The sequence below is a fragment of the Cibotium barometz genome, chromosome 60, assembly GCF_041138505.1.
Source record: "Cibotium barometz isolate CiBa-2024 chromosome 60, ASM4113850v1, whole genome shotgun sequence".
NCBI classification, from domain to species: domain Eukaryota; kingdom Viridiplantae; phylum Streptophyta; class Polypodiopsida; order Cyatheales; family Cibotiaceae; genus Cibotium; species Cibotium barometz.
This window is the reverse complement of record NC_141105.1, coordinates 3,777,637-3,917,705: the sequence shown is the minus strand read 5'-3', so window position 1 is coordinate 3,917,705 and position 140,069 is coordinate 3,777,637. Positions and strand designations below refer to the sequence as shown.

Below are 140,069 nucleotides of genomic sequence, written 5' to 3'. Positions count from 1 at the left end.
CCAAACCCATTGGCACTCAAAAGCTCAATTTGCCTAGCCCTTTTCCCCAACGGACCTCGTTCTCACGAAGCTCCACCCTACCCCTCGACTTCGTCACCACACCAAGGGGTAGTGCCATAAATTTTTGAGCTTATCCAACCACTCAAAGATAAGCTCACAAATCTCGCCAAATGGGATACTCAGTACAAAACCCTCTTAAGGGGTGCTGACCCAATAAACACATTATAGAAAAGAGTCTCTAGGTGATTAGGACCATGGGCACACCTTTTGCCCTCGCCCATGCAAGCACGACACTTGCGATTCTCAGTGGCTCTATCCTATGCACACACACCGCACAAAGAATCTTCATTGGTTAGCCATCTAGATACATCTCTGGATGGGGGGGACCATGGTGGGCGCAAGCCTGGTGAATGGTATAACCCATCGCCTGGATATTCTTAATCACCCCTGATTCCCCCAATAATTGTGCTTCATGCCTATTCAATCCTACCCTTAGCTTCTTCTTCGGCTCAACACTTATGGATCCTTGCCACCATCAACTACCACTCTTATTAAAATAGGATCCTAACTCCATGAGCTACCATGATAGAAGAAGACAAAGTACCAAAATAAAAAGAGAGAACACCATAACCTGATGACTCAACATCCATGAGAGCCAAGATACCCATCATGGTGTCTTGACAAAGATGCTCGAGATTCATGTACAACATCGCCATGGACATACAACATCTTGGAGCATAAGCAGTCTCCATGCATGTTGCCTCCTTGTCCCTCTGGAATTCCCCCCTCGACACTTGCTTACTAACACCATTGTTTTACTCCTTAATAATACCGCCTTCCACTTGGATACTAGTCATTTAGTATTCCATGCTAGTCTACTCATTCAAGTACTCTGACTCCTCCAATGAGGATGTCCCACTGCCAAGGTGACAAAAAAAACACAAAAAATAAAAAAAAGAATACTACTGGGCACATCCAAAAAAGTAAACTGATAAGAGCCCATCAGACTAGCTAGATACTTAATCACCAATACTCCATTAACTTCTTTCCATCTTACTAACTCCCCCACCCCTTCTCATTTTTCTGGTTAGACAAGAGAACTAACCAAGTGCGGTACTTCCCATGTGCCTCGACACAATCCCTCACCGATCATGAGGATGCAATCAACTTTAGGAAAGGGAGTATGTTAAAACCACATGTTGGTTAACACATTCCTACGACACCTATGTCTACACACTTATGTAATGGGCACCGGTGCTATATTGTAAATCCCGTCATTTGATGAGGGAAATGCGCTAAAGATGCTCCCAAGTATTGAGCTTTGAAGGACAGGCAAGAGGATCTGGCCAGTTAGCCAATCCATAGAGAAAAGCCTTATAACTATGTTTTAGGTGCCTTGGGTCACTACTCCCCCGGGTGGCCTAGTGGGAAAAGGCTTGGAAATCATTCTCCCATTTGTGCAATAAAAGTGGAGTTTTCTCTCTCTCTCTCTCCCTCTCTCTTGCAACTCTAATCTAGCATGGTGGTGTGCTTAGGGTTTGGGTTTGGGAGTGATTAGTGCTAATCACTTATCTTCTTATGCTTCCCTCTTGCTTCCTTTCTCTCACTTTCTTGAGTGATTAGGGCTACCAATGCAATCCTCTTCCATGGAGGTCCCACATGATCTTTGTGAGAGATCGTGCATCACCCATAGGATTAGAGCAACCGCCTTGATGTGACAACGAGTGCTGGAGGACGGTGGTGATGATGAGTGGCTACGATGGAGCTTTTGAGCCATGCTCAAGCTTGGCGGATAGGCAACTTCCTACAACACGTTAGGGTAGGGTTTCCTTAACACAAAGCAGCTTGGGACAATGCAAAGAAGGTGTATGACTCTAAAAGCACTTCAACACAGATTGCCTTGAGACAATGCAAAGAAGGTGTATGACTCTAAAAGCACTTCAACACAGATTGCCTTGAGACAATGCAAAGAAGGTGTATGACTCTAAAAGCACTTCAACACAGATTGCCTTGAGAGCTGAACTCACAAATGAGACAAGGAAGCCCAATGAGACTACTACAGACTTCTTCAAGTGGGTGAAAGATCTATATCAGCAAATTGATAGATGTTGGAGACAAGATGTCCGACAATGAGCTTTTGCTACAATCATCATCCATGGGCTGAAGGGAGGCTATGAAGGTCTTATTCAAGGCATTATCTTTTTGAGAGAAAAACCGTCACTAGACAAATTGGAGTAGATCCTTAGGGATGAGGATCAAAGAAAAGCAGCCATGAAGAACATCCATGGTAGCAAAAGCACTTCAGTAAAGCAACAATGACAAAGCCCTTTTTACACACAGAGGTAGAGGAAGATCAAATAATCAAAGAGGAAGAGGAAGACATAGCAACTACTATCAACCCAACAACAACAACAACAATGATCAAGGTACTTATTCTTCTAATGGTAGAGGTGGCTATTCCTCTAGAGGAAGAGGTAGCACTTCTCATAACTCTATTCAATGTTATTACTATAAAAAATATGGACATTTTGAGAGGAAGAGGTAGCACTTCTCATAACTCTATTCCTCTAGAGGAAGAGGTAGCACATCTCATAACTCTATTCAATGTTATTATTGTTATTACTTATTATTCTAATGGGAGAGGTGGCTATTCCTCTCTAGAGGAAGAGGTAGCACTTCTCATAACTCTATTTAATGTTATTACTGTAAAAAATATGGACATTTTGAGAAAGATTACAGGAAAAAGTAAGCTGATCTGAAGGGAAAATCAGTCAGTCAAAGTTTCACAAATGCCAACACTTTTCTCTCTATTGAAGAGATCACAGAAGCAAATCCTAGATTTAGTTCCAATATAAAATTCAGCTTCAAAATAACCTATAGTAATGGATTGGGAATCGTGGTAATGGTTATTGCAGATGGTGCGAGGGGTGGATGGCCTAAAGAGGTCCATATGTCCTAAGGTAACACGTTGTGGCTAGCCCCGATGTCAACCAAAGACGGCCATGCATCTAGGTAGCCTTTCGAAGAAACTCTAGCTCAAGGCAAGCAAATTCTACCACTGGTTCTATTTCAAATGTGTCGCAAACAAGCACGAACAAGGATGTGATTTTGGCAATGTCCAATCATATCCCAAGCTTCTCTGGAAGAATGTCCATGGTCTCTAAAACATGAATCCAATCCTTGGAGTCGGCATGCTCCCGGAGAGGCTCATATTCTTGGTCGTCATTTTCATAAACTAGCCTTGCGTCTCTCATGTAAGACTAGTGTATGACCCTCTTCCTTAAAAATCCATCACACAAATATGTGGTGAAAGCTTATCTCAAAGGCCTGAAATCCAAAGGTAATCTTAGTTGTGTTCCCATCCGCAAGCTTGACCATGAGACTTGTGTATATGAGTGGTGGGCTTCCCTAGGTCTCCCACCAATCCTTGGTGTTTATGCTGACACCAACACCACCACCAAGGTTGCGGAGAGCCATCTTTCCTTTATAAATGATAGGTAACATGGGGTTCATTTCATCGCTTTCAAAGTAGTGTCCTAGCTTGTTCATGGGCACTTTTGAATATCCTTTTATCTTGGGTATAGAAGGAGAGCTCTCAATGGGACATGACTCATCCTCCTCTTCTTTAGATTCAGGTGTGGGGACTCTTAGGTTCCCATAATCATCTAGTCTGACAAAGTCTCTCCAAAGTTGAGAATTTTCATGTGAAAGAAGAGAACTTATCAAGACTCAAACTTTTAAAGATAAGAAGGTTGTGAGGATTAATATTTGCCAAAGATGGATGTGTACAAAGGACAGCAACCCATGTTTAGTGGTGATGCATCCAAGCAAAATTAGAACAAAGACCACTTCAAATTTTGCAAAGCAAACAATATGTCTTTGAGCTTGATCCTTACCAAATCAAACCATGAAGATGTGGGTGAAGAATCTAAAATTTGGGATGATTGCCATGAGGTGTTGGAAGAAGAGGAAGTTCAAGAGACATGCATGTTTGAGGCCATAATGCTCAAGTATGCTATCTTGAACCAAAATTCTAGATTTGAGCCTCCTTCCTTCTACACATGATTAGAGGTGATATAGATACTTGATGAAAACCTCATTGACTGGATTGGATTTGGCATCTATTTTTGTTTTGTGGACGAATATTTTGAATGGGAATGGTTTGTAATGTAGTGAATTTACATATGTACCTTGTAAAGCTAGTGAAGCATTGTAAATAATGGGCCAAAGGGGTCATCGGCATGGCCAAATGTGGAGGCCAAGAGAATAAGCGAGTGTGTGAAAAGGGGTAAGAGTAGTTAAGACAATTCTAGGCCCTTATTTCAATAACTAATAAAAACTTGTCATTTTATTAATCACTTTCTTGCTTAAGCAAGCTTTCATGGTGACCTTCTCCCTCATGAGATGGTGTATGTGTGTACTCCATGTGTTGAGTGTAATCGGGTGTACTCTAGTATAAGTGTAAACCTTCTTTCTTGCACCCCAAATACCCCATCATTGGGGTAGAATGCATCTCTTCAAGCACTTTCATCTTGTTAGATGAGTTTGGCATAAGATACGCCTTATCTTTGTATATCGAAGACCCTTCTGGAACCGAAATTGAGGTAAATTTAGGTGACCCTTGCTCTAGTTTTTCCATCATTTAGATAGCACCATTCATTACAAAGCCCCTTTGATGCAAGAGTAGTTTGAGAGAGGAAATACTTATGTACTCTATGGTCGCTCCTCACAAAGAATTGACTTAGAAAAAGTAATGATGCCATTTCTCAATTGCATACAAAATGGCAATCATCACACGATCATATACATGCATAGACATTTCTTCCTCTTTCAACTTGCAATTCTCATAGGCAATGACCCCATGATCTTGATACAAAATAGCCCAAATACCTCTTTCACAAGCATTAACAAAAATAGTGAATGGTTTGAAGAAGTTCATGCATACTAAGATATGGGTCGTGGGGTAAGAAATCTCTTGAGCTCTTCAAAGCTTTTGTCAACAATGACATCCCTTTTGGTGAGAGATGTGCCGCCTACTTGTGTATTTCTCTCAATAAACCTCCTATAGAAAGAGAAGAAACCCAAGAAACCTCTAAGTTGAATGGTATTTTCAGGTTTTTGGCCACTCTCTTTCACATTCCACTTTCTTGGGATCCATCCTTATGCCATCTTTTCCCACAATGCATGCCAGCCCAAGGTATTCCACCTCATTTACTATGAAAGTGCATTTGCCTTCCTTCACATACAAATGGTTGGCTCTTAATGCATAAAAAAATCTCTTTCACATGTTGCAAGTGATCATCCATTTTCTTACTATATACCAAGATATCATCAAAGAATAGAAGCACCGAATTCAGACACATATGGTTGTAGAACCTTTCTCATCAACAATTGGAATGTCGCACGAGTGCATTGCACAAACCAAATGGCACCATCAAGAAGTGGTAGAGATGCCTCTCGGTCCTAAAAACGATATTGTACTCATCTCCATCCGTCATGCCAATTTGAGATACCCTAATCTCAAGTCTATCTTAGTGAACACACTTATACCTTTATGCTGATAAAAAAAATCATCAATGTGAGGTATTGGATGCCAAACTTTTATGGTGATTTTGTTGAGATCCCTATAGCCAATGCATAATCTAATTGATCCAACTTTCTTATTCACAGAGAACGGGTGAAGCAAATGGTAGTTGACTTGGCTTGACCCATCCCATACCATAATTTATTCGACTTGCTTTACCACCACCTCATGCGAGGTATTGGATGCCAAATTTTTATGGTGATTTTGTTGAGATCCCTATAGCCAATGCATATTCTAAATGATCCAACTTTCTTATTCACAGAGAACGGGTGAAGCAAATGGCAGTTGTTGACTTGGCTCCCCATACCATAAGTTCTTTGACTTGCTTGACCACCTCATCACTTTCTAACTTTAAAGTCGGTATGGAGGGCTTGTTGACTGGTTTTGCATTGACCACCTCATCACTTTCTAACTTTAAAGTCGGTATGGAGGGCTTGTTGACTGGTTTTGCATTCGGTTCAAGCTCCACTCATGATCATATCCCTTTTTGGCAAGCAGTTAGGCATGTTAAACACATCTTTGTGCTCTCTATAAGTAGCTTCTTCGTGCCCTCATGTTTCACTATTTTGCCCTTATTTTCAGCATCAACATAAATCTATAATGCATACAAGTAGCTCTCTTTCTTGAGCTTCCACTTGAGTTGGGTGACATTGACTAAGGCAACCTTTTTCATATCATCATATTCATGTCATGTAACCATGATTTCCATATGCATTAAGCTCCTAAAACCTTGATCTAAATCCATTGTAATTAGCCCAAGTTTAGCTAGCCAATCACGTTGCAAAACCACATCAATCGGTCCCAACTCAAGTGCCAACACAGGTATAATCCTTTGAAAACATAAGCTTTGCATTTGAGGATAGCATAGTGCACTTTAGTTGAGCACCATTGGCCACTTGAGTCAAGTAACAAAGACCAATGGCATACATTTTTTGCTTTTGAAGTGACTTTATATTTACAAAGCTATGTGTGCTTCCACTATTTGTAAGCACATGAGCCACTCTTCCATTAGTGCTCTCTTTGAGGTGGTGCAATGTCTTTATGCCTTTACATCCCACAAACACATCATATGATAATGTACAATGTTGAAGGCACACATAGTAGGAAGATCATCATCATTATATATGTCACTCATGCATGATTCACCCAAATCAAAAGAAAATTCCCCCTTTGTAATGCTCTTAAATCAACCCACAAATCATACATAGCACATGATGGCACATGGTTTCCATGAAGTGTACATACTAAATACACCCAAAATCATCATTCCCAAGGTCTCATAACAATAAGTAATAGGAAATTATAGTAAGCATATGTAACCCCATCAAATGCATCCCAAAGGCCTTCAAGACCTTCCAACATGGAGGTGGGCTGCCAAGTTACTTCATGTTGAGGTAAAGCTTTCCATTTGATGAGGTATTCTTCCAAAATACAGTTATGAGGAAGCTCTCTCATGCCCAACATTATGATCATGATACAAAACAACACTAATTCCTCTTCCTCTACATGCATCCACCCTTATAGTAAAAGGCTCAAAAAAGTTTCGGCATACCAAAAAAGGAAATTTGGTAAAGGAGCATACTTTTTAGCTATTCAAAGCTCTTATGGGTTCTCAAAAGAAAGCTTCCCTCTTAAGCTTATCTACCAATGGAGCTACAATGTGAGCATACCTCTCAATAAACCTCCTACAGAAGGATGATAGACCCAAAAATCCCCTCAATTGTGTGTTATTGGTAGGAATGGCCAATTCTTTACATATTCCACCTTCTTGGGATCCACCCATATATCATATTCATAAATGAGATGTGTCACTCACCTCATTGATTGATTGTGCTCGGATTCTCTTAGGAGAGCTTGTTGCCGCGCTATGCAGCCACACTTCAATATCTGCTTCAACACCGCTTGCCGCACTCCAATGGAAGCTTGACCCTCCTCTCTCACTCAATCACACACTCACTCTCTTGCACACGTAAGAAAGCACACATGCAAGAAAGCACACAAGAGCTTAAACATGCAAGAGGCAAGCAAGAAAGCAATAGAATAAGAGTATAGAGAAGAAGAGCACTCTCTGAAATTAGCATAAAATAATGAATGGTCACTATACATAATGACCCTTATCTTGGTCCATAGCCTTCACACCTTGGGCGGCCATACTTAAAAAATAGGTCCATGGCTATCCACCATCGCTAGACTTATGCAAAACCCTAATCTAAGAATACAATCTCCATTATTAATCCTGTGCGTGCTTTCATAGACAAGCGCTGATCGCACACATAAAATATACAATGACACTGGAGAGGTGTAGGGTTAACATGCCCCCTTTTTGATGCAGATTTTGTCCCTCAGAATATGTCGATAAAGATTTGTTGAGCCTGTTGTTGGATGCATGAAATGTCGAAGGTCCTAGAAGGTCTGCAAAAAGCAACATGGTACCACGAGTAAGGTGCATTTAAGCATAATGCAAACACCAATCATGCAGTGAGGAATGATATTTAATAACTCGTCAATTTTTTTCTAGTTAAGACAAGGGTACTATGAAGCTCAGTCCAAATTTGATCTAAGCTAAGAAGGAGCTAAAGCATGCCTCGAGTTATGACCTTAGTCTCGACACATTATCCTTTAGTGAAACCATCTCTAGCTAATATCTAGCCTCCTAAATGGAATTGCTAAGTGATTATTTTAAGGTTTCTTTTTTATTTAAAAAATAAAAAAGTAGGGCACCACCCTGCAGAGACCCAAGCAATGGTCCAAAGACCTCATATAAGAGTATCTACGAACCACTAAGTACTTCCACAATGATGGTTTTTTTTAAGGCCCTTTATTGATAGTTTTTTAGCCACAAGGTCCCATCCCATGGAAATCAAGGCTACGGTCTCACGTCTCCATCACTAAGAGCCAAAAGTCCTACCTAGATTGTACATGGCACGGTTATCTTTTTGTGGGTTTTTTTTGCTTTATTTTTGGTTTTTTTTATTATAATAAACTAGTGTCACCTTACAATTCACCTAGGAGGTGCTATTCTAACTAAAGAGAGTACACTAAAGAAGGTGGAGTACTTGGCATACTCCTTTTGCATACTCTAAGGTTTATCTCAGGATAGATGGAACTAGGACCAAAGCCTAAATGTTACTAAATAATAACTAGAAAATTGATAGACCAGATACCTAGCAATGCATGTGCAAGCACTCAAACAAAAAGTAAATGGAGAATCACAAACAATAAACAAAAGGTGAGGGTGAGTTAGAATACACTTGGGCAATGAGGAAAATTATGTCCATATCGAGGTTGCAAATCCACTGCATGTTGTAATTATGGATCTGGTCTACATGATGGCACCTCAATAATCTGTAAATCATACTATCTTAGCAATCTCATCGTTAGATAATCATAGTGCATAAGCATGTTCCGATTCATCGACATTTTGACTTTCCCCCTCACTAGGGTGTGCTCCATATATATATGCATCCTCCGGTCTATTAGGTAATAGTTTGAGTGCCTCCTCGTTGTTGTGATAAGGCATGGGTACTATAGGTAAGCTAGCTAAGTAGCTACCGTGAGCTAAGCTGTCTAGGAAATCAACCACTATACCCGAGAAGAAACAAGGAGTGGAAACGCATATGCCATATCTAATGGTGTGAGTCCATAAGTTCTCGGCATCCTCCACTTCTCTGCAAGCTATTCTTGTGTAGTTCTATCTTGTTGGGGTCCTCCCTTTGGGTAACAAAAACTCTCGTGATCATGTCGTTGTGGTGTCTCTTCTACCATGGACTGTGATAGTCATGTGCCATAGTGCCTAAATAAGTTCCACATGATGAGACATACAACATGCAATCCTACAGGTAATGCATAGTGCAAGGGGATGGAACTGTAGGTTTCTAAACAGGTCCATAAAGGTGGCTTCACAATATCTCTCCTCGTGGTGCATAAAAATAGTGTGAGTAGGTCTAGAAAGGGGGAATACTCATCTGTCCTTGTTGATAATACCATTCCTGGTAATCTGGGTCCAAGATAGAGTCACTCGTGTTGGTTCACGAAAAGTCCGTGCTCACGGTCTATAGTAGTAACAATAGAGTCGATTTCATTCTTCTATTTGTTATGTGCTCCTTTTCATCATCTTTTAAAAAATTTTTGTAAGGTTAGTTGGTTTTTTAGTATGTGTATAGTTGCTATATTGTTGTAAACTATTGATTCAAGCTAGATTGTCATGGGTTAGGTTTTTTCCAACAATAGGCTCCCTCTTGATATAGACATAAACTTTGTCGGGGAGCAAAACATGGAGGGAAAAAGTAATGATATTAGCATAAGTCTCCCCTTCCTGTTTTTTATCATACCTTGACCTCGCGGAAGGTATTGTAAGTTTTTGCAACCATTCCTTCCAACTTTGCTCCATCAATGTTTGTTGGCTAGGGGTGCTCTTTGTTCCTTGGTGTGTTGGTAGGTCAACTTCCAGCTTTAACGATGGTAAAGGGCTCTCATAAGACCGGATGGACCTTATGGTTTCGCCAATATTGAGAAGCGATGGAGTTGACACTTGTATAGCGGGTCGCTCATCTAGGGAGACCAATGGGGTTGGGGCTTGGATAGCCCTATCAATGGTTTCGTAACCTTTAGCGATGTAGATACTTCACCATTAATCACCATGTCTTGTGTGATAGGGTTTCTCTTTGGGATCCATACCTTTTTGGGCATTCGTTGGTGAAGGTTCTATTACAATAGCTTTTCCATTGTTGGCATTTGAGCTATTGAATCCTTTATCCATCATTGATGAGGAGGTTTGGGAATTGGTAAGTGGCGGTAGTGAGACTAGGGATATACTTTTATGTTTTGATATCCAAATATGACGCTTACCCTTGTAGTAGCCTTGAGTTTTAATAAGTGTTTGGGGATCCATTTTGGGGGTAACTTGTAATTTGGACTTCCTGCGTCGATTCTTATGTTGTGGTCCTCCTTTCTTGGTCAGTTGAGGAGGCATGGATTGAGAATTTTTGGGAACCCATTTCCAGGTAGATTTAGGTTGCCACTTTGTAGCTCGTCGACTCTGCTCGTTCTTTTCATATGCAGGTGTCTGCTATGAGGAGGTAAAAGGATCGAGAGACTTATATTGGACGCACTGAAGTGGAGGGGGTTGAAACTTCCATAGATTTTGTGGATGTTGAAGCTTCCTTTGTAACCCTTGAGAATAGTGAGAGGTGGCAGGGGTTTATGAGTAGATTGTTCAGTTGTGGTGTCACCCACAAAGACCCTCCCTGTCGACCAGTCTCAATCATACATCCCACAGCCTTCATCCATGTACGACCAAGTATTATTAGTTTAGATAAGTTTTGGGCAGGCATAACTAGGACGTATGCCACCACCAGTTGCTTCCAAAACCACCAGTTGCTTGTTGCTTCCAAAACCATCACATTATATCTCTGTTTTTAATATCCCAAGAATCTTGGTATTTCTACGATGGATACCTTTCACCTTTAAGGAGGTATTTTTGAGTTGGGGTTTTCCCAACTAGTTCCATGCATTAAAAGAAATTAGATTGTGACTTGTCCCCATATCAAGTAATGCATTATAAATCACTTTACCAATAAGGGCTAGGCAATTGAATGGATGTTCGTAAGGGGCTCTATGTGTTCCTATGTGTCTCCTTTAACTTCGCCCACAAAGGCTTGTGCAGCAGGTGTAAGGTTTCCTTCTCGTCGTTTTTATAGTTTGGCTCATCTTTCTATTGCCTCCTCTTGGACTTGTGTCTTCTTTTGAGCGGCCCTTTCCTTGGCGGCTTTCTTGTCATGTGAAGCACGTAAGGATTCTTCGGTAAGAGGTCCATAGTATTTTTAAAACTTACTTCCATTAAGGAAACCAACAGTTTAAACTCCGCCAACCAAGAGTCTCAACACGTATAGTACCTTGTGGAGTAACTTCACAAACCCTAAATGGTCTCTTTCTGATATATTTAAGCTTTTACATAAGTACAAGATCCCCTACCTCAATCTCATTGTCCTTGAGATTTTTGTCAAACCACTTCTTTCTTCGGTCCTTTTCTGTCAGCATATTTTGCACTGCAATTTGTCGCTCCTCAGTGAGTTGTTCTAAAACAAATAGCCGATTAGCCAATTCATTACCATTCAGCTTTTCACTTAAAGCTACCCTTTAGCTATGGATTATGAACTCCCAGGGTATTACTACCTCGAGTCCATACACCATCTTAAAAGGCATGCAATTAATTGCAACCTTGTATAATGTGCGATAGGCCCATAAAGCTACTGTGAGGTCAGTGCGTCAAGCTTCAACAGTCTTTGTCATTATTGAAATAAGAACCTTATTAGTGCTCTCTGCTTGACCATTTGTCTATGGATAATATGGCATTGACTTACAAGACAGTGAGTGATCATGAATGTGCTAGTGATAATATTTTATTACATCATTGATAAAATGCTTACCTTGATCACTCACTAACTCAAATGGACATCCAAAGCGTGTATTGATGTTCTCTCATAGAGAAACTTAGCAGTTGCTATGACATCCGCTTTTCATGAAGCTCTTGCTTCAGCCATTTGGTTACATAATATATGGCAACAATGATGAAGCGTGCTTGTGTGTAACGTGTAGCATGACTAATATGACCAATGAAATCTAAGCCCCATTTTTTAAAATGTTGGTTGACTTTGACAAGATGCAGTTGTCGCATCATGTCCTTCTTCTATGGCTTTGCACATCGTTGTTGGCACTCGTCACATCCCTTGATAAATAGTAGACAATCTTTAAAGAGCGTGGACCACCAATACCCCGATTGGAGTATTTTTCTTGCTGTAACGTCAACTATAAAGTGTCCATCAGCTACCCCTTGGTGTGCTTATTCGATGATGTATAAGTATTCATCCTCCCTAGGGCGGCGTGTCTTAGTATGTCATCCTTACCTCTTCTATAAAGAGTTCCGGCAATAAGTTAGTAAGGTGCACTCTCTTTTAGCAAGTTTCTTGTTGCTAAATATTTCCTTAGTTCCTTTCCATCTAGAAAACCATTACCCAAAAAGTTAATGATTTTCTCACTCGATTCTAGAATAGCCTCAACCTTGAATAGCGTAGCATCCGGTAACTCATCATCAACCCTGATTGGTGCTTTGCCATTAGGTATGCGAGATAGATGATCCACCATGACATGTTTCTTGCCATGCATCACAATTATCGTGAAATCAAACTCGAGAAGAATCAACAACCACCTTATGATCCTTCTTGTGGAGCATGGTTTGTTTACTACATACAACAAGGCTTGATGGTCAACATAGAAAACGAGTTTGTTAGCAAGAAGGTAATATTAAAATTTATTTACAGCAGCATAAACCATTACTAAGCCTTCATGCTTAGTGGTGGTGTAGTTGATTTTAGCCTCATCTAGTTGCTGACTTGCAAAACTAATAGGATAGTGTAATTTTTGTTTCCCTCACTCTGCTAGGACACATCCAATTGCGAAGTTAGAGGCATCAATGTGCACATGGAAGATGAGATCCTAGTTAGGTGTTCGCAAGATTAGAGCACTAGCAAGGCTTGCTTCAGTGCATCATAAGCTTGTTGACACTCCTTGGTCCATATAAATACAGTCAATAGCTTGTATAGAGGATGAGCTATTTCTACATAGAAAAGAATAAACTGACGGTAGTAGCCGACATGGCCCATGAATCTCTAGACTCCCTTGTAGTTTGTTGGTGGGGGTAATTCGAAGATGACCCTGATTTTGCTTTCACTAGTGGAAATCCCATTTTTGGACACTATATGCCCAATAATACCGTGTTTCACCCAAAACTGGCATTTTTAAGGATTGAAGGATATGTGATAAAATCGATACCTTTCATATACCTTTTTTAGGCACTCTAGGTCCTCTTTCCAAGACAAATGAATTCACAAATCATCCAAGAAAGCTTCAAGAAACTTTCTTAAGAAGTCCTTAAAAGTGGTATTCATAAGTCTTTCGAACGTGGCTAGTGCATTGGTTAGATTGAATGGCATAACTCTGTAAGCATATAGACCATGCTTAGTGACAAAGGCTATTTGGGCTTGGTCCTTAGGGATGATTGAAATCTAATTATAGCATGAGTATCCATCCAAAAAGTTGTAGGCCTCCTTTCCTGCAACTCGTTCAAGTACATGTTCTGAATATGGCAAGGGGTTGTGATTCATGTGCGTGTGGCAGCATTCACTTTCTTGAGATCAACAAACACTCTAAGTTTTCCATTGTTCTTGGGCACAACTACAATGAATGAGACCCATTCTGAGTGTTTAGTCTCATAGATGAATCCACACTCAATAAGTTTATCGATCTCTACCTTGACGATGCTTGTATATTTGGGATTCATTGGATAGGGTCATTGTTGGATTGGTTTAAGTTCGGGTACCATGGGCATGGTGTGTTATACCACCTCTGCGGGAACGAACTTCATATCATGGTATGTCCATGCAAAGAAACCCCTATAATCCTTGAGGAGAGCTATAAGTTCAACCTCCTCGGCCTTATTTAAGTCCTTGCGTATGTAGACACACTTAGGATCTTCCCTTGGTTCACAGCGTGATGGAATCATCAAATTGGAGGTAGACATGGTTTTTAGACCAGTCATGTACCATCTTTTCTTCTCTCATGAATAGGCATCCTAATATCATTTCATATGATTCTTGTTGTTTGAAAAAGTCCATAACAATGAAGGTATGTTTTACCCGATGTTTAAGAACCTTGATCTTTAAATCTTGTAGCACCCCAATAGGTTTAGTGACAGTCCCATCAGATCTTGACAATGATGTCCCTGACTTTTAAACGTGATCTGGCCATCATCTCCTAGCATTTCTTGGTGATTATGCTCGCTCCCGCACCACCATCTAGGACTCCCATTACTAAGATGCCCTTGGCCGTAATTGGTAGTAGTGCATTGGATTCATCACTTTCGAAATATTGTCCCAACTTATTAAGTGGAATTTTAACCATGGATTTGGTATTTTCTTCTTCCATTGGGGCTATCGATTTATAGGTACAACTCGAGGTGTCTCCATTGTATATTGGGGACTTGCCTTATGCATGTCAGTAAATGGTGGTAATCCGACATTAAGGTCTCCATTAAGTAGAGCTCTCATCACTTTAAACAATTCACAATCTCTACTCAATCGGGCTATTATAGTTGTACTAGTTTGTGAGGCCATAAACTCTATCAATTGGGGATATTTAGAGGTGCGTTCATGACCTCCTTCCCATAAGTAGGTGCTGGTGAGCCTAGAAAATCTATTTCTGAGATGGGCTTAGCGTTTTCGTATGGTAGTTGTCCCTTGAGCCAATCAAGGATCAAACTATGAGAGGTGGAGGCCTTAGTCTTTTCCATGATGACACTTGGTACATCTAGAGGTTTGCGAATCTCAGTATAGTAGGCATTAGGATGCTAGGGTGTACAGTATCTGAGACTCTCACTTGCTTGGATTTTGGTTCAAGCTCCTCTTGGGTTTTTGTAACTAAATCACCAAATTCTTGGAGTTGCTCAATTTCCCTTTAAGATTCAGGATAAGAGCCAAGTTTTTTCATGTGTGATTTAGTCTCACGAATCACATGTTCCCATGGGTTCTCCTTCCCCGTGTTCCTAGTTTTGGAGGGTATTTCCCTATCCTTCAGAATCAGCCCTTGTGTCCAAGGAGTCCGAGTCCTCATCTAGGTCCCTAATGAAGACTGGCTCTTGAGGCATCCCAAGATTCATCTTTTTGGTTTCCTTTAATTTCCCATCCTTCACTGACTTTTTTCTCTTGTTTTTCTTCTTCTTCTTAGATTTTGCTACCCTTAATCCAATGACCTATGCCACAACAGTTACACGTAGCCAGTGGCATGTTTAAGGAGATTGCTTGGTTGAGGAGACTGCTTGGTTGAGATGAGGAAACATAAGAGAGATGGGGACCTTGACAGTGGTAGCACTGAAGAGGAATTCTTCTAGCTGTGGCATTAATGTCCCGACCCCTACCCACTGCAGCAAGTTGGTAAACTAGCTTGACTCCCCCTCTACCATCCACTACATAATAGTCAGGATGAAGTTCTGTGGGTCCTCAAAGAGGTGGGGGCGTAGGTTCAACATCTACCTCATATTCCTGGTAATCAATAGGCTCCTCGAAGCTTTCTTGATTAAGAGGTGTGATCCTTGGGGGAGGTGGTTAAGGTCCCAAGACTGGTGGAGGTAACAACCACATTTTATGCATTGTAAATCCCCCTTGCAATGGGTTGTTGTGTCGTTTGATCCACATTGGGTTGAGATGTTACTAGAGGCATTATGGCTCATGGATGCGATGGGGTTGGTAAAGCCAATTGTTGAGGCCTAGAAGCATTAGCAAGGGTTTGCAAACATGTATGGCACTGTGAAGCCTCATAACCATAATGTCCACAAAAGGTACAATTACCATTATAGTGTGTCCTTATAACTGGATACTCAATGGTTGAATGTATTTGTGGGTAGATTGAGCACCATTGAAGCTCTTGCCTTGGGTACATATGTACGTTTTTGGGGGCTCTATTGGGTACATACGTACGTTTTTGGGGGCTCTATTAGCCTTCATTCCCTCTTGGATTGCTTTTATGAAATCCGTGAAATTCATCTCCACTAAAGTGTCACCTTTAGCAAGGGGTTTAATTATAGAAGTGCTTTGTCCCGTGACTCCAGAGATAATAGATTTAAAATCTGATGCTTTAGCTCCTTTGATCATGAGATTATTCTCTAGTTGGATGGCATTTGTTGTGACTTCATCCCATTTAGTGATCCCTCTAATGACTAAGCCATTATAGATCACTTCATGGTCAAGCCTGTGGATGAGCCTATCCAACAATTGATTATTCAAATAGCATTCATGCAGAAGGCAACGAGAGTTTAAATGCTTGAGACGGCTAATAAAATCTCTAACCAACGAGAGTTTAAATGCATTCATAGCAGTAGGAGCTAGTATCCCACTTACTCTAGGGAGGGGATGTGTCATGGATGCACTAGAATAAGATGTGACCCCTCTAGGAATGGTCAAACTAGGTATGCTAGGCACAAGGGGCTCCATGTGTGAAGTGGTATTGGCTACCATAGTAACCATGGGCATGTGGCTGAGAGGCAATTCTGCATCACAAAATTCTACATCAATCCTAGCCATAGTTGATGTAGCAATGCCATCTAGTGGAGGAGGTAGTGAATTAGTATTATCTTGGGCGGGGACAGCTCTGGGATCTAAGAAAGTGAAGCTCATGCTTGTAAATTCATATATCAAATAGGCATATATTATTATTGAAGATGGGCATATTACATCCTTTCCCCCTTAAAGAAATTGAGATGTCCTTATCTAGTCATGAATTCGGGGTAATCTTTTAAGAGTGTAGCTTCATCTTCCCAAGTTGCATCTTCTTTAGGATCATCTTTCCATTGTACTAGATGTTCTATAAGAGTTCTATTACGAAGTTGCCTTTCTGTAGAATTTACGATCCTACTAGGCTGCAATTCAAGGACTCCTCGAGTTAGAATTACAACCGTTGCTCATAATCAAGAATATGATCAAGACTGGGTACATAAGGCTTTAACAAACTTACATGAAATACATTGTGGACCTTAATATATAGACTGGGAGCTGCAACTTATAGGTACTTCTGTCTAGACATTTGATGACTGTGTAGGGTCCACAATATCTTGGGCTGAGCTTCTTATATTTTCCAAGTGACAGAGAGCTACGCTTGGGTCATACTCGTGGAAGAACTTTGTCTCCTTTCTTGAAGATCCTTTCAGACCTCCTTATGTTGTCGGCATAATGCTTTTACCGATCTTGAGCAGCTTTAATATCTATCTGGATAGCTTTGGCCTGTTCCTCCATTTCTTTGAGCATTTTTCTAGATCCTTCAACTCTTAAGGTCAGATCATAGAAATTTAGAGGAGATGAGAATTCTTGCCCATAGAGTGCTTTGAATGGTGATATTCCTATGCTCTGATGATAAGATGTATCATAAGCGAATTCTACCAAAGAAAGGTATTAAATCCATATTCTTGGCTCTCGTCCACAATATGCTCTAAGAATGTCTTCAATTATTTGGTTGACTCTCTCAGTCTGGCTATCAGTCTCTAGATGATAAGTTATACTAAAGAAAAGTTGAGTACCCAAGGCCTAAAATAAGGACTGCCAAAACTTCGAAGTGAAGTCAGAATCTCGGTCACTAACTATCCTCTTTGGTAGACCATGAAGCTTGAAGTCTCCTTGATGAATACCCGAGCAACATCAAAAGTTTTGAAGGTTTTCTTTGCTGGTATAAGATGAGCTACTTTGGTAAGCAAGTCCACCACCACTAGAATCGAATCATATCCTCCTTATACAGTGGGGAGATTTGTGACAAAATCCATTCTAATGCATTCCCACTTCATTTGGGGGGATATCCAAGGGTTGAATCTTCCCATGTATTTTGACCCCTTTAGCTTTGATCCTTTGACATGAGAGACATTGCTTCAAGTACCGGAGGACATCATTTTTCAAGCCTTCCCAATGCTAGATCCCCCTTACAGCATTCAAGGTTTTTGCATAGCCTCCTAGGTGCCCCTTGCAGCGTAGTTATCATGAGCTTCATGGAGCATTAACTTTTTTAGGGAAGGATCCCTAGGAATACATAACTTGTGATTAAAGAAGAGGCACCCATGATGGGTGGAGTAACGTTTGACTAGATTTTTCTCCTTTTCTAAGGTTGCTCCTTCTTTTACTAGGTTCACCATCCTTTGATCATCAGGATCATGAAATGGCACTTCTTTCACCTTATCGGAATGGGATCATTTGGCATAGAAGTTGCACTCAAGAAAGATTTGTGGGCCTGAGTGCATCAGCCTACCACACTATCCTTCCCAGGGTAGAATTTAATGTCAAAGTCATATTCTTGTAGGATTTCAATCCATCTTCTCTGCCTCATGTTGAGGTTAGGTCAGGTGAAGATCCACTTCAGACTCTTGTGGTCAGTTAACAAGCTAGAATTCGCACCCCAAGAGATAATGTCTCCATAACTTGAGGCAATGAACAACATCTTATAGTTCCAAATCATGGGTGGCATAATTGGTTTCATATTGTTTCAGCTTGTAAGAAGTATAAACCACCGGTCTTCCTTCTTGGCCTAAGACACCACCAAGTGCTAGACTACTAGCATCAGTAACCACCTCAAATTCTATGGTGAAATTAGGAAGTTTTAGAACTGGTGCTAAGTTAATGATAGCTTTGAGCTTATCAAAGCTGACTTGATGGATGCCACATCTACACTATTTTGGAATCCTTGTTAAGAAGATCTATCAAGGGTGCAGCTACCAGGGTCTAATCTTTAATGAAAATCTTGTACCATCCTGTGATTCCCAAAAATCCATGAACTTCACAGACTGATGTAAGGGATGGCCATTCTAGTATATCCTTGACCTTGGCAGGATCTACTGAGATACCATCTTGGGAGACAGTGAATCCAATATACTCAATCTGATGAGTAAAGCAGGTATATTTTCTCTTCTTAGCATAGAGTTTATGTCTGCACAGCAATTGCATAACTCTACACACATGCTCCTCACACTCTTCCACTAACTTGGAGCACACTAAGATGTCATCAAAGAAGACATGCACAAATTCATCCAAGTAGAGGATGAATATATCTTGCATTAGGCGGTTGAAAGTTGCAGGAAACCCGAATGACATTACAGTAAACTCATAGTGACCATAATGGGTATTGAAAGCTATCCTGGGTATATCTACTTCTTTGACTCTGATCTAATAGTAGCCATACCTCAAGTCTATCTTCGAGAAAACCTTGGCCCCATGAAGCCTGTCAAGATTCTCTTTGATGCGAGGGATAGGATACTTGTTCTTGACAGTGACTTGATTTAGCCTCCGATAATCTATGTAGAGATGAAGAGTGTTGTCTTTCTTCTTTTGGAAAAGAATGGGTGCTCCCCAAGGAGAGCTGCTGGGGCTTACAAATCCTTGCTCAATAAGTTGGAAAGTTGCTTCTTGAGTTCAATGGCTTCAGGGGGGGAGAGACATCTTATAGGGTGCTTTTGAGACAGGTTGAGCACCAGGGATTAGCTCGATGTCATGATCGACTTTCCATGAGTTTGTCACTGTCCAATTCAAAGTCAAGGTTTCCTATAGAAAGGTGAGATAACTATTTCCTTCCCACTAGCTAGCTCTACAACCATATTCGTTGCTAGTTTTTTACCCAAATTTAATTTTTGTAATTATCTAGGAGAAAGAAATAAATGGGTACTGCCACAAGCAATCAAAAGCTAGAATGGCTTACCATGATGAGTAGATGGGATTTGAATAACACCAAATTGTTGATTTGGACCTTGATGTTCTATTGCCACATGGACGGTGGCACGCTCTTCTTCAGCCATCTCCAAAGTTGGTTCTTCATTTATAGCACAGGCTATGTGGGCAACTGTTCCGCCACCTTTGTCACGTCCACCACCTCTTGCACCTTGGTGGATGGGGGTTCCACGACCCTGATTTGCTCGACCATCTTGAGAAAAAGATGTTGCTAGCTTGGGGCAGTTGGCCTTAAAGTGCCCTGGCTCATTACAATTGAAACACACAAGGTCCTCTCTAGAAGAAGCATCATACGAGCGAGGAACAAAAGAGTTGGTTTTTCAACCTCGGTTGTAGTAGGGAGTATTTTATTGGGGCTTCTTGTAAGACTGATATTTAGGGTTTACTTCAGGGTAAGATCTCTTCTGAGGCTTTCTTTGCCAAACTTCAGCTCTTTCACAAGAGGTTTTGCTCGTATGAGAGCATCTTGCAATGAACTCAGCCTCATTGATTCGAGGCGGGAGTCCAAAGGTTCATTCAGACCTTGGCAAAAACGGGCTACTTCTTGGGAGGTAGTCATGTATGGGGCATACTTCAGAAGAGTGATGAACTTCGAGTAGTATTCTTCTAGGGTTAAACTGAGCTGCTTGAGGCTAAAGAACTCATTCATCTTGATAGATTCATGAGATGGGGGGAGATACCGCTCCTTCATAGCTTGCTTGATGTCATCCCATGTTTAGGAGTGTTCGGTGACCCCCTTGTCACAGCACCATTTCTTCCACCAGAGTTTAGCATCTCTGGTGAGGAGAAATTGTGCAAGCATGAACTTGTTTGTCGCTCCAGTACCGACAGCAGCTGAGAAATAATCATCCATTTCTTCGATCTATACCTCCTCATCCTCTCAATTTTTGAACCTTCCCCCTTAAAGGAGGGAGGTTGCATCTGTTTGAGTAGGAGCTTCTTCTCCTGGGTATCTGTGCATAGTTGTCATGAACCATAGAGCTTGATTTCCACATGTACATAGGGGCCCATGGGCAAAAGGAGAAAGTGACTATAAATAGGGCTTGGGGTACATTGGTAGGATCTTTTGACATCTTTTGACACTTTTACTAACTTTGGTCATCTTGTATCTTCGGGCTCCATCTATGGAGATTTGGCCTTCCATGGTCATCCTCTTGGTGAGAGGTTAAACACACTTAGGCTATTTGTGCATCTTCTCTTGCTACATGCACTTATAATAGATTCTCTCTTTCTCTTGTATATTCATGTGATGAGCTATTGGATCACTAATCTCATGATTAATGGATGCTAGATTCTTGCTTTGATGTGTTTGATTCCATATTTTGCTCTAGATCCATTTCATTTGGTATCAGAGCCTTGATTTTGATCCATTATCAAGGTTTTGGGGCATGAGATTAGTCATTTTCTTGATAATTTTTTGAATTTTCTCTTGATTTCTTGGAGTTTTGGCTTAATCTTGCTTAATTTCTACTTAATATTTGGAGATTAGTGGAGGGGAGGCATGATTTCATGTGATTTCATGTGATTTCATGGAGATTTAGCTCAATTGGACCTAATTTGGGCACCTTGGACCAAATATTTGGGGCGGGGTATAAAAATTAGAAAAAATTTAAATTAATCACCTCTTAATCTCTCTGTTAATCATGTTTATCTTTTTTTGCTTCTTTTCCAAGCTTTCCATAGCCATTACTTCTCATCTTTCCCCCGTTTTGCTTCCATTTGCTAGGGCTTTTGTTGATCTTGAGGAGAGGAACACATAGAGTACCAATTTACATGCAATTTTCTGAAAATTTCTGAAAATTTCTTTCCCTTTGCTCCAAACCCTAATCTCTCTCACATAGCTCACCATTGTCCATCTCCACTCACTCTAAATGGGTGCAAATGCATTCTATTGCTAATGAGGGCCAAACTTGGAGATGATTTTGTGCTTTTTCACTCATGAAGCTAGGCATTGAGCGCCGTTTTTCAACGCATCCTCACGGCCAAAAATCACAAGATTAGGCTCCATTTCATTGCCTTCCATACCATGTGGCTGTTAGCTAAGATGTTTGGCATCTTTCTTGTGGATTTTGGGGAGTTCTTCATTGCTATTGGGAGAGGGAGAAGAGGAGGTTTGAGCAGCCCTCAGAAATTGTAAAAATCTTTAAGATTTGGATCCATTGGAAGCTCTATCAAGCAACAATCCAACCATTGAAGCTTTCAGAATACCATTGGTGAGTTGCTATGGCTATTTTCTCAAGCATTGGTGATTAATCCTCATGCTATGGACAAATTGGGGTTATTCATGAAAGGAAACCCTAATTTACAGCATTTTAACATTCCTACATAACTCATGATCCATTGGAAAAGTGATTACATGCTCTTATTGCTCACATCTTTCTTTAATCACACCCATTTGGATGTCATGTGGCCATTTGTGAGACAAATGCAAGATTCTTTGATGAATCCATGCATAAATGGATGAAGGAATGCATATGCTTAGATGCATTGATTAAGCCACATGCATGGAGTGGATGTTGGGTAATAATGAGAAGGTTTTTTGCTATGGACATGATGCTTTTATGCATTGGTATGATGCTATTAAGCATTGGAAGAGCTTGATGTGTAATTGGAATCAATTGGTAATGCTACATTCAAATGCAAGTTGATGCCCTTAAATGCCATTTGATGCCAATTACTCATAAGCAATGCTTTTGGGAGTGATACCAATTGGATATTGATGTCATTGGTATATGGTATTACCTCACTTGTGCTTATTGATTGATGTTGGATCTTTGGATGAATGGCGGACATTTGGAGCTATGTGGATAAGCATGAGTTCATGCATAATGGTTTATGAGTATATTGTAATGGGCATGAGTCATGCCACATCCTTGTAAGTGATCCACCTCATTTTCAGATTCAAGCTATATGCACCTCACAATTGTTTGCACTCACTTCAATTTCCAGAAACTAGATATGTTGGTGAGGGTACCCCGGGTGTTGGTGGAGAGGCCCGGGGGAAGAGCATGGCTTGAATCCACCATGTCGTGAGTGCCGTGGTAAAGCGGTATGGTGGAGGATTAGGTGTGGAGGTGAAGACTTGGCCTCAACCCGTGCCTTGGTTCGAACTAGGTACGGAGGTGAGAAGAGCTTGGCCGGGAGATCGGCAAGCTTCAACGTGCTACACCGACGATCCTCTTGGTTTATGTACATGGCAATGGCGCCTTAATATGGACATCTCATGGGAATTGATCTTGCATTATGCCATGGGAAACGTATGGTGAGAATACTTCGTATTGCAAGGAATTTGTATGCCTTTTGTGGTGATGCAAGTTGAGGCACATGCTATGTAATGGATGGGAATTGATAAGAGGATTATGGATTTTGCATTGTTACTTGAGAAAAATTGAGATTTAGCTCCTAAAACAAAGGAGACTATGTCAAAATTTTCTCAAATTTCTGGTCATACATGGACAATTGAAGCTTGTGGAACATAATTTGCAGACCTTGGGGTGCCAATGAGGTGCGGAAGGCGTTGACATTGGTTTGGGAGCAAACAAGGATCAATTAGGCACAAAAAGGGTCACTTTGGTAAGAATCTGCAGATTCACAAAAACCCTAATTCAGTCCCAACCCTTTTGGACTACATTAAAAGGGACCATATGAGCTCTTAGTGCTTCTTTAGAGCTACCCAATGAGCCCTTAACCTCTGCATTTCGATATCTCTTTAGGGTAGAATTTAGGATTTTTGTAGAAATAGTAAACCCTAATTCAGTCACACAGGGGTTTGAAGGTCTTCTAGATCTAATTACATAGGCTTGTAGTACTCATCGAGGGCTTCGATTTGAGCTAAAAAGTTTTGCATTTGGATATTTCTAGCTCAAGTTATACCCAAAATACCTTTTCAGCCTATAACCCTGTAAACCCTAAAACAGAGAATAGTAGCACACCTCATCTCTTACGTGTCTTTGCATAGTGGTCTAGTACACTTCATTAGCTCTCCAACAAGCTTTAGATCACTTCAATCGGACATCCCTACCTCAATTTAGAGCCAAATTTCTGAAACCGAAGGTTTCCATGGGGTCGAAGCCAAAAGGGCGACCGAGGCGCAACACTTTGGCTTCCGACGAGGTAGAGGGTGAAGAGGCAATGATGGAACAAGGAATTTTGGATGCTCCGGAGGATACTCTTGGGCACACTTCAAGAGAAGGGGATACTTTTGGGCATACTTCAAGAGAAGGGAATGAGGAGTTGAATGTCGGAAGTGCCCATAAGCACACCCCACAATCTTCGCATATCATCCCCATCGATTCGATCATGCAAATGCTGATGGAAATGAATGCCAAGATGGACACGATGGCTACAAGGGTGGAAGTCAATGGTAGGCTTAACACTATGGCTACAAGGATGGAAGTTTTGGAAGAGAGGGTCGCTCGGCCAATGAGCCGACCTTCCTATGATAGTGGTCATGGTGCTTTACATGAAGGCAAGCAATTTGGGACAGCTTTTGAAGGCAGTAGGGAAGGCAAGCTACCCATGGTACAAGAGGTTTCTCCCAAGGTAACACATGAGCATTCCACCAAGAATGTTACTTTTGAATTCATGGCGGATGCTAGGAGGCCTTCTATGCGGGAGATGAAGCCTACTACATTCCAAGCGGGTACTTCTCAATTGGATGGAAAGCAACATGCACCTACATTCAGACATGAGGAGTGGAGAGTACCTTTGAAACCCAATGCAAATCAGTTCTCCATGCTTGAAGAGGAGGTGTATGATATGGATGATGTGGTTGAGCTTGATTGGGAACATATGTCATTCATTGAGAGACAAAGAGAAGCCCATGATAGGTGGATGGAAATGCCAAATTTCCTTAAGAAGGAGTACAAGGATTTTGCACAATTCCTTGGATCTTTTGTGCAAATGCAAAAGCACAAGCCCTCGCACCATCATGAGAATGCATCGTCAACCATGTCAAAGGATGTAAAGGACAAGATTTCACTCTCTAAGTTCAAGGGTGATGGTTTCGCCCCACATGAGTTGGAAGAATGGATGAATAAGTTGGATACATACTTTCAGCTCTATCCGAAGAGTGAAAGGGACAAAGTGCATTTTGCCATTTGGAAGACTATGCACATCAATGGTGGAGACATATGCTCAAGGAAGGAGTTATGCCACATACTTGGGAAGACCTCAAGCATGAAATGAATATGACATTTGTGTCGCCTTTGGTTCTTGACCGATACCATGAAGAATGGTATGAACTCACACAAAAGGGCATGTTGGTTAGGGAGTACATCAAGAGGTTCATGAAGCTCTCTATGTTCGTGGATGGACTCAATGAAGGCATGCGATTGAAGAAGTTTGTGCATGGTCTAGATTCATACATCAAAGCGGATGTCTCGGCACAAAGACCAAGCACTATCAAAGAGGCTATGAGGTTGGCGGAGCTATATGAGCCAAAGTATAAGAGGGTTTAGCCCAATGTACCTTTTCATAAGCCATTTCACACTTCTTCAAATGTGGGGAAAAGTCTACCTTCTTCTACATCCACTTACACTTTCGAATTCCATACATCTTTTGGAAGTGGACAGTCCACAAGTGGAGTTCATAATGATGCTAAGAAGAGCAATGGGTTTGTCAAGAAGCCTCCTCGAGACTCAACGGATGGATAATCCTAAGATTGAGGAATTGAGGAGCAAAGGCCTATGTTTTAAATGTAAAGAGAAGTGGTCACCCGGGCACATTTGCAAATCAAAGAAAGTGGTGGCTACTATGATCATTATGGATGCGGATTACGATTCCAAGTCATCTCATGATGTGGAAGAGTTCGAAGATTGCAGCGAGGAGACACATGAAGAAGACTTGGAGAGTCATTCTTTTGTCAAAGAAGAGGACGAGTTTCCTTTCGACCCCGGTGGAAGGGATCATGCATGCATTTTGAGGGAGAATATGCCAAAATAGAGTGCTGCCCATATTTACAAAAAATTACAGCAAGGAGATGGTAAAGAATTTCCTCATTATAAGCTTCGGAATGGTCTACTATGGCACAAGGATAAGGTGTATTTGGTTCCAACCTCATCCTACATTCCCAAGGTGCTTCATGAGATGCATTCTTCACCGCTTTTCGAGTCATCTTGGTGTTCTCAAGACATTTGACAAAGTGAGCAAAAGCTTCTATTGGAAAGGCATGTGGAGGGATGTCAAGAAGTTTGTTTTGGAATGTGTGTCATGCCAAAGGAATAAGGATAGTCACCAATTGCCAAGTAGTTTACTTCATCCTTTGCCTATTCCGGATGGAAAATGGACTCACATTTCCATGGACTTCATCACGGGTTTGCCAAAGACAAAGCATGGATGGGATCAAGTATTTGTGGTGGTGGATAGACTCACCAAATCAGCTCATTGTATTGCTTCCAAGACTACTTATGGGGCTTCTCACATTGCCAAGCAATTTATGGAGCATGTATTCAAGATACATGGTTTGCCACTCAACATAGTTTGTGATAGAGATACCAAGTTCATGGGCACTTTTTGGAGGACATTGTATGAGAACTTGGGGACTCAAATCACTCCTTCTACAGCCTATCACCCTCAAACAGATGGGCAAACGGAGTGCACAAACAAATGGCTCGAAGTATACTTGAGGCACTATTGTCATGACATGCAAGCATCATGGGGTGAATGGCTTTACCTTGCTGAATTTTGTCATAATTCAAGCAAGCAGTTGAGTATTGGGATGTCACCTTTCGAGGCTCTTTATGGGTATCAAGTGCATGTGCCATCTATTGCCTTTTATGAGGATAAAATGGTTAATCCTTTAGCCAAGGAAGAGTTGGAAAGGATGAGACAGCTTCTTCAATTATGCAAGGATAATATGAAGAAGGCACAAGAAGTCATGAAGGCAAATGCAGATGAGCATAGACGCAAAATGGAGTTCAAGGAAGGTGATTATGTGTTGCTCAAGTTTCCTAAGAGCCGTCACAATATTCTCAAAGGGTCTTCCAATTCCAAGTTGGCACATAGATACTATGGACCATATTTGGTAGTCAAGAAAGTGGGTGATTTGGCTTATAAGCTTGACCTACCTCCTTCTACAAGGATTCATAATGTGTTTCATGTATCCAACCTTAAGAGGTTTGTGGGCTCTCTTCCTCAAGAGATTGAAGAGTTACCACCGATGGATGAAGAAGGAGAGATGATCTATGAGCCGGAGAGGATTGTGGACAAGAGGACAAGGGTTTTGAGGAACCGGAACATTGATGAATTCCTTGTGAAATGGAAGCACTTGCCCATAGATGAGGCTACTTGGCAATCAATGGAGTATGTTCAACAACATGGTTTACTTGATGGAAGTATTCCTTGATCAAGTGGCATGATTATTATGTGAAGAATGGGCATATCATGAGGTTTTATATGTGCTGTAATTTCTGGACAGCTTTGGTTGGATCTATTGTTGGGGTTACCAATCTACTCCAACACACTTGGAAGATCATTTGATTTGATGACAAATATGTGGGGCCCTTTTGGGTGCGGCTACGCATCATTTGTAGCTCATTTTTATGGAGATTTCATGAAGAATTTCAAGGGAAGCTTCATCGACAACATGGCTACCATAACAGTCCTACATGCTATTTTTGGAGAAGGAGTTTGCCGGCTTCACTACATTTGGTTTCCCTATTCCAAATGTATTCGAGGCGCATTTTGGAAGACCTCACTACTTCCCATGGGTTTACATTGAGATTGCGATTCAATTGTAAATATCTTGTATGATTTTGAGGACAAAATCTTTGGGAAGGGATGGTTTGTCTCATGAACCATAGAGCTTGATTTCCACATGTACATAGGGGCCCATGGGCAAAAGGAGAAAGTGACTATAAATAGGGCTTGGGGTACATTGGTAGGATCTTTTGACATCTTTTGACACTTTTACTAACTTTGGTCATCTTGTACCTTCGGGCTCCATCTATGGAGATTTGGCCTTCCATGGTCATCCTCTTGGTGAGAGGTTAAACACACTTAGGCTATTTGTGCATCTTCTCTTGCTACATGCACTTATAGATTCTCTCTTTCTCTTGTATATTCATGTGATGAGCTATTGGATCACTAATCTCATGATTAATGGATGCTAGATTCTTGCTTTGATGTGTTTGATTCCATATTTTGCTCTAGATCCATTTCAATAGTGCATTGGGGAGAGGAGGCTAATCATCATCGCAAGATTAAATTTTAGGATTACAAGATTTATACTTACACTACGCTCATGCTTTTAAAAGTAAAACTTTGAAACCATTTTATTTCTCAAATATTTACAAGGACAAGCTTTATTACAAAGATTTGAGACTAATGTAATTAGTCTTATTCATCATAAAAGAAAATCCTAGTCTCAACTAAGACATAAGAGTTGAGCAGTCCACATAGGTGAAATATGGGGGTTCCGCCGTGGTTTCTAAGATATGGTAGGGGTGGTAGACTTGGGATTGTGTTGTGTTCCATAATGGCTACTCTATTGACCAGGTAAGACTTGCATTACTTGGTCATATACCCAGTGGTTCCGTGGTACATGGTTCCCTTCTATGGTCACATAGATGTCGGTTCTGGGAGTACCCAGACCACGAACCAGAATAAGCGGACTATCTTTAGCTTCTTGAACCAATGAACCTGCTTTAAATCGATGGTGAGGTTCCCGATTCGGTCTGCTCGGATGAAAAAGTACCTCGGCCCACGATTCCAAAAGTGATCTCTATCCTAAGGGACAACCTCTCGAGTATCTGTACTATCGTATCATGTAATTTGAAATTTGAAGAGTGACAAGCCGTCTAGAAGATGCACTTGAAGACTAGGAATCTCGAGTAAGCATATCCCTCTTCCTATAATCATTCAATCACCAATTATAATTGTTCTAGTAAGGTATTTTATCACTCAGCATTATACTCGGTAGAACATACATTCCCAAAAAACCTTAAAATAACAAGTCCTAGAAACTAAGATCGGCTCTAATACCAATTGTAAGGTTCCCCCTCTTCCTAAATAGTAGAAACCATAAGATAGTCTACTAAGTCTAACTCGATAAAAATTTCTTACTCGTCGACACCTTGACCATGTAAAGATACAAGGATACGATTAATAGGTAAGACCTAGTTCTATCTCGTAGGGGGAGCTTGATCTTCTAAATGACTCTTAAAATCAAATCACACATAGAGTGACTGACCTTAAATCGGGCAACCTCTATTCTTGATTCCTAGAAACAACACTTTTTCCCCCATCTATACAAAGCATAGCCACTGGCCTAGTCCTCTAGAGTAGAGTTGCCCAAGAACCTACTTACCTAACGTAGAACTTTCAATTAATCTATTAGAAAGCTACCCAAATAATTGGGTCCACCGTCCATAGGATGGTGTCGTCAGGGCATTCCATCCTCCCACTTTCCAACCAATTCACGCATCAATTTTGTTTTCTAATTAGTCCTACCACGTTGTGCGACATATATAGACAAGTTCCTTAATTAATGACCTTACACATTGTTCGTTTAAATAGACTTTTACAATGATACAACACCACTAACAAACAAGGGATTTTTTTATTTAAAAAATAGATACACTGTTCAAATTATCCGTAGTAGCGAGATCCAAGCTCTCTTACTCCTTTACTTTATTATGCCAATGATCTATAATTTGGCCTTCCAGAGCCTCTATAGACTAGGTAATCCCTACGGGACCATACACCTCATCATCGGGGCAGCTAGCGAGGACTCAAGTCAGCCTGTCGCCCCTCTCAGGCTCTATCACTTGATCCTCCGACTCCTCAGAGGGATATCTACGTACTAGGGTGGGCTTCTTCACCACACTAGCTTGGGCCCGCAGAACTAGGCAGCATCCACAATACTTGCCTAAGCTGGCGAGTCTTATCGTCCTGATGGTAGGAGGGATACCTTGGGACATGCAACACGAAAACGGGGTCAGCACAAGCATTAAGACGGAGAAGATACACTTGTACTTTTAACTTAATCAAGATAACAACACAATTGCTTAACTAAACCATAGGATACAAGAGACAACACCATTTTCTCGAGAAAGCAACGATTTCACAAGAATTTCGGTATTTTTTCAAAGGAAGGAAAAGTAGCAACTTCTTTCTTACATAATTAATGCTAACATTAAAAGTCAATCAAAAAACCTCTTTTTAAAACGATTATTAAGTTAACCTGGCCATTAGTTCCTTGTGGAATACCAAAAGGGAGAGTTGGGGCCGCATTTGAGGCATTCCTCTAAGGTCTCGAGGAGGTAAAACTTTGGCGTCTTCAAGGAGGAGCCATTCTATTCACCTTCTCGTATCCCACATTGCTGCGAACTCAACGCTTCAGTCGAATCACAAATTGAAGTTAATTTGCTCATTTTATGAGCATAAAACTTCTAGGTGGTAAGCACCTCTAAGAGCCAAAGAGCCCTTACTAAAGTCATCAAATGGGGGGGAAGGTGTCCTTAAACTGAAATTTGGAGCAAAAGGCTACACCTACAGGGAGAGAGGAGGAGTTCTCCCCCTTAAGTGTATTCACACTGGGGGGAGAGCAGCTAAGGACACACCCTCTACTTAACACAAGAGTGAGATGATGAAAAAAAAATATGTGCAGAGCTTAATTGGAAATAGGTGAAAAAGGGCTTGCTGGGAGAGGGGTGCAGAGAGTTGTTCAGGTGTAGTTCCGAACAGAGTGTCGGGTATGGACTCTGCACAGAATGTCGGGTACCAGCAGCATAGGGTATCGAGGGTGTGACCACCATAAGAGTGCTAAGGGGGGTTTATATAGGGGCTGGTACACGGGGTGCGGGTGCAGGGAAAGGGAGAGCAAAGTGGGGTGCAAAGGATGGTGTACGATGAAAGTACGTTGGTCTGTGGCTGCACAAGTCTAGGGTGCAAAGGACAGTGTACGATAAAAGTACGCCATAAGAGTGCTAAGGGGGGTTTATATAGGGGCTGGCGGGTGCAAGGAAATGGTGAGCAAAGTGGGGTAGCTCCACAAGTCTAGGGAAAGGGATGGTGTCTATACACAAGCAAAAGAGGAGGTACGCATGTACCTTCTGGGTCAGTGGCCGCACATGAGTGTCCACACGACGTGACGGCCAGTGGGAACCGTACGCTAGGACGACCGGCCTTTAGTCCTTACACGGCCGTTGTACGGTTGCTCGGGTACAAAAATGGCATCTTTTTGGGACGACGGGGATCCCTTTTTGGGGTGCTGGCCCCGATATGCATGTCGGAGCACCCGATGGCTACGAAAAAAAAAATTAGCGAAAATGTTTGGGGTGTTTCTTTGGTCGTGGGGGTGCAAACTGTTCGTGAATCAAACACCTAGTCATGCATTTATTAAGGTTTAAAGTTTACTCTGTTTTAATTGAAAATAACTAAAAATTTACGTAGAGGCTTGATCTAGTGTCTGTAGTGAGTGATGTAAAATCGTATATTAGGATAAAATCGCGTGCAGATTCCAAATTTGGACTCAGAATTTTAAGATTCCAAGTGTAAATAGCTCGATTATTAAAATTGATGATTTTTACATCATAAAAAGACTATAAATTCATTTATCAAATGGGCATATATTATTATTGAAGATGAGCATGTTACATGGGGATTTACCTTCATTTTATTTTTCAGATTATTGACATGTATTGTGTGAGGTTCTCTAATCTCCATTGAACTTCTACCAGATGGTTTATCAATAGGTGGTCATGGCTCCTCATTGTTATCTGAAGAATAAAAATCCTCCTTGCTTGATGAATTGCTATTTTTATGAGATGTCCTCTTACCTCGAGAGCTTGTAAACATAGAAGTCCTTTTAACTGTAGCATTATATGGTAGTGATGTGTGTGAACACACTTAGGACCGTCCGGGCACTTTTTCCCTCACTAAGAGGTTTTTTCCCTTGTACGTATGTACACCCTCTTATCTACTCATTTTGGGGTATGTACTTATCTTTTGTATCTGGCACACATTTGATTATTCTAATCTAGTGAGTTGTGTGCTCTCAAGCTTCTCTATCTTGTGTGTGTGCATTGTTGCAACCCTAACCCTAATTCCAACAATTGGTATCAGAGCTAGCTTCCTTAACACTTGATCTAGTAGTTTGTCTCCCTCCTCTCACGATCTTGTTTTTCTATCTCCGATTGAGATACCCTTTTAAGAGAAGAAGATATATACTGTAGTGTGATGTATACAACGTATACATCACTATACAACGTATACAAAATTTTTGGGATCCACAGCGCGATTCGAGCGCATTTTGGATGCGTTTTGGACACCGCAAGGTTTTTGCAGACGTTCTGGAGAGGCATCATTTTGGATTAGTTCTGCTCGATTTTGGGTATTTGGGCTGTACAGCGACAAAGATTGAGTGTGCAGCAGCATCTATAGTGTCTTCAACAACATCGACCATCATACTTTCGCCGTGCCAATAACACTCTATTCTCTACTCTGTGTTATTTTTCATACACTTTGCAAGTGATTCATTCAGTTGGCAGCCATCCGAGGTTGCATTCAATGAATACTGATGAGTACTTGCAGTGTGTTGAAAGATTTTGCATTTGGTAGACAGCCATGGCTGGCAGTATTGATGTATTCAACATATTGTCTACTAAGGATAAACTTGATGGGACTAACTACCCATTGTGGTCCTATATGATAAGGCATGTACTAGTTGCTAAAGGCCTTTGGAATGTGGTCAGTGGTAGAGAAACTTGTCATGTTTCAAAACTACCAGTGCAACCAAGTGTTGTAGATACATTTGAAGTAGAATCTGATACAGATGTGTCTCCTCCACATGTACCACCAGAACCTCCCACTGCTGCTCAAACGAGATGGAATGGAAGAAATGCATAGGCACATGCATTGCTTGCACTTTCTATGAAGCGAAGCATTATTTAATCCTCAGGTAAGGATGTAGAGAAAGAAGGTGATAAGCCTAAAAATAAGGGCAAGTGTCACTATTGCAAGAAACCAGTGCACTACTACATAAATGAGTGCAAGAAAAAGCTAGAGAAGGAGATTAAGAAAGAATCGAGCATGGTTATGGTTGATGCATCTCTACCAAGTGCAGAGAAGAAGGAATCTGCAAGTTTTGCTCAAGATGATTGAGCATGGAATGTACATTGCAATTATGACCCTTCTGTTCATGATGTATGCATGTTAGTGGCAGAATCGGATGCTTGGTACTTTGACAGTGGTGCTAGTAAGCACATTACTTCACAAAAAAATATGTTCTCATCTCTGGAATTTGTCCTAAGTGCAGGAACTATCACATGTGCAAATGGTTTCTTATATCCTATCAAAGGAGTTGGTAGAGTTGTGCGCTCACCCCGCTACAAATGGGGGCGCATTTATTCTTTCTAAAGTTTTATATGTGCCACGCATTAAGAAGAACTTGCTATCAGTTTGAGCCTTAGCCTTGTCAGGCTTGATAGTGAAATTTATGGATGACGGATGTATAGTTCAGGATAGAAATGATGGTTATTGAATCATTGTTTTCATGGCCTATACAAGATAGATGTATTTGAGAAGTTGCAGCATGATGCTTACTCAGTCTCTATGACTCGTGCTATGAGTGACGCAAATTATGGCATGCACGATTTGGCCATCTGAATTATGGTAGTTTGTTACGCCTTCAAAGGCATGATATAGTGTCTGAGTTGCCAACTCTTGAGACCCCTGCTAGACATGTATGTGAGGGGTGTATTCTTGGTAAAATGCTTCGGGCATCATTTCCAAAGGATGGATCTGTGAGGACTGTTAAGAAATCATAGCTTATACATAGTGATGTATGTGGTCCTATGAGGACACCATCTATTGGGGGATATCTCTACTTCATCACTTTTATTGATGATTACTCCAGATATAGCTGGGTGTATCCATTAAAGCAGAAGTCAAAGGTTTTATGTGCTTTAGGCACTTTGTATCCATGGCTGAAAATGTATGTGAATGTAAAGTTGGCACCCTTCGTTCATATCAAGGGAGGGAGTATATGTCCAAGGAATTTCATGCATATATGGCTGAAAAAGGCATAAGGCATCAATGTACAGTGCCATACACACCTCACCAAAACATTGTGGCTAAAGAGGAGGAATAGGTCTCTCATGGAGATGGCACGATGTATGGTGAAAGCCCAAGATTTACCTCATGGTTTTTGGTTAGAGGTAGTTATGTACGTAAACTATGTGTTGAAAAAATGTCCTACCAAGTCCTTGCAATCTAAAACTCCTTATGAATCTTGGCATGGCAAGAAGCCTTATGTGACTCATTTGCATGTTTTTGGTTGTCTTGCTTATGCTCTTGTGCCTGAGCAACAATGTAGTAAGCTTGATGGATAAGGCAGCTAAATGCATATTTGTGGGATACAGTTTAGAAAGCAAGCGATGTAGACTCTACCATCCGGCCTTAATTTAAAATTTGGGTTATTTGTTTTAGGATTTCACGCAGATGTGATGTGATTCCCAATTTAAAAATTGGATCTTTTTCGTTTTAGGATTCACATACTTTCCCCTACTTGCTGTGGATGGTGCTGGATGCATATATAGGGATCCGTCCAAGTGGGGCGTGCCTCATGGTCAAAGGCAACAATGCATGACAAGTGTGACATGATATGGTAACTAGGGGATCTATCATCAATGTTTTTGTACAACAATGAGGACACCAAATGCGAAGTCTCTTTTCAAAGCGAACACGGTGCCTGCCTCGTTGATGTTTTTGCCTTAGAACTCCACTAACATGAGGATGCTTAGGTTGGGGAGAATCCTCATCTAAACTATTAGGTATATTGTGTGGAATTCCATGACCCAATCTAGTGCGTGTAACATCTGCTTGAATTTGGCAAATGCTCCCACGTGGTGACATGTCAATCTTCTTTGGAGCTACCAAGCTCATGAGGTTATCCTTGGATATCTTTAATTGTTGTAGCAGAATAGATTTCTCTATTGTTGGAATTAGGGTTGCAGGAAAGCACACAAAGCTTGGAGAAGAAGAAGCAAGAATGCACACAACACACAATGTATTAGATTGTGTCAATGTACAAAAGATAAGTTAGCCCTAGAATGATGGGCTATCTGATAGAGTGTGACATCAAAGTGATCTCCAGCATCATGAAGACTCAAATTCAAACCTGTCTCCATTGGAGTAGCAATAGGTTTGCAGTCTTCAAGGCCAAATCTCCGCAATAATGTCTCAATATACTTTGTCTGACACAAAGCAATACCTCCATCACACTGCTTAAATTGTATCCCCAAATAATGATGCAAATGCCCCAAATCTGACATCTCAAAAGAGGCATTCAAATCAACCTTAAAATCAGCAATATGACTCTCATTTGGTCCTGTGAGCAGCATGTCATCGACATAGAGAGCAATGATTGGATGTACATCATCCACACGTTTAGCATACAAAGTGCTTTCTATTGGACTATTCTGAAAACCATGTGCAGTCAAATATGCATGGATCTTTTCATACCAAGCTCGTGGAGCTTGCTTTAAACCATATAAAGCCTTTTTCAACCTGCACACTTTGTTTTCCTGCCCTCTTTGAACAAAACCACGAGGCTGCGATACATACATCTCCTCATACAAATCTCCATTCAAGAACGCAGTCTTTATGTCCAACTGATGTACATTCCAACCATTATGAGCTGCCAATGCACAAATGCTACGAACGGTAGTCATACGACAAGTGGGAGCAAAGGTCTCATCAAAATCAATGCCCTTTTCTTGAGCATAACCCTTTGCAACAAGTCTAGCTTTATAGCGATCAACAGTGCCATCTGGCTTTCGTTTCAACTTTAAAACCCACTTACATCCAATGGCCTTTTTACCAATAGGCAAATCACACAAAGACCATGTACCATTCTTCATTATAGCATCATATTCACTTTGCATTGCAGCCAACCAATTTTCTGATTTTTGTGCCTCATCAAATAAAAGAGGTTCTTCCTCTTCACACATACTAGACACAGCCAAAGCATAACAATCTGATGCATAAGAGGCATGTTGAAAACCTGAACGAGTACGACTAGATATAGGTGTATCAATTTTACTATCACGTAAGATTTGCACCAGCCATTTAGGCATACCTCTAGCCTGCTCATTTTCAGCCCTATCCTCATGAATTACATCCTGTAAATCTGCATCAGAAATAGGCTGATCTATGATGTCATTTGAAATCTGCATAGGCTGAGTATTTGCCTCATTAGGACTTACATTTGAATTCCCACCTGTAAATAGAGGCAACAACGTATCAAATACATCACGTGAGCTCACACCTGTCTCTTTGGTACATGATAACAAAGGCTGCACAACATCTTCCACAAAAACAACATCTCGACTAATCAAGATACGCTTTGACTGCGGATGATACAATCTGTAACCCTTGCTCTCAGCACTGTAACCAACAAAAATGCATTTGACAGCCTTATCATCCAATTTTTTACGTTGTTGCACAGGCACTAAAGCATAGGCCAAGCAACCAGACACGCAAGTGACCAATAGAAGGCTTCCTACCATGCCAAGTTTCGTATGGAGTAATAGACTGCAAGGCCTTAGTGGGACACCTGTTGAGGACATATGCAGCACACATGACAGCCTCAAGCCAAAACGTATGTGGCAAAGCTTGGCTCTTGACCATATATCGTGCCATCTCCATAAGTGACCTGTTTTTCCTCTCAGCAACACCATTTTGCTGAGGGGTATATGGCACTGTACATTGGTGTTTTATCCCACGACTAGCCAGAAATGCATCAAACTCTTTAGACATGTACTCCCCCCCTCGATCAGAACGGAGGGTGCCCACAGTACAAAATTGGATACATTTTTAACCATAAGCATAAACTGTTTGAAGCACAAAAACACTTCGGACTTTGCCTTCAGTGGATATACCCATGCATGCCTTGAGTAATCATCATCAATGAAAGTCACAAAGTACAAGTGTTTACCAAATGACGGAGTTTACATAGGCCCACATACATCACTATATGTACAAGTTGCAATTTGCGAGTGGCCCGCACAGAACCATCCTTTGGAAACGCAGAACGCTGCATTTTGCCCAAAATACAGCCTTCACAAACATGTTTCAATGGTGCCTCAAGAGGGGACAATGAAGCAACCATATCAAATTTCTGCAAACGCAGCAAACTAGCAAAGTTCAGATGACCAAAACGAGCATGCCATAGTTTTGCATCTGAAATTGCCTTTTCATTAGAAACTGCATTTGCTGAATCTTCCACATACTTGTCATAAGAATTGAGCCTATACAGCCCACGAAACAAGGTGCCAGATACAATAATCGTATCACCAGAAGTCAAATCATGAACAGTACATCTGTCATCCACAAATTTGACTACAAGTCCAAGTCTAGCAAGCGCAAAGACAGACAATAGATTCTTCTTTATCCCTGGCACATACAAAGCATCTGAAAGTGTGAAAGCGCTGCCATTTGCAGCAGTAAGCATAATTTTACCAATGCCCTTCACTGGGTAAGAAGCATTATTGGCACATGTGACAGTATTCCCATTAGGGACAGCCTCAAGACAAGTGAACATATCACGATGCGAGGTAATGTGCTTTGTAGCACCACTGTCAAAATACCATACATCAGAGTCAACAGAAACTGCCAAACATGCATCATGTACAAATGGGTCATACTAGCAATACACGCTAAACGCCCATTCTGTATCCTGCACAACATTTGCAGAATCTGCATTTATAGAAGCATCCGCTATTGTGGCTGCATTTGACTCTTTCTTCTTTGCCTCTTTAGCCTTTAGGTTAGGGCAATTCTTAATGACATGATCAGTTGCCTTACAATAGTTGCACCTGATCTTTTTCTTACCTTTATCAAGAGCCTTCTCAGACTTATTGTTGCTACCTGTGGAAAGAGAAGAAGTACTCCTGTTTTGCCTGGACTGCGCTTCTTGCAAGAGCTTGTTGACTAAAGTATCATACTTGACAACATCCAGGTCTGTCCTCAGTAACAAGTCTCCACGTGGAAGCAAAAGTCTGATATGACTCAGGTAAAGCATCAAGAACAGTCTGCACAAGAGAATGATCAGGAATAATCTCACCTGCAGAAATCAACTATTCCTTGAGATCTTTAATCTCAGCAAGAAAAACATTCATGTCATCATCTTCAAAGGTTATTGGCTTGGAGCAAATTTGAAGGCTTTTCAACAAATTCAAAATACTTGCAGGAGAAGAGAAGAATCTGTAGCAAGGGTACAAGGACTTTGGACAAAGACAAGATTCATTCAAAAAATCCAAGAGATAAAGAGAAGAAGGTGTGGAAGACCTTTGGGCAAAAGAAGGCCCTATGTGAATTCCCTTTCGGCTAACTGTACCACCTCTATGGCACAAGTAATCAACCACAAACTTGGATATACCTTTTTTTTTGTTGATCGAACCATTACTAGTCTAACCTTGTGCTCGATCATTATCTCTTTCAAGTGGTTTTTCACATTTGCTTTATATACAGTTAGTAATGTTACTTGTACTCTTTTTTTGGCTTGGCATTCTAATTCTCCTCCATGGTTTGATCTCTTACAACTACATACATTGATGAAGTCCCTAATAAAAGAGGTGGGTATCCCATGCTTTCTAATATCAATACACCATCTACATTTGATTGTTTCTATTGTCTCATTTACTTCTTGGTGATAATCATCCTCCACAATATAATGAGACAATGCCACAATGCTTCCCCACTCTTCTAAGCATGCAATCCTTAGCTTTGGTGTGTGCTATTCAAGCAAAGACAAGGCGCACCATCTTCTTTCATCCCCAAGCAAAGGCCATCCATCATTCTTCTCCATTTCTTTAAATCTTGATTACCTCTAGAATCATGAGCTTTCAAGGTTTCCAGTGTGACTATCACATCTCTTTTTGAATGGCTCTCATCATAAAGTTATAGCTTGCTTTGTCAAACGAAAAGTATTTAGGAGACAAATATAACATGGGATTGGGTGAAACGATGTTACTTTGATTGGATCGAACATGAATACTTTCGTTGCTATCTTGAAAGTATTTAGGAGACAAATATAACATGGGATTGGGTGAAACGATGTTACTTTGATTGGATCGAACATGAATACTTTCGTTGCTATCTTGAAAGAGATTTCCCACGTGTGAATCATCACTCGATGTGAGGAGTGACTACTATCACCATTGGATCACTCTTTAATATTGAAGTCGCTCTGGTCTTGGTTCAACGACTCCATCCTTCAAAGAACATAAATTGATTAAGATTGTATACAGCTTCATTTCAAGAAGACAATACATATCCCATAGTATCACTTCCTATCTATTGTAAAGGATAACATACATAACTAAAGAATATACTTACAAATTTTAGAGAAAGATAGAAGAAATCTTAATATGGATGGATGGAGAAGTGATGCAAAAAATGTAATGAAAAATGCACTCTATGGAATGTGTTATAAATTGATAGCAGGTAATGGACCAAGTTTACTTCCGGTCCAAGTTTACTTCTGTTCCAAGTTTACTTCTATTCCGAGTTCACTGTCAAAATATCCCCCATTAAAGACCGTAGATTTTACTCGCGCGTGCGTCGTAATGACAATTATGGTGGTCCGAGTTTACTTTAGTTCACGGTGACTGTGTTCTCGGTGTTCCTGGTCCGAGTTTACTTTGCTGGCAGCGACGCAGATCCAACGGCACACGATGATAGATGTGATCACCAACTTTTTCAGCCATTGATCCCAACACTCCAAGCCCGTGTGACTTAGTCATGAGCCCCCCCCTCTCCCCCCCCTCAAAAAAAAAAAAAACTTCCCCCTCCACCCTCGCCCTCTGCCTCTCTGCCATCCTCCCGCATGAGCCTCCTCCACTCCCCCAACCCCCTCGGCCCTCCCGCCGAGTAGCCCCTATTGGGAGGAGCAACCATGTGGGTTCTGTCTATACAGAAAAATCTATCACTTCTCAAGGCCTATGGCATTGACGGTTGTGTTGCTTGCGTCGTAAGAGCCCTTCTCCCAAAGTCTCCAAGTGGTCTCGTGAGGCAACCAATGGGCTATAGCTTCTTTCAGATGCCTACCAGTAGATACTGGTGATATTGTAGAGACATTGACCCGTCTCCGAGTATGTGTCATCATTTACCAATCCAGACGCCACTCCGGAGAGTGGAGTAGTGATCTTCTCCTTCCCACTAAGTGTAGTAGCAGAGCGTGAGTGGATTCAAGAATCTATCTCTTCCACTATTCATGGGTAGGTGATAGACCTCTCTCACCGCCTACAAGACCTGTGGCTCATAGACATTGTCTCGCACTTTTGGCGCTTTGGCCCACATGGAGCTGGGAGGATCAGGCCACGCGAACCACAATGGCGAGTTCGAGAGCTTGAGTTTGGAGATGATCCTCTTCATCTACCTTCATGTATTGCTGGCGGTCCCCCTTCCCTCTCCTACAGATATCTCTACTGTGATAGTTGAGCCCACCATGACAAACTGTAAACCCTTGCCCAAGTCTCACAGGGTGGAGGGCAGCTTAGACAAATCTCACCCCACAAGACGCCTTTGATGCAGAAGGTCTCTTGGAACATAAGGGATTGGGTGGCCCGCAATGCCGCTCTAGGTGGGGGAGTCCTTCACGAGAGGAGCTACAGAGAGCCTTAGTTGAAGGCTCTATCGACATTCTTTTTCTTTGGGAGCATCACTTGTCAGATGGTTGTACGCGCAAATGCGGGAAGATTTTGTAGGGCGGAAGCCACACCTTTTCGTCACCAATCAAGGGAGGAAGTATGTATCTCAATTAGTGAGCAGCGATGGCGGACTTCAACACCATAGTCCCCGAGAGGGTCCAGTGGGTGATTATCAGGCTTGGAGAGGACCAGGTGTGAGCGTCCTCAACATTTACACCCTAACTCCATGTGAGGTCGAGTGGACTTCTAAAGCATGATTTGGCAAGGCCTCCCCTAGGTTGTTTTTTTTTGTGTATGGGGGCGACTTTAATACGTTAGAGACCACAGAAAGTAGACTAGCTAGTAGAGCCATGATATTGTTTCTGGTGCAAAGCTTGCTGTGACAGGTGCTTGTCTTCTGCATATCAAGGGATAGGACCCCTCGCATCTCCCAAAGTTCGGGCATAGCCAAGGGGGTTTGAGATTCTCCAAATCTAACAGGAGGCGCGGAGACCCCAACCTCTTCCATTTGGATCATTTGTATGTTAATGAGTGGTCTTGTGAGAGAACGAGGTGGTATACCTTTTCTAGAGGATGACAAACGATAGGATAATCAGCAGAGCCTTTGCATACCCTCCGTAGATTTCACACCGGACAACCCTTGGATTTAGGCTCAGATGGCAACACCCCGCACTGAGATCAACACCACAGAGGAGAGGAGAGGAGAGGAGAGTGGAGTTCAGATTCCATTCCCGTACGTCTTTCTAGGCTCAAGCTGAAGACACAGGCAAAGGGGATTTCTTCGAGACGACAGGGCCTTACCGCTAGAGGGATGGCTTCGGGGGGCTTACAGGGTTAGACGGTAACGTTGTAGTTAGTAGCTTCTTTAGCTCCTCATTATAGAGCCTCACTCCATGCTGGTACATGATGCAAGAGAGACGGTCTAGGTAGCACACTCGTGAGGTGGTCCCAGTGGCTCTCTAGAGTTGCTCGATGCAGTTGGAGGTCGCCCCGCTCTCTGTTCTAGAAGTGGACACCCTATGGAGTCACTGAGGGGCATTGCCTTTGGGATTGTTCCAAGGTGCAGCATCATCACTTGGGGCCAGTAGCCTAGGCTTCCGTGATAGCATCGGCCCTAGTATACGAAGAGATGACACTCCTCTCTCACCACGGTACCATGACAGCCTCACTATCAGCAGCCCCAACATGGAGGAATGAGGTTGGAGATCATCAGTAGTATAGCAGCATGGCACATTTGGCGTGCTGCAATGAGGCCATGGAGGGCACTAACACGCCACTGAGTCCACCCAAAGCATATGAACGAACATCATACACACCCCTTTGTTGGAAGAAGCTTCGAGACAGCTCTGGGCATTTGCAGAAGCGCTGAGATGTCTTTCTGCAAATTTGGATTTACGATCCCTTCCTCAGGGTTAGAGACAACACGGATACTTGGCTTTACAGGCCTCCTGTTTGGTTATTCCGCCCTCCCCCCATTGTATGAGATAGCCTTCCTCCCTTGATTGAGACTGGGTCATGTACTTTACCCGTTTCAGCTATATTTTTGGTAACTAATGGAAGGATTAAAAAAAAAAGTTTTTAGTCCTTTTTGGTTGAAAAGAAAATTTTCACTTTCAATTCTCACGAATACTTTCAAAAGGTCACACTTGTAAGCTTTCAATTTTGTAGATATTATGAGAGGAAAAATAGAGGATATTTTTTCCAATTTAAGTCCCCACTATACTTATTAAATAAATTAGATACTTGGTGTAGAAAGAAAGGTCAAATGGTGAACGTAGCTCATGTTACAATACACGAACATTCTGCTCTTTGTGAGAAGTTATCATGAGAATTCTACCGTTTAAAAGGCACATAACAGGAGATCGATTGTAGATCCGCTTTCAGCTTTGTAGAGCAAGAAGGCATCTTTGAGACCACCACCACCACAACGGTCTTTTTCAACCAACAGCATCACACCTCATCATATCTGTTTACTGCGTTTTCAATCCCATCGACAGCTCGATTTCAGACTCTCACGCGTGGTTCTTGTTTTTCTGACACAAACAGCTGGTACGAACACGTGACTCTCTCTCTCTCTCTCTCTCACACACACACACACACACATCGACGGCTCACAGCTTGTTCTCACAGGGGGTGATGGCTTTTTCTCTGATTTTCTCACACAGCCTAGCACGAAACATACTGACTACTTGTACATTGCACATCCTAGTTGCAGCAGATAACCACATCAACTCCCTCTGCAAGTCGAGCCCTCTCTTTGCATTAACTCGTGCACAGTACTCTCTCTTGCGTTAAGCAGCAACCTGAGACGATAAAAGTGAAAAGCAAAGTTCTGAACAGTGCGTGCTCATGGAAATTAACAACACTGCTATAGAGTTTGTACCAACCCAAATTTTTCATAGCGCCGATCATAGCTACACCCTAGATGCCTCATTCTTAGCCGTAAGATACAGTGATAAATTTGTGCAAGACCATCTTGCAAGGTGGACAAATGTGTTCATCATTCCAACCTTTTACTGATCTCTTGTGATTTTACTGGAAGAGCCATTCTGATTCAAAAGGCTGATTTCCCCTCCGTCAATAGTAAACCATCGTGTGTAAAGCGAAAAGTTAATAATATTCGTACAAGATTGTTCACAGGAACAATCCGTGCAAAGATCTTAGACTCATTACGGCGCGAGTCTCCATAGCTTCTACACACCCATTCTCGTTTTGGGAGTCTTAACGTTGGCAACGCCCTTTCGCTTGTACCCTTGTGCACATCAAAGATCTTGGAGGAGCTAACGGCTTGCGAAAAATCCACGGTTGCACAAATGGCCGACATTTGAGGCTGTTAAAGCTGTCTAATTAACCCATCGTTTTTGCATTAAGCCTTCAGCCATTGAGTTTGTAAGCATTGTCGCTGCACTTACCAAGCACAATAAGATACGGCTCGAAATGTATCCAAGATCACAAAATTGAAAAAATGACACCAAATGTAAGCTACTAAGGCCAAGAAAATCAACAAAATTGGAAGTAATCACTCCATATCTAGTCATATTCACACTAGCATACTCACGCTTGAAATTGTTCTTGCAAATACCATCATCTAAAACTATATTAAGTTGGGATCCAAAATGGAACGTCAATCTCACCTCCTAAAGTTGAGACATGCCAACTCTTGAAATTCTGAGCGTTCATAACTTGAGATGCATCAACCCATAAGATAAGAACAAAAAAAATGGTTGAAACTTCCAGAAATCCAGCTTCATGTTTTGTTGTCCATGTTTCGAATTCAAGTTGATCACAGCTAACACTATGCTCCATGCAATTCATTGTTTTCCATGTTATAAATTTCGGTTTATCACAGGTAACACACTATGAAAGAATGCTCTCCATTTAATCACATTACTCTTATAGAATGTATAATCCCTTTGCAGTTGTTATTGAGGCTCCTGTTGTACAATCTCTTTTGTCCACGATTATCTACACCATTGTCACCAACACACATATCATTAGCCATATCAGCATGTGAGCCATATCCTACCCTTGCTCTTCTAGTTAACTTCTTCTCGACAACACCCCCTTTGACTCACTTCTCAACTATTGTGGACTCACCCTCTTTGCATCTTTCATTAGATGCTTTGAGATCATCTTTCATTATTTGTTAATTTGATTTCCAATCTTGTCTCTGTTCTCCTGTGTCTCACATTTGGGTCGTAACTTATCCACTTCACTCGCAGCTTGGTTGACAACTGCCAGACATTTCAAAGAGAAAGAACTATATACGGTACCAGAACTATTGTGGACTCACCCTCTTTGCATCTTTCATTAGATGCTTTGAGATCATCTTTCATAATTTGTTAATTTGATTTCCAATCTTGTCTCTGTTCTCCTGTGTCTCACATTTGGGTCGTAACTTATCCACTTCACTCGCAGCTTGGTTGACAACTGCCAGACATTTCAAAGAGAAAGAACTATATACGGTACCAGACATTCTTCTCTGATGAGTTGCAACGCTAGCTAAATCACAAGAATCAAATAAACTTTTGTATTTTCTCCCAAGGAAAACAGTCTGCAACATACAGAATGAGATGAGCCAGAAAATGAAATATTGCAGGGGGAGAAGATCACTTAGTTTGGCAGAAATCCTTGAGAACGTTCAGATTGGTGAGGACTCAGTGGAGTCATGCATCTAAAATCTTGATAAACAATTTCTAAGGATAAGAAAACCTCCATTTGTAGGAACTTCACTCAAGAGAACAGACTCAAGACACAAATTGTCAGGAGGAGATTATGCAGTTGAACAAGAAGATTGGTTTCCTTCACCATACCATACAATAATGTAGCAGTTGAACAAGAAGATTTGTTCGCTTCACCATAACATATGATAATTTATAAAAAGAGCATTGAATTGACATCCAGCTCTGCATCAGCTATCGATAGATAGCTGTGCATCTATCATGGTAAACAACTCATAAAAAGCCTTGAAATGCCTGTAGCTGATATCAACGTCCTCGGTTCCACAAATCTCTCTGACACTGCAAAGGCAGTTAACATATCCAGTCAACAATAGAAATTGGAGATCCAAAGAATTCTCAGTCTTTTTCATCTGTCGTCTAAAGCAGAGTTGTAAATTCTGTGAAACAAATCTTTCAACCTTCCTGGGGTGTTCATGTTGCAAACCTATGCATAGAAAGCTGTGGTATGCCGCAGTCCACTGTCCGAATACCGATTCCAGATGCAAGAATTGGTCCAATGGTTGAACCACAGCCCATATCATTTCTCACAACAAAGCTCTGTTTCAAAAGGAAAAAGAATTTTGAGGAAACATAAAAACTGATTAACAACTAGTTTTGGATATTGCCAGGACTATTTAATCTAAAAACACGACCAGTGTAACCTGGGTTGGGATCCCCCTGGCCTTCGCAACTTCTTTGAATAGAAAAGCTGTGGCTGCATTTGTGGCATATCGCTGGTTAGCATTATGTTTGATTACAAGGCCCTCGTGTAGTTTTGGTTGATGATGATCCTCATGCCTTTCAGAATAATTGGGGTGCAACGCATGGGCCATATCAGCAGACACTACAAAAACAAAACTTGTAGTCATGAAAAAAAAAAAAAAAGAGTTGAGCTTCATCTTTACATCTTTACAAACAGAAATGTAAAAGCTTTAATCGGGTGAAACATGGACTTCATTAAAAAAATTCCAACCAAGACAGCAAATGCAATATTGGACTCAAAGGAATCAAAGTAAAAACATGAAAACAATCAAAGAGAAGCACGGACGCACAAATTAAGTTGAAGAAACTAAGGACAATGACATGAAGGTTGAATGTATATCTTTGATCATGCTGTTGGGAAATCGGACTTAAGTGTGGGAATGGTCTCTTAGCCTAGGAATCTTCCCTTTCTGTGATGTCACACCTCATTTAATAAGGTCAAAGAAGAGGTTGTACTTCCAGCCCATAAAGGGGCACCAATGTACTCACAAATCAATTAATCAACGATGTCTTTTCTGCCCAATCTTAGTCGTGTATACTCTCTCTCTCTCCCCATATCTCCATCAGTATCATAGTCATATGAGATGGCTGTAGTATAGAAGCCTCCATAGCCGCTGATCCAACATTGGTATCAGAGCTTGGTCTTCACCAATCCATTTGCTCAGCTTCAACCATCTTGGTGCTGACCTGCACGCTGCCTCTTCGTCAGCCCCAGCTGCATTCGCTAGCCCGATCTCCTCATTCAACCTTTTTTGTATTCGCTTTTCACTTTTGTGCCCTGTCACGCGCCTGATGCTGGCCGTCATGCTGCACTCACCACCAAGTCCACCACCCAGCTTCCACGTGTGATCTTTAAGCCTTATTCAATTAAAAGGCTTGAAGTCATCGCCAGCATCCCCCGCACGCCCGCTTCCGCCTGCCCCATCTCAACCTTACACATGTCAACACCATCAGCACCGACTGGAAATGTTTCGAAGCCATGTCAGCATTCGTATGCACCACTCACCAGATCTATAGCTCGCAAAAAGGATGGCACCACAACCGTCATCTTCCACATCAGCACACAAACATCAACATCATCAGCCTGTTGATTGTACCTGCGAGAAATTAGGGTTTGCAACATTTTGGGGCTTTCCTAATTTTTCTCCAAAATTGTCTAATAAGATGCTACAGCTGTCATAATATTTGTGGGTTTTTTGAAAAATTGTACCATTAACCCCTAATTAAGGGCCCTACAAATACCTAATTTGGGGGTTTTCAAAATTGAAGCCATTCATACTCTCACATTTGGGGCTTTCTAAGAAATTGATGCATTGGCACTCAATTGAAGTCACCGTAGTTGATAGATTTTAGGGCTAACGCCTCTTTTATCAAATTGAAACCTCTACCGACACATTGAGAGTTCCTCAGGTGCTCTGCCCTAGGCCTCGGGCCTAAAATGACGAGCCAAGCGTCCACTTCTTGGTGTGGCCACCAGAAGAGGATACACCCGCAAACATCATGGATAGGAAGTCTTTGCAACTTCCACATTTTTAGGTGTCTTTGAGTCAATAAGGGTCCTCTGCCCAGGTCGTCCCCCAAAATGGTGTATTTTTTCTTCATTTTGTATGTTCCAAACTCTGAGATTTTATAAACCCTAGCCAGGAGTAAGGGGAGGGGGGGGGGTGACAAAGATTAGTTGCTATACTCTGCCTAGGTTTACTCGGGATTCTGGAATCTGTTAAACAACACGAGAGGTGTTGAGTGGTGAATCAGCTGAGGGGGGACTGGAAAGCAAAGTAGGTAATGAAACTTTTTTGCGTAAGGGTCTCATCACTCCTTGGCTCTGAAGGGGGGTTTGTTGGGAAATCGGAGTTAAGTGTGGTAATAATCTCTTAGCCTAGGAATCTTCCCTTGAACACCTCAGTTAATAAGGTCAAAGAAGAGGTTGTACTTTCAGCCCATAAAAGGGGCACCAATGTACTCACGAACCAATTAATCAATAGTGGATTTTGTGCCCAATCTTATTTGTGTATCCTTTTTTTTACGTAATGATTGGTTGATTAGATTACGGAAATGTAATACAACGCAAAGGTCGCATGACCAGCTATACAAACATGTCTATAGAGGCCATCAGACCGCACACCCTAGAAGGCCACATAAAGCATGCCCACCGTATGAAGAGCACGTAACTAGGGGTCAGCTTGCGCCCTGGTGATAACATGTGCATCGATCAAAGAAGAAACTTGCCAAAGCAATAGGCCACGAACACGCTGGACGTGACCTTTCACCCCTGATTGTAAATCAAAGATGAAAGCATTTCGCATGAGCCAATTATGCCAAAGACCCAACCATCGAAAGAAAACAAAGAAGACCTCGTGTTGCTGATTGTTCCCCTTCAGCTGATCATGTCCAAATACCCACTGCCTAGGTGACAAAGTGTGTCCAGTCACCATTTGCCACACTGAAGAGATGAACTCCCATATCTGGCAAGCCACTGGGCAAGAAATAAACCTATGCCGACTAGATTCTGGGCAAGTCTGGCAGAAGAAACAGTTGCCATTCAAAAGTCTTTGACGTCGAAGGGCAGTGGCCAAAGGCAGGTCCCCCAACCATGACTCGCCAAATAAACACTTTGCCTTGAAAAGGAAGCTTGGAATGCCAACCACAGAATAGGATGCGCTTCCACTAGGAGGCCGTTTTCTTAACATTCCATACTTTATTAGCTTTTTCTACAAGCCATCTCTTCTCTTGGACCAAAAGATGATATACAACATTAGCGGAAGCCTTCAACAGCCTGGTCTTGCGACCCAACACCCTGTCATCCCATGCATGAGAAGAATCCATCCTAGGAAGGTGCCCTAGAGACTGCACTTGTTGCTGCAACTGCAACCAAATACACTTGTAACCTCGGGGCACACGAAATCTATGACGACCACGGCAGAATGATACATTCGCAGCCGCCCAAACAACAAAGTATCAAGCATCCTTACAACACCCAATCTTGCCATACGATTGAATTGCTGTCTACAATTATTCTTCTCTGGCCAAGTAATCATACGAGAGGTGGCCAACACCTCTGCAAGCAGGAATTTCTCATCTCGATGAGAATCTGGAGGTCTCCAAGAAGTGAACCGTAGCACCTCCTGCCATTATTTAACCAAATGATTGAGCAGAGGAGCAGCAGATACACGCACAGATTGTGAAAGCATTTAGAACATCCCACCAAGATGCCACATCCTCCAAAAATGCAACAGTCATGTCTATCCATGGCTGGGAATCAACACACAGCCTAAAGTAAAGTCCACCTACGGGCAAGAAGGTGTACCCAAACATCCAACATAGCTTCCCCTCCCATTCTCTTCGGGGTGGTAATATGCTTCCATGAAACCCAAGTCAACCCTGGATTATTGCCTTTCTTTGTCCACAACATGAATCGAAGCGGTTGGGTGAGAGCTATCAAAGCCTTTCGAGACCAAGGAGGTAAGGGCAAGAAATAAAAAAGCATAGCTAGCATAATGACCTGTGCCACTTTCAGCCGGGAGTGAAACGGCCATGCCTGAGACTTCCAGTACACAAACTTATCCCCAATACAGAGAAAGTTGTTTGTTGGTGACATCCGTCCCGATAGGATAGCCCAAGTGACATACAATGGTCCCACGCGGCACAACATGACCCTGCCAACAACCAAGCTCCTATAAATCTCTCTCTGACATCTATGCAACTAAGATGGGCTGACTTCTGGGTATTTATATACAACCCAGAAGCTTTCACAATCAAAGACCAAGCTGCCATTGCCCTCTCAATGTTGGCTTTGTTGGCTTTAACAAACATAAATGAATCATTAGCCAATGCTTGACCCACCAATTGCTGACCCAAAGGCAAAGTTAGCCCAACCACCTCCCCCTCCTAAGCCAACTGAGTAAGCAAAGTAAGCATGGGATGGGTAACCAAAGCTAATTTCAACCGACATCCTTGCCGCAAAGAGCGAGTAAGAGACATTGGGGACGTAACTCCCCATTCATCATAATCCAAGATTGAGATCCATGGCTGAGAGTGTAGATCAAATGAGACATATGTGGCCCAAAACCCATAGAATGCATCAATTCAGCAAGGAAAGACCAGTTGACATGATCAAAGGCTTTCTCCAAATCCAGTTGAACCATCACCACCTCCTGCTTTGTTTTCCTTGCATAAGCAATGCCTATTTGAACATAAGGATATCATGCAAGATATTGCGTCCCTTTATAAACCCATACCGAGCAGGGTGCATGAAGTCCGGCAGAAACTTGTGCAATCTGTTTGCCTAGACTTTAGAGAAAACCTTATACATACAACCCATCAAGAGATAGGCCTCCAATGTTATAAAGCAAAGGGAGAAGGCACCTTTGGCAACAACCAAATCATCCTTTCTTTCCAAGAATCAGGCATAGCTCTAGATTGCCAGATCTCCTAACAAATGGATGTCAATGGACCCTTCGACTAATCCGCATACTTGGAAAACATATGTATCTGACAATGATTATTCCTAAGGACCTCCAACGGGCAGATAACTTAGCCTTCATATAACTTGCCTCCTGACATTCCGCAACTCTACGAGAAAGCCAAGTAACAACAATATCCACTCTATCATTCCCTGGTGATATAGCCGCCTGAGATTGCAAGGCCCCCAGTAAAGATTGCAGCAGTGTCAGCTCTTGCCTCCTTTTCGAGGCTTGATGAATTCCATACTGATGAGCAAGGCATTGAACATTAGATAAAAAGCAATCCTAGGCTGACATTCCCTGCTGTATAAAACATAGCTGAAAATTATCAATCAATTGCAACATGTATCCATAAAAAACCTCATGATCAAGAAAGTTGTGATTGAAGCGCAAAGGCAGCCTCCCAAGCAAAGTTTTATAACCATCCACAAGCTGATGCATTATGTCCAAGACCACGGGGAAATGATCCGAAAGAACACGTTGCCTCTCCACAGCCACTTTCAATATCTCAGGCAAAAATAAATCATCATGCATACATTCTATCCAACCTGCTCCAAGTACTAGGATACTGGCGAGACTGAAAAGTAAAGCCAGAATCATAAGGATGCAACTAGGACCAAATGTCCTACTTAAGGACTAGAGACATAAAAGCGTCCCAAACCCGCCTTTCCAGATTATCCATTATAGAGTGAGGCGAATTAGCTTGATCAGCAAAAGAGCAGATATTAAAATCCCCATGGGAAAACCTAGTTTTCCTAACCTCAAACATTGTTGCAGATCCTACCAAAGAGAACAACGAGCCCCTACTGTATGGGGAGCATACACACCAACCAACCAAAGTAGTTCTTCTTCATAAGCGATCTCCACAACCATAAATCTACCATGTACATCTTGATACACAAAAGAAGGCTGAAAACGATCATGGACAATCATCATTGCCCTTGACTGGGTGGAAGGGTGTCCATTGAAGAAAACTCTATGTATAAAGCCACCACCCGCCTGACTATGTTGTTTGTGCTCAACAGCACAAAGAATATCCCATTTGCTTAGACAAGAATGTTTGCCACAAGACATATTGCTTCTTACAGGAGGAAATCCCGCGCACATTCCAATGAACTAGCTTCATAAGGACAAGAAACAAAGTCAATGAAAGCGAGGCTGCGCTGCCTTACCTTTCATTAGCAGCCAACGCTGCACATACATCACCCATATAGTCACCCAAAACTGCAAAAGAATTTTGCAAAACCCCAGAAGATGGTTGACCGTATGAAGAAGATTGATTCCATTGTTACCTCTTTCACTTGTATACCTTCTATCCCAAGGGGTGACAACACGACCTTATCTATCAAAAGCCAGATGAGAAGAAGGCTCATTAGCCCTGGTAAATTGAGGGCGCAAAGTATATTGCATAGGAAGAGATCCAATTCCCTGGACAGAAGGCTGGCGGTCCCGAGAATGAGCACCACCCTGACGTGAAGTAGCCCGGCGACCATAAGTAATAGGTGGATTATGCAAATTCCGGATTTTCCCTTGGCCAAATGACTGATCCATCTTTTTGCTTTTACGACTAACCACATCTTTCCAAGGAGCCTCCTCCTGAACTACTCGTTTTCCTCTATCCTCAACCTGGTGTACATCAACATGTTGTACAACAGAAGTACTGCATGTGTCCTCCACAACCATGTAAGAAGCCTCCTTGCCCACCTGAGACTCCACCTCAACAGGCAACCCTTCATCTTTGTCATTGAGCTTGCATTTAGCCATGAAATGCCCCAAGACCACATTGAAAACAGTGTCCAGCAAATCCATCCAAAATTTCATCTACCACATCTGACTGCAAAAAGGAAGTCAACCACTGACGGATCATATACATTGGCGGCAAGCGCCACTAACGGACCTGCAAAACGGGGTGTGTCCATTGACACTTGTTGGGGTAAAGGCGTTATGCCCACCCTTATAGTGTGTACAAGCCCATAAGTTATAGTACATAGTACACTTAGTACTTTTAATGTACTAAGTGCACTATGTGTACTAGTGCAATATACATGTGTGATAGGGGAGTCACACACTCATATCATTATGAGTTGACTTATCCCCACAACTCTCTCTCTCTCTCTCTCTCTCTCCAGCAGTATCATAGTCATGATGGCTGTAGTACAGAAGCCTCCATAGTCGCTGATCCAACACATGCACCACGTGTAAGTGGATAGAATTGTGAAAAAGTTGTTTGCAAACATTGTATGGTCGAGTTCTACTCACAACACAAAACATACTTGACCAACAATGACGAAGACCAGTAAATTCCTTAGCATAAGGTGGCCCAGGCCTCAACCCTCATGAAGGTCAGACGGATAGAAATCTCTTCACTGGACCTATGCTTGATACACACATCCTGTTGGGTATGGGGGAAGAAGCCTGCACACAGACACACACACACACACAGCTGCAAGAGAGAGAACACAAGTGAAGCTCAAGAGTGCTGGAAAAGATGTACTCAATAATCATAATGAAAGTACAATGTGAGTACATAAGGTAGCCTAGGGCAAAGTGCCCAACACACATAAGTGTGTTCACACGAGGAAAAAACCTGTGTCTAGTCACAGGGAAAAAGTGCCCGTGAGTAAGCTGTGTTCACACCTGAACTAGCCGGGAGTGGTCATGACCAACAAACCCCCCTCAAGTTAATGGTGTGAACAGAGACAGGGTATACCAGACTACCCTGGTAGAGGCTGTAAGCTCAAAGCTTTGCGAAAAGCTTCAAACTTTTCCCTCAAAAGAGGCTTTGTAAACCCATCTGCTATATTGTCATGTGTAGACACATAAGCGAAGTCAATCTCTCCTGCATGGAGCCTTTCCATGACATAATGATAGTGAACCTCAATATGCTTTGTGCGGGCATGAAATACTGGGTTTCGTGCAACTGCCAAAGCACTCTGACTGACAGTGTAAATGGTGGTAGGGGACTGCTGTCCAACACCAAGATCGACTAAAAGGCGTCGTAGCCAAACACATTCCCCAGTAGCTGTAAAGGCTACCCTGTATTCAGCTTCACAGCTAGAAGTGGCCACTGTACGCTCCTTCTTACTGAGCCATGAGATGCATGAGTCCCCAAGAACAAAACAGTTCCCACTGGTTGACACTCGCGTGTCATAGCAACCTGCCCAATAATTGTCTGTAAATGCAAGCAAGCATAGTATAGAAGAACTGCCAAGTTTGCAGTGCCTTTAAGATAGCGAAAGACACGCTCACACGCTTGCCAATGCATAGTGCTCGGACAATGCATGAATCTTCTCAACAAAGAAACAGCATACTGAATGTCCAAACGAGTAGAGCATAAATAGATAAGGCATCCCCCACAGCCTGCTGTGGATAGGTGGCAACATCAAAAGGCTCACCAGCATGCTCAAGTGACAGTTTTAAACCTGGTTCCATAGGAGTAGAAACAAGTTTACAATCTGTCATATGAAAACGCTCAAGGAGCTGCTCAACATATCTGCACTGAGATAACATGATACCCCCCTCAAAAGGTATAAACTGTATGCCCAAATAGTAATGTAAATGCCCCATGTCTGTGACATCAAATGCATGCTGTAAATCAGCCTTAAAAGCTGAAATATCACCCTCTTCAGGGCCAGGGACGAGCATGTCATCCACATAAAGAATGAGGATGAGAATATTGTTCCCAATGTGGCGAACATAAAGTGTACTTTCAGCTGAACTATTCTGAAACCCTTTGGCAGTTAAGTATGCATGAATTTTGTGGTGCCAAGCACGAGGAGCCTATTTGAGACCATATAGTGCTTTATGTAAACGGCATACTTTTCTTACTGCACCTTTTTTAACAGAGCCAGAAGGATGAGATACATAAACTTCCTCCTACAAATCACCATTCAAGAAGGCAATTTTGACATCCAACTGATGTACATGCCATTGGTTGTGGGCAGCCAATGCAATAACAGTACGTATGGTAGTCATACGTGAAGTGGGAGCAAAGGTCTCCTCATAGTCAATGCCCTCACGTTGGGCATACCCTTTGGCGACCAAGCGAGCCTTCAGGCTTACGCTTAAGCTTGAAAACCCATTTTGTGCCAATAGCACGCTTGCCTGGAGGCAAGTCACATAACTCCCAAGTACCATTCTTGTCAATGGAGTCCAACTCCGAACGCATGGCTGCCACCCAATTGTCATCCTCCAATGCATCAACATGAGAAATGGGTTCCTCATTACAAGCGGTGGCAACAAGAGCTCTATCCACATAATGTGAAGATGCATGGCGAGAAGCAACACGTGTACGACCTGGCATAAATGTAGACTATTTTCTATCATGCAAAGTGTCAATCAGCCATCTAGGAACAGTTTTTGACTTCCTAGTATCTGCATCTTCCTCTGCCAATGCATCACCCAAGGTATCCAGATCAATCCGAGGCATTTCGAGATCAATTTGGGGCAAGTTCAGCTGCTGATTTTGCTGGTTTTCAGCAGGCATAGGTGGCTATAAATGAGCTGAAACTGGCTCTACGTTGTCCACATTTGAATTGAATAAAGGCAACAAAGTATCAAACACATCTTCCGGCCCAATAGATGGTTGTCTGGTACATGAGACAAGTGGTTGAGATGCATATTCATCAAAGATAACATCTCTTGACACAATGATCTTGCCTGTATTAGGCACATAGAGTCTGTATCCCTTACTCTCAGTACTATAACCAATGAAAATGCATTTCATTGCCTTTGCATCAAGCTTATGTCTTTGTTGTGTGGGCACATGCATATATGCCAAACACCCAAAGATTCTCATATGAGTCACCACTGGAATCCTGCCATTCCATGCCTCATAGGCAATCATAGATTTCAAGGCTTTAATAGGGCTACCGTTAAGCACATAATTGGCACACATAACCGCCTCAAGCCAAAATTTACTAGGCAGATCCTTGCTCTTGAGCATGCAACGTGCCATCTCCATAAGTGTACGATTACGTCTCTGTGCAACTCCATTTTGGTCGATCTGTACGCAATGTGACAAGCTTGTGTCTACAAGCATTTTCAACCATGGGACGGAAGTCTCTGACAGCTGCAAAGGCACCTGACTTCATTTTTAAACCATACCAACAAAACCAAGTGTAGTCATCAATGAACGTGATGAAGTACAAGTGTCCTCCAAAGGATGGAGCCCTCATGGGGCCACAAAGATCACTATGAATGAGCTGTAATGGATGGATAGCCCTCATAGCACCATCTTTAGGAAAGCAATTCCTGTGCATCTTTCCAAGGATGCATCCCTCACATACATGCTTGAAGGGAACCTGCATAGGAGGAAGCTCATGCACCATACCTTGCTTCTGCCAAGCGTACAAGAGATGGGAAGTTCAAGTGACCAAACTGAGCATGCCATAACTAAGTGTCACTCAACACACAGGAGGTGGATGCAAGCATAGCATCATGAGAATAAGTACTCCTATCATACATGTCAAGCTTATACAAGCCACTGCATAATGTCCCAGAAAGCATAAGAGAAGCTGAATCTCTGCTGTCATACACTAGGCAACAATGGTCAGAAAACTGAACCTTAAACCCAGATAATGCAAGGGTTGAAACAGAAATGAGATTCTTCTTAATACCTGGTACATATAAAGTGTCACAAAGAGTAAAACTATCCCCATTACATGCTATTAGCTCCACATTGCCAATGCCTTTGATGGACTAAGAGGCATCATTGGCACACATAACTATGCCACCTGGAGGTGAATCCTGCAAATTGGCAAATAGATCTCTGCAAGAAGTGATGTGCTTAGAAGCACCGCTGTCAAAGTACCAATCTTCAGTTGAGATAGACATACAAGAAGCAGGCAAATTGCATGTAACCACTAATGCATATCCCTCATGAGCAAAGTTAGCCTCTTCTTTAGTGTCCACAGTAGAAGCCAAACCTTGCTACTTCTTTTTCTTCACTCTCAATGCACTTCCTACATTCCTCAATAAGATGGCCAAGTTTTCTACAATAGTTACATCTCTTCTTTTTCTTGTTGTCACCCTCTTTAGACGAGGTAGAATCTCAATGGGCATGTGGTTTGCCCTTAGGTTTACCACTAGATACAGCCCCAGATTTACCTTTGTTTCGATCAAAGGCACCAAATGCCTAATCAGCAGAAAGCATAGTGGTCCTATTAGAACGAGACTGCTCCTCCTACAATAAGAGAGTCACCAACTCATCAAAGGTATACAAGTTTGGATTACCCTTCATGAGTAGACGAAGAGTAGTAACAAAACCCTAATAGGATTCTGGCAAACCCTGAAGCACTGTAGATACAAGTGAACCATCTGGAATGACCTCATCAATGTTGATGAGATGCTCTCGCAAATCCTTGATGCGGGTAAGGAACTCGTCCATTGAATCACCCCATATGCTCAGACTCAATATTCTTGTTGCTAAGATAGGTAACACGAGCCTCAATATTCTTGTTGCGAATACAAAGAAGCAAGTACATCCCATGCACCCTTAGAAGAAGTGCATGAACGAATGTGCAGTATAACCTACCTTTTGCATGAAAGGGCAATCAAAGCATGTGCCTGAGCATCCTTGGCATCCCATGTGAGCTATTCTAGAGTGGGTGGCAAAGGTGCAAAAGATGTAGCACCGCCTGAAGATACATCATCACCTGCATCAATGGTTCCTGAAGTACTTGCTGCTCGTGCGGGAGCAATAGGCCTGACATCAGCCCCTGATACATAAACCCACAATTTCTTTGCAACAAGTACATGTTTCATCATGTATGCCCACATAGGATAGTTGGTGCCATCCAACTTATCCTCAACGGAGAGCATTCCAAATAAATCAAATGTCAACTGAAAATGCCTGCAAATGTCTTTAAAAGACTTGCAAATTGTGTCAATTTTTACGAAATCCCCAAATTTCTAGTGCAATTATGCACCGAATCAGGCAAAATCAGTGCCAATGTATGCCAATGTTGCAATTTTAAGCTCAATGGTAAAAAGCCCCAAAATTAATGCAATGTATTTAGCAATTTTTGAGTATTTGAAAAAATTGCAAAAATGCCAATGTTGTGGAGCAACTTCAATCGGGCAGGTACAGTAGTACAGTCGACGGGTACAGCAATACACGTGTAAGGCGACGCAATACCGGCAGGTACACGAGGCGGCGTAGTACAGGCGATGCAGATCTGGGCAGCATCGTTCTGCTGCAGTGGATCTGGCGCAAGGCGAACACGGCGGCGCAAGGCGAACGCGGTGGCGCAAGGCGAACACGGCGGCGCAGGGGCGGCGGCAGATCTGAGGCAGCAGAGTGCAGACAGGCGGCATCGAACTATACAGGCGGCGCAAGGATGCGAAGGGCGGTGGCAGGGTGGCGGCAAATCTAAGGGGATGCAGAGAGAAACCCTAACCCTAATGCTCTGATACCAATGTTGGGTATGGGGGAAGAAGCCTGCACACAGACACACACACACACAGCTGCAAGAAAGAGAAAACAAGTGAAGCTCAAGAGTGCTGGAAAAGATGTACTCAATAATCATAATGAAAGAACAATGTGAGTACATAAAGTAGCCTAGGGCAAAGTGCCCAACACACATAAGTGTGTTCACACGGGAAAAAACCTGTGTCCAGTCACAGAGAAAAAGTACCCGTGAGTAAGCTGTGTTCACACCTGAACTAGCCGGGAGTGGTCATGACCAACATATCCCAGCGACAAGGTTCACTCCCAATAGGAACTTCAGATGATGCAAATGATGCAAGCCATGCTTGTACCTTAGACGCAAATCATGAACCAAAATGAGGAATGTCCGGAGATGGAAAGAAAATGTTAAACCAATTGTGCTTTGCCTTCAACCACTAGTGGTTTCAACAGTATGGTTGTTTTAAGGTCTAAAGTGCAAGCCAGTGAAAAACTTTGGCAAGAATCTGAAGATAGAGTCAACCCATGCATGCGAAGAAGCAGAAAAACTTTGGCAAGAAGCTGAAGAAGACGGGCAAAAGGGAGCAAACGGACGCATTGACTACAAGAAGAAAAAAGTTGGGACCTTGCTAACTTGGCCTTGATTGAGAGCCTAGATTCAGCGTAACACACATTTACAAGAGAAGCTTCACCATTGGGGGTTCTGCATGGTTAACACATTTCTGACTCCTTTTGACAATGGTGAAAACAAAGTGGGATTTCCCTCAGTTGCAGTTGACACCACCACCTCTTGTTGAAGACAAGGAGGACATCTCAAAGACTTGACGGCAGATTTTTAAGAAGAGGTTATCTAGTGCTCGTGCACCACAGGTGCACGACGCTGGTGTGTTGTGGGCGGAGATTTTGGCCGTAACTGCGAGTGGGGAAGAGTGGGGTTTCACAAAACACTTGACCATTAAAACAATTAAACACTGAAATTGGTCAAAGCCTTAACATATGCAGAATCTTGTTGAAGACAAGGAGGAGGAGGACATCTCAAAGACTTGACGGCAGATTTTCAAGAAGAGGTCCTCCAGTGCTCGTGCACCTGTGGTCACAGGTGCACGACACTGGTCTGTTGTGGCGGAGATGTTGGCCGTAACTGCGAGTGGGCAAGAGTGGGGTTTCACAAAACACTTGACCATTAAAGCCATTAAAGACTGAAATTGGTCAAAGCCTTAACATATGGGTGGCTTATCTTTAGGAACCGTTTCCAATGGGGTTGCAGCTGCTATATTCCACAAAATTATAAAAGAGAGATGTGCACATCTAACACTACATAGGGGCAGGAATGGGCTGAACCCCCCCCCCCCCCCCTCCTCCTTCGGGCCCCCGCACAAGAGTATTTTTATTACCCAAGGAGAAAAATATCATGTACAAGCTTTGGGGGAGCATGAATAATTCATATACAACCATGAATAATTCATATACATGGGCTGTCATCAAAAAGCCCCATGAAAATGCCAAGAATACCGACCAACACGGCTTATCCAATAGCCCACATAGCTGTCCATAAACACATATGGTTGTATCATAAGCCCATAAAGCTGTCCATAAACCCATTGGCTGAATCATAGGCCCCATAAAGCTGTCCATAAACCAATAATAGCAAGTGCCCAATTGCTATCGCAAGTGTCCAATGGCTGTCGATATATAACCGATTAAAAAGACAAATGCTCAATGGCCAAAAAACATAATACGATGATCAAATACCCTTGCTTTAAAGATTTCTTCGGGTTGGAAGCCTTCAAAACAGTCACCAACAGCTGGTATACTTCATGGGTAGCATTTGAGAGAGAAAGAAAGAGAGCAGCCATCTTTAGGCAACCTGAAGTGGTGGTAGAGCACCTTAACCTTGAAGTAGGGAACCACCAAGAATAGAGAAGAGTTGCCAACATGGTAGATGCTAGTCCGCAGCAGCAATAGCGCCTGCCCAAATGAAGAGAGAGGGCTCAAATTTATAGATTTGAGGCTCTTATGAGCTAGAATGGCAAGTAAAAGCTATAATGACAAGTGGAGAGCCGAGGTGACAAGTGTGAGGCCATTTGTCTGACTTTGATCCACAATCCTATCACATATCCCAGTTTATGCGATGGTTTCTCCCCCCATAAACATCATCTCTAAAAATACCCAACTCGTAGACATTCTGTTCAAGATGCTTCAGTAAGTCCCCTCATTTTCTTAGCTTACGAACGTAATGACACAAATGGAATTTTCATTAAGGGTTGTCCAAAAATATTTATCCTCCTAGATTTTAGGAGTTTGTTCCTTTGTATTGCACCTTATTAGAAATGTATGTGAGCACCATGTAGAAACATGTTTCAATGCTAGATCCCTCCCAAATCCTCCAGAGCTCACCATAAATGCTTTCCACTCGACACTCGAGCTCCAATACGCATCTATGTCCAAGAAACCATCTTGAGCGCCTAGAGCAAGCTTCAAGCCCTTGATCTTTTGTACTAGATAATCTCCCATTCCCAAAGCTTGTATTTTCCAATATTTAGATGTTCTGGAGTTCACCAAACCCCTTTCATACTCGAAAATATCTGGGCTAGTGACATCCTCCCCAAATTCTTAAAAGTTGTCTGCAACTTTAAGCTTCAAGCATATATCCAAGATATGATCATGTCCCAAATAAGAGGCGAGACGAGACAACCTCATAAATCCAATATAACTGAAAGCATCCATGTGCCAAATAAATGGGCGAGACAAATCGGTCGCCCAAATAAATACGCAAGACAAATCAATCCCATAAGTCGAGACAAATAAATGGGTGAGACAAAACAGTCCCATAAGTCGAGACAAATAAATGGGTGAGACTAAACAGTCCCATAAGTCTAGGTATCATAACCATGGGTCAAATAAATAGGCGAGCCTAATGAGTCTCCATACTACAAATATCCAAATCATATCTCTCTATCCACTCCAAGTCAAATCGACCAACTCCAAGGAGCAGTCCCTCGTTCCCCAATCCCCAATGTCACATCAAATGCATGCTACTCTCCACTCGCTTCCATGCTTACACATGCAAACACCAAGCCAAGAAATAGAAGTGCGATTGACTGTGTACACGGAGGTAGAAAATCCACAAGATCTCAGCGCAAACATTAAGTCACATTCTAGTCTATTGACACTTGGTGTAGGCATAAGTTCCCCTGCCAACAAGGTGTCACTCCACATAACCATTGGCGTAGTTATAAGTCCCTTGCCAACAAGGTGTCAGTCCACATGGCCCTTGGCATAGACATAAGTCCCCTACCAAATAGACGTCGGTCCACATGACCCTTGGCATAGACATGAGTCCCCCACTTACACTCAGTGTTGGTACTCTGACCAAACACCTTGGAGGAGAGGTGGGCTCAAGTGTGTAACATAAGATAAGAATCACTCACAGGCATAGATATCTTGGTGCTCCATAAATATTTCTGCTACACATAGTTTATAGGTATTTTGACCACCAATAGTTTTACAAGCATTTTGGCCGCCAATATAAGTCCATAAAAAAGTCCTCAATACATGAATTGTCATGCCCTCCATGTATAAACGAAGCCATAAATCAATAAGATAATCATGTATACCATAGATACCCAGCTTTTCAACTATTGACAATGTTTCCCTAACACAACTCGAGACAAAATATTCACCATTCTCATTGCATACACATACAAGGGTAAGCACTTATCCAAAATACACATTTCCTAAACACAAAACAAAAAACAAGGAAACAATACTTATAACTTGTTTGTCAATTTCGTCATGAATCTAGATGTGATTGCTATGAGCTTCGATAGAATAACCCAAATACTAATAAATTGGTCGAAGAACAAAAGAAGTCTGAGCTTCCAAAATAGATTACATGAACTCGTATATCCATAACTCAATCATTCTTCTACTAATGCTCATGATGCATGTCTCCTTCCATAGGTTGATAGGCTCACAGTGTTTAACTACACTAATAGCCAGTGTTTATATTGTTATGTACTTGATGCTAATTTTTAGGATTAGTGGTTTAATCCAACAAGATTAGAGGATATATACCTAGATGAATCCACGAACATGCCCAAATTTACCTTATAAGAAAGTACAATTTATAACCTCATGGCAGTCATCCACAAGACAATAAACCATCAAGTTTGAGAGAGACCTCCTCAAACATGAACTCACGGCTCTTGTTGAGACTACTCCGTGCTAAACCGAGGAGTGTGTCATGGTGGTGTAGCGCCCAAGGGCTGTTAACGTAAAGCCTGTAAAAATACACAAAAGCTGAAGCTAGATCAACACAATACAAAGCAATGGATTGCGAAAAGAAGTGGGGAGTAAACAATATTACTCCTTGCAAAAACTCCATTACAAACTGATGGCATCCACCCACCTGTGTGCTTTGAGTAAGGAGCTTAGATGGCAATCTAGATAGAATCTGAGCGGAGAATGTCTTGCTTACAAGAGCGCTTGAACACAATAAACTCAATGATGAACTAAGCCTGCCAAAGGAGTCTATATATAGTAACCAAGGTCAACAGGGATGTAAGTCTGCCACGTTGGCCAACCCACGACTTGGTCTAAAATGACCAACTGACCACATCATCCGACTGGGACCATATTAGACTACTACTAGGCCCCATAGGGATTTTGCGTAGCTCCCACGACCACCATCAGCCCACGTGTGAACCCCACCCCCAACTGATCCCTAACCCGAACTTGGGTTAGTCTACGTTCCTAGCCCTAACCCTAGGCTTGTCGGGAAGTAACATACTGCCCTTCTTCTCTTCAATTCACATCCTCATGAATGCATAAGGAGGCAAGCCTATATAAGCAAATCTCTGGATCCATACATCCATCCATAGCATCTACTCAAGTCTACTGCCTCTTACCTAGGCCAATGTAAGACTCCTCTTGTAGACCCTACCACAAAGTAACATACTGCCCTTCTCCTATTCAATTCACATCCTCGTGAATGCATAAGCAGACAAGCCTATATAAGTAAATCTCTAGATCCATACAACCATCCATAGCATCTACTCAAGTCTACTGCCTCTTACCTAGGTCAATGCAAGACGCCTCTTAAAGACCCTACTACAAAGATCCAATTGCTTACTATCAATCCAACTCTTATCCAAGACTTAAATCCCAAAAGGACATCCAATCTTCAAGTGCAACAAGCTCTACCATAACAACCCTAGCATAGACTTACAGCACAACTCAACCGTCATACCAAATGGCATCCTGCATTAGTTGTCGGCAAACACTAGTCCACTTAATGCACAAACAAGTCCTAGTGCCATATACTTCTTATACAATATTCCAACCACAAGATCTACCCATCCAATCCTCATCTCAAACTGAACGGAGATTGTATTTTCACACATCACCAGTAGATACTCACGTCTACTTCAGGGAAAACATAAAACTCCCCATCAATTTCTGCGTATGTCCCATGTCCTCGAATAGCCTAAAGACCATACGGCTTCCAGCCACTTTTCACCCCACCAAATGGGAATTAACTTGGATAGCAAAGGGTCACGCCATCCCATTTAGTGGTGTATTCACTGTTGTAGTAACTGTTCAGTTTCTTGTTTCACACCTTTCATTCAGAGACTAGTCTTGAATTCAGAGTCCAGACATTGTTACATTTGTGATGCTTTATTCTCTATTCTGCAACATGCCTTTGCATTTGCCATGCCATTATTGCATGAAATGTTTTATAAACATTTCTGAAAAATAGAAAACCTATGAAACGTTTCTGAAACACATTTCGTATGAAGCGTTTCTGAAACACCTGGCAACATTGGGCTTTACTAGCACACAGCAGATGTGGATTGTCCTTCAGATGGATCTAAAATTCACTTTCCTTGATAAAGTCCTTGAGGAAGGAGTATGTGAAATGCCCAGCAAGTTTCAAAGTCCAGTTCAAAATCCAATCCACAGGCTAAAAGAGCCCCAAGAACCTAAAACTAGCAAATTGACACTTTTTTCAATGGGAACAGTTAAGCCAAAAAAAAAAATATGCACCACCACCCATACCAAGAAATGAGCGTCTAATAGCTCTCTCCACAAGCCCTTCGTGTAAATCCAATCCCCCAAGTAATCTCGAAACTCTACTCATGGTCTGAAAGATTGTCGGTGAGCCTGCTCCTTGAGCAGAGTCTGATCCTACCTGCAAAAACACAGCATATGAATGGCTATCACTAAATGCTTAATGTATCTTTGTAACAGCTGTTTACATGTATGAGATTTAGTACAGAAAGAGCCACAAAATCCTTGCATTGCATCAATTACCTCCACAGACTTCCTATCAGCGTAGAACTTGAGAGGTGGTCCCATGAGAAGACTGATACTGTCTTTTTTCTTAAGATGAAATATCCAAAATGGGTTGAGCCTTATACTTGTTCACCCCTACCCTTCTTCACTGAGAACTTGAGAGGTGGTCCCATGAGAAGACTGATACTGTCCTTTTTCTTAAGATGAAATATCCAAAATGGGTTGAGCCTTATACTTGTTCACCCCTACCCTTCTTTAAAAGGATCATCAAAAAAATTAGGCTAAGCCTTTACTGATTCCTAGACATCTAATGTCGTTGCCAGTGAGGCTTTGACAACTTTCCTAACATTCTAGACATCATTCAAAGGTTTTCATTTTTAGGACTAGTTTCCTGTAACTAACCTTTCCCATGAGTACAGCCCAGCCCAAGCTATTGCAAGCAAGAGCTTGGTAAAATCAGAGAAAATATGCCTTTTATTACCACAGTTTAATATCGGTCTGAAACTCCTTAACTCAATCCACTAAAGCATCATTAAACGAAAAGATGCCTTTTTTTTTTCGTGAAATGGTGTTTTATATTACCACAGTTTGATATCGGTCTTCACCTCCTTAACTCAATCCATCTAAAGCATCATTAAATAAAGGAAAAGCATTATTATCCGCTTCTAAACTATCATTCCATAAGAAGTTCACCTCTTCATTGTCAAACAGAGCAACCATCCTTACAGAGCTCTCATCTGCAAGATCACCATAATCCTGACTTGTATCCAGCAAAGCCCGAAGAGCACAATAAGATGAGGCTAGATTGTCCAGCCTCCCAGAAAAAATAAACTCACGCTGAGCACCTCCAACACAACTAGGTTGTGTATCACAAACATCCAGTTCCAAATCTGCAATCTCTTCCACTTCACAACCGAGTTCCTCTGCTACAATCTACATAAGGAACAGCACTTCATATTAAAGAAAAAACAACTAACAATCATGTAAGAGTTCATCCCAAGATCACCTCCAGACAAGCACCTGTAAAAACAATGGATGATGTGGTTTTGCCGAAGAATCGCTAGCAATGAGACCAGATTTAATTTGAGTAGCCAAAATCGGAGCAAAATGAGTTTCGAAATTTGGCTTAAACCCATCTGTGTTGACCGACCTAAAAGTAAAACAAGTGTTCTCAGGATTATGTACCTCATGGATATGATGTAACCTTTTGGTCTCATAGGTTATTTTGGCCTTTTGAAGACATTAATACAACTTTCTTTCTCTCTCTCTCTCTCTCTCTCTCTCTCTCTCTCTCTCTCACGCACGCACGCACACACGCACCATCACTTATATACAACAGCATGTACATTGTATATACACTGGCTGCAGATCATCTCCCATGCTTGGCTTTTGAGCCCATCATGCAGCTTACCCCAATAGGGCAGAGCAGGTCTTGGTATTCACGAGTGGTTAGCTGGTTAGACAGACATGGCCTTCAGATGGACCGCCTCTCTCCCTTAGAGTACAGCTGATTCACCATTTCTTGATCTCTCCCAGCAAGAGACCAACTGCCTTATCTGCCTCCATCTGTCAGGGCTGCACACGAGCCGCACATGGATGTCTCCACTAGGGCTCACTACGAAACTGAGCATTTTTTACGAGATTCACACGATGGATTTATTGTGAGCTGCTATCTTCATAGGCACCTGTCACATGCCATGCGGATCGCCATCGGCCAGCTACACATATCGTCCAGCCAAATATGGATTGTGTCCTGTAGATCAGATCGCACCACACGGTTGGCACAGATATGCAAGGTATGCACAACAAGAGAGGTCCAGACATGTTTAGATGCCCATCTTACTGTGCGGTTCGGGTGAGATTTCGTCGTCTCTTCCAAGACGTATCCAGCCCTATCTCAAGAGTTATGCAATATGAGGACCAGAGATGCCTAGGTCTATACCTGCTAGGGCTTCGCCACCAAACGAGGATATATATATATATAGAATGTACAATAGTTAAAGAAATAAGTGTTTAGGCCTTAGCCTATTTCAGCAAGCAAAGTACTTGAAAAAATGGCTATGATAAAAAACAACATAATAAAGATAAATCATGATGACTTCCAAGAGTCATGACAATCACACAATGTCCCACCAAATCCAAAAAAGTACATAGATAAATTACTCAAGGCTCATGAAAGTTCAAGACTCATCCTCCTATGCATCATCCTCTCCATCACGCTCTCCTCACTCTCACTACTAGTACCACTAGCTGAGTCCTCCTCAAATGCCTCATCCTCATGATTTGTTGGTGTCGCACAAAGCAAGCGATCCTGTACCATGAGATATAACATATAATAGATATCTCTCCTCTCGTGAGGGATATCGGGGATCTCCTTGCACTTTGTGATATCAATCTTGCCAGGATTGACTTGGCAAGAGGCTCGATGGGGTTGCCTTTCTACTCTATCAATCGCAAGTTGCAATGAGAGAACAAAAGCCTCTCCAACTTTGCAGTTGAAAGCATGTTCCTCTTCTTGGTGTGGAAAAGTGCCCATGTACTCTCACAAGGTCCTGAACTACAATCTTGTGACATAATTCTCATGGCAATGCATCTATAAAAATAAAAATCAACACCATTCATCATTGAATAGAAGTATAAGGCTGTCAATATTCTTGGAAAAGTTATACTTAGTAACTTATTACTTACCAAGTCTGGAGTATCAATGTCATATTTCTCCCACCAAGACATAGACTCTAATTGTGTGTCCCTCAGTTGTGCTGTTGGCCATCCAAACATGCGGCTGCTGTTCCGATATATGAAAAGCTCATCCTCTAGCTTTCTCATAAGTTACACATCACCATCCACTAGCCTAAAAATGTAAGAGCTCCATCCTGCCTCTAGCTCTTCACTCAAGTACTGCTCCTCACTTCTCCAAAGAGGATGCAAAATGTGTGCAACTGCGTGGATTGGCCTATGAAACCAATCCCACTATTGGTTCTATATATCCCTAATACTTTGAACTCTGCATATGAGCTCAAAGTGACAAGTGGATAAACAAAAAGTAAGCAATGAGCATATACTTCAATCTTCTAAATTCTATGATCTAACTAACTTCAAGAGAAAGAATAGGAGTTATACCTCTCCGGATACAATAATGTACAAGCATCGAGGGCTTCTCCAATCTTATCCATGAACTCATAGAGGAGCCCAACGATACTCCCCTCCATGTCTGTGAGTCGAAGGACACTATACATGGGATTGAGTGTCTTGACAAGTGCCTATGCATCATTCCACCAAGTCTCCCTCATGACCATACGAGCAAATGAAACTGACTTTGGTGCATCTTTGTCATCCCATGTTGTCCACTCACAACATACCATTGTGCGCATTAGGCCACGCTCCACCCTCACAAGCCTCTCCACCACAATGAAGGCAAAGCGAGTTTTGGATGGCTTCAAGAGCTCAAGATCAGAATTGGCTCTATACATGCTCAGCACTTTCAGCCTCTTGGTGACAAAGTTCACCATACTAGAGGCTACAGAAAAAATATATCTCACCCAATCCAAGTTTCCCACATCTTCTATCATCAAATCAAGGCTATGTGCAGCACAAGGTGTCCATAAAATCTTGGGGAACTCTTCTTCAAGCATCCTTCCCATGGAAACACAATTTGATCCACTGTCTATTATCACCTGCACAATGTTGTCTGGGCCAATGTCCTGTAGTGCCTGGCATATATGCTTGAAGATGAACTCCCCTGTCACCACTGTCCCTGCCACCACAGAGGCGTCTTTGGCACAAATAAACATAGTGCCTTTACATGAGGAGACCAGAATGTTATAAACACTCCTCTTCTTCATATCAAACCAGCCATCACACATTAAAGTACATGTAACTTGGTTGAACACAATACTAATCAATACACTTAAATACACCAAGATTTAAGGGACAACATGCTCAATACAAGAAGTAATTTCCTGAATTGACAAGAGACACACAATGAGCCGGAACGGCCGGACCCTCCCTCAAATAGAGTATATTAATCTTGGGAGAATCAAGTACATAGTGTCATGGGCATTTCTGACCAAATTTCCATAACAATGCATATGAATACAGTATTGCAAACAATGTGTTGTCAGTATAGACTTACAACTCACATTACCCCCTCAAGTGCCAATGTTTCCTACCATCTGCTCTCTATTGTTCCACCAACACATGGTAGCAACAATCTAAAAGAGAGCACGTAGAACAAGAGAACACTACACAGGATATGTGATCTTGGAATCCGGTTCTTCCCTCCTGCTACTTGCTTCTATATTGAAGCATAAAAGCTTACCAATTGCAAGTAGAGTCAATGACAACGAAAATCTTCTCGATGGAAGTGCTTGGAGTGTTGAAATCTTTGATTTGTCGCAATCTTTCACGAGAAAAGTCTTCAAGAGAATGAAGGGAACCCTCGGAAAGCTTCCCCTATAGTTCAACTTGAGAAAGAAAGGCTGAAATTAGGATTTTCAACAAAAAGACCAGAAATTACAGCAAAAATAAGAGCTGTTTTGCTGAATTTTAGTCATTGAGAGTGTGTGGGACAGTGTACAGCACCTGGAAACACTCTTGGAAGCTTGGAAAACACCCTAGCAAGCTTGGATATGGAGTTGGGAAGGAGAAAGTGCAGAAAATACAACCAAAAAGGCCTCATGAAGGAGGCGCCTACTTCTAGTGAGAGAGGGAAGAGTGAGATGGTGAGTTGTCCACTCTAGGTGTTAGGTAGGTGCTTTGGGCTGCAAGGTAGAACGGACACAAAGCTGGTTGCTCCCTTTGTACAAAGGGGATAAGGTCTGAGCGGTGGGCATTAGGTTTTGTCCACCTCGAGACATCAGTGTGTGCGAACACAAGGCTGGTCATAATTTATAAGTGTGTTTTGGTCGCCCAAAACTTAATGAAGTATGTGCACACTCCCTTATAAATTAGTGCTAATTCCTAAGGCTAGGTTTATGACCAATACTTACCACCTGTAACAAGCCACATAACCATTTCAGCAGACAGTTTCACACGCACGGTTCACGGCGGACGGGCATCCCCTTACCCGGAACTACACATTGGTCAAGCAAGCATGAAAACAGCAAGCAATTTCAATTGCAAGCAAGCACGTAAAGGTGCTATGCAATGCAACATTGGTATAGACAATCCCCGTTCATGAGACTATACCAAAATAGACGTGCTCCAACCAAGTACACGAGGTACCAGATCCAATGGAACACCAATCCACCAGGCATTTCCAAGCATGTACACAAAGGCACAAGTCCCAACGCAAAGCCAATTCCACAATATCACATAAGTGGCATCAATCCCCCGCATATACAACTGCCATGGACGCCAGTCCAATGTACATACATGATGAGAAAGCACGGGTGGACCAATTGGGTGGCCAAATGGTGACATCTCCCCCGGCTTCTAAACAATTGTCCGCAACTAAAAAGCACCCAAATATGTCTGAAGTAAATGTGGGCAATTGTCACGACCCTGTGAATTTGTACAAGCGTATGGGCATGGTGGTCAGTTTGCAGGACACTAGTGTGCAGGACATTTATTAAATGTGCACACTTGTGGTCTAGAGAACTCTAGGTATTATTTTGAAGTTTCCCTTTTATAACCCCATGTGGGGGACAATGGATGTGCTCATGCAACAAGCAGAAAGTCTCACTTACAGGCAAGGCACTTGATGCATTCCGTGCACTCCAAAAAGCTTAGCATCTTGGGATGAACCTTTCAAGGTCATTACCGATGCAAGCAATGCAACCATAGGTGCAGTTCTCCAACAAGACAATAGACCCGTGGCATACTACAGTAGAAAGTTGGATGTCGCCGAAAAGAATTATTCGATATATAACAAAGAGCTTTTGGGTGTGATCACAACGCTCAAACATTGGAAGCCTTTTCTTTATGGACAGGTCTTCATAGTAAAAACAGACCACCAAGCACTTAAGTGGCTTCAAACTATGCCAAGTGCCCAGTGGAGTGATCGTCAGGCCAGGTGGAGTCAACTCTTCCAACACTTTGGAGGAATGATTGAATACATCCCTGGTAAGCATAACCCAGTAGCAAATGCTCTTAGACGAAAGGCCAGCATCCAGGCAATCTAAGAATCTACCATTCTCAAAATCACGAGGAAGGACTTAGATAGCATGAAAGACCAATATGTCGATTCCCCCGAGTTTGGTACTCAGTACAATTTGGCCCTCAATTCTGAGCCGGGCCATTATTCAGTACAGAACGGTTGGTTGTTCTTCAAGAACCGCCTCTATGTCATTCGGGAAAAGCGATCAGCTCTTTTCCATGATGCCCATGACTCCTTAGTTGGAGGACATAGGGGTATCAATAGTACCCTCCAGAAATTAGAACGGTTCTTTTATTGGCCATAGATGAGGCGTGATGTATATTCACATGTTCAAGCATGTAAGATTTGTCAAAAACTAAAGGTTCCACATACAAAGAAGACTGGTTTACTTCAACCTTTGCCTATCCCCGACGGACCTTTCATTGACATATCTATGGACTTTGTAGGGCCTCTACCAGCATCCACCGGATCCCGGAACACTCTGTGTTTCACCATTGTGGATCACTTCAGTAAATTCTGCATGCTCATCCCATGCAAGCATATGGCCACAGGCGAGGACGTAGCTCGTCCGTTTCTCAAGCATTGGTACCCAATTTGTGGTTTGCCTAGCACCATTACATCAGATAAAGATTCTAAGTTTACCTCGCATTTTTGGAGGGCATTATTTGTAAACTTCGGAACTAAGTTACAGTTATCTAGTGCATTCCATCTGTAGACAAACGGCCAAACAGAAATTTATAACCAGTTGGCCTTTGATGTTCTCAAGTCATATTGTCATGACTAGTAGTCCAAATGGGAACATTATCTTCCATTGGTCTAAGTTGTCTTGAACGACACTCATTCATCCAGTGTCGGATGGACTCCATATGAAGCAGCCTTTGGTCACCGTTTCTCTTCTCTTTTGACGAGATTGGTGCCTCCATCTCTAGAGGCTAATAAAACCACGGAAGCATTTTCCGCGATCATTGAGTCAGTCAAGGACCGCTTAACCAAAGCATAGGAAGCATATAGCAGACAGGCGAATAAGTCTAGACGAGATGTCCACTTCAAGGAAGGGGATTGGGTCTATCTACGTATCATGAAACAAAGATTGAAACAAGTGGGCAAACGTTGTTCCAAGCTTTCATTCCATAGTTTTAGACCTTTCCCAATAGTCAAAAAGTTAAGTGATGTCTCCATGAAGTTAAAATTGCCTACCAGTTGGACAATGCATGATGTTTTCCATGTTTCTTGGCTAAAACCATGAAGTGTTTGATGTTTCAGATGAACAGCAGCCAGCCGTGGTAGACGAAGCAGAAGTCATCGAGCTCGAGCAGATCCTTCTTCATCATTGGAAGGCTTCCGGTCGACGGATACGTCAGTTCTATACGAAATTCCGAGATCGAGGCACCCACGAAGCCCTATGGCTAGACGAGGAGTTCTTTCAAGAGTACCCCCAGTTGTTGGCGGACTACTTGGAAACCATGAACGTGCTGCCAAGCTAAGCAGGAGGGAATGTCACATGCACTATGGCTAGACGAGGAGTTCTTTCAACAGTACCCCCAGTTGTTGGCGGACTACTTGGAAGCCATGAACTTGCTGCCAAGCTAAGCGAGAGGGAATGTCACATGCACTCTGCACTGTAGTGCATGACTCATCATCATCAGTGCAACATTGTAACAATATTAGTTCCATTCAGGATGATATTTGTCGTACGCCGTGACCCCATTGTAATCCTCAATCCAAGATAAGTCACGCACGAGCTACGTAGGTCATTCTCAGCCATAGCAAGTCAGTTAGTCAGTCAGTCTAAGTCCCTTAACCCACTTAAAGAGACGCATTCATGCATATACAGTCAATAGAAACCTTAGGGTTTGCATCAGAAAGCATTCTGCATATTGCACATCATTCATCCATTGCATCTAGACCATGGCAAACACCCCAAATATCATCTAGTATTTATCATGATATTTACTAGGATTTTTCTGGTATTTTTTCCATCATTTTCAGCATTTTACACATCATTTAGGCATTTATGGTGGACATGAGCAGTCGGCCAACTCAGTAACCAGCCGACTGGCTCATGGTGTCCATATAAATAGAGTTCTTGCATATTCAGCCATTCATTCATCATATTCAGCAAAGGAGCATTCAAGCCCTTGTCATCCTCAATACTAGGAGCATAAGCGATTGCAGTTTCAGCCATCTTCTCTCAGCGTTTTCCTCCTATAGCAATAGGTGCATCAACGCATGAGCATTCAGCCCCTGCATCAGCAAAACGCAACAGTTTTAGCATTCACCAGCATTCAGCCTTGCGTTTTCTACATCCATACAGTTTTCAGTATTCATCTATTCATTGTTTTGCTCCAACCACTTGGTGAAGGTAAAACACAGCATTCATATTCATTTACAGCATTCATACTCAGTCTAGAACAGTCCCAAACAGCCCCTCTCTCAACCCTAGCTTTGCATCCCTCCCTCATTCCATTGGGAAAAGCGCATAGACTCAAGATTGGACATCTTTGGTGCTTCTACAACAATGCACAATTCAGCACAACACTTGGTCTTCAAAGGTCTTGCGTTTGGCTTATCGTCAATCACACCGTCAGTCTCTTTAAAGATAATAAAGCAAATACTATCTCGGTAACGAGACAGGGGCCCTTCAATGGGTGATTCGGAACCCCATACGGTGTACAGTTCTCATCTCTCTCTCGTATCTTTTTAAAGTTTAAAGTCATTAAAGTGGATTGCTAAACTCGCGAAACTCAGGATACAAAAGATGGTGTGAGTATCTGTGTGACAGGATCCTCCAATACGAATACTTCCGCTGCATGTTACATTGCAAGTCTTGCTTTCTCAAATTTCAGCAATACCCAATTATTCTCTTTAACATCCAATTGCCTTCTATGCTTGTCGGCAGTCTTTTTATTCTTATCTTGTGACCTTACAATGACTGTCCACACCTGCGCAAAAGCAATATCGAAGTCTCTTACATACTCATCAGCTACAAATATCTCATCCTTTGTGCGAAGGATGGGTGGTAAAACCACCTTACAATAAACAATCTCAAACGGGGCCTTTCCCGTAGATGTATGCACCATGTGTTGTATGCAAATTCCACAAGCGATAAGTACTTCTCCCAAGGAGACTTCTGATCCACCACATAACATTTCAAGAGATCCAACACGGCTGAATTTGCAGCCTCACTTTGCCCATCCGTTTGAGGGTGATAAACTGATGAGAAGTCCAATTTGGTACCCATGTTATTAAATAAGGTCCACCAAAAGAGACTTGTAGTCTTGGAATCTCTATCCCCCACAGTGAACTTCGGCATTCCATGATGCTTGAACACTTGTGTAAGATATATTTTAACCATATGCTCAGCTTTGATGGTCTTTTTGACCGGCAAGAAGTGAGCTTGCTTGCTAAACCTGTCCACAATTGTCCAAATAGCATCATTACCCTGTTGGGTCCATGGAAAGTCCATAATGAAATCCATTGTAATACTTTCCTATGGCTGCGTGGGAATAGGCAATGACTGAAACAAACCTAGTGCATCAAATTTCACCTTTTGACAGGTGATACATGCACGTACATGTGCCTCTATGTCCTTCCGCATACCTAGCCAAAAGAAATACCGCTCAATCATGTGCGTAGTAGGCATTATGTCTTTATGACCAGCATATGGAGAAGCATGGCACTCGTCCAAAACCTTTTGCCTCATGTCAGACACCACACATATGCAATTATCTTTCATAAGATAATCCTTTTTTAATACATGAGAGGCATGCGCATGACCAGCCATCAAATCAATCCAAATAGTGGCAAAATCAGCATCCGCATGATACAAATCACGCATGGCAAACAAGTCTCCATGAGAGACAACCGAAATAGCTGCTACATACGGCCTTCGTGACAATGCATTTGCCACTACATTCTTCTTTCCTAAGGTGTGTAAGATCTAAAAATGAAACATAGAGATGAAATTGGCCATCCTCATACGCTTCTCCGATAATTTAGTTTGGGTTAGAAAATACTTCAGACTCTAGTGATCTGTCTTTACGGTGAAATCAGTCCCAAGAAGGTAATGTTTCCATATGGTAAGTGCATGAATTATAGCCGAGAGCTCTTTCTCATAAATGCCAAGAGAGAGCTCTGTATCATGCAATCTACGGCTCTCATAAGCCACGGCATGTCCCTCTTGATTTAGGACAGCTCCTATGCAATTTCCAGATGCATCACATTCCACACTAAAAGGCTTTTGCAAATTTGGAATGATCAACACTGGACCATGAGTAGTTGCATCTTTTAATTTGAGAAATGCATCCCTCTCTACATTAGTCCATTTAAATGTAGCCTTCTTCTTTGTCAAATCATACAAAGGAGAAGCAATCCATGCAAAGTGTCGAATAAACCTACGATAATAAGAGCATAATCCAAGAAAACTACGGATCTCATGCACCGAACTCAATTTGGGCCAATTTCGAACTGCATCAATCTTTGCAAGATCCATCCGCACTCCATCTTTGGACACAATATACCCAAGATAATGTATCTCTAACAAGAAGAACTCACTCTTCTTTGCATTTATGAAGAGTTTATGCTTCCGAAGTTCTTCAAAAGAAGCAGCCAAATGAGCTCTATACTCTTCTTCAGTCTTCGAGAAGACTAGGATGTTATCAAAGAAGACACCTATACATTTCCTGTACCCACGGAATATGCGATCCATCATTCTATTGAATGTAGCCGAGGCATTTGTAAGACCAAAAGACATAACAAGATACTCATAAAGCCCAAATGTTGTCCTGAATGCAATTTTATATACATCCTCAAGCACCACACGCACTTGATCATACCCACTCGAGATCAATTTGGCTAAAGCATGCCGATCCATCCAACTTGTCAAGGAGGTCGTCTATGCGTGGAATCAAAAATCGATTCTTGATGGTAAGCTTATTCAAAGCTCTATAATCCACACATACATACGAAAGGATCCATCAATACACTTAAATACACCAAGATTTAAGAAACAACATACTCAATACAAGAAGTAATTTGCTGAATTGACAAGAGACGCACAATGAGCCGGAACGGCCGGCCCCTCCCTCAAATAAAGTATATTGATCTTGGGAGAATCAAGTACATAGTGTCATTGGCATTTCTGACCAAATTTCCATACCAATGCATATGCATACAGTATCGCAAAGAATGTGTTGTCGGTATAGACTTGCAACTCACGCTACCCTCTCAAGTGCCCATGTTCCCTGCCATCTACTCTCTATTGTTCCACCAACACATGGTAGCAACAATCTAAAAGAGAGCACGTAGAACAAGAGAACACTACACAGGGTATGTGATCTTGGAAGCCGGTTCTTCCCTCCTACTACTTGCTTCTATATTGAAGCATAAAAGCTTACCAATTGCAAGTAGAGTCGATGACAGCGGAAAACTTCTCGATGGAAGTGCTTGGAGTGTTGAAATCTTTAATTTGTCGCAATCCTTCGCACCAAAAGTCTTCAAGAGGATGAAGGGAATCCTCGGAAAGCTTCCCCCTATGGTTCAACTTGAGAAAGGAAGGCTGAAATTAGGATTTTCAGCAAAACGACCAAAATTGCAGCAAAAATAAGAGCTGTTTTGCTGAATTTCAATCATTGAGAGTGTGTGGGATAGTGTACAGTACCTAGTACCTGGAAACACTCTTGGAAGCTTGGAAAACACCCTAGCAAGCTTGGATATGGAGTTGGGAAGGAGAAAGTGCAGAAAATACAACCAAAAAGGCCTCATGAAGGAGGCACCTACTTCTAGTGAGAGAGGAAAGAGTGAGATGGTGAGTTGTCCACTCTAGGTGTTAGGTAGGTGCTTTGTGCTGCAAGGTAGAACGGACACAAAGCTAGTTGCTCCCTTTGTACAAAGGGGATAAGGTCTAGGCGGTGGACATTAGGTTTTGTCCACCTCGGGACATCAGTGTGTGCAAACACAAGGCTGGTCATAATTTATAAGCGAGTTTTAGTCGCCCAAAACTTAATAAAGTGTGTGTACACTTACTTATAAATTACTGCTAATTCCTAAGGCTAGGTTTATGACCAATACTTACCACCTGTAACATGCCACATAACCATTTTAGCATACAGTTTCACACGCACGGTTCACGGGCGGACGTCCCTTACCCGGAACTACACATTGGTCAAGCAAGCATGAAAATAGCAAGCAATTTCAATTGCAAGCAAGCATATAAAGATGCTATGCAATGCAATATTGGTATGGACAATCCCCGTTCATGAGACTATACCAAAATAGACGTGCTCGAGATAAGTACACGAGGTACTAGTCCCACTGGAACACCAATCCACCAGGCATTTCCGGGCATGTACATAGAGGCACAAGTCCCAATGGAAATCCAATTCCACAATATTACATGAGTGGCATCAATCCCCGGCATATACAACTATCATGGACACCAGTCCAATGTACATACATGATGAGAAAGCACGGGTGAACCAATTGGGTGGCCAAATGGTAACAGTACACCCATACTTTACCCAAGTAGCCTCAAGAGACTCCATCTCTGTCTCAACTGGTAGCTTCTCTCTCCGAAGCTCTGTAGTACGCAAGGTCTCATACGAGGGACCATCCCGCTCACAACCTATCCGTGAGATTGCTCTAATTGTTGTCCTCCATCGAAGAGTCCGCAAAATATTGAAGGACAATGCACACTGCACAAAAAGCTTGCTTATCTCCCTTGTTGCCTCCTTCATGGCAGCCTTTTGAAACCCTACCTTCACGTGTCCTTTCTTCAACAAAGATAAAGCTGTCTTCTTTGCTCCAGATTGTGAGCTAGAGCTACCCCCAACAGTAAAAGTCCCATGATGCCGACTTTGCATGTCACCTACTGTAGAATCTTGCTCTTCCAAAGTCATGGCAGGCTCTCTTAAATGCTCAAGATCCACGATCTCCTCAACAGAAAGGCCTAGTTCCTTAGCCTTCCAAGCCTTTAGGCTTTCGTAAATGTGCCTTGGTACGGCCTTACAAGGTCCCACCCCATGGCCCTTCGAATGTGTAAAGTGTGCCTTCAAGCGTGTAATGCTACTAGGATGCACCTCTGTACAAAAATTGCACCTCCATTTTCTCGAGCCTGCATACTTGCTCTCCCATGTGACATTGCTCCACAAGGGATCTTGTGTGCGAGGCATCTTGCAAAGTTGCAAGAGAAATACCCTCCTTCCTGCATAGATTATACGAAAAAAATCCCCATTTTAGTTCTAGAAAAAAAAAACCTAATTTTACACCCTAATAACTATTGCCAACACGGTACACCCATAATATTTATAGGACCATAGGCTACAGCTGCACATATATAGATCCATATGCCAAAAAAAGGGCAGAAGGCTGCAGGCAGCAAGCTAGAACAACCTATATAGTTATTAGTATAGAAACCTATGCAAAAGGAAAATAAAACACCTAGGCTCACCTTGAGGCTTGGCAACAGGCTAGGACAACAGTCGTGAAGGTGGACAGCAATTGTGAGGGTGGACAGCAGTCCAAGGACAGTCGTGACTAGTCGGCCAACAGTCCTAAGAGTTGACAGTAGTCGGCCAGCCATAGGACAGCCAGAGGCCAACCAGCCCAAGGGGTTGCTTTGCACAGTAGCCAGGCTTAACGGTTGACCCGAACAGCAACCATGCCACAGCCAACGAGCCCTGGACAGCCAGATCAACCAACAGGTGCCACTCGCAAGCCTTAGCACACTATTGTAGCCGCCTACATAGGCAACCTTGGTGCATAGCAGGGGGACAAGCAGCAGCAGAGGTGCGTAGAACAGGAGTAGCAGATTGTTGCTCAGAACAGGGGCCAGAAGAGCATGTGCCATCAAGAGAAAAAAAAAAGGCATGCGTAGACAGTAAAATTAGGAAGGCACTTTTTAGGAAAAAAGCCATCATACACTTCCCTATTAAAGCAATGATTAAGCAAGACTAGAAGCAATGATAAATAACAACTAAGAGCTAAAATGATCTAAACAGAAAATGGGCTTTTAAACTCCCTATTTTTGTGAAACTTATTACTTATAATCTTAACCATTCCAAAAGCGGAAACATCAAAGATATATCTACTTTGATTCAAAAAACAACGAACTTTGCTTAAAACCTTCTTAAAGCAATAATCCTTTTGTACAAGCAAATTGATGAGTTGGCAAGCTTGAGTAATAAAAGCAAACTTGTTTGAACAAATATGAGAGAATCTGAATAGCTGAGAAGAGACAACACCATATTTAGATATTTTACAAATGTTAGAAGTGAGCCATTCCTATGATATTTAAGTTGGAATACTTGGGTTGTAAATATTTATCATATATATCTATATCTATACCAACACAAGATTGAGAAATCTCAAGATCCAAAAAAGAACAATGGTCATTATTTGCAGTGCAATTAAGTTCACAAAACTCTTTGGGATAAATTCCTCCACCTAGAGAGGTAAGGTTTAAATACATAGAGTCTTAGAAATCAAAAATATAGGGAACAAAAAGGTCATCAACAAAACGTCTCACTTGACAAAGTTTGTGAAGGAAGATAGAACACATATCAACGGAAACTAGGCGTTCCATAAAATCAAATTCATATGTAAAAAGATAAAAGTTGGCAAGAAAAACGATACAATTAGTGCCCACCGTTATATCAATGGTTTGTTTAAATAAGAAATCGCCTAAGGTTATATAGAGGTTATCTAGGAGAAAATCTAACCAAGACATAATATCATTTTGGTCTACCATCTTAGTATATCTTTTTTTTATTCTTGACTATGTCTTGGTTTTTGTTTTTCAACTAACAAAAATCAAAATGAAGAGCTGATTTTTCTATCAACAAAACTTTGTATCTATTGTGCTCTAGTTTGTAATGAAAGACTTGACAAATCAAAGATTTAATTCTACCACGCAAGTCGTTTACAGAGTAGTGAAATCAAAAGTTTGAAGGTACAAAGGAGAAGACTTCTTAGTGAGACTACGAGAAGAGTTTAAGAATTTAACTACGGGAATCACTTCTATTGAATCTTTTAAGATCCAACTACAATCTATAGGTACATCCTTCTTTCTAAGCAAATTTCTCCAAAGCTCCTAAGGCACTCGGTAAAATGGCTTTAAAGCAATCACTTAACCATTTTGAGACCAAAGTTAAAGAGGTATTTCTAGAGGCAGCTATAAATCTAGGCTTCTTGGGATGTTTATGAAAATTTCAAATAACATATAGAAAAGGTAGCTTACTGCTCACCTTGAAACCAAAAGATTACCAAAATCTTGGTGTTTTGCAGTAACCTTTTGGGACAAGAGAGAGCTACTTTCATACGTTTATGCAGAAGAGTTAACTTCTCTCAAAAGACATTCTAAATAGAATTTTTTGCATGTAAACACAAAATTATCAGAACATTTGTCTACATAGGAAATTACGAAATCTTGATGAAACTTACAAAGAGAAATTAAGTCACTTGAAGTAAAACAGTTGCCATTAGAGCAAATAGTACTTGAATGGGATTCCATAAGTTTCAAAAAGACCTTTTTTAGATCCGTAGCTTTCCAATGAGAAAGAATGCCTTTAACTCCAAGAGATTCTTCTAACTTATTGATAAAATTAGAGATGCCCTTGTCAATAGCTTTCAAAAGACAAGAGTCAACCGAAGAGGATGTAATCTACGTGGGATTGTGTCAAATCTATTTAAAACACTAGCTCCTAGGTGACCATCTCAGGTGAGGAAAAAATGAATGAAAACAAAAAATCTACAAACAAGCTATCTGCATTCCAGCAGAGTATGTTGAAGACACCCAAGAAGAACAGATAGATCACTAATAAGAATGCATAAGCATAATGTTACATTGAATGACTAGTCTGTAGAGAAAATATAGAGGCCACAAAAAGCATACCTGTCCAAGTGAATGGCAAGTGTAGGAATACGCAAGATTGGTCGCCTCACTTTCACGAGTCTATGTGCCAATGAGCCACTACTCAATTTAAGCAAAACTCGACCAGCTACAGAAAGATCCCTATCAAACCATGTATGCCAAAGCCCACCTCCATATGTTTGCACCCCCACATTTAGAAACCCTGATTTTGACAAAGCTGATATGGGCTTCAACTTGGGGCATGGACTATCTGTATGTGCTGCAATTACATGGAAACCATTTCCAGGCTGAATCCTGCATCAAACCACATCCACATAAAACTGAGAGCCAAGTCAAAATGTTGGATTTCAAAACTGCAGATGTGAACCCCCACGCAGGATCAATGTTTCAAGCTTCCAAATGCTCCTTCTATTGCTCTTGCATGGACATTCTGTCTTGTGCAGAAAAATCCTGTCTACATAAGTTCGGATTTGGTAATACCAAGCATGAAGGATATTGTAATCCTTAATAGCATGGTTATTATTATGAGATGTAAGATGTGATGAACTACCCTTGGGTCAGACAATGCCATGAGAGTTGATCAGCAGCGCCCAACTAAAGCCTTCAAATCCTTCACTAAGACATCACAACCCATAGACAAATTGTAAAGGGAAGTGTTCTAAGTCAATTCAACATGTCGTGACCGGGACACACTGGTACATGTGCAAATGTAGCCTACCCCGGACCTTCACAAAGCGATCATAAACCATTAGATCCCATCCCTTGTGTCCTGTGATCCTCTTGACTCACAACTTAACACATGCTTTCTTCCAAATCTCTCCAAAACAATTCTTGCTGTTGTTTGTGGAGTCATGTTGGATATAAACAAAGCTGACTGAATTAGGGGGCTGTGGCCTTAAAAATTGCATTTGTCCACTTTGAGGAGAAAAAGTAAGATAATTCATGCAAATTCAGCAGATCAGGTTGATATATAAGCACATAGACAAAAGATGGCATAGGAAGAGGGAGCTTCGCACACTTTTGCCCAATGGCAAAGGCAATGATGGTCGACATATTCCGTGTAAAAAAATAGCGGCCTCCTGGCACAACCTTCCATTCATCTTCTTCTTTGAGCAGCTGAAATCCTGCTCCAAGCAGCAACCTCTTGGCCTCAGCTGCAGTGAGACATGCAATCATTGTTAAACATAATGCAATTGTGAAACTCTTAAGGATGATAAACTGTAACCTTGAATTCAAATTATATAAATCATCATGGATACTAGAAGATGATCTGAAAGAGGAATTGAACACCTAAAAGTTCCATATAGAGCTTTTATTACCTTCGCACATAATTGGTCACAAATTTCAGTTCAGAGGCAGCTCAATAAAAACACATCATTTAAGTTGAACACAAACATTGATGCGCAAACAACACAATTAGTCGAGGACCAAACATTCAAAAAACACATCATCACAACCCCCACGACCCTCCCCAACCCCTTTCTCCCCTTCCTCCTTGGCATTTGTACATACACCCCATTTAGAAATATACCTACCTCTAGTAATGTTCACCTGAGTCATCCATATCCAAGAAAGTGTAAGCAAACATAATGCATAAAGCAAAAGACTTTTGCTGCTGAAACCTTGTACACCAAAGAGCTGAGAACACAAAACACACACATGCTATAGAGATTAAGTGTAGCATGTGTAAACCTTAGAATTTTAGACAAAGTCATTAAATGTAAAGCAAAAGCCCAAAAGTGAAATAAGTGCTATTTATGGCTCTATGGACTGAAAATATGAATATGATTAAAATCCCACGTGTGGAAGGAGAGCCACACACGTTGGGGGGTAATTTATTGAAGTTTAAGTCATGTTTCTACTATTTAAGAGGAGCAGGTAATACTTGGAGAAAGATCATGTTAGAACTATTGTGACCTATTTCTCAAGACAACGTTAGGATTAATTGATCTTCTTAGGGCTTATGTTAAATATTTGCATATTCTTCAATTTTCCTATAACAATACTACACATTCAGCTACTAAAAAGGCACTATTTGAGATAGTGTATGGTAAAACCTTTTCCTACATCTATGACCCATCTTACACATACTATTGACGTTGCTGATGTATTCACGAAAGACTTTAAGACTATTCATGAACAAGTAAAAGAAGCCATTAGAAAGTCTCAAGCAAAACAAAAAGAAGAAACCAATGACCTTTGCACAGGGAGATTATGTCCTTTTGAGAATAGAGAAAAGAGGACTCAAAAGCATAGAAAAAAATCATGTTGTCAAATTGACACCTAGATTTTACAATCCTTCCGAGTCTTAGATAAACATACCCCTATTTAGGTCAAGGAGGGATCATTGTGCGACAATCAGGCCCAAAAAGGCCCTCAATAAGGGTCGGGGAAGGCCCTCATTAAAAGGCCTTACAAAGGCCTAAAAAGGTTTTTCTCCAGGTCGGCCAGGCTAGCCAACAAGACCAGCCGACCGGTCGTGTGGGGGACCAGCACTATATAAAGCACTCATCATGCCCCTCCTTTGTAATTGATTATCTAGCAATCCGACAGCCATAGTGCAACGCTCTGCCCCTGCTTCACCGATCCAACCATCAAGCATTCAACAGCCACAGCAGTCATCGCCCTACCCCTATGCAACATCCCTGGCGGCACCCTGCTCCCCACGTGGCGGCACCCTGCTCCCCACGTCACAGCCCTGCCCCTGCGCAGTCCTCTGGTAGCCGCCGTGCCTCTACTCCTGCAGATCCACTTGTGCAGCCTTGCTCCATTCAGTAGCCGCACTCCGTTCGCAGCCTTCGAGACATCGACATCCTCACGGAGTGCCACCGCAGTCCCCGACGTGAGCCCTCATCCTTGACCATGCTCTTACTCCAACTTCGTCCTTGCTTCATCCCTGGTCTACTTCCTCGACTTCGCTTCATCAGTGCCTCACGCAGAGGCCCTCTTGTACTGGATTACATTCACCATTTTACATATATTCATTCATCCATTTCATGCTGTATTGATTTGCTCTGATCTCTCGCACATCAAGTTATTTCGTCCTTTTGCTCTCACAGGCATCCTGACAAACTGATGTAGGCTGTCATTTGTAGTCAATCTCTTATCTCATGATTAACATGAGAGTTCAGGTGTTGGTCCCATTGTGTCTTGCACACATGGTACAGTCTAGAGTCCTAACCACCACAACTAATGAAGGTTTTTCAAGCATCTCCACCTTCGCTCCAAAGGGGGCTTTGTTAGGATTCGGAGCTTAATGTGAGTGAACATCCCATGTGTATGTGTGTGAGAACACCTACTTGGGTGTGAACACCCCTTACATCTAGATAAGATAAAGTGTGACATGTGTTGTGTGTGTGTTTGTGAGAGTGATTTATTTGGGTCAAAAGATAAGGTTGAAAACCTACAAAAAGGCATCTACTTGGTGTAAGATTATCATCAATCAAATACAAACATTGAGTCATGCAATACTCTCTCTCTCTCTCTCTCTCTCTCTCTCTCTCTCTCTCTCTCTCTCTCTCTCTCTCTCGCGCGCGCGCGCGTATTTGTTCCTCATTGTCTCTACAGCATAGCAACCTGTAACTACCATGTAAATCAAACATGATAGAGAATGAGACAAGAAAGAAACTTAAGAAGTTTCAAACACATCGAGGAGGAGAATTCACATCAAGTGAATTCAAAGCCTATTGCAAGGAGCATGGCATCAAGAGAGATTTGACAATTGCTCATACTCTGCAACAAAATGGTGTTGCAGAGCGCAAGAAACGCAGAATTGTGGAGATGGCGTGGAGCATGCTTAAAGGGAGAGAAATGCTGAATACCTTTTGGACCAAGGCTACATAGTGCATATCCTTAAACAAGAGTTACACAAACGCAAGTGAATGTTGGGTATCTCGGAGTTTGTGTGTGTATCCATCATCTACGTGTACCCTCTTTATGTCTGTGTGAACGTCACTTATGTGAGTGAGTGTGAGTGTGAACAACCTCTTATGGCCACTAATGTGCTTGTGTGTGTAAGCAGTAATGTGATTGGCCTAGCCATGTGTCATTGCCCCCTTACATGTGATGTGTCAAAGCTAAGGCCTTCTAGCCTATAAAAGCATGTACTTGATACAAGGATTAATGTTCAATAAAGAGAGTATTGAGTAGTGCAAATGTGAGTTTGTTTTATCTCTCTCTATCACTCTCTCTCTCTCTCTATACTCATTCATGGCAATCTTCCATCCCTCATAACTTCCATGATCGCCTGCAAGTACAGCACCTACAAATGGTTTCAGAGCAGGTTATCTCCCGCTAGCCCGCCTTCTTCAAACAACGCATCTGTTTTTCGCCTGTGTATTGAAGCTTACTTGCGCTTGCGCCACATCTGCTCGCCAACGAACCCTATGTATTTCACCTCCCTACCAGCCATGGCACACCGTGCAACTTCTTTTTTCTGCACAACGCCAAGAAGCTCCACCGCTTCACACAAGCAGTGTAGGAGGCCTTGCTCCTACATCAACATTGTTGCATGCGAGGAGGCCTTGCTGTACTGATCCACAGCCCTAAGCCTGATTAAGAACAAAATGCTGATTAACACATGATTAAGACAAAGGAGAGAGAAGAAGAGAGATTGGTGTCAGGGTTTTCTATATTTTAATATGGTACAAAAAGGTTGCTTACATGCTTGTACATGATGCAGGCCCTTGGTCAGCCCCTAGGGGTAGACCTCTGGCCTCTTTCTACATGACTTCAACTGACTGTGAATGATATAGACTGATGAAGAATGACTTGCTGAAATGAATAATAATTGAATGCCTTATATATATGTTTGGGATGCAGTCGGCCAGCCACCAAGGGCTGTCGGCCTACTGTGGACATGAACCCTGAAACAAATACTGATTAAATGTTGCGCTTTTGTCTATTGGTCCTGCCACACTTGCTACCCACTCAATAGCTCCTGGCTGCCTGCTGCTGCACAAGGCATGCTGCCAACCGACAGGGTACTGCTGCCAGCCGACAAGCTCTTATGCTCTCCCATGATGATGCTGCTAATGTTGATGATGATGATGATCTACATACAGACTTAACTAATGATTAAACAGGGATTAAGACTGTTCATGCAGATGATTAGCCATGGCACGGGTGTGCATGTGACAGACATTGGAGCCACTATACTATAAACAATTTGGGGCTTTTCTCAAATATGGAGAACACCGAATTGGAGCTCTTGCACACATTAAAAATTGGGGCCTTTCCAAAATTGAGCCCTCTGTATCAAATTGGAGCTGCTACATTGACAAAAACTTTGGATTTCTTCTGCATAGCTCTCAATTTGTGTGATTCCTAGTTCTCTGCCCTGGTCACGGAGCCTAAAATGATGCCAGAGGTGTTGACTGCCTGGCAACGCCGCCATTATCCCCGACGTCTCTTGGAGGGGGGATCTAAACTCCCATAAATATCTATGTTTTTTTGTAAGTGATACGGGACCCGGGTTCTCTGCCCAGCTTGTCCTCCGAAAAAGATTTGCAATAAGTGTTTGTCACGTACACCAGTTTTTGTGTGTTTTTGCCGCCTTGTGTTATAGAAGTCTCCGTTCCTATGTTATCCCTGTTTTGAGTCAAGGGGTTTGACTCTATGAGAGACTGAAGTAAGTGAAAGTCATGAGTGGCCAAGCTCTTTTTGCACCTATTCCCTAGACCTCTTGAGTCTCTGCGCGTCCATGCTTGTTAAGCCTCTGAGCAATGCTTGTTGAACCTCTGAGCCTTTTGTGCCAAGCTCACATATGACGCTAGCCAAAGGGATTTGGCAACATTTGGCTTCTCTGTATAACAAGGTATCACCCATGAAGCGGATTTCCTTGGAAGTACAAATGCGGGTGATGAATCCTGCAAAGTCTTTGACGATGCGGGAACACATCAACAAGCTGCAGGCTCTTCAGCAAGAGGTTCTTCAGGCTGGGAAGGAGATATCTTCAGAGGACATGGCCATCACTTTGCTGTCTCATCTGACCTCTCAATATTCAGCTTTTTACTCCTTTGATCACCAGTGGGAGGCTTAGCACCATCACATGGGAAGAGCTTGTGCCTATGGTCTTGGACCAGGAAGAGCGTTTTACGAACCCTCCACAAGGCGGAGGTTCTAAGGCCTTGACTGGCCAGCGGTCGAAAGGCCGTAACAACAACCACCATAAGAGCAAAGGGAAGTCTTCATTGGAGAAGTCTTCCGAGAAGAAGCCCGATTCAGAGCGTGATACTTTGAAGGCCGAGCAGACCTGTAACAATTGTGGCGAGAAAGGCCACTATTGGAGGAAATGTCCTAAGCAGAGTACTGAGAAGAGTGCTGATTCTTCAGTTGCAGCTACCAAGACTCCAACTTTTGTGCACTTGGAGATTATGGACACAGATGCTTCATCTTCTTCGATCAGGGAGGCAATTGGTTTCACCGCCAAGGATACTCAAGAGTGGATTCTCGATAGTGGTGCTTCCAGGCACATGACTCCTTCCCGGAGTTATTACAAGATCTTAAACAATAGTCAGGTCGCATTTTCATTGGTGACAATTCCACTATACCAATTCACAGTGAGCGCAGGATGGAGATTATTCCTGATGGCAAAGGGGGGAAGCATTCCTCTCGTGTTCTTTATGTCCCAGCACTTGGTTTTCATCTATTGTCAGTGCATGAGGGTTGCAATATTGGCTTCCGGTGGGAGCTTGAGGAGCATTCTATTGCTCTACGGGACAAAGAAACAAGACAAGTTGTATGGGAAGGCGGAGTGGAGAATGGTATCTACAAACTCTCAACTGTAGGCATATGCTCACTTATGGTAGTGCTATGTGTGAACAGGGCTTAACCAAGGGCACTTTTTCCCATGTGGTTTTTCCCCTTGGACATCAAGTGTGAAAGGACACTCTAACATATAATATTTTGTACTTCTATATTATATGGATGTGGCACACATGCAAGGGTTGACTTGCATTTTGTGGATACCACACTTTTGGCTCTCTCTCTCTCTCTCATTTCTGTGTGTGAGCTTCTCCACCCTGCACCTAACCCTAATGTGCAGGTTTGTGTGTGTGAGTGTGTGAGTCCAACACCCAACATTTGGTATCAGAGCTGGGAGCTGGGAGCTGGCCCTGATATTCTGCTGCTGGAAAAATTCCTGCGAAATTCCGTCGCCACTGTGTTTTTCCGTCGCCGCTGTGTTTCCGTCCGTCGGAGCTCAGCCGTTCGGCCGCCAGAGACGGGCGACACTAGTGGGGAGCCCACCACCTCCGACCAGCCTCGCGGGCGGCACCACTCCTCCAGCCGGCGTCCCAGCTGCACCTCCCGCCCGTCCGTCGGCGCTTGGGAGCTCCGTCACCTACGTCCCGGCCTGGCCTGGGCCGTCAACGATACACACGTCGCTCGTGTCCGGCCGCTCACAAACTCGCCGTCCTGACCCACCCGCCGTCTCCGTTCCAGTCCCCGTCCACCGTCTCCGTCACAGCAGCCACCGGACGACGACTCCGTCGCTCCTGCCGTCCGGCGTCTCCGTTCAGACCGTCTGTGCTCCGTCTCGAACCACCGCCCACGTCGTCCTTCACCGACGACTCTACCCACCATCTGTTCGCGCTCAGCGCTCCCCGTGCTGGCCCACGGCTGCCGCTTCCGCCTGCTCGCCTACCCAACATTAGGACACGCCCGCCTCTGGTTGGTCCGACGTTTGCTCAAACCCACGCTCTGCAAGCCTCCTCGACATGTGCAGCTCTGCACGCCTCCGCCAGCTGCCACGTGCATAGGTGGAGAATCACCAGCAGCTCAGTGTGCTCTCCAGCTGCATCGACTCCCTCCAACGCCTTCACCTGCAACGACTCCCTTCAACAAGGTCTCTTCCCGGCTGCCCATGTACCTTTGTTTCAGCAAACCAAAAAAAAAAAACCAAGGAAGATTTGAAAGATTGCAGGTGGTGGATTCAGGCAAATTGGGGGATTTCTCAATTTCAGGACAAATTTAAAAAAAAAATGGGCATTTTGCTTTGCCTGCAATTTGGGGGTTTTCGAAATTGAGGTCAAAATCAGCAAATTGAACCTCTTTCACTTGCATAAATTTGGGGCTTTTGTGAAAATTGGCCAATTAGATGCACATTGAAGCGATTGGAGTGCATAAAAATTGGGGATTTTCAGATTGGAGCATGTAATTGGGCATTACAGCTACGATTTGTCGCGTATGTACACACATTGTGTGTAATTGGACAATTTGGTGCAGGTTTACACTTGCTTTGGTTTGCAGGCATACATTTGCACAGGACATTTGGTTGCCTGGCAGTGCACATTGGTGCTTGGTTTGCTTGCAGATATATTTTGTTGACATGGCACAGAATGCTACAGATGTATTTGGTGTGCTCACCCAGGAGGACAAGCTGGATGAATCTAACTACTCCCTCTGGAGTTTCATGATCCGTAATTTGCTGGTAGCCAAAGGGCTTTGGGGCATCATGTGTGGTGATGACACACGCCCACATACCATTCAGCCAGCCACGCCTCAAAGGGGAGGTGCTCAAAGAGCTCCTGATGTAGATCTTGCTCCCACACAAGAGCAGAAGAGATGGGACTCTAGAGATGCACAGGCCATGTCATTGATAGCCCTTTCAGTGAAAAGGACTATTATTCCGCACATTCCTGCAAGACATCGAAACTTGCATGGGACACATTGGAAGCAATGTATCAGGTACGCAACGAGGCAAGAGTTGCCTACTTGAAGAGGCAATTGGATCTTCTTTCTATGGATGAGGGTGACTCCATGGCAGATCATCTCACCAAAGTGAAAGATTTGCACAAACAATTGCTCAACATTGATGAGGTTATCCCAGACAGACAGATGGTCACCAACACTCTTCATTCTTTACCGCCTGACTACTTGGGCTTTCACACCTCTCTCAACCTCTCGATGAGAGGAGGTGGTGATCCCGTCACTTTTGAAGAGCTCGTGAGTTTACTCTTGCAGGAAGAGCAAACAAGAGCAAACATATCGAGCAACCATGGTGGAGAAAAGGCATTTACAGCCAAGGATAAGGGTAAAGCAAAGAGCTTTAAGCATGGGGGACAACAGTCTAGCAAGGCTGATCATGGACAGCCCTCTTCTAGTGGTGAAAAGTCTGACAAAGGGGATGCAAACAAGCCCAAAAAGAAGGGCAAATGTCACTACTGCCATAAGCCTGGACACTACATCAGTGAATGTAGGAAAAGGATTGCAAAAGAGAAAAAGAAAGAAGCAGGCAATGCAGTAGCAGACTCTTCGGATGACAAAGCACAGCAATCAACTAATGTAATCCAGGAAGAGTACACTTTTTTGGTCACATGCACTAGTGACACACCAAGTGCTTCAGACACTGATATGTCTTGCATTGCATCTGACAGACAGAATGCATCATGGTATTTTGATAGTGGTGCTTCGAGCCACATCACTTCATGCAAAGATGTATTTCAACACTTGATTTATGCTTCAAATGGCCGCACTGTATCATGTGCAGATCATACCACATATCCAGTAAAGGGAATTGGTAATGTCATACTTATTGCAGCCAATGGTGCCAATATATGTATGAAAAATGTATTGTATGTTCCAGGAATAAAGAAAAATCTGCTCTCCGTCTTAGCCATAAACGACCAAGGTTTAAAGGTTGAATTTGAAGATGGGAAGTGTTTGGTAAAAGACCCATCAAAGGGTTATGAAATAGTCACTTCTGGAACACGATACAAAGGCTTGTATAAGCTGGACAGCTATGACAAGCGCACTTATGATGCAAATACAGTGGCTGCCCACACTCCTGCTATGCATGATGCAGAGCTATGGCATGCTCGTTTTGGGCATGTAAATTTTCAGAGTTTGATGCTTTTGCAGAAGCACATCATATGGTTGATAATATGCCGCCTCTTGAGTCTCCACCAAGACATGTATGTGAGGGGTGTATTTTAGGAAAGATGCAACGAAAACCATTCCCCAAAGATGGAGCTGTTAGAGCTGAAAGTAAATTACAGCTCATACATAGTGATGTATGTGGTCCAATGCGGACACCATCAATAGGGGGGCATCTTTACTTTGTCACATTCATTGATGACTACTCAAGGTTTGCTTGGGCTTACCCTTTGAAAGCAAAAGCAGATGTGTTTACATGCTTTCGACACTTTGTAGCAATGGCTGAAAATATGTGTGCATGTAAAGTCCAAACACTCCGCTCAGTTAGAGGTGGAGAATACATGTCAAATGCATTCAAGGATTATATGCTTCAAAAGAGCATCAAACACCAATGTACTGTGCCTTATACACCGCAGCAGAATGGTGTAGCTGAAAGGAAAAATAGATCTCTCATGGAAATGGCAAGATGCATGGTGAAAGCACAAAAGTTGCCTCACAAATTTTGGATGGAAGCTATAATGTGTGCAACTCATGTGTTGAACAGGTGTCCAACAAAAGCTTTGAAAACCATAACACCATTTGAGGCTTGGTATAGCCGAAAGCCAACAGTGGATTATATGCGTACATTTGGGTGTTTGGCATATGCACATGTGCCAGAACAACTCCGAACAAAGCTTGATGACAAAGCAATTAAATGCATTTTTGTGGGCTACAGCAATGAAAGCAAAGGATACCGTCTTTATAATCCAACTACACGAAGGATTTTTGTAAGTAGAGATGTGGTATTTGCTGAAAATTCAGAACAGCCCATGGTCAGCTTGTATAAAAGCAATGATACAGGCTTACAGGACATGTTTGATGGACTTTTACCCATTGCAATTAGGGGGGATTCAGATCAGCCAGCCCCTACACAAGAAAATCCACATGTAGAACATGTGGACCAGCCAGCTATTCAGCCCCCCTTCTATGGACGAAGTGGAAGATCTTGTCAGGGAAGAGCAAACATCCATAGACACAGCCAAGTCAGTGCCAAGATGGTTGCTGAAAACTTTGCAAGAAAGCAAACTTGCAGCTCCACTCACAGGTAGAACAAGGGCTAGTTCCAGCCACGCTTTGAATGTACATCGTGGGGAGTCTGCATTCGCAATGGGTGGTCTCTTTGATTCAGAAGAGCCTTCTTCTTATGAAGAAGCACATGAGAATGAGCATTGGTTGCAAGCTATGCAAGCTGAAATTTCTTCTATCATGAAGAATAATACATGGGATCTTGTGGAATTGCCTAAAGGCAAGCATGTAATTGGCACAAAGTGGGTGTACAAAGTCAAAAGAAAGTCTGATGGTACTATTGACAGGTACAAAGCAAGACTTGTGGCTAAAGGCTACTCCCAGAAAAAGGGAATAGATTATGAAGAGACTTTTGCTCCTACTTCGAGAATGACCACAATAAGATCAGTGATTGCATTGGCTGCCCATAAAGGATGGAAAGTGCATCAATTGGATATCAAAACTGCATTCTTAAACGGGGATTTACAGGAGGAAGTATATGTAAATCAGCCCATTGGTTTTGTAGTTCCTGGTGAGGAACATAAAGTATGCAAGTTGCACAAAGCATTGTATGGGTTAAAGCAAGCTCCAAGTGCTTGGTATGATAAGATACATGCTCATCTAACCAGCCAAGGTTATGAGAATAGTCCAGCTGAAAGCACATTGTATGTGAAGAAAACCGATGCCGATATTCTCATAGTCATCTTGTATGTAGATGACATGCTCATTACAAATACAAGCAAAGCACAAATTTCAGATTTCAAAGCTGATTTGAAAGCTGAATTTGATATGTCAGATTTGGGACCTTTACACTACTATCTCGGCATACAGTTTATGCATACAGATGATGGCATTGTTATGCAGCAAACTAAGTACATAAAAAGTTTGCTAAAAAGGTTTCACATGGATGAATGTAAGCCCATTTCTACTCCGGTAGAACCACGTGTACGGCTTACTATGCATGATATTGGAGAGACTATTGGCTGATCTTCGTGAGTGTCAGCAGACACCCACCACCATTCTCACTGATAGCCAGAGTGCTATGGCCGTGGCACGAAATCCAGTATTTCATGCACGTACCAAGCACATAGAGATTCATTATCACTATGTCAGAGAGAGGCTACATGCAGGGGAGATCAGTTTATCTTATTGCCCTACACAGGATAATGTTGCAGATCTATTCACAAAGGCTTTATCTCGAGAAAAGTTTGAAGCTTTCCGCAAAGCTTTGGGCTTACTCTCATGCAGAGAGTGATCTGCTACCTTGTACAGGTTCACACTTCCACTACAGGGGGGATTTGTAGGCATATGCTCACTTATGGTAGTGCTATGTGTGAACAGGGCTTAACCAAGGGCACTTTTTCCCATGTGGTTTTTCCCCTTGGACATCAAGTGTGAAAGGACACTCTAACATATAATATTTTGTACTTCTATATTATATGGATGTGGCACACATGCAAGGGTTGACTTGCATTTTGTGGATACCACACTTTTGGCTCTCTCTCTCTCTCTCTCTCTCATTTCTGTGTGTGAGCTTCTCCACCCTGCACCTAACCCTAATGTGCAGGTTTGTGTGTGTGAGTGTGTGAGTCCAACACCCAACACTCTCTTCTCTGACAGACACTCACATCAGCGACTTGTGGCATTTCCGTTTCGGACACTTGAATGTGGATGCACTGCAATGGACTTTCCAGGACTAGATGGTGGATGGCTTGCCAGATGTTTGCAACAAGCAAGGACGCTGTAGTTCTTGCATTCGTGGTAAGCAACACAGGGAATCTTTTCCAAAGCAGGCTACTAGGCGGGCTTCGAAACCTTTGGAGTTGGTACACACTGACTTATGTGGACCTATGCAGACCCCATCCTTGGGAGGTTCTTTGTAATTTATGCTGTTTGTTGATGATTGAAGTAGATTTACATGGGTTTATTTCCTTTCCCAGAAGGACCAAGCCTTTACTCAGTTCAAGGAGTGGCATGTTATGGTGGAGAAGAAGTCTGGATTGCAGGTGAAGACTCTTCAGGCTGACAAATGAGGAGAATTCTCTTCCAATGCTTTTGTACGGTTTTGTGCGGAACATGGCATCAAGCAGGAGCTCGCCAATACAAGTTCGCCTTCAGAGAATGGAGTGTTTGAGCGAAAGAACCGGACTATGGTGGAGATGGCGAGGACAATGCTGGAGCATCGTGATCTTCCTTGTCCACTTTGGGGAGAGGCTGTGGCTATGGCTGTCCATATCCTCAACCGATCTCCGACCACTTCAATACCAAAGATGACTCCATTTGACGCTTATTTTGGCAGGAAACCAGATGTCTCCCATTTCCGTGTGTTTGGGAGTGATGTCTATGTTCACATTCCAAAGAAGCAGAGGGGGAAGCTTGACTCAAATCCCAAAAGCTTGTATTTGTGGGATATAACTCTCTCTCCAAAGACTACAAGTTGTATGACCCTGAGTGGAACAAGGTTGTTGTCAGCAGAGATGTTGTCTTTGATGAGAAGTTCCAGTTTCCACTGTGGATGAGCCGCCACTTCTTGGAGAACCAGATGAGTGAGGACGATTCCTAGTCTATTGTTCCAGCTAGACAGCCTCAGTCAGTTGTAGAGGTTGAGCCCGAGGCTGGAGATGAGCCCCAACAGCAGTAGGAGGCTCCGCGTTCTGTTCGAGTACCAAAGTGATTGTTAGACACCATTCGGGAGTCAGGTGTTCAGGAGCTTCCCTCCGAGCGGCGGACCACAAAGGATGGACCTCGAAGATCGCACAAAGTTCATGACAAAAGTCATTCAGAGGAGCTGTTACAGGTAAACTATGCTTTGATATCTCGTATCATTCGAGACAAAGAGCCCACTTCTGTGAAGGACGCTCTTTCTCAGGAGACTTGGAGGAAAGCCATGCAAGTGGAACTGGATGCCATAGAGAAGAATAAAACTTGGCCGTTTGTTCCGAGGCCGTCAAAAACAGTCAGTCATTGGTGTCAAGTGGGTCAAGTGGGTCTTTAAGACCAAGTGTAAGTCTGATGGGTCGGTGGACAAGCACAATGCCAAACTTGTGGTTAAGGGCTATGCTCAGTGGCCTGGCATCGCCTATGAGAATACCTTTGCACCGACAACGAGGATGACCACGATTTGGACAATTCTTGCCCTTGCCTCTTCTTAACGGTGGCCTGTATATCAGATGGATGTAAAATCTGTGTTCCTTAATGGTGACTTGCAAGAGGAGGTGTACGATGAGCAGCCTCCAAGCTTTGAGGTTCTGGGATCAAAAGGGATGATTTACAGGTTGCAGAAGACCTTGTATGGTCTTAAGCAGGCTCCCAGGGCTTGGAATCAGAAGATTGATTCCTTCTTTCTACGGACAGGATTTCAGAGATCAGTTTTTGCAGATCCTAACTTGTATCTCTTTCGGGAACGCGGTTTGGTCACGTTGATTCTCCTTTATGTGGATGATCTCATTCTCATTGGCGGTCATGTGGAGCACATAGCAATGACGAAGGCTACCTCGTCAAAGGAGTTTGAGATGACCGACTTAGGCTTACTCCATTTCTTCTTGGGATTGGAGATTTCACAGACCCAAAGGGGGTTCTTTGTTTCTCAACAGCGGTATGTTCATGAGTTGCTCGAGACCTTTGGGATGGGGAACTGCAAGCCTATTACTTCACCGATGGACCCGAACTTATAGTGAATGATCCTTGTGAGCAAGTTGATGCCTCTCCATATCGGAAGCTTGTTGGTTCATTGATTTGGTTGTTGAGCACTAGATTGGACTTAAGCTTTCCCGTGGGGTTGTTGAGCTCATTCATGCAGACACCTTTGAAGACTCATTGGGACGCAGGATTGCGGATCTTGCGGTATCTGCAGGATACGAAGGATTTTGGACTCTTCTATGCCACTAGAGGGTGAACGACGAATGGAGTCAGACTCCAAGGTTGGAGTGACTCAGATTGGGAAGGAGATCTAGACACGAGGAGATCTACATCAAGCTACAGATTTACCCTTGGCTCAGGAGCTGTTTCATGGAGCAGCAAGAGGCAGCCAACTATTGCCTTGTCGTCTACGAAGGCAGAGTACCGGGCTGCTTGTAGCGCTGCTTGCGAGGTTGTGTGGCTACGGATGTTGCTTAGCGAGATTGGGTTTCCACAGAAGGAACCCACGGTCATCCAGTGCGATAACCAGAGCTGTATAGCTATTGCTCAGAACCCGGTCTTCCATGCCCGGACCAAGCACACAGAGATACAATATCACTTTGTTCGTGAGAAGATTTTGGTTGGTGACATCTTGCTTGTTTATTGTTCGACAGAGGACAATGCAGCGGACCTCTTCACGATGTCTCTACCTCAGGCTATGCTCCGGCATCACTCCAGCTCATTGGGGTTGGTTCCACATCCAAGAGTTGAGAAGGGGTGTTAACAGTCATCTCCTGTCTATAAAGTGAGGGCCTTTGTTGTGGGTGTGCCTGCCTAGAGCTTTTCTCGTTTTTCTCCATTTTTTTCCTATTTTTACTGGTCATGGGGGGCTGTCTGTACTGGCCGACTCACATATGATGGCTGACTGAGCCTTTTGTGCTGCCCGACTATACATGTGCTGGCCGACTGGCTTTTACCCAGTCATGGACATGTGGGCAGCCTGTCGGCTGATTTTGGGCTGGCCGACTGGTACCATAGGGTGGTATAAATACCACCCTTGCCCCCACCTCCTTATTTCGTTCCGGATCTTGTGTATATAGCAGAGTTTATACAGCTTCTCTCTCTCTCTCTACTTCTGCGTTTTGTTCTCTACAGCACTTGTCTTATTTTTCCGTTGAGCTTCCGACAAGTACATCATCGTTTTTCTTCTACAGTTTACCTTGGGATAGCAGCCCCCTCTGCTCAGCATCTCACATCATCGGGACGGCAGCCCTCTCTCCTTATCTTCACCATTGACACCACTCGGGACAGCAGCCCTCTCTGCTACTCTACACAACTCAAGTCTTGCAACACCCTTGTCACCAGAGCTTGCACCACTCGGATGGCAGCCCTCTCTGCTCTTCATCACCCCTCAAGTACCGCAGCACCCTTGTCACCAGAGCCTGCATCACTTCACCTTCCGCTGCCCACTACCACCTTGGAGTGCCTCTGCATCCACCGACCCGAGCCTTGGACACCAACCACCTCACGGAGTGCCTTTGCCTCACATCAAAGCGAGCCTTCGTCACTGACCGTGCTTCAGCTCCGACATCATCTTTGCTTCTGCACTAGTCTTCTACTCAGAGTCACCTCACATCAAAGGGCCTCTTGTACATGTTTTTCGCTCACCACCATCATATATACACTCACTCACCCATTTCATGCTGTGTTGTTTTGCTCTGATCTCTCATACATCTGGTCCTTTAGTCCTTTTGCCCTCACATGGGTATATACATGATCACTGTCCCATATGTGGACGACCTCCCTGACAAAGAACCATGAAGAGAACAGCACACAGTGGAGATGTTGAGTCCACAGTTAGAAATACAGACCTTGGACTTATGCATTTATGTTTGGGGATTCAGGTCTAGCAAACGTCCAATGGAATCTTCACTTCTCAGCAAAAGTATCCTAATACCCTTTTAAGGAATGTTTGTCGTATGCAGTGACCCCATTGTGAGCCCCACTCCGGGACTTGTCAGGCACGGGCTACATAGGTTGTCATGGCCCTGTGAAAATGGAACAGCACAAGTGTGGGCATGGTGGTTGCTGAGTCCAAATATTGAATGATTCACATGGGGGGGTGCCTGGACAGAGTTAATGATGTGTGGTCATCCCTAGGTGTGAAGGGGGGAACTAGAACATTAATATTTTAATGTTTAATCAATGGTTTCCCCTAGGCCTTAGTGGCTCCTAGGGAACTTTAATATTTATTAAAGTTGGGGCCCTAGGATTAATATGGGGAGGGGGCAACTCCACTTTTGGAGTGTATGCCTCTCTCTCTTCTCTCTCTCTCTTCTTTTTGGAGAAACGTGGAGCATACGTGCTGTGGGGAAGCGTGGAAAAGGAGGAGGGAAAACAAGTCGGCTGCTGCAGAAGTTTGCTACTGATTTCTGTGTGCTAGAACAGGCCGTACAGCACCCGTACACATCTGTACGACTGCAGGTACAACTGTACGACTACACGTACAGGTTGCGCTGACAAAATTCTGCACTGTGAGAGTGGGCGGCGTCTGTTGCAAGCAGCTGCAGTTGCTGGTACAGGCTGTGCAGACAAGTACAACTGCAAGTACAGTACTGTACCACTGCAGGTACAGTGTACGGACAGTTCAGGTACAGCTGCGCTAGACAGTACAGCTGTTGGCGGCGCTGGACAGATCTGGTACAAGCGGCGCTGAACTGTCTGAGCAGATACAGTCGGGTACAAGGACTGGCTGCAGGCGGCGCATGCAAGTACAGTGACACGTGGCAAGTACGGACTGGTACAGTGCAATTTTCAGGTCTGTACAGTCAGGTACAGCACTGAGGTGGATGCAGAGAGGAAGGTACAGACAGGTACATCCACACGTGTGAAGCAAAGTTGTTGAAACAAGTGTGCAAGTACAGATTGGTACAACCACTTCCTCCGGTGCAGATCCACGAGCTGATTTTGGTAAGCTCTGAATTTGTTCATCTATCTCTCTTTCTATTGCCTTATGTTTGTTGCAGATTTGAGCTATCTTGCCCCTTGTGAGAGGAGGGGTATGGCAGATTGAAAAGGGTGGAGACAGAGATTGAACAGTGAATGTATGTTTGTGCTGAGAAGTTGAATCATGTGCATGAGATATGCCAGATGTATGCTCATGGCTGCCCTGCTAAATGGTCTTGGCTAATCAGAGGGAGGCACAGAGTGTTGCTTTGATACACAGATGTGTGTGTGTGAATCCTCTGTGCTAAGAGGTATTGTGGGCTGTCAGATGGGACATACAGGTGTATTCTCTTGGCTGATTTTGTTGTACTCAGCCTTTCATACTTTTGAAATTGAATAAAGAAATACCGCAAGGGGCGCCAAGCTTTGGGGCCAACAGGTGTCGCTTTGTTTTCAGATTTGGGCACTCTAGCTCCAATCTATTTTGTTTTCATATCTAGACTACAAGCGGAAGGGTGACTGCTAGTCCACCGCACTTTGGTTTCTACCAGAGGCCGGTTTCAAGGTTCCGTTGCCGGGACCCATCATCAACTTTCTGAAGGGGGTGAGCTCGTGGTTGCCTCGAAGAAAGCCATTGCTAAAGAATTCAGCAAACATGTCTGATACAGAGGATGAGTACTTTTATCATGAAGAGGAAAAGCAAGAGACCTCTCCTAAGAGAGATGTATCTGAGGATAATCTTGCAGGAGAACATGCTGCAGATGTTGAGCATTATGAGGATGTAACACAGCCAGAAGATGTACTTGGTAAAGAGGATGATGATGCTCGGTTTAAAGATCGTTTGGCTGGTGTTATGGATGTATTTATGCAGCTCAGACAAAGTAAGAGGTTTGCTGAATTTATGAGATCCCGTACAGAGCCCGAGAAGAAGAAGAAGAAGGTTCGTTCTAAGAATCTTGTTTGGAAACATGGCTGGAATGTATGGTATGCCAGGTGTGGGAATGGGTAATGTTGACCCAATGATGGGCATGAATGTTGGGGGCAGCAATCTTGCAAAGCCACTTCCATATGATAATCTAACGCCTATGGGAAAGGCGAAGGATTACAAGGAAGGGGGAGCTGCAGTGAAGTTTGATACATTCAGTGGGGCCAAAGATAAACTTAAAGCACTCACCTTTTTACAGCAGTTTGATGCTGCTTTTTCTGGTGGGAATTACACAGAGTCCTCTAAGGTGAGGAAAACTGCCACCTTTGTCAAGGGCAATGCTTTGCAGTGGTGGTCTACTCTTCTTTTGCAGGGCATAGCACCCACTACTTGGGTACAATTTAAACAGGTTTTCTCTTCCGTATGGCTCACATCTACATTTGAGGTGGATGTTATGACCACATGGCACAAGTTGGATGCTTCAAAATGTGAAAATTTGGAAGATTATAACAAGAAGTTTTGGGAAGCTTTACTCCCAGTGACTTCTAACCGTGCAGTGCCATTGTCTATGCAGGTAGAGAAGTATTGTTGTGGGCTGCCCAAAGAGGTGCGAGATTATTGTATCAAGACAAGAGTAACGAACATGTCACAGATGATTGAAAATGCTATGACAGCTAATGCGTTACTCACTGGAGGATCGTCTGGGTTTAAAGACAGTAAGAACTTGAGCAAGAAAGCTGAAAAATCTGGGCATGCTTCTCGTGATGCTAAAGGGTCTTCAGAGACGAAGTATAAGAAGTTGCCAATGCCCAAGAGGACTTCTGAGGAAAGACAGGCTTTGAGAGATGCTCGGAAATGTTTTTACTGTACAGAAGAGAGACATATGTCATTTAATTGTCCCAAGAGAAAGTCCCAAAAGGACTCTGACAATAAAGGAGAGCCCAAGTCAAAGAAACCAAAGCCTTCTGCAGGGTTAGTTCCTGATCTTGTGGGGGAACAGCCAGGTGGTGAAGAGACAGAGTTGTGCAGGGCATGGGGCAAAGTGAGAGATCAGAATGCCTTGATATTCTTTGACACAGGTGCTAGAGCCAACTTCATTTCACCAGATTTGGCTGGCCGATAGGGGATTCGTGCAGAAGAGATGGGGCCGTTACATGAGGCTAATATGGCTTGTCCAGGGTATGCAGAACCCGTTACTCTCATTGGGAAGCTCAGGCTTCATTTGCAGGGTTATGTGGACAGCGAAGAGTTCTTCATCATGCCACTTGATGGTTGTGATGTTTTGTTGGGGATGCCATGGTGCCACAGAGTACATGCGGTACAATAGGAAAATTACTCTGACTCATAGAGGGAAAGAACATGTATTGGATGTGAAACTTAAAGGGGAATCTGTTCCTATTGTATCCGCTTCGGCGATTTCATCAGTAATGAAAAAGCATTTTTCCGCGTACTTGATTTATGTAAAGGATGCACAAGATGATGAGTCTAAGTCTAATTTGTATATGTTAGATAAGGACAGGACTGATTTCTTATGTGGGTTTCAAGATTGTTTTTCCGAGTCATTGCCACGAGAACTTCCTCCTGAGAGGCCAGAAGATCATGCCATTGATCTAATTCTTGGTAGTACTCCACCGAATAGACCTCCGTACCGTGTTAGTGCAGCCAAACAAGAAGAGATTATGAGTCAGGTGCAGGAGCTTTTGAATAAAGGGTTGATACAGCCTAGCTCATCACCCTTTTGCTCACCTGTACTCCTAGTGCAAAAGAAGGATGGTTCTTGGCGCATGTGTATTGATTACAGAGCGCTGAACAAGAACACCATCAAGAATCGATTCCCCATACCGAGGATCGATGACATTTTGGACCGCTTATTACAGGGCTCCACAGTCTTTAGCCGCATTGACTTGAAAAGCGGGTATCATCAGATACGAATTAGACCCGAGGATGTGCATAAGACAGCATTCCGAACCACGTTTGGATTGTATGAGTTCTTGGTTATGCCCTTTGGTTTGACAAATGCACCTGCCACATTTAACAGAATGATGGACAGGATTTTCCGGCCTCATAGAGCGTTTGTGGGCACATTCTTTGATGATATGATTGTGCATTCACAAACTGAGGAAGAGCATAGAAGGCATTTGGCCAGTGTGTTTGCAGAACTCAGAAACCATAAGGCTGGTTGTTAATGGCAAGAAGAGTGAATTTTTCTTGCAAGAGATACATTTCTTGGGGCATATTGTGTCTAAGCATGGAGTCCGTATGGATCCAGCAAAGGTGGAAGCGATTCTTAATTGGCCAAATTTGAGAACCGTGCATGATGTACGCAACTTTCTAGGATTGTGTTCCTATTAACAGGCGGTACATACGGTATTTTGCTGAAATTGCTTCACCTCTTCATGCCTTGACAAAGAAGGCAACTCCGTTTAGATGGGCTGATCGAGAAATTACAGCATTCAAAAAGCTCAAAGAAAAGCTTACTTCGGATCCAGTATTGGTGTTACCGGACCTCCGAAAGGCTTTTATTGTCCAGTATGATGCATGCGGAAGTAGCATTGGTGCAGTTCTCATGCAAGAGGGACATGTGATAGCCTATGAGAGTAGAATATTGCAAGATGCCGAGAAGCATTTACAGGTTTATGAGAAAGAGATGTTGGCTGTAATTCACGCTCTTTCTACATGGAAACACTACTTGCTTGTGGCTGATTTCACTGTGCAGACAGATCATCAGACCTTGCGTTATTTCCTCACGCAGACTAAGCTTTCAGAGAAGCATATGCATTGGGCAAACTTTTTGTCTATGTTTCACTTCCAGATTGTGCATGTGGAAGGCAAAAAGAATGTAGTGGCAGATGCTTTATCACGCAAGCCACAGGTCTCCACAGTTTCACTTGCTTATCATCATGAAAGAGCAGTATGCCCATGATGAGGACTTTGAAAAGTTGTATGATCAGATGTCTGAGGGTCAGCGGCATGAGCACTATGCTCTCAGAGATGGATTTTTATTGATGCATGGCAGACTGTGTGTTACCAGGCCATTGCGCCTCAAGGTTATGACTGAAAGTCATGCTCCACCGTATGCAGGTCATAGAGGAATTGACGCCACGGTAAAAGCAGTGGAGACTTTCTTTTATTGGCCAACCTTGAGAAGAGATGTTGATGCCTTTGTGAGGCAATGCATCGTATGTCAGAAGGTAAAGTTTGACCGTCAAAAGACACCAGGGTTACTACAGCCTTTACCTATTCCAGATAGACCTTAGGAGAGCATTGCCATGGATTTTATATTTGATCTTCCACGGACACAAACAGGCAATGATGGCATTTGGACTATCATATGCAGGTTCAGTAAGCAGGCTCAGTTCATTCCCGTGCGTAAGACGATCAAAGTGGATCATATGGTGAAGTTGTTCATGGCGAACATCTTCAAGTATCATGGCTTGCCTACGTCTATCATTAGTGACCGTGATCCACAGATGACGAGTTTGTTCTGGAGAGGGTTGTTTGACAACATGGGTACAACTCTCAAGTTTTCATCGTCATTTCATCCACAAACAGATGGTCAGTCGGAAGATGTCACAAACCCCTATATTTTAGGGACATGTGGATGCGTGTCAGGCCTAGAAACATGCGGATGCATGTATGTATTATACCTGGGCATGTGTATGGATCATATGAGTGGGTGCATATGAGTCCAAGGACATGGCAGGACATTTGTGGACTTTCAGGCGGTGCCCGTGTGGATTCCGGCCATGCACACATGGTGTGTTATGATGGCAGGTGGAATATTTTCAAGTACAAGAATGATGATAGGTGGTTCTCCAAGTTTACATGTGCACAATGCATAAATGATGCATGCCATAACTTTATTTTACTTTGTGTGACATTGTCTTGCTGCCTGGACAATGCTTGTTATTTTGGCTTGTGAAGTCCGAGGGACCGGGGACGCCCGGGCACCTTGTGGACACGTGTGTGCACTCCTGCTTGGGCCTAAAACTGTGGGCTTATGGGTTTTGCAGGTGGTAAGTGCGTCCACACTCAATTTACAGCTTATTTCATTTACTACTAAAGTTTATTGGTTTGCAGGTCCACACTCATTAATAAGTGGCCGGACAACTTATAATGCGTTCACATTTGGTTGGACCAAAATTAATGAAGTCCGGACAGCTTATGGCCATTTTCCATTTGGTTGGACCTAAACTTATACAAACAGGACAAATGGAGCACTATGGGCTGGACACCTACCTGGACACCTTATGGGGACACTTGTCAGCCAGTATGTGTACCCACCAGGCCCCTTAGGTGGCACTGAAAAAAGGCGCCTCCCTCAAGAGGCCTTTTGGGCTGTTTTATTCATTATTCAACACATTGGAGAGCTGGTTGGAGCTTTGGGAGTTGCTACAGGGCTGGTTGCTTGCTTCCCGGACTCACAAAAGCTTGGACAACGATCCCCACACTCTTCTAAAGGGCTGGTTGGTAAATTTCAGACCTGCAATTTCTGGTTATTGCGAGTTTTGCGCTGGTTACAGGTGTCCAAAGTCAACTTCGACAGTACAGGACAGCTCTAGGGACCTCCACAGGGCTGTAGGACCCTTTACAGGTGGATTTCTCGCGATAGAAAGTTGCTGTTTTGGACTGGTTATTGCACAAAACAGGCCGGACAGCAATGGAATATGTGAGCATGGATGCATCTCAAGGATTCCTGGTGTAACATGTGCTTAGGGCAAGCATTGGGGACACTTGCTCGCAGAGAACACAGGTTTCTGGATCAGTTTCTCGCGTGGAAACAGGGCCTAAAGATCCATTTATATCTTGTGCAGGGCGGAGTACCTGTGAGGATTGTGATACTCTTGTGCAGGGCGGATGTACCTGTGAAGAGGCTTGTGCAGGGCGGATGTACCTGTGTGTAGGGCGGATGTACCTACAGATTCTCTTGTTTGAAATGTATTCATTCATGATGTATTTGGAAGAATCAGATGCAGGCTGGTGGTGATTCCCCACGCACCCGTAATCTTGTACTTTGCAGACTCTTTTGGTAATATAACCTAAAGGGGGGGGTCAGCCTATCATCGGCCCCTTTATGTGGTGTACTGTCATTTTCAGCTTTGTGGTTGTAATGCTCAAGTGTTAAGTGCTCAGAATCTTGTTCACATTTATACGATTCCAATACACGCGTCCGCCTCCCGTTACATTGGTATCAGAGCTCAGTTTTTTCCCTCATTGGAAAACAGTCTTGAGGCTTGGAATCATAAGTGGTGACCTGATTTGAGTGTCATGGACAGCCACATTTCTGACAGTGTGGAGAACACACAGGACCGTGAATTTCATGGTACAAAGGATGCAAGAGATGCTGCAGGCAATGATGTCTATGGAGATGCAGGTACTCATGACACTATGCATTCTGATTTGGAATCTTTGAGGCGTCAAGTGCGACGCTATAGGGCTGAAACCGAAGAGCTTAGGTCATTGAAAAATGACCCGGATGTACAAAGGGTGTTGGCTGCGAAGGCAAAGGCTTCGGTCCATGAAGTCACTTTTGAAGCAATTGCAAAGGAAATGGATGTTGAGAAACCCCGAGAGCTTGCACTTGCATACCTAATGGTTAAGGGTGATGTATACACTGAAGCAGATGGTAGTTTGGCTTTCAAGAAGTCACCCCTCATGGCTGCCCGTGGTGATGCACATGATGCACAACAAGCAGAAAGAGCACAGCAAGTGCCAAATGCTGAAAGGACAAGAGTCCCTGGTGCTAGGCTTGATGCAGGTCAAGAGAAGAGTAAGGATGAGGATCCTCTATTCATTCCCGCTTTGCTCCAAGAAGACATGTCCGTTCTCGTGTTGAGCTTTCCACTCATTTGGAGAGTGTGGCTCAAGAGAGAACGAAGAGGGATCGTGAATCTTCATCGCGGCATCATCATCATGCAGATGAACAGGATGTACATAGGGATGCATATAGAAGGAAGAAGCCTCGAGAGTTAAAGTCCGGTGACAAGGATGTAAAGTTTGAAAACTTTCAGGGACGGATGGACTCTACCAAAGCACTTGCTTTCATTAGACAGTTTGAGATAGCTTTTTGCAATGAAGACTTTTCGGAAAAGTCTATGCTCGGGCATGTGGGAATGCATCTCAAGGATACGGCAAGTGATTGGTGGCTTGCAAAAATACTTGATGGAAGTGCTGCCCCAACTTGGTCTTCTTTCAAAATTCAGTTTTATGATCAATTCTTACCACCAAACTTTGCAAAGGATGTACGCAAGGAGTGGGATTGGCTGTCCCAAGATGAGGGAGAGTCCGTTGCTTCATACATAGCAAAGTTTTGGAAAGTCCTTCTCAAGGTTACTCCCTTCATGAAGATTGGAGAGGACGAGAAGAAGAGAAAGTTTGAATCGGGGCTCCATCACATTATCCAACAAAGCTTGGGAGTGTACCCAAATAAGACCATACAAGAGCTTATACACTCAGCCATGATTGCGGAGAACTTGCACATAAAAGCACCCTCAAATAAGCCATTTGCAGGTCAAAACAAGAGCAAATTCAGGGCTGGTTATGATCAGAAAAAGGGTGGACAGCCACCTAAGAATGCTCCCAAAGATGGCCGAGATGCAAAGGATAACTCCGAAAAGAAGCCGGGGGGTAAACGCCACAATTTTGGGCTCTCAAAACAGCAATTGGAAGAGTACAGGAAGGCTGGAAAATGCTTTAAGTGTGGCAGTAAAGATCATATATATCCTAAATGCCCACAGAATCCTAAGAATGCTGAGCCTAATGTGGAAAAGCCTCTTGTGAATGTTGTACCCGATGTGCAGGGTAATACAAGGCATGAGCCCAAGAGTAGAGTCATATGCAAGGCTTGGGGCAAATTAAAGGATCAGCCCGCTTTGTTTCTTTTTGATGATGCCTCCACAGATAACTTTATATCCGTACAAATGGCTGCCGCCATAGGTCTCAATGTGGATGACATGGGAATGCAAATGAATGCAAATGCCGCCTTTGAGGGCAAACAGGTTGATGTAACTCCGGTCATTGGTAAGCTCCGTGTACATATACAGGACTACCTCGACCATGAGAGCTTTTTAGTGGCTCCTCTTACAGGTTGTGATGTTTTGTTGGGGATGCCCTGGCATCACCGTTTAGAGCCTATTAAGGCTTACAAAGAGAAGAAAATCAGCTTTGTACATAGAGGCCGTGAGCTCTCTATAGATGCTGGTACTACTGGAAGTACCATACCTCTTGTAAGCCATGTACAAATTAATAAGGCAATAAAGAAATCAGCTTGTTCTTACTTGGTTTTTGTACGTGATACCATTGAACATTCTAGTGTTGATGTTAGTACATTAGATCAAGACAAGCTTAACTTTTTGAATGAGTTCAAAGATTGTTTTGCGAATGCTTTGCCAGCAAGGTTGCCACCAGAGAGGCCGGAAGATCATTGCATAGATCTAATTCCCGGTAGCTCTCCACCTAATAGGCCACCATACAGGGTGAGTGCTAGTCAACAAGAAGAGATTATGGCACAGGTGGAAAAGGGTTTGATTCGGCCTAGTTCCTCGCCATATTGCTCGCCGGTACCTCTTGTTCAAAAGAAGGATGGTACTTACAGGATGTGTGTTGATTACCGTGCCCTCAATAAGATAACCATCAAGAATCGGTTTCCCATTCCGCGCATTGATGACATCTTGGACAAGCTTGAAGGTTCGGCATGTTTCAGCCGAATAGACCTCAAGAGTGCGTATCATCAAGTGAGAGTGGCACCTCAAGATGTACACAAGACTGCATTCAGGACAGCCTTTGGTCTTTATGAGTTTTTGGTGGTGCCTTTTGGCCTTACAAATGCACCCGCTACCTTCAACAGGATGATGGACAGGGTATTCGGAAAGCATAGAAAGTTCACGGGTATATTCTTTGATGACATTATTGTATTCTCAAAGAATGAAGCCCAACATCGTGAGCACCTGGCTATTGTGTTTAAAGAGCTTAAGGAAAATCAGCTCTACATAAATGCAAAAAAGAGTGAATTCTTCCTCCCAGAGATTCACTATCTTGGTCACATTGTATCAAAGGATGGTGTGCACATGGATCCCGCAAAGATACAAGCCATGCAAGAATGGCCAGAGCTGAAATCAGTCCATGAAGTGAGGAGCTTCCTTGGTTTATGTGCTTACTACAGGAGGTTCGTCAAGCATTTTGCTTTCATTGCCGCTCCATTACATGACTTAACCAAGAAGAAAGCAATCTTTAAATGGACACAAGAAGAGAGAGATGCCTTTCAAAAGTTGAAGAGTGCAATCATCTCGGGACCGGTACTCATTATTCCGGATTTGCACAAACCTTTTGTGGTGGAATGTGATGCATGTGGGGACTGCATAGGGGCTGTTTTGAACCAAGAAGGACATGCCATTGCCTATGAGAGCAGACGCTTGCAACATGCAGAGCTTCACTTTTACAGGTTTATGAGAAGGAGTTGTTGGCTGTAATTCATGCCCTTACTATTTGGAAACACTATCTTTTAGGGGCTGATTTTATGGTCAAAACTGATCATCAAAGTTTGAGATACTTTTTGACTCAAAGTAAGCTCTCAGAGAAGCATATGAGATGGGCAAATTTCCTCTCAATGTTTCATTTTCAGATTTTACACACTCCAGGGAAAAAGAATGTGGTGGCGGATGCCTTATCTAGACGACCACAGGTTCATGCTATTACAGTTGCATACCATGAGGACTTATCGGATATGCGTAATACTTATCATCTGGATGAGGATTTTGCACATGTATGGGCTGATTTGCAAGAGGGTATTGCTGTCCCATCTTATATCATAAGAGATGGATATCTCATGATGCAAAATCGTATGTGTGTGGTAAAGAACCTTCGCCATAAGGTTATGGATGAGTGTCATGCTCCTCCATATGCAGGTCATAGAGGCATTTTGGCCACAGCACAAGCTTTGGAGAGGTATTTCTTTTGGCCACATATTCGCAAGGATATTGAAGCATATGTACGTGAATGTATGGTATGTCAAAAGGTCAAGTTTGACAGACATAAAGCACCTGGATTGCTTCAGCCTTTGCCTATACCAAATGAACCATGGGAAAGCATTGCTATGGATTTCATTATGGATTTGCCAAGGACGCCACAGGGAAATGATGCTATTTGGACCATTATTGATAGGTTTAGCAAGCAGGCACATTTCATTCCCGTACGCAAGACAATAAAGCCAGATCATATGGCTAGGATGTTTTTGGCACAGATATTCAAACACCATGGCATGCCTAAATCTATTGTGGGGGATAGAGATCCTAGAACCACAAGCTTATTTTGGCGCGCATTGTTTGACAATATGGGTACAAAGCTGAACTTCTCATCAGCTTACCATCCACCACAGACAGATGGGCAAAGTGAAATAGCAAATTCAGCCGTCCTCGACTTGCTGAAATCTTATGTATCCGACCGCAAATCGGATTGGGAGAAGTATTTACCACTTGTGGAGTTTGCCTACAACAATACGGTACATACTTCTACGAGCAGGGCGCCCTTTGAGATTATCTATGGCAAGGTGGTACTACCACCCATCCTTCGTACAAAGGATGAGATTTTTGCAGCAGATGAGTATGTCAGAGACTTGGATACTGCATTTGCACAGGTACGGACAGCCATAGAGAGGTCTCAAACCAAGAATAAAAAGGCAGCTGATAAGCATAGAAGGGATGTACAATTCAAACAAGGTGATTGGGTCTTGCTGAAATTTGAAAAGGCACGCCTTCGGAAGAGGCCAGGGAAAGAGGTAAAGTACCCTAAACTTTCCAACAGGTACTATGGACCTTTTCAGATCTTGGAGAATATCAATGATGTTGCATTTCGGCTTGTACTCCCAGATCATTGGAACATGCATAATGCTTTTCATGTGAGCCTATTGAGGCCTTATGTGGGACCAACACCGTTTGAGCCGGTTTTGGAAGACCCACCCGAGGTGGATGAGCTGAAAGAGATTCTTCAACCTGAACAGATTGTTTTTCACAAGGAACGAAAGCTTGCGGGAGGCAAACTTGTTCGTAGGTACCTTGTGAAGTTCAAGAATTATTCAGCTTTGGATGCGAAATGGATGGATGAGGCCTACTTCGAGGATTACCCAGATCTTTTGAAGGCCTATCTGGAGGCTTTTCAGTTGCGGTCAATTGATTAGAAGCCGGGGGGGTGTCACAAACCCCTATATTCTAGGGACATGCGGATACGTGTCAGGCCTAGAAACATGCGGATGCATGTATGTATTATACCTGGGCATGTGTATGGATCATATGAGTGGATGCATATGAGTCCAAGGACATGGCAGGACATTTGTGGACTTTCAGGCGGTGCCCGTGTGGATTCCGGCCATGCACACATGGTGTGTTATGATGGCAGGCGGAATATTTTCAAGTACAAGAATGATGATAGGTGGTTCTCCAAGTTTACATGTGCACAATGCATAAATGATGCATGCCATAACTTTATTTTACTTTGTGTGACATTGTCTTGCTGCCTGGACAATGCTTGTTATTTTGGCTTGTGAAGTCCGAGGGACCGGGGACGCCCGGGCACCTTGTGGACACGTGTGTGCACTCCTGCTTGGGCCTAAAACTGTGGGCTTATGGGTTTTGCAGGTGGTAAGTGTGTCCACACTCAATTTACAGCTTATTTCATTTACTACTAAAGTTTATTGGTTTGCAGGTCCACACTCATTAATAAGTGACCGGACAACTTATAATGCGTTCGCATTTGGTTGGACCAAAATTAATGAAGTCCGGACAGCTTATGGCCATTTCCCATTTGGTTGGACCTAAACTTATACAAACAGGACAAATGGAGCACTATGGGATGGACACCTACCTGGACACCTTATGGGGACACTTGTCAGCCAGTATGTGTACCCACCAGGCCCCTTAGGTGGCACTGGAAAAAGGCGCCTCCCTCAAGAGGCCTTCTGGGCTGTTTTATTCATTATTCAACACATTGGAGAGCTGGTTGGAGCTTTGGGAGTTGCTACAGGGCTGGTTGCTTGCTTCCAGGACTCTCAAAAGCTTGGACAACAATCCCCACACTCTTCTAAAGGGCTGGTTGGTAAATTTCAGACCTGCAATTTCTGGTTATTGCGAGTTTTGCGCTGGTTACAGGTGTCCAAAGTCAACTTGGATAGTACAGGACAGCTCTAGGGACCTCCACAGGGCTGTAGGACCCTTTACAAGTGGATTTCTCGCGATAGAAAGTTGCTGTTTTGGACTGGTTATTGCACAAAACAGGCCGGACAGCAATGGAATATGTGAGCATGGATGCATCTCAAGGATTCCTGGTGTAACAGGTGCTTAGGGCAAGCATTGGGGACACTTGCTCGCGGAGAACACAGGTTTCTAGATCAGTTTCTCGCGTGGAAACAGGGCCTAAAGATCCATTTATATCTTGTGCAGGGCGGAGTACCTGTGAGGATTGTGATACTCTTGTGCAGGGCGGATGTACCTGTGAAGAGGCTTGTGCAGGGCGGATGTACCTGTGTGTAGGACGGATGTACCTACAGATTCTCTTGTTTGAAATGTATTCATTCATGATGTATTTGGAAGAATCAGGTGCAGGCTGGTGGTGAATCCCCACGCAGCCGTAATCTTGTACTTTGCAGACTCTTTTGGTAATATAACCTAAAGGGGGGGGGTCAGCCTATCATCGGCCCCTTTATGTGGTGTACTGTCATTTTCAGCTTTGTGGTTGTAATGCTCAAGTGTTAAGTGCTCAGAATCTTGTTCACATTTATACAATTCCAATACACGCGTCCGCCTCCCGTTACAGAAGAGGCCAACTCTACAGTGTTAGATCTTCTTAAGTGTTATGTGTCAGAGCACAAGCAACAATGGGAAAAGTATCTTCCTTTGGTGGAGTTTGCATATAACAACACTGTTCATACCTCGACAGGCAAGGCGCCTTTTGAGATTGTGGAAGGAGGGAAGAAGGTACCACCCATTTTGCATACAAAGGATAAGATCTTTGAGGCTGATCAGTATGTGGAGAGTATGGATGAAGCTTATCGGAGAGTTAAGTTGGCACTCCAGAAAACTTAGCAGAAGCAAAAGAAAGCCGCAGACCGTCACAGACGTGCTTTAGAGTTTGCATTGGGTGATTGGGTTCTTTTGCACTTTGAAAAGGCTAGACTCAAGAAGATGAAGGGTAAAGAGCGCTTATTCCCTAAGTTGAGCATGCGTTATTATGGGCCTTTTCAGGTATTGGAAAAGATTGGTGAGGTAGCCTATCGTTTGAAGCTACCAAATCACTGGAGGATTCACAATGCTTTTTACGTGAGTCTCCTTAGACCTTTCCGTGGGGATATGCCTGAGGATGTATTAGATGAGGCTCAGCCGGAAGTTGAGGAACTTGATGAGGTTCTTATTCCAGAGCAGATACTGGCACATAAGGAAAGAAAGGTACGAGGCAAAGTTTCCCGTCGCTATCTTGTGAAGTTCCAGAACTATTCACCGATGGATGCGAAGTGGATGGAGGAAGGTGACTTAACAGATTCACCTCAGGTTTTGCAGCTTTATCTCGATGCCTTTGAGTTAGAGCCGACTCTTGTTGTGGCTCATTCAGGTTCAGCAGAGCATGGGTCTGGAGCATTACCAGATGCTCAAGAGGGGGGGTAGCACCTCCACTCCCTTGATACAGACAGGCTCAGATGACATCTAGAGGTCACTTGGTGCAGTTTTTATCTCACCCGAAGGTACTGAGGCTGACAGTACATCTGTTTATGGGACTTCTACGATATATGTGTACTAGTCACATGGGATTTTGTTGTTGTGTATGGTTCACAATGGTGTACAACTTGGACTATTACTACGCCATTGGTTTGCAGTGAATGTGATACATGTGCATGGCTTAGAGAGATTGGGACGCTGATCTTGCCCTATTGTATATTTCACTTTGGATATTTTGTTGTATCGCCAGAATGCAATCGAGGACGCTTGCCATTTTTCAAGAGGGGGGTATGTCATGGCCCTATGAAAATGGAACAGCACAAGTGTGGGCATGGTGGTTGCTGAGTCCAAATATTGAATGATTCACATGGGGGGGTGCCCGAACAGAGTTAATGATGTGTGGTCATCCCTAGGTGTGAAAGGGGGAACTAGAACATTAATATTTTAATGTTTAATGAATGGTTTCCCCTAGGCCTTAGTGGCCCCTAGGGAACTTTAATATTTATTAAAGTTGGGGCCCTAGGATTAATATGGGGAGGAGGCAACTCCACTTTTGGAGTGTATGCCTCTCTCTCTTCTCTCTCTCTTCTTTTTGGAGAAACGTGGAGCATACGTGCTGTGGGGAAGTGTGGAAAAGGAGGAGGGAAAACAAGTGAGCTGCTGCTGCTGCAGAAGTTTGCTACTGATTTCTGTGTGCTAGAACAGGCCGTACAGCACCCGTACACATCTGTACGACTGCAGGTACAACTGTACGACTGCAGGTACACGCTGCGCTCACAGAATTCTGCACTGTGAGAGTGGGCGGCGGCTGTTGCAGGCGGCTGCAGTTGTTGGTACAGGCTGTGCAGACAAGTACAACTGCAGGTATAGTATTGTGCCACTGCAGGTACAGTGTACGGACAGTTCAGGTACAGCTGCGCTAGACAGTACAGCTGTTGGCGGTGCTGGACAGATCTGGTACAGGCGGCGCTGAACTGTCTGAGCAGATACAGTCGTGTACAGGAACTGGCTGCAAGGGGCGCATGCAAGTACAGTGACACGTGACAAGTACGGACTGGTACAGTGCAGTTTTCAAGTCTGTACAGTCAGGTACAGCACTGAGGTGGATGCAAAGAGGAAGGTACAGACAGGTACATCCACACGTGTGAAGCAGAGTTGTTGAAACAAGTGTGCAAGTACAGACTGGTACAACCACTTCCTCCGGTGCAGATCCACGAGCTGATTTTGGTAAGCTCTGAATTTGTTCATCTATCTCTCTTTCTATTGCCTTAATGTTTGTTGCAGATTTGAGCTATCTGGCCCCTTGTGAGAGGAGGGGTATGGCAGATTGAAAATGGTGGAGACAGAGATTGAACAGTGAATGTATGTTTGTGCTAAGAAGTTGAATCATGTGCATGAGATATGCCAGATGTATGCTCATGGCTGCCCCGCTAAATGGTCTTGGCTGATCAGAGGGAGGCACAGAGTGTTGCTTTGATACACAGATCTGTGTGTGTGAATCCTCTGTGCTAAGAGGTATTGTGGGCTGTCAGATGGGACATACAGGTGTATTCTCTTGGCTGATTTTGTTGTACTCAGCCTTTCATACTTTTGAAATTGAATAAAGAAATACCGCAAGGGGCGCCAAGCTTTGGGGCCAACAGGTATCGCTTTGTTTTCAAATTTGGGCACTCTAGCTCCAATCTATTTTGTTTTCATATCTAGACTACAAGTGGAAGGGTGACTGCTAGTCCACCGCCCTTTGGTTTCTACCAGAGGCCGGTTTCATAGGTCAGTGTTACGACCCTGTTTTTTTCTCTGGACAGTATGCAGGTGTGCACGAGGACATTGTGGACAGTGTGAATGGCATCAGTTTGGAGTTTAAAAAAAAGGAAACCCATATGTGGACAACCCCAAGTGTGAAGGGGACAAAGAGAATTTAATTTAAAAGGTTTTATAACCTTTGGTGGCCCAAAAGCTAATTTGGGAGGCTACTCCACTTTTGGGAGACACGCCACTTTTTCTCTCTCATGCTTTTTGGGAGGCACCAGCTGCATCTTCCGGCATGTGCTTTTTCTCTATTAGGAGGGCTGGCTAAAGCTGCACACGCGCTTGGGCTTTTCTCTTTCTCTCTCTCACTTGGAGAGGGGCAAGCAGATGACATGGCAGGCGGCGCATAGGGCTGAACAGCATGCCTCCTTCTCTCTCCTTGCAAAAAGGCTGGCAAGCTGGTTGGAGCAGCAGACTGTGTTGCTTTTGGCTGGCGGGTAGGGTGGTACGCTGAGACTTGGGTGCTTTCTCTTGATGGCTGGTCAGCAGGGAGCACAGGCGGGCAGACTGCAGGGCAGCGCACAGCTCAACAGGCCCACCCACGAATGTCTCTCTCTCTCTTGCTAGGAGGCGGGGCTGGATTGAGCATGTTTTCTCTTTGAGGCAGGGCTGGACAGCAAGGAGCCTCGGGTTGGACAGCAACCTTGCCCATGTGTTTTTCTTTCTCTCTCTCTCTCTTTTGGGAGGAGGGGTTTGGCAGCTTGGAGAGTGGATTCCAGGGACTTTTTATGGGCTGTTTTTGTTTGGCAGCAAATTCAGCTACGTGCTTGGGTTTCCGGCTGCAAGTACAGGTCAATTGAATGTGTTCCTTGGCATGAGAGTGATGCAAGCTCGCATGGCTGCATGCTCATGGAGTAGATTGTTTTCTTCCTGCCGGAAAGGAACAGAGGGACCTACAGTTATGGACATCTCTATGTTTCCAGATGTTTCATGAGGGAACAGGTAACTAGATGTATGCCGTTGTTGGCACTGTTGTTGAATGGTTCTGTATGGAAACAGGCAAAGGTTTCAAAGGGAAACAAGCAAAGGTTTCAAAGGGAAACAGGCCTAAGGGTTTCACGTGGAAACACGTTGTAGGTAACATGTTTATGGTTCTCCAGGAGATAGATCACATGCAGGCATAAGGTGCAGGGATGGACACATGTTTGGTACAGCCTTGCTTGCTGGTGTTGAAGTGTTTTGTGTGCAAGTTCGTTTTTGCACCACCCTTTGGTTTTGTCTGAAGGACCGAGGCCAGTTTACAGTCAGTCGTCTACATGTGAGTCCTCTTACGCACTTGGAGATTTCAGCAAATACATTCATGTAGGAGCATGTAGAAGTCAACCTAGCAATAGGTATTGCATCAAAACCTTTGATAGCATAAGCATGTAGCATGGGCCAGCCTTAGGCCAGCCCATAAAGAAGTCTAAAACACCATCAGCCCATCAAGCACCCAGTTGGCAGCCTATATAGGGCCAGTAGACAGTTAGGCAGTAGTTTGGACACACACATGTGAAAACACAACATTTAGTGCTATTTTATGGCATTTTCTCTTGTCCAAAACGGGCCAACAGCCTCTGAAGCAAACCGACCAGCAGGTAGTGTCCCTATATAAAAATGGGCTCAGACCTTGCATAAATCATCAATCATCATTTCAATCTTCAAGCATTCAAGTCTCAAGAGCTCAAATGTCTGCCTAGAGCCTCCGGCTTCTACTTCATTGTGCTATAGTCCCCAAGGCCTCAGTGAAGATCTTCTTCAGCATTCAGCTAGCGTATGTGCATCCCTCAGCAATTCTGGGCTTGCAAAGTAGTCATTGAAGAGATATTCAAAGTATCTTGGACAGCATATGGTTCAGCCTGCATTCGGGCTTCCTCACCCTTGCATTGGGCAATCCTCAGTCATCATTCATTATCATTGTACAAACTTCTCCAAAGAAATACAAGCAAATGCTCTTCCTTGTGTGTGTGTGTGGGGGGGGGGGGGGGCTTTAGTGCCAATATGGTGTCAACTCTCATCTTCTCTCTCTCTCTACTCTTCTCTCTTAAAGTAAAATAAACTCACAGGTTTAAAGAAGGCTTTGTTGTACGTTATGACGGTCAACCTGCTGCATGAAACAATCACACACCTGCAAGTTGATAGTGGTGGACAACTTAAGTAGGTTGTGGAACTGGCCTCTGGTAGAAACCAAAGTGCGGTAGACTGGCAGTCACCCAATCCAATTGTAGTCCAGACAATTAATCAAATAAACAAGAGCTACAGTGCTCGAAAACAAGAAGGAGAATGACACCTGTTGGCCCCAAAGCTTGGTGCCCCTTTCGGTATTTCTTTATTCAAATTCAATGGAAAAACTTAACTGAGTCCAACAAAGCCAGTCAAGGAAAAGAAACCTCCATGTCCAATCTGGCAACCCTCAAGACCTCTTAGCATAGAAGATACACACACAAATCTGTCCCACAAAAGCAACACACTGCGGTCTCCTCTAATCAACCAAGCCAATACAATAGGGAAGCCTTGAGCACGCATCTAGCTGTTCCATGATCGTTGCCTCAAACTCAGCCAAAGAACAAATCCACAATCTTACTCTGTTCCCACCCTTCGAACTGCCAAACCCCTCCTCTCACAAAGGGCCAGATGAAACAACTCTAAAACAGTTGTGAGCCAGTGGAAAGAGAGAGAGAGATTCAGCCGTCTGTTTGCACAAGAGAAAGTGACAATCCAACCTCTGTGCGCCGGCCTGTTGCAAGGAGGAGAGCAATCTATTGTTCTGCCCCTGGGCGCCACCTGGAGACTGCTAGCTTCCTTTTCCACAAAAAAGACAGCTCCTCTGTAGCCCAACTTCTATTGCCAAAAGCGTATATGAGGGCTGTAGCGCAGCCCTTCTTCACTCAGTCCAGCCCACCTCGTGTCCTCCTGCAGATCTGCACAGGTGTTCACCACAGAAAGGGGGAGGTCCAAACACTATTCAGCCCCTGCCCGCCGCTAGTCTCTCCAAGATGAAAGGCACCTTTGCGTATGCATGCAGTCAACAGACAGAGAGAGGAAAGAAGCTCCACGAGTGAAACCCTATAGCTGTTTTTCCAGTCTTCAGAACAGCACTGCCCTTCTTCAGTCCATCCAAAGGCAAGAGTAAACGAAGAACAGCCCTGTAACCTGACTGTATGCATTTTGTTTTCAGAAAACTCTCCAAGAAACTCCACCCCTACAGCCAGCCAGTCTGTATGCGCCTTCTTTTTTTCAGAAAATCTCTCCTCACTTGCGCTGCCCGCCAGCCTTCTTTTCCAAAAGCAAGAGAGAGAATAGAGAGAGGGAGGCGTGTACTCTCTAAAAGTGGAGTAGCCCCGTCCCCATACTTATCCTAGGGCCCATAAAGTTTATTAAAACTTATGCCTAGGGGCCACCCAAGGTTATAAACCTTAAAATATTTATCCCTTGGTCCCCCTTCACACTTGAGGTTGTCCACACATGTTACCATTTGTCCGGCCCCCCAAGTTTGAATCGTGAAATTTTTATCTTGCTCACCGACCACCATGCTCACACTTATGCTGCACCCATTTTCACAGGGTCATGACATACCCCCCTCTTGAAAAATGGCAAGCGTCCTCGATTGCAATCTGGTGATACAGCAAGACATCCAAAGTGAAATGTACAATATGGCAAGATCACCGTCCCAATCTCTCTAAGCCACGCATATGTAACAACATTCACTGCAAACTAATGGTGTAGTAATAGTCCAAGTTGTATATACCACTCTGAACCATACACAACCACAACATCCAATATGACTAGTACACATAAATCATAGAAGTCCCATAAGCAGATGTACTGTCAGCTGTCGGTACCTTCGGGTGAGACAAAAGCTGCACCAAGCGACCTCTAGATGTCATCTGAGCCTGTCTGTATCAAGGGAGCGGAGGTGATACCCCCCTCTTGAGCATCAGGCTATGCTCCAGACCCATGCTCTGCTGAACCTGAATGAGCCGTAGCAAGAGTCGGCTCCAACTCAAAGGCATCAAGATAAAGCTGCAATACCTGAGGTGAATCTGCTAAGTCACCTTCCTCCATCCACTTCGCATCCATCAGTGAATAGTTCATGAACTTCACAAGATAGAGGTGGGAAACTTTACCTCGTACCTTTCTTTCCTTATGTGCCAGTATCTGCTCTGGAATAAGACCCTCATCAAATTCCTCAACTTCCGGTTGAGCCTCATCTGATACATCCTCAGGACATCCCCACGGAAAGGTCTAAGTAGACTCACATGAAATGCATTGTGAATCCTCTAGTGATCTGGTAGCTTCAAACGATAGGCCACCTCACCAATCTTTTCCAATACCTGAAAAGGTCTATAATAGCGCATGCTCAACTTAATGAATAAGCGCTCTTTTCCCTTCATCTTTTTGAGCCTAGCTTTCTCAGATCACAAAAGAACCCAATCACCCAATGCAAACTCTAATGCACGTCTGTGACGGTTTGCTGCTTTCTTTTGCTTTTGCTGAGTTTTTTGGAGTGCCAACTTAACTCTCCTATAAGCTTCAGCCATGTTCTCCACATACTAGTCAGCCTCAAAGATCTTATCCTTTGTGTGTAAAATGGGTGGTACCTTCTTCCCTCCTTCCACAATTTCAAGGCGCCTTGCCCGTCAAGGTATGGATGATATTGTTATAAGCGAACTCCACAAAGGAAGATACTTTTCCCATTCTTGCTTGTGCTCTGACATATAACACTTCAGAAGATCTAACACTGTGGAATTAGCCTCTTCCGACTGCCCATCTGTCTGTGGATGAAACGATGATGAAAACTTGAGAGTTGTACCCATGTTGTCAAACAATCCTCTCCAAAATAAACTCGTCATTCGTGGATCACGGTCACTGATGATAGACGAAGGCATGCCATGATACTTGAAGATGTTCGCCATGAACAACTTCACCATGTGATCAACTTTGATCTTCTTACGCACGGGAATGAAATGAGCCAGCTTACTGAACCTGCATATGATAGTCCAAATGCCATTATTCCCCGTTTGTGTCCTCAGAAGATCAAATATAAAATCCATGGCAATGCTCTCCCATGGTCTATCTGGAATAGGTAAAGGCTGAAGTAACCCTGGTGTCTTCTGACGGTCATACTTCACCTTCTGACATACGATGCATTGCCTAACAAAAGCATCAACATCTCTTCTCAAGGTCGGCCAATAACTGCATTTACCATGGCATCGACAAAAAGCCATCTCTCAGAGTATAATGATCATGCCACTGACCCTCAGACATTTGATCATAGACCCTTCCGAAATCCTCATCCTGGGCATACTGCTCTTTCATCTCATCAAGCTCATGATGATAAGCAAGTGAAACTGCTGAGACCTGTGGCTTGCGTGACAAAGCATCTGCCACAACATTCTTTTTGCCTTCCACATGTACAATCTGAAAGTGGAACATAGACAAAAAGTTGGCCCATCTCATATGCTTCTCAGAAAGTTTAGTTTGCGTGAGGAAATAACGCAAAGTCTGATGATCTTTCTGCACAGTGAAATCAGCCCCAAGCAAATAGTGTTTCCATGTAGAAAGAGCATGAATTACAACCAACATCTCTTTCTCATAAACCTGTAAATGCTTCTCGACATTCTGCAATATACGACTCTCATAGGCTATCACATGCCCTTCCTGCATGAGAACTGCCCCAATGCTGTTTCCACATGCATCACACTCGACAACAAAAGCCTTTCGGAGATCTGATAATACCAATACGGGATCCGAAGTAAGCTTTTCTTTAAGCCTTTTAAAGGCTGCAATTTCCTGATCAGCTCATCGAAACGAAGTTCCCTTCTTGGTTAAAGCATGAAGGGGCGAAGCAATCTCAGTAAAATACCATATGTACCGCCTATAATAGGAACACAATCCCAAAAAGCTACGTACATCATGCACGGTCCTCAAATATGGCCAATTGAGAATTGATTCCACTTTCGAAGGATCCATACGAACTCCATCTTTAGACACGATATGCCCTAAGAAGTGTATCTCTTCCACGAAGAACTCACTCTTCTTGCCATTAATGACCAATCTATGCTTCCGGAGTTCTTCAAACACAATGGCCAAATGCTTCCTACGCTCCTCCTCTGTGCGTGAATGCACAATCATATCATCAAAGAATGTGCCCACAAACGCTCTATGAGGCCGGAAAATCCTGACCATCGTCCTGTTAAATGTGGCAGGAGAATTTGTTAAACCAAAGGGCATGACCAAGAACTCATATAGCCCAAAAGTGGTCCGAAATGCTGTCTTATGCACATCCTCGAGTCTAATGCGTATCTGATGATACCCGCTTTTCAAGTCTATCCGACTAAAGACTATGGAGCCCTCTAAGCGGTCCAATATGTCATCGATCCTCGGAATAGGGAATCGATTCTTGATGGTGTTCTTGTTTAGCGCCCTGTAATCTATACACATGTGCCAAGAACCATCTTTCTTTTGCACTAAGAGCACAGGTGAGCAAAAGGGTGATGAGCTAGGCTGAATCAACCCCTTTTTCAACAACTCCTGTACCTGGCTCATAATTTCCTCTTGTTGGGCTACACTAACAAGGTACAGCGGTCTATTTGGTGGGATACTCCCCGGAATAAGATCAATAGTATGATCTTCTGGCCTTTCCGAAGGAAGTTCTCCTGGCAATGACTCAGAAAAACAATCCTGGTACTCACGTACGAAATCAGTCATGTCTTTATCTAACATAGACAAATTAGATTTAGACTCATCATCTTTTGCATCCTTTACAAAAACCAAGTACGCGAAAAGATGCTTTTTCATTACTGATGAAATGGCCAAAGCCGATACAATAAGAACGGATTCCCCTTTAAGCTTTACATCCAAAATATGTTCTTTTCCTCTATGAGTCAAAATAATCTTCCTATTATACGTATCCAGCACCACATGTACTCTATGGCACCATGGCATACCCAACAAAACATCACCCCCGGCTTTTCCCACTTTTTCGAGGATTCCGTGTAATTTCCACCAAAGAAAGCAGCGTCAAACTGCTGTAAAAAGGTAAGTGCCTTGAGCTTGTCTTTGGCCCCACTATAGCTCCCCCTTCCTTATAATCCTTCGCCTTACCCATAGGCGTCCGATTATCGTAAAGAAGTGGCCTCACAAGATTGCTACCCCCTGCATTCATGCCCATCATAGGGTCAACATTGCCAGTTCCCACACCTGGCATACCATGCATTCCTGCTGATCCCCCCATGTTTCCAAACATACCACTATGCATACTGGGCTGCATGCCCCCATACATGTTTCCTTGCATTCCAGACTGCATGCCCCCATACATATTTCCTTGCATTCCGGACTGCATACCACCATACAAATTACCTTGCATAACATGCTGAAAATTAGCTCCAAAACTCCCTTGCATTCCCATGCCTCCTTGAGGGTAACCCCCAGTCATAGATTGGAACACGGAACCACCGCCAAAATAGCCTGGGTGCATAGACTGGTGCAGAATAGGTGGCTATCCGAAAAAGGAACTCTGTGGGTTTGCACCATAAGTGTTCTGCAAGTTAGGAAACGGTCCAAAAGCAGGATCCTGTGGGAATGCACCACTATTGCCCCCTGAGGTGGGTTCCTAGAACGCTCTTTCTTCTTCTTCTTCTTAGGCTCAGAAGGGGCTCTCATAAATTCAGTAAACTTCTCACTTTGTGTGAGCTGCATAAACACATCCACTGCCACTGCCAAACGAGCTTTAAACTGGGCATCATCTTCCTCTTTACTTGGCATGTCTTCTGGCTACGTTACATCCTCATATCGTGCATCTTCTGCAGCCTGTTCTCCTGCAAGTACATCCTCATATTCATTTCTCTCAGGAGTGGTCTCTTGCTCTTCCTCATCATCAAAAACATAGTCATCTTCAGAGTCTAACATCTTGCTGAAATTTTCAGCAATGGCTTTCCTCCAAACAACCACGAGCTCACCCCCTTAAGAAAGTGGATGATAGGTCCCGACAACAGAACCTTGAAACCGGCCTCTAGTAGAAACCAAAGTGTGGTAGACTGCAGTCACCCAATCCAATTGTAGTCCAGACAATTAATCAAATAAACAAGAGCTACAGTGCTCCAAAACAAGAAGGAGAACGACACCTGTTGGCCCCAAAGCTTGGCGCCCCTTTCGGTATTTCTTTATTCAAATTCAATGGAAAAACTTAACTGAGTCCAACAAAGCTAGTCATAGTCACAGGGGACGGCGGGGACGGTGCCTAGGAACGCGGGGACGCTGACACGGGACGGCGCAGGGACGGGGACGGACGGGGACGGACGGACGTCCCCTGACGGGCGTTTCAAACCGGGGACGGCGCCGGGGACGGAGCAGGGACGGGGGACGGCTGTCGGGGACGGCCTGTACGGGGACGGCAGATAGCCGTTGCGCCTGCGTCGCCTGCGCCCGTTTCTGGCCGTTGCGCCTGCCTGCCGCGTGCCTGCCACTGTAGCCGTTTATGGCTATTGGGCTTGGGCTCTACTAGCCGTTTATGGCTGTTGGGCCTTGGCCCTCTCTCTCTCTTGCCTATCTATATAAGAGCCCACCTCTACAAGGCTACAAGCTGCCACACACAAGTTCATTGCTCATTGCTCAAGCTTCTTGAATCTTCTCTCGAGTCTCTTCCAACTTCCAAGTTCCAAGCTCTAGGGCCTAGGCTCTCACCTCTCCCTCAAGCCTCTTGAGTCTTGACTCTTCCAACTTCCAAGCCTCTAGGCTCTCTCTCTCTCTCTCTCTCTCTCTCTCTCTCTCTCTCTCTCTCTCTCATTCCTCAAGGCTCTCTCTCTCTCTCTATCTCTCTCTCTCTCTCTCACTCCTCAAGGCTCAAGAGTCAAGCGGCAAGCCATCTTCAACCATGGCATCCTCCTCACGTACCGGGGCTTCTCGTAGAAGGACAACGGGATGGACATGGTGGGAGGAGGTAAACTACACCACATCCGTTCATGGAGGCGGTTCTCGGCCATGGGTATGCAAGCTTTGCCCGTACCGGCGAACGGGTGGCGCCAACAAAGTGCGAGCCCACCTCTTGCATGAGAGTGGGCATGAGGTGAGGTTTTGCACGAATGTCACGCCCGAGAAGAGACGGGAACTTCTTGACAAGCTTAGCGTCTACGAAGCGGTCGAAGCGACAAGAAGGACACCACGAGTGGCCGTGGATCCCGCGACGATGGGGAGAGGAACTCAAGCCTCTACCATGGAGTCATGTGGTGGATCGGGATCATGCACACCATCACCTTCGCCATCAAGTCGGAATGTTACTCCATCCACGACACCGGCACCCTCCATCTCCACGGCCTCTCAATCATTACGTGGCCCACGGCGACAATCTACACTTGGGGAGAATTGGAACCCCAAGTTGAAGGAGGAGGTGGATATGGCGGTGGCCCGCTTCTTCTTCCACGACCACATTGCCTTTCAAGCGGCTAGGTAAGTGCAATCGATCATTGCCAATTCATCATTCATGTTTTCATCATCCTAGTCTCCTTCTCATTAGTAAATTACTTTCTTGAATAGGTCGGAATACTTCAAGGTAATGGTTAAGAAGATTGGGGAGTATGGCTCAACCTATACGCCCCCCTCATCCGAGAGCTTGCGCACTACATTGCTCGACAAGGAGAAGCGCATTGTAGAGCAAGCGGCCGACAACACAAAGCGGCAATGGGAGAGGAACGGAGTCTCCCTCATTGTGGATGGATGGAGTGACACCCGCAAGAGGAGTATTCACGGCATGGTTGCATATTCCCGTGGAGAGATGTACTTCATCTCATCTCATGATGCATCCGGCACTGGGAAGAGCGCGGATGTGCTTGCGGCGGAGTGGGCTACCACCATGGAGATTGTTGGCCCCGAGCATGTAGTGGGCTTTGTTGCGGATGGGGAGCCTTCCAATAGGGCGGCGGGAGCTATTCTCCAAGGTATGTATGGACATGTCACGGTGTCCTTTTGTATGGCTCATTGCCTAAACAACCTCCTCAAGGACATCGAGGCATTACCATGGATCAGCCCGCTCATTGAGGAGGCCAACACCATGGTCTCCTTTGTCCTCAACCACCAAAGACTTCGGCATGAGTTCAACAAGAGGTCCTGTCTCTCTCTTCTCAAATATTCCGACACCCGGTTCGCCTACAACTTTCTCATGTTATCGCCTACAACTTTCTCATGTTGGGCCGGTTGAAGGATTGTAGTGGTGCTTTGAGGGGGCTTTTCCTTAGCGACGAGTTTGTCGCCATGCAAGAGTCCCATACAAACACTGGCCAAGAGTGTAGGCTACGGGCGGATGACGCCTCTTGGTGGGAGCGTGTGAAGACCACAGATGCTATGGTGAGGCCCATAGTCCACCTGTTGAGGATTGTAGACGCTATGCAGCCATGCATAGGCAAGGTCTACGAGGCCATGGATCGCATGATAGAGAAGTTGAAAGACTTCGTGCCTGACGAAGACAGATACGAGGAGATCCATGCCTTGTGTCTAGGAAGGTGGAATTCCTACTACTCTCCATTGCATGCAGCAGCTTATGTGGTGGACCCAGAATTCCAAGGCAACAAGCAGGAGAGCGACCGGGAGGTGAGCGCTGGATGGAGGATCATCTTGGATCGTCTTGTGCCTGATGCATCGGTTAGGCGCAAGATCAGGGACCAGCTTTCGATGTACAGGTCGTTTCATGGCTCCTATGGCTGTCATGATGCACAGGTTGACCGCTCCAAAGTTGGTGCTGCTCTATGGTGGGAGGACTTTGGTTCAGATGGACCGGAGCTGCGGCAGCTTGCCATCCGCATACTTAGCCAGGCCGTCAGCTCCTCTTGCTTGGAGCAACTTTGGAGTACCTACAGCCACATTGCCTCTAGGAAGAGGAACCGACTCGGGGTAGAGCGTGCCAATGACCTTGTCTTCGTCAACGCGAACTTGCGAATGCTTTGCAAGAGCATAACCAAGAAGGCAGATTCCTTCACCGAGTGGGAGATGAGTCAACAAGAAGAGCAACAGGAGGATGAGGTGCAGGAGCAGCATGCCAGTGAGGATGAGACTGAGGATGAGCTTGATGCTTCTTTGGCAGCCGCACAAGCTACCCATGACCATGAGGCGAGCACTTCACGTGGATGATCATTCATGGATCATGATTCATGGGCCTTACTACTTAGCTCTAGCCTCTAGCCTCTAGTCTTCAGCACTTTTTTGTCATTGACTCATTTGAGTCCGTCCTTGTATTTTGCCTCCTTAAGGCTCCTGAGTCCTGACTCTTGAGTCAAGACTCATTTTGTATCTACTTAATTATTAATATGACTCAAAATCTTAGCATTTTAGTGTAAATTTGTGCTCATTTTGATGTGCTTCCAAAGTAGAATAAGTGCAGAGTAGAAAATTTTTAAAAAAAAGTATTTTTTTAGTGCCGTTCCCTCCCCCGTCCCCGTTCCCTACTTATGGCCGTCCCCCGTCCCGTCCCCGTCCCCGTCCCCCGTCCCTTGTGACTATGAAGCTAGTCAAGGAAAAGAAACCTGCATGTCCAATCTGGCAACCCTCAAGACCTCTTAGCATAGAGGATACACACACAGATCTGTGTCCCACAAAAGCAACACACTGCAGTCTCCTCTAATCAACCAAGCCAATACAATAGGGAAGCCTTGAGCACGCATCTAGCTGTTCCATGATCGTAGCCTCTAACTCAGCCAAAGAACAAATCCACAATCTTACTCTGTTTCCACCCTTCAAACTGCCAAATCCCTCCTCTCACAAAGGGCTAGATGAAACAACTCTGAAATAGTTGTGAGCCAGTGGAAAGAGAGAGAGATATTCAGCCGTCTGTTTGCACAAGAGAGAGAGTGACAATCCAACCTCTGTGTGCCGGCCTGTTGCAAGAAGGAGAGCAATCTACTGTTCTGCCCCTATGCGCCACCTGGAGACTGCTTGCTTCTTTTTCCACGAAAAAGGCAGCTCCTCTGCAGCCCGACTTCTATTGCCAAAAGCATATATGAGGGCTGTAGCGCAGCCCTTCTTCACTCAGTCCAGCCCACCTCCTGTCCTCCTACAGATCTGCGCAGGTGTTCACCACAGAAAGGGGGAGGTCCAAACACTATTCAGCCCCTGCCCGCCAGTCTCTCCAAGATGAAAGGCACCTCTGCGTATGCATGCAGTCAACAGACAGAGAGAGGAAAGAATCTACACGAGTGAAACCCTATAGCTGTTTTTCCAGTCTTCAGAACAGCGCTGCCCTTCTTTAGTCCATCCAAAGGCAAGAGTAAACGAAGAACAGCCCTGTAACCTGACTCTATGAGTTTTGTTTTCAGAAAACTCTCCAAGAAACTCCATGCCTGCAGTCAACCAGTCTAGTCTCTATGCGCCTTCTTTTTTTCAGAAAATCTCTCCTCTCACTTGCACTGCCCGCCAGCCTTCTTTTCCAAAAGCAAGAGAGAGAATAGAGAGAGGGAGGCGTGTACTCTCTAAAAGTGGAGTAGCCCCCTCCCCATACTTATCCTAGGGCCCATAAAGTTTATTAAAACTTATGCCTAGGGGCCACCCAAGGTTATAAACGTTAAAATATTTATCCCTTGGTCCCCCTTCACACTTGGGGTTGTCCACACATGTTACCATTTGTCCGGCCCCCCAAGTATGAATCGTGAAATTTTTATCTTGCTCACCGACCACCATGCTCACTTATGCTGCACCCATTTTCACAGAGTCATAACAGGTTGTCTTTGGAAACCTGCGTTTGGGGCTGATTTGAGGCCAATTTAGTAGTTCTATAGATGCCCAGTAGTGCCAAGGCAAGGCACCTATAGATGGGACACCATTTGGAAAAGGGTTGGCTGACTTGAACCCAACTTGGAGTGGTTTTGCTATATAAAGAGGGATTTGGTTCCTAATTTGATCATCTCATCTTCTGGTTTCTAGAGCACACAGTCAGATCTGCAGCAAGGCATTGGGCTGAGCACTAGCAACAATAGGGCTGAAGACCATATATCTACATTTTCAATATCATTTTGTACTTGGAGAGAACTTTTGTATCTCATTTTCTTGTACATACATATATATACAGTAGTTTAGACAGTTGTGTGTTGTGCATGTGTCTCTCTATTCCCTTGTTCTCTATCTTCTTCGTTATTCAATTGCACATTAGGCACAAGTCTACCACGATAAGTGTTTTGAGAAACCCCATAGCCGCCCCAATTACACAAGAAGAGTTCCAATGCATCCTTGGCCCTTCATGGAGGAGATAAGGACTGCTATACCAAAATAGCAAGCAAATGGCTATCCTCATACTAACTCCTCACTTGATCTCCATTCCCAAGCAATGGATCCCAGTGATGATGCTCACCTCATGCCAAACTTACACAACTATGGAACATAACAGACGAGGCTGAGTTCAAGCATTGCATCACATCTCTCATATGCCATCGGCAAACCCACAATAGTGAGCCTAGCACCAACCTCCACACTTCCAGGTACATGAACTAAGAGAGAGTGTAAAGATGGCTACCTCATGGCTGCCTCAGGAAATTGGTCAGAACGCACCTTTGCATTCCCCCAGCCACCCACTAAGTTGCACACAAGATTACGTTCCTTCCAACTTGTTCATAGCTCTGTGATTAAGGAAGTGTGCCAAAGTGTTCACAACTACCAAAAGAGTCCTCTTCAAAATCCCCTAGATCCCACTCATCATGGATCAAGAAGGGACTGCCAAACCCCAAGGTTATCAAGGGTGGGTTCAGACTGCTCTATCTTGAATGCAACCCCACAACTCTCATCCTCTTGTAATCAACTAGTCATGTGGTCCCTATAGCCCAAGCAATGGACTCCCGAGTGATGAAGCTAATGTCATAGCCCACAACTCTCATCCTCTTGTAATCAACTAGTCATGTGGTCCCTATAGCCCAAGCAATGGACTCCCGAGTGATGAGCTAGTGTACTGTGTCATAGTGACGAGCCATGATGAGCTGAGCCACCCAACACCAAACACGCATGGCTGCCAAGCAATCCCATAGGCAATGAGGCTGTCTCAAATGTTGCACGTCTCTAACATAATGTTGGGAAGCCTACATAATCCATCCAATCACCAACCACGGTCCACCATGCTTGTGTCCAAGAAGACATGGAAGAGAAAGTGACATTCCAGTGATGAAGACAATCACATCTTGGAAGAAATCTTTCCTGGCGGACGCTCAACCAGCCAATCAGCTACACCGTTGACTATGTCCCTTACAACCAATCTACAGGTCCCACCACCTAGCCCTACCTAAATACCAGCACGTGGTTTGGTGTGTAAGAAGCCAAGAATGGAGTCATTAGTTGCTTGTTATCAGTGGAATATTGGCCAGGAAATTCACCGATACATGTAGTCATATACATACCTTGACTCTAAGCACAGGAAAAGTTTGTTTCCCGTTGTGCAAAGCATTCACATAAATGAGAAGAGGGCAGTCCAAAAGGCCACAACGCTTTGGGAATAGGAAGCTAGAGCGCATGTACATCCGAGAGATGGAAGATGCCCCAAGGCGCCTGAAATATATGAAAACGTTTATACAGTGGCTGTTGGATTTAAATAAGTGTTTCCTATAGCCACATTCCATCAACCCAAGTTGTCACTAGACCTAAACTATTGAAAAAATGCCTTCATTGTGCATGTGCAGCGTACCACCTGTTGCATGGAAGGGAGTCCACGACTCGTTGAGAAACCGTAGTAGATCTTCAACAATAGAGACACCTTCTTCCACGGCTTGTGTAGTGCCCTGCGTGAGAAGACCATCCCAGTAAGCACGTGACTTCCATCCTCCCAAGTCTTGAGTGAGCTTAAAAGGAAGGAGATTTCAACCTCGGCCGATGGTGGGTGTGCTTCGTCTCCGGAAGCAGTGCGCAATTCTTTGCCCGATCTGATCGGGGAAGGCCTCCACCGATGACAAAGGTTCCAAGGACTACGGCTACCTTCGCAGCACCTGCTCTCAGAGATTGCTGACAAAAGAATTCGAGCAGGGCGTTTCAAATTTGACGCTACGAGATGCCTCTGAGAGACTTTCCTAAAACGGCTCGCAAGCCACCGTGCGAAGAGAAGCTGATATTCCTCGGAGCGCAGAGCGATAGACTTCCGAGGAGAAGGAAAAGCGCAACTTTCCAGATGGTGCGAGGCTGAGGCTGAGGCTGAGGAGGAGAGGAGTCTCGCGGCTATGATGCAAGGGCTCGCTCTCGCTTGAGCGGAGTACTGCATAGAAGACCCCATAAAAACGCAACGAGCACCTCACCTGGCTCTCGTCCAAGTTTTCTCTATCTTCGTTCGTGCCCAATGAGGTTATAACGTCGAGAACCAGAGTCCCAAGTTTTTTTTGTATTGTAGTGTAATTTTTGGCAGCATTTTAAAATTTTGCAATACCTTCGAATTTAAAACTTGAACGTACAAATACCTCCAGATTTTGACTAGTTGTAAAACAAAAACCTTCAAATTTCAAGATTTTCCATTATAAATAATTTCAAAATTTCTAGATAAAGGTTTTCCACTTTTTGGAAAAATATTGCTACCAAATGAGGTTAGCTTTAGGGATAATCATGGCACTCCATGTGTGCACGTGACATCCCCTCCTGCTAAGCTTGATGACGGGAATCTAACCTTTTCTATCTTTAACTTTGGATCAGGGCCTAAATTTGACGGGTGTTTTACCTGTTAAAGGCTATTTTGCCTGTCAAAAAAGGTTTTTTAAAAAAATCTATGTCAAAAAACATGCAATGGCTTAGAATTAACTTTTCACTCTGAAATACAGTAATTTCAAATGCCTTTCAAATGACATGTCATTTTTTAAAAAGTGCTTTTCATTTTTTTTGATATATATATATATTAATATATATATATATATATTAATATGTATATATATAAAATAAAATACACATTGCACAATGTGCAATCACTGCAATGTGTATTTTATATATATATATATATATATTAATAATATATATATATAATTTCAAAATTTGGGCGAATCGATAATTGCAATTTGCAATTTGCTATTTAAGTTGGTATTAGGTAACTTGGTAATTGAAGTTGGTATTAAATACTATTAATGTCTCACGAGCACCGTCGCTGGCAGCTGCACCGACTCAACTCACCGTCCGACGTCCGTCACTCACAGTTCACTCACCCATGCATGATGCAGCTGCCAGCATGCTGCATGCAAGCTGCGAGTTTAAGTTGTAATAGAGTCTACCTCAGTCTAGTCTAAGTTCTAACTACTAGCTAGTAGCATTTTGCTACGTAGCACAGTAGCACTGTATTGGGCCTCCCGGCCTTGGCTAGCCAGCCTAGCCGGTCGCGACTCGCAGGCTGGCCGCTGCAGCTCCAGGCTCCAGCCTCGTTGCAACCAGTCGAGGCCCGAGGGGGTCATCCGGTCCGGCCCCGGCCTAAGGCCTTGATCCGGATTCCGCAGTGCGCACTGCGCACCCATCCGAACGGGAGTCGGGAGCATGGATCATCGTATGCTTCGTGAATCGTATCCTCCAACATCTGCTCTCGTAAAGTTGTATACATCGAGTCTCGACCTCTCTCTCTCTCTTCCCTACTTGCTTTTTCTGTAAATTTTGATTTATTTATCAAGATTCAGGAGTGAATCAGGATAACTCTGCATTTGGTCTGTTCCAAGTTCCACCTTCTTTTCTGCATGATTTGGTTGCAACTTGCTGGCACTCTCGTTTCCTCTTCCGGCCCGGCGGCCACCTCTCTCAGGCTCTCTGTCCAGCTGTGTGTACAGGTAACAGTGTGACTGTGTGACTCGTGAGTCGTGAGTGTGAGGGACTCGGGACTCAACTTGGGAGTCGGGAGACGCCTGGACTCGGGAGGACAGGTCACAGGCTGGGAGAGAGATTCTAATTTCTGCTTTTATAAATGACCGCTGGTCCGCTAGCCGGCTGTGCATCTGCTAGACTGCTACGGGGCCACTCTGCAAATAATCTCGAATCTCGATTCTCCTCTCAGATATCTTTCAATGAAGATGGCATCATGGCAGTGATAGTTGGCCGCTAGCATGTGTGGCTCCGACTATAAAAATGGCTTCACTTTGGGTGAGTTATACAGTATACTCACTTAGTCTGCAATGTGCATTGTTGATTCACTGGATAACATGTCACTTGTCCTAGCATCCATTGGGAGCTCATCCTCTCAGCCTCTCAGCACTTGTCTCAGGTATCTAGCTATTGCTTGATTATACTCTTTATAATATACGATTGAAGGTTTCTATAATCTTTGAATCCTAGTGAATCGATTTATATGGTTCTGATGATGTTTGGGAATCTGTATTTCCTTGAATCCATTTGACAGTTTCTACACATGTAAGCTACGAGAGTTTTTTAGGCATAACCCTGATGAGTATCTTGCTTTTTTGATGGTCATGACTCGGTTACTCTGTTTTTTTAATGAGTTTTATAAGGAGTCTTTAAAGCACATTTTTTTGTGACAAATCTGGTCTGGTTCTATCAGGTTGCATCGATGTGCTCTGAAATTCGGGGTTACTCATTTTGGTTTTTTATTTTTACATCTTTGGATAGTACAACACAAATGGATTGTTTACTTATAGCCATGTTGTTGATGTAATTTTGATCTAGCAACGGATTGTTTACTTATGACAAATGTTATAATATGTAGAGGTGGTTTTGTATTGTATGATTGTGTACAATTAAATGAAATTGCTCTCTATCTGTCTTTCTCTCTTAACTTACTTTTATGATTCTTGAATCTTGATTAGTGAGTTGTGATCATAGCTAGCTACTTCCGATCTTGGTGTGGAGGACGTGGACCTGCTGGCTGCAATTTATTTCCAGGTTGGATTCTTATTTTGATTATTTTAACATTTTGTTAAGCTATCTTCAGCTATTGGGTGTCTCTCTTTTGTGTCTTGTTTTTGTTGTTATTTTGTTGTTCCCCTATTATAGTAGTATAACTGCCTTGTATAAATGAACATGCTTAACCGTTAAGGAGTATAACGGCCTTGTATAAATGAACGTGCTTAACCGTTAAGGTATGCAACATGCTCTCTTCTCTTTATTCTCATGTGGCTTCCTTTTTTTATTTTATTCTTATATTTTCAGTGATGGTTGACCGTCCCAATCTAGTGCCTCATAGAGGGCGTGGCAAAAAGAAAAAGTCACAGCCTTCAATAGATTCTTTTTTGTCAAGACAGACCATTGCCAATGTAGGACATGAGAGTAGTGGTGGGAGCTCGAAAACTTGTAATGAGATTTCCCAAGAGTCTTCTTCCAATAAACCCAAAAGGAAGTGGAGGACTCAATGGACTCTACTACATCCTTGGGCATATTTATGCAAGTCTACATGTAATGAGGACCGCATAAAATGCACTTGGTGTGAAGAAGATGGAAGAGTGAATACTTTCACAATGGGTGCATTCAACTTTCAGCCTTGAATGAGCATGCAAAATCTGCAGATCATAGGAGAGCTGCAAGTATTTATCATGCAAAGCTAAAGGCTATTGGTGGCAAAGGACCAATAGATGGGGGTATTGACACAATGGTGCATTTTGAACAGTTTAGAATAATCACTTGTATGAAGCTGGTACACTTTTGTGCATGCAATGATATTGCATTGGAGAAATATCCCACTCAATGTAAGTTACCAATCCCATATCTGGAAGAGAGTTCTTGATGGCTTTAAGAGATTGTACTAGACAAGACTTGTATGCTGAAATTTGTGAAAGTCCATTTTTTTCAATCCTCATTGATGAAAGTACAGATAGAACCATGGAGAAGCATTTGATTATCTACATTTTGTACTTGCCTGGGAATGGCAAAGGAGAGCCCAATTGTAAATTTGTGAGATTGCTACCAGTTGATAATGGATTTGGGGAGGCAATCTACAATGCTGTCCATGCCATGCTCTTAGAGAGTAATCTGGATTTGAAGAAACTAGTTGCATTTGTAACGGATGGTGCCTCAGCAATGACAGGTCATAAGACAGGTGTAGTGGCACGGTTTCAAGCATCGGCTTCACGAATCATGGGCATGCATTGTATTGCCCACCGTGAGGCACTTGCAGCAAAGGATGGTTTTGCATCGAATCCTCATGTGTTTGCTTTTGTTGATAAGGTTGCAAACAAGGTATATGCATGGCTAGGGAAATCAACAAATCGACATGTCGAACTTCGAAACTTGATGCATGAGTATCATATTGCAGACTTGAAAGTTTTACAAATCCATGCAATTCGATGGCTATCTAGAGGCCAAGTAATGGAAAGATTGGTTCCCTTAATGCCTGCTATTTTGGAGCAATGGAGAATGCATGAGAAAAAATGGTACAATTATGCCACAATCTTTCAAGTCCAGTTTATGATGCATTTGCTGGCTGATGTTTTGGTTGAATTGAATAAATTAAATGTAGAATTTCAGAGGGAGAACATGGATGTTACTATGATTGGAGTCTACTTGGATTTGACATTTGAGAAGCTCACTAAAAGGTATATATCTTATGAGGGCCAATTTGGTGCTGGTTCAAAACAACTTACAAAGTTTTTGAACATGTCAAAAGATGGGAATATGTTATATGTTGATTCTAATGGGTTTACTCATAAGCATGTGCTACACTTTGTGCCAGTTCCAAAATTAGCTCCAAAAAAGAAACGAGACAGAGCAGTAAGTGATTCAGAAGAGGAGGATGCAACTCTTGATCTCAATGTACTGCCTCATGATGCTGGAAGTGCAAGTGGTTCCCTCGCTGAATGTATTTGCATTGGAAGGACATTTGTACAAGATGTTTTGAATGCTCTAAATAATAGGTTTCTTGATCTTGGGGTTTTTAACTCGGTCAAGCTATTTAATCCCTCTGCCTATCCTTCAGATGTAATTGAAAGGGATAAAAGGACTGAAGAATGGTTAGAGAGGCTTATTGGCAAGCTTAATGTTGATGATTCAATAATTGACATTAGGAAATGTTTCGGTGAACGGGAGGATTTTGTTGGCATGCTGTACAGGGTTGCTAGGAGTAGAGGTATGCATGATGCTTGGGCAATCTGCAGCAACACAAAGACTTGGTGGGACACATTTCCAGGACTGATGCATTTATGGCAAGCAAGCATAGTAATTCCAGCGAGTACAGCATCATGTGAGCGAGGTTTCTCTCGACAAAATGACATAAAGAGTAGCTTGAGAAGTAGCATGTGTTTGGAGACGCTTGATGCATTGATGTTGTTATCACTTAATGCAAGTGATGCATCACAAGTTTGTTGGAAAGATGTTTTTGATATTTGGTTACAAGGAAAAAAGAGGAGGGCGATGCCATTAGAGTGATTTGTTCACTCAATAGTCAAAGGCCTAATTTTGGCAAGTTGGACATGCAAGGCATCTTGATTGGACATCATGTAGATTGATTGTTTAATTACATACAGTTTTTTAGTTTTTAAAAAAGCTTTTCATTTTGATAAATTGCTTGCCATTTGAATAACATGATTTTGAAAATTCATGTCATGTGAAAAGCAGTTTGAAAAAGTGTATGTCACTTGAAATTTTAAGTAACCCGTCAAATTTAGGCCCTGCTTTGGATGACTCTCATCATCCTTGACTGCACTGAGACTCCAACTTTGTCATACTTCTGCCTTGGCAACTATACTAAATCTCCTATCCTGCCTCTGATTTCACTCCATGACTAGGAATGTACATCTATTCCAATGTTGTCCCCTTGCATGCATATCCTTGTCCCCTAAACACACTAACTTATGGTTGATGATGACTGAGGTTGATCAAGGCACCTAACTGAGGTTGCACCTCCTATTCCTGAGAAGCCACTGAGGTACTCCTTTGAGGACCTAACTTCCATGGGCTAAATGCTAAGGATTCACCTAATGCATGGCTTGCTTGCTTGATGCTTCTTAACTACTTGCATTTACCTTGCTTGGACCTATACACCTTATTATAATGCCTTTTGAGAACTGCAACAGTGCCCTTGTGGTGCAAGTATGACACCCCTAGGGTGGAGGTTGGTCCTCGCGCGATGATGGTAGGGTGGGTGTGGCTACTAGTCTAGGGTGGGTGTGGCTACTAGTCTAGGGTGGGTGTGGCTACTAGTCTAGGTATGGGCACTTTACATATTCTGATGTGAAGTTGTGGGACTTGTAATGCTTAGTGATGTGGTTGCACCTCATGCTCTGATAACAAATGTGAAGCCTTGATGCGGTTAATCACATCCCTTAAGCACCCTATAGGAATTTTGATGCGAGATCATTAGAGAGAGAGAGAGAGAGAGAGAGAGAGAGAGAGAGAGAGAGAGAGAGAGAGAGAGAGAGACATGTTTTCCAGTATATTGTATTATGTACATGAAAAAAGGTTACATGTATTCTGACCCAAAAGGGCTACTGACTACTTCTACTGATGCTAACTATGACCAAAGTCCAAAGGGAGTGCGATGAGAAATAAGCTAACATGCTCCTTCCTTATATATGGGCATATGTTGCTAATCGGCAACTTGCATGTGCTGTCAGCCTGTTGGTTAGTCCTTTAACATGAAATATATAGCATAAAATGCCAAATACTTTATGTAAAATACTACTAACATGTTAGTCCTTTAACATGAAATATATAGCATAAAATGCCAAATACTTCATGTAAAATACTAATAAATGTTATCGACTGCTAATTGCTTTACTGATGACTAGTTCTGATGAAAATGCATGTGCTAAATGCACCTAATACTGATGCTGCCAAATGAGGCTAACTATAGGGATAATCATGGCACTACATGTGTACACATGACAAGATGCTTTCTTTGTAAGTACTGGTCTTTCTAAAAGCCCATCAGATGCAAATTTGTATATTTTCTCTTAGCATGGACATATACATGATCAATGTCCATATGTAGACGACTTTATTAACACAGTACCATGAAGAGAGGATCCAATAGCACACAATGGAGATATCGACTGCTAATTGCTTTACTGATGACTAGTTCTGATGAAAATGCATGTGCTAAATGCACCTAATACTGATGCTGCCAAATGAGGCTAACTATAGGGATAATCATGGCACTACATGTGTACACATGACAAGATGCTTTCTTTGTAAGTACTAGTCTTTTTAAAAGCCCATCAGATGCAAATTTGTATATTTTCTCTTAGCATGGACATATACATGATCAATGTCCATATGTAGACGACTTTATTAACACAGTACCATGAAGAGAGGATCCAATAGCACACAATGGAGATGTTAAGTCCACGGTTTGAAATGACAAACCTTGGGCTTATGCATTTATGTTTGGGCATTGAGGTCTAGCAAACGTCCGATAGAATCTTCATTTCTCAGCAAAAGTATGCTAATGCCCTTTTAAGGAATGTTTGTCGTATGCCGTGACCCCATTGTGAGCCCCAATCCGGGACATGTCAGGCACACAGGCTACATGGGTCAGTCTCCCAGCCTTAGAGAGTTTACATGTGTGAGTCCTCTTACCCACTAGGAGATTTCTGCAAATACATTCATGTAGGAGCATGTAGAAGTCAACCTAGAAATAGGTCTTGCATCAGAAGCATTGATACCATAAGCATGTAGCATGGACCAGACTTACGCTAGCCCATAAAGAAGTATAAAACACCATCAAACCATCAAGCATCCAATTGGCAGCCTATATAGGGCCAGTAGACAGTCATGTACTAGTTTGGACACACATGTGAAACACCATCAGCCCATCAAGCATCTAGTTGGTAGCCTATATAGGGCGAGTAGATAGTCAAGTAGTAGTTTGGACACACATGTGAAACGCAACATTTAGTGCTATTTTATGGCATTTTATCTTGTCCAAAAGCAACCCAACCAGAAGTGTCCCTATCTAAACGTGGGCTCAGACCTTGCATAAATCATCAATCACATCATTTCAATCTTCAAGCATTCAAGAGCTCAAATGTGTGCCTAGAGCCTCCGGCTTCCTGCGCATACATCGAGCATTTAGCACTTTATTGTGCTACAATCCCCAAGGCCTCAGTGAAGATCTTCTTCAGCATTTAGCCAACATATGTGCATCCCTCAATAGTTCTGGGCTTGCAAAGTAGTCATCAAAGAGATATTCAAAGTATCCTAGACAACATATGGTTCAACCTACATTCATTCTTCCTCACCCTTGCATTGGGTAGTCCTCAGTCAACATTCATTATCGTTGTACAAACTTCTCCATGAAATACAAGCAAATGCTCTTGTTTGTGGGGGTGCGGGGGGGGCGCCGGGCCGGGGGGCGGGGGGGGGGGGGGGTTGTCGATGGGTAATTGGGACACAATATGGTGTCGACTTTCATCTTCTCTCTTGAAATGGAGTGACCATAAGATTAGATTTGGGACAAAAACCTTCCCTAGGCCAAAGTATGGTAGCTCTAGGCTCCAATGTACGTTCCAAAAGTCATATGTTCAATGTACATTCCAAAAGTCATATGTTCAATAGGTACAAATAAAGATCCATGAGCCCTTTTATAGTTGAGCCCCTACTCATGTACCCATAGGTTAGGATCTCCTCCTATATTTGGGCTCGTAAAGCTCTGTCAATCTCATGGCCTCTTTGATAGTGCTTGGTCTTTGGGCTAAAACATCCACCTTGATGTTGAAATCCAAACCATGCACAAACTTTTTCATCTTCATGTCCTCATTTAATCCTTCCCCACAAACATTGAAAGCTTCGTAAACTTCTTGATATACTCTCTCACCAACATCCCTTTTTGAGATAGCTCATACCACTCCTCATGGTATCTATCAAGTACCAATGGTGAAATGAATGCCAAATTCATTTCCCTCTTCAATGCATCCCATGAGTGTAGCATGTTCCCTTGTTTGACCATGCGTCTCCACCATTAATGAGCATAGTTCTCCATATGCAATGATGCAAATTGAACTTTGTCTTACTTATCTTTTAGATAGAGCTGAAAGTATGTCTCCAATTTAACAATCCATTCCTCTAAATCATATGGGTTTAAGCCATCACCTTTGAACTTTGAACTTTGAGCCATCACCTTTGAACTTTGAGATTATGACCTTGTCCTTGACATCCTTTTGAAGTATGGATTGAGTTCCCAAGATGTGGTGAAGGTTTTAATTTCTACATTTTGGAGTAAGATTCCAAGAATTGAGAGAAATCCTTGTATTCTCACTTGATGAGAAAGGGTAGTTCCATCCATCTAGCATGTGTCTCACTATGAAGGACATATGATCCCAATCTTGCGTGTCATGCATGACCTCTTCTTCATCCCAATACATCTCCTCTTCCGCCATCATAAATTGATTTGCGTTTTGTTGGGTAAGCACCCTTTTGGCATTCCCATAAGATGTATTCATAGATTTGAATGGTGCTTTCCCATTCAACTAAGATATACCAACATGGAATCAAGTTGATCCCATATCCTTCAAGATTGGTCTTCTAGCATCCGCTGGTTGAGGAAGCCTTTATGTAAAATATGTGGGTAGCCTTCAAGGAAGCCTCTTACCAAGATTGCTTTCCTTCCCTATGTCTTTGGCTTGTCGGCCATGAGAATATAGTTTTTCCAAAAGTGGATGATAAAATAGAGTAGAGATGTTGGAATGAAGTGATATAAGGCTTGTTAGAAAGCTCTTAAGATGCCCTATCCATCTATGGAAAAACAATGGAAATTAGATGTGCTCTAGTATTCTTTGTTTTAGGGTTAACATGGATATAGTTGAAAATGAAGATTTGCTTCTAAAATCCTCAAAACTTATTGGAATTAAAAGATTATTAGTTCTTGAGAATGCTCTAAGAGTGTACTAAACAATGGTATAAGGGGTTTGACCTTGGTCAATGTGCAACCATTCTCTGTTTTGACTTTTAGATTAAAATCAACCTTAGAGATTTGACCATCTATATGACATTGACATTGGGTGTACTTTGGCTTGTTGAAGAGCCCTAAGGTTGTACAATCATTCCAGGATGTCAAATGCCCCAAAAAACTTGCTGTTTTTGACTAGCCAAAGATTGCCTTTCGTGTGAAGTTTAACAATTTGGAGAGTCAAACGGTGCCCAATTTGACAAGTTGATGGCTTGATAGGAAGGTCCAAGGGAGTACTTTAAGAGTATCTAAATTTAAAACCTCAATTCAATTGTGCATGGATTGAATTAGGGTTTTGAATTTCTATAGAAATTGTCAAAGTGACTTCAAATGGCTTCTAATTGCACTAGGTCAGTTTCCCTTGCATCATAAGCATTCTAAAGCACATCATCATCACCATATTTGCCTTCAATCCCTTATGTGCATAGAATTTTAAAATTTTTTTGACATGGTCTCCTTTGCACTTGGAATTAAATCTCAATTTTCCTAATGCATCTAATCCAATATCCAATTAATCACTTGCACTTGTCCACATGCATCATTTGGAAACACTTAATGTAAACTCTTTGAGTAATTCAAATGTCAATATTTTTATAAATGGGCCCCATTACCCGCATGCAAGTATCCTTTTAAGTATTCATGTGTCAAAGAAATGTGTTGATGCTTGCCAATCTCCCGACCAAGCACTTCCCGCCCTCTTACTACCAAGTTTATGTCCAAGGCAAGAGTTGGAGCCAAGTCTTCACTCCAAAGTACCTAATCTCCTCCCACACCTTTTACCAAAGAACTTAGGGCACGGTCAGTTCAATACATGCTCCCCTTGGCCTCTTCATCATATGCCAAGGTACCCTTACACATCACTAGTATTCTAGGAAATGTAATGTGTGAGTACAGTGTGTAGTGTTAGTGTATATGAATCTCAAATGTAGATAGAGATGCCCAGAATGGGTTGAGAATGAACTCATGCCATAATTTCATATCATTAACCAACCTATCATGGGCTGATGCTTCCTTCCATTGTCCATAGTACCTCCCAAACATAAAAAACACAACCAACAATCATAACTCATGCCAAATATGAGCATATTGCCATCAATTTCTTCATGCATATAAGTCTAATAGCATTCTAAGGTATCAAAACAGTGTAGAAGCTTCAATGAATGCCCTCTCAACTCAATGAAATCACAATGGCATATAGATGGCCATAAATGATTCCATAAGCATGTAATTGGCTTTAATATGCAATCCAAAGCATCAATGGTGCATCCATAGCATGCAATGTCATTCAACACATCATTACTTATGCAATTGGAAATCCATAAGCTTGAAGTTCCATCCAATGATGCCCCAATAAGCCCAATCTTGGCCAAAATGTCCAAAATGAAAGCCTATGCAATCATTATGGCATTAGCAATGTTTCCAATAGTCTCCGTGAGTTTCTAATGGCAAGAGTAATTCTTTTCCTAATCAGTATATAAAATATGTTCTCTACTCAATTTTGGCTTAATTATTGTAAAGGTACTTTAATGCTCAAGGAATCAAATGTATGTGTAAAACCATTTGGAGATCTCTTTGCAGGAATGGCCAATTTTTGAGAAATTAAGGTTTCTTAAAGAAATCCCTAAATGCCATTGAATCTTGTAAGAAATCAACCAAGGAATCAAGATTTGGCAATAGCAACACACTAATGGTTCTTAGGTATCACCAATGCTTGGAGTTAATGAAGATTTACCCTCTCTTTGTGTTGATTTGTGAAGCCTTATTCTTTGGTTTTTCCCCTTCAAGAGAGCTTCAAAATCTCCAAGACCTTCAATAAAGGCACCAAGAATGTCCATTTGAACTCCCAAGACCATTGCTAAACAAGAGAATCTATCAAATCTTACAACTAGTAAGTGGTTGAAGCAAAGCAACTTCCTCCTAGGCTGAAAATCGCCACCAGCCTTCATGGAGATTAGAAAGAGAAGCACACACATACCATGCTCCCAAGTGTTCCCTAGAGCTTGTAGATCGTGAGTATGATGGATCTTGAACAACTTAGAAGCTTGAGATCACCATTTCTAGGGTTTCTTAAACACATGGGAAGAGGGAGAAAATCAGAGAATCCACACCTAAAAAATACCTCAAAATGGTGCTTTATGTGTTGTTAAGAATGTCCCCAACTAGAGCCCCAAGGTTATGTTTGCAAATGGCTACTGCGTGATGAACCCTAGCAATGGAAAGCTTGAAGAAAAGTGGAAAAGAAGGTAAAATTGTAATTATCAAAAAATTAACACTAATCACTTTTACTTAGTTTAAATTTGGTCCATAGCCTTTTAAATTTTTGGTATTGTGCTCAGATTGGGTCCAAGAACCAGTGTCACAAAAAATTAGCAAAATCGATGGAACCATGGCTCAAAACACAAGAGCTCTGATACCAATTGAAATCGAGTGAGATTTGGGACAAATCGTAATGTTGATTAACATGTAATTAGTAAGAAATTATACACAATGCCTAAGTGATTTAGCCTTTCGTATAATGAAGCAACACCTTTAGATTAGGTTTAGGACTTTGGTCATAGGCTCAAGTATAAAAGGGGACTCATGGACTATCATTTTAACCCTTTTTTGACCTTTCGATACCTTTTGATATCTTTTGATATTAGTCATCATGACTCTTGGAGCCTCGTGGCGTCCAACCTTGGCTTATGGAAGGTTGTTTCCATCCCTTGATGAA

The 140,069-nt window shown here is 43.1% G+C and overlaps 2 protein-coding genes across 2 annotated transcripts; one reads left to right on the top strand and one right to left on the bottom strand.

Moving 5' to 3' along the window:
- Positions 1-44,555: 44,555 nt before the first annotated feature.
- On the bottom strand, positions 44,556-127,867 carry LOC147604886 (putative aspartyl aminopeptidase). Its single transcript, XM_086793787.1, has 10 exons — positions 127,379-127,867; positions 127,205-127,295; positions 80,678-80,813; positions 79,681-79,953; positions 64,715-64,844; positions 64,388-64,627; positions 63,458-63,590; positions 45,427-45,608; positions 45,210-45,322; positions 44,556-45,064 (listed from the first exon to the last, which is right to left on the bottom strand). Exons 1-10 carry the CDS (start codon positions 127,778-127,780, stop codon positions 44,956-44,958), a joined length of 1,809 nt encoding a protein of 602 aa, XP_086649913.1. The 5' UTR covers positions 127,781-127,867; the 3' UTR covers positions 44,556-44,955.
- Positions 127,868-131,295: 3,428 nt separating this feature from the next.
- On the top strand, positions 131,296-132,837 carry LOC147604885 (uncharacterized). The gene has a single exon (XM_086793905.1). It carries the CDS (start codon positions 131,296-131,298, stop codon positions 132,835-132,837), a length of 1,542 nt encoding a protein of 513 aa, XP_086650031.1.
- The last annotated feature ends 7,232 nt before the right edge of the window (positions 132,838-140,069 follow it).

Excerpts from the sequence above, each read along its gene's own strand:
- LOC147604886 (XM_086793787.1), bottom strand. The coding sequence starts at position 127,780 with ATGGGGTCTTCTATGCAGTACTCCGCTCAAGCGAGAGCGAGCCCTTGC. Across the intron at positions 64,845-79,680 it reads CTTGCCATTCACTTGGACAG|GTCGGTCAACACAGATGGGT; the intron begins GTATGCTTTTTG and ends TTTTACTTTTAG. Across the intron at positions 45,323-45,426 it reads CCAGGGGGATCCCAACCCAG|AGCTTTGTTGTGAGAAATGA; the intron begins GTTACACTGGTC and ends CTTTTGAAACAG.
- LOC147604885 (XM_086793905.1), top strand. The coding sequence starts at position 131,296 with ATGGAGAAGCATTTGATTATCTACATTTTGTACTTGCCTGGGAATGGC.